Genomic DNA, 144,179 nt, shown 5'->3' with positions numbered 1-144,179 from the left:
AAGTCGTCATCTTAGTTACTCAATCTGCTGTAAAAAAAATACAGAAATAATTTCCAACTGTCTCCCAGCCACAAGATCCATTTTCCAACCCCTAACTTCATCCCTCTTCAGGTAAAAAGCTGTGACTAAATCTGACACCTGGTAAATTTGGCAGTTTTAGATCCCATGACGAAATGCTATTCATGCTACCTTCAAGACCACCTAATTTCACTTTGATAACATTCTTGCCTCTGCAAATGTGCTGTTAAAGCCCTCATCTAAGATTTTGTTACATCTTACTCCAATATTCGTCCAGACATTGCCTCTGTTCTCACCCTTGACCTTCTCTGCAACCTAAAACATGTATTACATTCTCTAAAACAGGTTGTATTCTCACTTTTCCAGTCTGATGAAAGGTCTTTGACTTGAAACACTGACCCTGACCTGCTGAGTTCTTCCAGTGTTTTCTGTTTTGGCTTGGATCTCCAGCATCTGCAGTTACCTCGATCATTTGCTGGTATTGCCTTCAGCTGTTTTACTCCCAGGTTCTGCAAATCCTTCTCTAAACTCTCTCTCTTTGCTCCTTTAAACCTACCTTTGAACAAGCGCTTGACCACCTGCCTTCACATCTTCTCAAGTGACTTGTGTCAAATTATGTCTGGTTACATTCCTATTTCGGGGTAGTTTAATATGCTAAAGGTACTAACTTTAAAAAAATTGCTTGCTTTATTACTGTTTAGTAAAGTTAAAGCACAAAGTAAGAATCTAGTGTTGTGTTATTCTGCTGGTTAGTGAAGAGTAATTTGATAATATGTTTGGTTTGAGGCCTGAACATGCACATTATGAACATGAACGTGCACATTAAAAAACACTGTTTGGTGTGCTGGGCTGTTATGAGACCGAAACCAAAAAGAGAATAAAATTAATTAAAAAAAATGTAATTTGCAATAATTGAATGGTGGAATAAAAGATTACTTGAATTTTAAATCTGCAACTTTCTATCATCTATGCTCCAACAGATATAGCAGATTAAACAGTTATGATATCAAATACCAACTACAACAAACATAATAAAAATGTCTTGATATATTTTATTTTGGTTTAATTTTATTTCAAGATATCAATGATGAATCTTACCAAGTTGTTGCTAGGAACTGTAATATGCAGAAGATTAGGGCAAGTCCTTTCTTGTGCCACTAAAAGAAAAAAAAGTCAGTTTGACCATCCAGCTTTTAAAAGTTTAAAAATATTCAGCATTTAGTTCATTAGTAGCTAACAGTCATAATAGAAATTCATATGCTATGGTGCAATTTCCATTTCTACACATGGGTATTAAACAATCTGCTTCCAACATTAAGATCAATTTTAAAAATAAATAAATTTAAGCAACAGTGCACTCCTAATTTTATTTACATTCATGTAAGAGTCATTTTATCTAGATACATTTTACTAAAATACTCAGGATACCTTGCTAGGAGCAAAAGCACTGCAGAAGTTAGCAGCATAAGGGATCATCATATCACTATACATAGAAAGATGTGTTATGGACAGCATTGCTATGCCAGGGACCTGGTGCTAACCCCTGCCATCCCCACTGCCTTATGCTATGAACTTGAGTGGAAGTTCAGCTGTCTGCTTCTGCAGCATTGAAATGGTTAAAATGATCTCATCACCACTTGGCTTATTGTGGAATGAGACATCAAAGCAACATACAATGGCTGCCTGCGAGGACTGGGGCAAGGAATGTGGCTGCTCAGTGCTGTAGTGGTAGGGTGGCCGGCAGAATGAATACAGGCCATTGCTGGGGACTAGCAGTAATTGCTCAATGTGTCAGCAGACTCTCCTATAATCTAGTCTCAACCATCACAGTCTGTTGGATTCAATGGAAGCTGCTATCTTTTTATCTGGCAACAGAGCTCTTCCCAGCCTGGAGATCTCTCTATGGAAAGAAGTTCAGTAGTGTCTGTTAGCAATTGAGTTTGTTACTGTAGAGAAATCTCTGGGCTGGGGAGAAATGTGAAGCCAAACAGAGGGAAGCAAAAGCTTCTGTATATCTAATGGGTGATGAGAGGAGAGATTGTAGGATCTGGGCAGTCTGTTAACAAGTGAAGCAACTGATGCCTGTCCCCATGCTCACTGTCCTGCTCAGGATGTACCTGAACCCCACATCTTAGTGCTATGCAGCCACATCACTCACCGTAGCGTGCCTAACATCAGTTCTCATAGGCAGACTTTGCACACTGTTGGATTCATAGGCAGACACTCACACCTGTTGGATTCGACTGTTTTAATTAGTTTTTTAAACATGTATAATGTTTAATATACCTCAAGTGGCAGCACAAGGAATGGCCACTTACTAGCTTATTGGTTTATCCATCAGGTGAATATGTGGTTTTTTCATTGGTTGGTTTGGCCACAAGTATCTAATAGGTTTCCTGATTGGACTATCGTTAGCTAAAGAGCATCTCTTATCTCAGGTATAAAAGGTGTCGCTTTTTGTTAATCTCTCTCTTGCTCGTCTACCCCCTGGCCTGAGCTCATCTTTTCTTCCCTTTGTCTCGGCCCATGTGCTCTGTGACTGTTTCTTTGTTTTAAATTTTCCCAATAAAACTTTGTGAAGCACCAAGCAAGTTGTTTTCAACTTATTCCTGGACTCCTGAAAGAGCCTGTGGATTGGAAAATAACTGGATCCGACACACCACACCAAGCCATGCAGTGCTGAGATCACCATTTCAATACTGTGAGAGTGCCTGTGGAAGTCAGAGGTTTACACCAGTTCCCCAGCACAGCAGCACGAAGCCCAAGTGTGTCATTTGCTCTGCAGGGTATCAGTTGGAAGCAGTCCAGAAGAAAGCAAAAGCTTAACAATTTGGGCTGAGCCATTCAGAGTGACATCAGGAAGAGCTTCTTCACACAAAACCTATTGGAAAAGTGGGAATCTCTCAACCAAAAAGCTTAGATTAAGTGAAAATTTTGATTGATAGAATTTTGTTAAGTAGGGGTTACAAAACCAGGCAGAGTAGATGGAGGCAGCATATAGATTGACCACAACTGAACTGACTGGCAGAATGGGCTCAAGGGGCTGAACTGCCCCCTCCAGTTGCCAAGTCCTTAATGTTTTATGCAAGATTCTATCTACAGAACAGTCAGTAGCACACGTGAGGCAACAGCTTATAATATTCCACGGAAATTTAAGCTGCCAGTTTACTGTGACAACAAATTTGGAAACACCAGCTGAGTTACAAACATGGATTCCAACAATTCCTTAGGTGTGGTCCCATATATATATTAATTCCTGCTACCGTGGGTGTTCTTCATTTAACAGTGAACACTGTTCAAATCTAATACTACCTATTCACATTTTCTGATAAATATCACCAGAATATTTAACCTGAACCAGTACTATTTTTCTTTTACCCATCTCCAAACTACAGGGGCACAAAAGTTAACTTAATGTCTTAACTGAAATCAGCTTACTTACCAAAAAACAAAAATTGAACTAGAGGGACATTCCATTCCACATAGCTTAGTATGATGGAGGTTTATGGATTTAAACATCATCAATTGGGGAGCACCATATTGCTTAATTCTTAATATACTGACAATTTATTCCAGAGCAAAAATGACATAGAAAACGGTACCTACCCAAAACACTGCACATAACGTTAAGATGAAGCACAGCTGTAGAATAAAACAGAGAACAATGTTTTTCTTTATAAAATAATACAACATATGTTTAAGTTAGTTCAATTATAAACAAACCACTGCTTTGGCAACTGTGCAACTGTTGCCAAATTCTTATGAACAAATGTTTTTGCTCCTTTAATACTCAGTTTACTTTGTTTTACATGCTAATTGTCTGTGGCCACCGATGGAAGAAAAATAGATACTCTGCCCAATCCATTATTAATTCCAGTTTACGTGAGTTGCCCAAGAAAAGTAACTGGCCTGGAGAAGGAAATACTACCAGGGAAAATACAAGCTAATTTTAAGCTTTGAAATGACATTGGCCAAGATTTTGTTGTATTTTGCCATATGGAGCTGTTGGCATTTACCCAAGAGCCTGCAAATATTGTAACTCATGTGTGAATGCCAATATCCTGATCTTATTGGCTAAATTCTATTGCAATTTCTCAGATGTGCTTCGTCACTGGACTCTGAAAGGAGTCTAATGGTGAAGAGCAGCTTATTGAGACTTTCTAGACTTTGCAGTAGGGAATCTGCTTAGGTTAGATCGAGGGCAGGATGCCCAAACTCATTCATTTGAATAATAATTGTACAAAAGTGAAAAACGAAAGAATAAGGCAAGTTAGTGATTTTATTTCAAGTGATTAAAAAAAAACTTTTAAAAGTTTCGTTGTTTATTTAATTTTCAATGTTAGGTAGACCTAGCAGCATTGAAAAAAACTTGACAGCTTTGACCAGAAATGTATCCTGAAATAGTGATCATGTATTAAAAATGTCATAGTTTTGAGGGTGGTGCTGTTTCTGGCCTACTCATTACTTTGAACAATAGCCAAACAAAGCTTAAACCTTTCTGAAGCACCAATAGTATAATCAACAGTAGCCTCATGAAGGAAATGTAAAATATTTCATAATTACAGTATGCACTTATTAGAACAACCTCCAGTGTAATGACAATCAAAATCTACAGATGTTGGAAATCTGAAATCAAAGCAGAAAGTGCTGGAAACATTCTGCGGATCAAGCAGCAACTATGGAAAGAGAAACAGAGTTAACTTTTCAGGTTGAAGACCATTAACCAGAACTTCCAGGCAAGTTTTGCAAAGTATCCAGAATCTTTCCTCAGTAGGCAATCAGAATGCATTTTTATTAGACTTGATAAACCACCTTTGGATAGCAGCCTAGTCTACAGCTTGATGAATAGGTTCATCAAGTGGGCAAAAAAAATCCAGCTCTTGAATAATGAATCAATTCAAAGCAAATATCCACTGATGTATGGTTATAACAATGCTCAACCTGAGGTACATTCTTGAATTGCGATCAGGTACAAAATAATTTTAGTCTGCTGCTGAGTTTTATTCAACAGATGCACCAATATCTACAAGACCAGAGGGAGACGGTGTAACACTGTTCAACAATCAAAACAATGGCATTTTGGAGTCATAAATTCCACTAACACTGATTAGATCAAAACAATAGTACTGGAAATACTCAGTATCAGTTAGGATGAAAAGTCACTGATCTGAAACATTATTTCTCTCTCCACAGAAGGCTGCCTGATTTGCTAAGTACTTACAGTAATTTGTTTTTATTCAGATTTCAACATCTGTAGTTTTTAAAAATTTTTTTTAGACAGGAATAGATCTCTGAAATCAGAATAAAGAAATAATAGCAGCTCTGTGATCTAGAAATAGCATAGTAAGCATGCAAGCTTGTTCAAAACTTTTAAAAAATATTTTGTAATTTTTTTAGGGTTAGAAGATCGAAGATTCCATGAGAACAGAGAGAGATGGAGAACTCTATAGAAATTTCATGATTTTTTTTTAATATTCAGGGAGTGAATAATTCAAGGAAGAGATCGTATGATGTTAGAAACTACAACACAATGAGAATATATGGTGGAAGAACATGGATGAGCTATTGATGGATGTCACCTGCAAAGACATTTCGCTGGTATATTTACAACTAAAATACTAAATAAGCAGCAGAAGACAATGTTAATGTAACTGAATGGGGGGAGTTGGTATAAATGCATGCACTATAAATTAAATATTGAAAAAAAACAATCTGATAACTGATAAAAACATGATAATTCCTGCTTAAGAATACTGTTCTAACTTTTAATCTGAAAAATTATAAATTCCCTAAACCCTCCTCTTTCAAGAGGCATATATTCTAAGTCATACCAGATGTTTCAGCACCTCATCAAAATTGCCACATTATTATTCTTTCCCATTGTGTAAGACACTGATTAAGAGCAAAACAATAGTAAATTGAATCCTAGATCAGCCTAAATTAGCAATTTCTTCTTAAATAGAAGTACAGATGATGTGCTAACAGGGCTCAACTGGAAATAAGATATCTTTATTAGTCACATGTACATCGAAACACACAGTGAAATGCATCTTTTGCGTAGAGTGTTCTGGGGGGCAGCCCACAAGTGTCGCCACTCTTCCGGCACCAACATAGCATCCCACAACTTCCTAACCCGTACATCTTTGGAATGTGGGAGGAAACTGAAGCATCCGGAGGAAACCCACGCAGACACGGGGAGAACGTACAAACTCCTTGCAGACAGTGGCTGGAATTGAACCCGGGTCACTGGCGCTGTAAAGCGTTACGCTAACCCCTACACTACCGTATCTGTCGTAACTGTCAATTGAGCAAGCAATGTCCAAGTAACATAAATGTAAGTCAGTAAACTCATGACTGGATTCAGCAGCCATGGCCCCAGCCAAATAGCCCTGATGATACTGTACATATATTAAAATTCATATTAAACTAATATGTTTGTGAAACTGTAGACTGCTCAGTGGCTTTGCAGCTGAACATTAATATGGAGAGGGAAGAAAACTAAAACTTCCCCAAGGTGTAACAGGTTCAAAAATCAAATGTATCAATAAAGTTTTCATTTAAAAAAAAGGGTGATGCACCAGACATTTGCACCAAAAAGAACAGAGCTGCATTATTTTCAGTGCCGATTCCATAATAATGCAGAAGTGGTCAACCAGCTTAACTAGTACTGTACTGTACTTTCTTGTATAACAAGGCACTTCCTTTGTTAGTAACTTCCTTCCTTTAGCTGATCAGGAAATGCCATACATCAGAAGTGTGGAGGATGGGTCAAATTGCCTAGGCCTCTTCCAGTGAACTATCAACCACAACAAAACATGCAGCTTCCAAACATTGTAATTTCAAAATAGAACTTAGTGGTTTTGAAGCTTTTCTTTCCCCTAATCAAGGAATGTCAATGTCACATCTAGCTGAGAAATTTTTGGAAAGCTCACATTTTATTCAAATTTTATGAAAGCTTCTAATACATTTAAAACATAATTTTTTTGTTCTTCTGGAATAAAGTACATCTGTTTGGATTTTTACACTCAGCTTAAGGTAATAAATCAAATGTTTTCTACACCGTATGGATTTTCTTCTATCTTATGTTTATTTAAGAAAAAGCTTGAAAACCTGGAAAACTCAATTCCTTGATAGGGCTTTAGAAATGGATTATTTTATACTCAGGAATTTGCATTCTGAAAAGAATGTCCATAGCAAATAACCAAATCTAATATCAACTTAATGCATCATATATTTAACAACTTGCACTTAAGTAATGTCTTTAATATAATAACATTTCTCAAGATGCATCAAGCAAAGTCAGATAAAAATTGATGCTAAGAAGACACTAGGAGAGGTGGCTGGAAGGTTAACAAAGTAATTTAATTTGAGGAGTTCTTAAAGAAGGAAAGAGTTATAAATTCATAGGGAGAAAATTCCAGGGGTTAAAGCCTTGGCAGAACAGTGGTTAAAATTCACTATGTGCAAAAGTCCAGAGTTGCAGGAAGGCAGATTATCCTGTAGAATATCAGGAAGTTACAGATGTTAGAAGGGGGAGGAAATAGAGTGATTCTGAAACAATGATGAGAATTTTAAAATTGAAGCTTTCCATAACTGGGAGGCAAAGTAAGTCAGGAAGCAGGTAATCATGGATGAATGGGACTCAGAGCAACACATGCAGCAAAGTTTTATATCTCCTCAAATCTCGAGAGTATAGAACTGCAGCATACCACATGGGATATGGGTACATGTCTACTTGCCTCACTTAATAAGATTTTCATACTTGCCATTCATTAACCAGGAGCTGACTATCCCCAAAGTCAGTCAGCTCCTGGTTAATGAAGCCCCATGAATTACAAGGTCCTCCTGCAACAAATAGCAAGTTCTGCCCTAAAAATACTTTGACAGCAGATTAAGCCACATCTCCAAGCTTACTGGCAAAACTCTTTGAATGTTTATGAATGCAAAGATAATTCTCAGCTTCTTTTCTCTACTGCAAGCCACTTTCAAAAACTGGAGCTGAGCAGGATTGTTCACAATCTTATTATAATATCTGAACCCAAAATAAGCTTCTGCTCATAAATCTGCGTTTCACTGGCCCTTCCCCAACATCACCTAATGCTTAGTTCATCGGTTTTTGAAACCCTAATTGATTCCTTTGTTACCTATAGAGTTGTGTTTCTATGTTTTCCTGAAATTGAGTAATTTTGGCTGCAAATATGAAGACCCAACAGTGTTGTCTAGCAGATCCAGCATTAGATAGCTAAACCAAATGTCAGCCAGTTATGTTATAGTCTGTATTCTTTGGACTTAAATGTCGAGCTGAATGTATAAGTAAATCATGTAACAATAACTGCTGTCATAATGAGAAGATTCCTGAGCTGTTGTAAAGTTAACACTGGCCAGAAATGATCAATGGTATACGATAAACAAAGAAACTGAACAGGTACTAAATTGCTAGGATAAGGCAATTATGAGTCACATACAAATAACTCAAGAATTTCTCTGACAACATTTCAAGGTCAGAATTAATAACTGTGAAAATTCCAACAGTTAATAATTAACCAATAAGAATGCTTGGAGTCTGAATTAAACAGGAGAAAGGAAAATCATTTTGAATTAATAGAAGTTGCCATTACATCACAAATTGGTTTCCAACCAAATAAGGAGGCATCCAGTCAAAGCCTTGCTGAAGGAAGATTGCCAGAGTCCCTATTTATGTGATAAAGTTGTTGTAAATGGTGTTCTTGTTTGGGGTAACCCTGTAGCCTGAAAATAGGACAGATAAATAACTGATGGCTAAATAAGCTGCATTCACTCCACTACATCTAGTCCAGCAACACCAACCAGAGTAGGCAAAAATTTAACCACTGGAAACCGAACCTCTCATGCTCATTTCTGAACTGGAACTGGGGTGCAAAAGCAGCCATAAATAAAAACATAGATCTCCGTTGCAAGAAAATAGTCATGATGGTCTGCACCCATCCGTTGAGCAAATAACAGACATATTTCAATAACAACAAATTTCATGACATATGTCAGTGATAATAAACCTGATTCTGATACCAGAAGGGGTAATTTATAATGGAGAGACAGAAGTGGGGAGTATGCAAATGCTCATCCCCAGAATTAATACAAATAAGGGATTACAGTCTCAATCAAAAGCAAACTGTGGATGAAACAAATTTGCTCAAAATTTCCAAAAATCAACAAATGTTTACCTTGCATATAAGTAGTTAAAATCAATAACATTATGAATGATTCTGCTCTCCGAGTTCACTCCGTGCATCCATTCCACCACCACCCAACCTACCTCCATATCTTTTGACTCCAAAAATCTCTCATCCTTGGTTTTGAATATACTCCCAAGATAGATTCTAAAAATTTTATATCCCTCTGTATAAATAAATTTCTCATCTCAGTACTAAATGACCAACCCTTTATCCTGAGACGATTATCTTTAGCTTTGCACACTCTAGAGGAAATAGCCTTTTTGCATCTACTTTGTAAATTCCCTTGTATATCTAAATGAAATTTCCTACTCTTTCTAAATACCAGTGAGAACAAACCAATGTCAATCTATCCTCATAGCACAATACCCTCTTCCCATAAATCAATCTAGGCTGAACTGACTCAAAGGCAAGTATATTCTTCTTCAGGTACGAAAACCAAAAATGCATGCAGTACTTTAAATGAGGTGCAATCCAAAAGCCCTATACAATCTCAGTAAGCCTTCCTTACTTTTTCTTCTCCAAATCCCTTGCAATAACGGTCAAAATACCATTTGCTGTCTTCATCTTTTTTTTCTACAAGTCTACTTTCTGCAACTCATGAACTAGGAGACAAAGATCCCACGCTGAACAGCTTTTCAAAGTGAAAAAGCGTTTTTTTTAATTCTTGATACTAAAGCATAGCCTCACAATTTTTCCAAATTAGACTCCATCTGCCATTTCCTTGCCCATTCAATTAACCTTACCATATCTCTTTAGTGAATCTTTGCACCTACTTTACAATTCATTTTTCCAAAAATCTCTTGTAGCAAACTTGGATAAGTTGCATAATTTTCTATCAAGTCATTAGCATAAATAGTGAGCAGCTGAGGGCCCAGTACTATTCTCTGTAGCATTCCTACGAGCAAGTTTGTCAACCTGATTTTAACTTGTTTATTTCTAATTTTTTTTCTGTTATTTAACAAATCCTCTATCCTTGCTAGTAAGCCACCTGGATCTTGTGAGCTCTAGTTTTAAGCAAAATATTTATGTAGTGCCTTTGAATATTCATACATAATACAGTCACTGATTCCTTCTCATCTACCTTGCTAGTAAATTCTCAAGTAAAGCTTTTCAATTGGCCAGAGTTTTCCCTTTAAATCTGTTTTGGTTCCACTTAATCAAATTCTGATCTTTTAAGCATCCTATAATCACATCCCTAAACAATAGTTTTCACTTCTTTGCCAACAACAGATGAATGCTTAAGTTATGATTTTCTTGAGGAGCCAATTCACAGACTAATTTTCCTCTTTAAGGGAGACAGCATGTAGATTTTGAAAAAAAAAGTGGCATCATAATCCTGTACAGAAATTCAAGTTATAATAGGTACATTTGCTCAGATGAGGGAAAGAGTTCATTAACTCTTTACATTCATATTGTTCACGTGACACTTTTATAACAAGTATTCTGTTTTTTAAAGCTAAACAATGAGCGAACATACACTGAACATGGCATAGAACTGCAAATCAAATTAAATTTTATTTAAGAAAGAGTTTTTTGTGATTTGAAATTAAATCTCACAAATGTAAAATCACCCAGCTAAAAATATAAAATACCAATAGGAAAGAACTGTATTTATTATTGTTACCAAATGTAGATGCATCTGAGGATTGTATACTGAATGCAATGGGTGTACACAATGTGGGAATTTGAAAAAAATATCCAACTACAGCAATAAAATTACTTTCAAACCTCAAGTGGTAGGAACTGAGTTAATGCAGGGATCTTTTCCTCATACTTATGGCCACCTGCAGTTTAAAATAGTAGAATACTAATGCAGCATCACTTAAGCCAGAAGTTGAATAACATATTTTCCAAAGACTGTAGTGATATATTTTCGGTTGGGGGTGGGGGGGGGGGGGGGGTGCGTGGGTGAAAAGAAGTTGCTGAGACAGGAGAAGAAAGATAAATAGGGAAAATACTAATAGCATTTTATCTTGTGCACCTACAATGGGTTTGTGAGAACTTCAGAAATATTTGCATTTCCATTTTTAAAAATTGTACATATAGGTGCCTTCATATGCCCATGAGACATGCAATTTTGAGAAATATATTTACTGAGCATATAAACATACACACGTCAATACAAGTGCTTGACCTGATAACAATGAAAATTTTAAGTTATAACATGGCAATTACCAACATAACAACGGTGGCAACCAAGCGGTTTGGGTCAACCATTTTTTTCAGCTGCTTCAGTGGTCCCATAAGAAAACAGGTGCTAGAAATGAAAAGACAGACAACAGTTTAAAACTTGGAAATCAGGTTTTGAAAATTGGCAAGATCAAGCCAGACTGTTCCACCAGGAGAAAGGGGACAAAGCCAACCTCAATTGTCAGCTCATTATTGTAAAATCATGTACAAGAAATCTTGGAACAGAATTACTTCTTTAGTTTATTTGTAAAAACAAGTCTAGATGTGCTAATTATCATCACACAACAGTATTTACAAAGCAGAAAACTGGTGTTAATGTAAAGTCTCATTGTCATCATTTCTCGACGTTATATTCAACGGTGGTTCAAGTCAGTATACAATGATGACTTCTACCATTTGGGCTTTCTTAAATAGCTTTTGTTGCAATTAAAAGAAAAACTTCAACAATCCAAATGCTTCTCTTAACACTAAAATCTCCATGTTTTATTCCCTGCTAGAGATTACAATAAAGATTTACTGTAATCCCTAGCAGAGAATAAAACATGGAGATGGCCAAAACCTCAAATGGCAAAAATCGGATTTAATTTAGAGTCATAGAAAGATACAGCATGGAAACAGGACCTTCAGTCCACACTGACCATCAACTGCCCGCGTAACTATTCTCACATTAATGCCATTTTTTATTCTCCCCACCTTCCCATCAACTCCCCCAAGATTCTATCACTCGCCCACACACTAGGGGTAATTTACAATGTCTATCAACCTGGGACATGGGAGGAAGCTGCAGCACCTGCAGGAACCCACAGAGTCATGGGGAGAATGTGCAATCTCCACATAGACAGCACAGAGGTCAGGATTGAATCTGGGTTTCTGACACTGTGAATGGCAACTCTATTATCTGTGGCACAGTGCTGACATGTAGTTAATGATCCTGTGCAAAATTAAAATGAAACATTGGCAACAAAACAAGGAAAATAATGAACTGTAAATATTGTATAAAGTTTAAAAAGAGTAATTCAAAGTTAAACCTCTGTTTTGTTTCTTGAACTTACTCAGTTTTTGAATGAATCAATTAAATTATCTTCCTTCCTAACAAATGTGAAGTCTTAAAAGTATATTTATTAGTAATGCTACAAGAGGTTGCTTTATCTTCTACCATTAACATATAAAAATCTCCTAAAACACTTCATACAATTGTATTGGACAATAATCATTAATGCTAACAAAAAAGGACTGCTGACTTAAACCTTGGTCAAGAAAGTGAGCTTTAAGTAGGTTTCTACAGAAGGAACACTGGGCAAGGCAATTCCAACCTTAAATGGCCAAGGGCATGTTTGCTATTGACAGGATACAAAGAATGGGATTGAACACACAAGAATACAAAAAAAAACAAGGATAGGCCACCTGACCCCCTTGGCCTGCCCAACCAATCAATATGATCATAGCTGATCTCACCTAGACCTCATCTCCTCTTCTGTGACAGCTCCCCAAAGCCCTCAATTCTGCTCTTTCTAAAATTTTGAATCTAGCTTCCACAACTCTCTGGGATAGAAAATTCCAGAGATTCACCATTCTCTGCGAGAAGAGATTAGTACACTTCTCAGTTTTAAATATCCACCACCTTATCTTGTAACAATGCCCCCCGCATTCTAAACTCTTCCACTAGTGGAAGTATCTCAACATTTATTCTGTCACATCTGAAGATTACTTTCATTCTTTTGAAATCCAAAGAATACAGGGCCAATTTCCTTAGCTGCTCCTGACAAGATGACCCTCTCATCTCAGGAATTGGCCGCGTGAACCTCCAATAATAAGGGGACCAAAACTGTGCACAATACTTCAGGTGTGACCTCTGCAACGTCCTGTACAAATGTAACAATACTTTTCACTTTTTAAGTTCCAATCCCTTTGTAATAAAGGCCAAAATGCATTTTGTCTTTCTCACTACTTGCCGCACCCGCCTGCTAACCTTTTATGATTCATGCACAACAATACTCAGATCCTTCTGTGCTTCACTCATTTGCAATCTCTCTCCACTTAGATAATAGTCTGCCTTTTAATTCCTTACACTTTTTCATATTAAACTCCATTTGTAAAGTTTTTGCTTACTCACTCAACCCATCTACAGAATCTAAATATCCTCATTGCAATCTGCCCTCCCATCTATTTTCATGACATCGACAAACTTGGATACCAGATCATTGATATAATTAGTAATAACTGAGAGCTAAGAACTGATCCTTGGGACACTATTGGTTACATCCTTCCATCCTGAAAAAGATCCATTTATTCCAACCCTGTCTTCTATATGATGACAATGCTAACAAAGATTCCCCAATATCATGAGCTCTTAACTCTGGACATGAATAGAGAGTTGCAAAACAGAGTTCATGCAGATTTATACATATAAAGAGGGACAAGGCCAGAAAGCGATTTGAACAGGAAAATGAAAATTTTGAAGTCAAGCTGTAGGGTGAACTAGGTGGCATTGTAGGTGAGAAACATAGGGATGAATGAGCAAATGGAATAAAACAAGGACTAGGGTATGAAGGGTGGTAGTTTGGATTGTGGCAGAGAGAGCAATTTCAAGCCTTGAGGGAAAGAAATGACACTGTAAATTTGGAGAGCAGCTCTTTAGTCACTGGGATGATTGAGAAGTTGAGAAGGACCCTAGCAATGACTTTTCCTGTAGCAGACAATAGGGAGACCCCTCTACTGTTGGTACAATTGAACTTGTCTCCCTTTTTGAAAGTGGTCACGTTTGTGGCCTCTCTGAGGTGTCCTAGCATAGAATATAGAACAGAACAGTACAGGAACATGCTCTTCAGCCTACCATGTCTACACTGACCATAATACCAATCTAACGAATCCCATATGCCTGCACTTGGTCCGTATACCTCTATTCCCTGCCTGTTCATTTGTCTGTTTAAGTAAACACTGTTATCAAATCCATATTTGTTCCTCTTATCTCCCCCTGGCTACTGGGAGGCCATTGGTGTGATTACACCTCTCTTATTCCTGAACTCTGCCCGTATGGTCTCACTGGATGAGGCCTCATCTCTAAGCGCAGCTGTAATATTCTCCCTAATGAGTAATGCAACTGCCCTACCTCTTACATCTCTACCATGTCTGAAACATCTAAAACCCAGAATGTTGAGCTGCCAGTCTTGCTCCTCTCTCAACCAAGTTTCTGTAAAGACTATAGCAGTAGAGGATGCTCCAGTTATAGATTCTGGAATTCTTCCTGTAGCTTGAAGGGTAGCAAATGTGATCCCATCATTTCAGAAAGGAGGAAGGGAGAAAACAGAGAACCACGGATCCATTAGCTTATGGTCTGTGGTGGCATCTGTTAGTCTCACGAGACCATGAATCTGCGCATGGAGAGTCTTGCTTCAGTTGGTAGTGTAACTGTAGAGGCCTACACGGGAGTGACAGTCTCGGCTGCAGCGACTGCACTTGAAGGCGCTGTCCTCCTGTGTTGTTTTGGTGCTGTTTTTCCAGCGAGTGCGCTTTTCTTCAGCAGCTAGCCTCAGCTTCTCTTCTCCTCGTTTCAGACCTCTGTGTAGTTCCAGCCTCCAGCGAGAGCGATCGCTTGCAATTTCTTCCCACCTCTCGACATTCATGTTTAGTGACTTCATATGTCTCTTGCAGACATCTTTGAAGCAAAGATGGGGCCGTACTTGTGCTCTCTTGCTGGAGGCCAACTCCCCGTACAGCACGTCTTTCAGGATCCTTCTGTCTGGCATGTGATGTACGTGGCCCAGCCAGCGGAGACGGCGTTGTTGAAGCAGGGTGAAGAGGCTGGATATCTGAGTGCGGGTCAGGACCTCGTTGTTGGTGACTCTGTCAGTCCACTTGATGTCCAGGATGCGTCTCAGGCTTTGAAGGTGGAAGGCATTAAGACGCTACTCCTGTCTGCAGTAGAGGCTCCAGGTCTCGCTGCCGTAAAGCAGTGTGCTGAGGATGCAGGCCCTGTAGACTGCAACCTTGGTACGTGTTGTCAGCTTTCTGTTCTCCCAGACTCGCTCTGCCAACCTGGCGAATGTTGAGGCTGCATGTCCGAACCGTCTGTTGATCTTGGAGTCTAGGGAGAGACTATCTGTGATGGTGGAGCCAAGGTATGTGAACTCGTGGACTACCTCCAGCTTGTAGTTGTTGACGGTAATGGCAGGGGGGTGCTCAACACCTTGTCCCAAAACGTTCATCTTCTTCAGGCTGATGGTCAACCTAAAATTCTGGCAGGCTCTTGAGAAGCTGTCTATGAGGCTTTGCAGTTGCTCTTCAGTTGCCAGTGCTGCGTCATCTGCAAACAACATGTCCCTGATGAGTACTTTGCGAACCTTGGTTTTCACCCTTAGCTGGGACAGACTGAACAGACTCCCGTCCAATCTGGTGTGGAGGTAGACACCATCTGTTGATGTTCCAAAGGCGTGCTTCAGCGTGACTGCGAAGAAGATGCTGAACAGGGTGAGGGCAGGCACACAGCCCTGCTTCACACTGCTGCACATGTCGAAGGCCTCCGAAGAAGAGCCGTCAAACTGAACGATGCCTTTCATATCTGTGTGGAATGACTGAACTATCCTGAGTAGCCTCGAGGGGCAACCAATCCTGGTGAGGATTCTGAACAGGCCGTCTCTGCTCACCAGGTCGAAGGCCTTCATGAGGTCAATGAAAGCAATGTAGAGCGGTTGTCTTTGCTCTCTGCATTTCTCCTGTAGCTGTCGAAGGGAGAGGATCATGTCGATTGTAGAGCGTTCTGACCTGAAGCCACACTGAGATTCGGGATATACCCTTTTGGCGATTTTCTGCAGTCTGTTCAGGACCACACGGGCGAAAACTTTCCCAACGATGCTCAGCAAAGAGAACACCCTGTAGTTGCTAAAGTTGCCTCTGTCCCCTTTGTTCTTATATAGGGTGACAATGTTGCAGTCTCTCATGTCCTGCAGCACTACTCCCTCTTTCCAGCACTGGCAGAGTAGTTCGTGCAGGTAGTTTAGTAGGACACCCTTTGTGCACTTGATGGCCTCTGGTGGAATGCCATCCAATCCAGGTGCTTTCCCAGTGGGCAGGCTGTCGATCTATTAGCCTAGGGTCAGTAGTAGGGAAAATGCTGCAACCTTTAATGAAGAATGTAATAACTGAACCTCTTCAAATAGGACTGAGTATAGTCATTATGGACTTCTGAAAAAAAAATCATGTTTGGCTAAAGCTAATCTACAGGAGTTAATTGACTACACGAGTTGTGAGGAGAATGCAAAAAGTCTTCAAGGCAGCTTGGAACAGTTGAGTGAGCAGGTGCAGTATAATGAGGATATGTGAGATCTGATAAAGGGTCTTTGATTTGAAACTCTATGTTTTTCTTTCCATAGATGCTTCCTGACCTGCTGAGTGTCCTTTCTAGCATTTTAGTTTTTATTTCAGCATTTAACGTCTCATTTGAAGGCAAACATGTGCAATGACAAAGCACTCTTGAAATGCTACCAAGATTATGTTCTCAAGTCTCTTTTTTTAAAATCAGGAAAAAACCCTGCCCAATGACATAAACAAGGCAATTTACTGAATCTGCATGTTATGTAAAGTGACCAATCTAGATTAAGATTAACACATTGGAACTGCTCCATGAGAAACAGGGTAAAGCAAACATGATTAGCAGTTGAACTCCTCACTTGGTAACCAAAGTGGTGGATGTATCAAACTGCCAGTGACACATTGGTGTTAATAATCAAGCTTCATTGGCATCTAACATCAGATAACTAGAATCACTACATAAAACATTATTTGTACAAATCTCCCCAAACTATTTTGATCACTCAATTAGTTTTTGATCAACTGAAGGAGATAATTTTGATCTAATCTTAATGTTGTAAAAGTAATTACAGAACAAAAATGTAAAAATACCTTTACAAAATAGAATTACGCTCACCTTGTTGAAATTTTGGTACAAATCTTTGAACTATTTTGAACTTTAGCTGATAACACCATACTATGCGGTCACATGGGACCAATAAGAAAACCAATTAATTAGAAAAGGTTAGAGAGTGATAGATTTTACTTATAAACCTAAAGTAATGCATACGTAGCACAAAACACATATGCCACAAAAGCAGAAAACAGAAGGAAATGATCTACATCTGCAGCGAGTGATCAGATTTTTCCCATCACTGTAAAGTACTTACTGACTCCACAGAACTGGGGGTTATTGGACTCAATGAAAATGATATTCCATTCTGAGAATGTATTGTCAATACTGGGTAAACCAATGAATTAGAGATAAGGTGAGGCAGGACATATGGCACACAACAAACAGTTTGGTGTACAACAAAGAAAGTCAATTTATTCAAAACATCGTAAACACTTACCTGGCAAGTGCAGCAATATTTCCTAGTGTGTAAAAAACCGCGAATAATTTTATTCCATTAGGAAGCCAGAGCAAAACTGTTCCCTGAAACAATAGTACACAATGAAAAAGGTAACTATTAATCAGTGATCATGTGAGCTGTTAAGATGCTGACTCTTTATATTAAAGGTGAACTTCATCTGTATTAAAGTCCTGCAATAATGTATTGAGGGAAAGGAAAAGAAAGTGTCAACTTGAGTCTTTTTAAAAATTTGTATATTACTTTTCACGTAGATGTGGATTAGCTCATTATCAACAAAATTTGACCGAAATAATAGTAATATGAACAAGACAATTATTGTTAAATTGGACAGCCATTTGTACTGCCATTGGATGTGGCTAAGTCATTTTGCTCCATTGTTGGCTTTGTGAAAATATCATCCTGTTCTTACTCTTTCTGTGATATACACTCTAAATGTGTATATCAGCTTCTTACAAGTTCAACACAGAAAGGTGTCTAGTAATTAACAGGATAATTGTTACTCAACAATTCTTGCCCAAAAAGTAAACAATTGAAAGTGTGAAATCACATCCTTCAAATTGCAAACTGCTTATTTACCTCTCTGTAGCCCTCAACCTCTATTTCTCATGTATCTAATTTGAGATTGCATTCATCTGCAAAAAGAGAATTTTCTGTTTCATCATGCAATGTGCATATAGCTAAGATTTAGGTGTGCAATAGACCTATTATAAAATTAAATATATCCAGTAATAGGATTATCTTCAGTCTATATGATTAATTGCTGCTTTGTTTAATTAATTTCTTACTAAATACCCCACTATCGTTTGTTCAACATTTTCCACAACTTCTAAGCATTAGAAGATGGCTTTCAATTAGGTAGAGTACGTCTTTCTGCCACATTAAAGTTATGACATCAAATATTGGATGATTGAAAGAAGCTGGATTGATGGATGAATAAGTAAAATGTTATAGTTTTATTATAAATGCTACCATACTGGCATTAACCAGCTTTAATCTCTTAGCTTTTGATGGAATGGCCGTCTCTAAGACTGTTTTTCATTTAAGATGTCCTGCATATGCATTTTATGCCATTAATCTATTTAAAGTCTTGGAGCAATACAGCACAGAACAGACCCCTGCACCCATCGAATTTGCCCCAACCTTTAACTACTCATTTAGAACAAAGAACAGTACAGTATGGGCCCTTTGGTCCATGATATTGCACCGACCTATATAAACGTACTCCATGATCAATCTAACCCTTCCCTCCTACACAGCCCATAAACACTAATCTTATTATTAATTCTCCACACATTCTCATCAACTACCCCCAGATTCTACCACTCACGTATATGCTATGGGCTATTGACAGCGGCTAATTAATCACACGTTAATGTGGGAGGAAACCGGAGCACCTGGAGGGAACCCATGTGGTCACAGAGTGAATGTGCAAACTCCAGACAGACAGCACCCGAGATCAGAATTGAGCCCATGTCTCTGTGCTGTGAGGCAGCAGCTCATAGATGCACCACTGTGCAAACTTCTTGTTATGCACACTTACGTATCCTTTAAGATTAACTATAAATTTTATTTATATATATGAACTTTGCAGGCCTTTCATTCATTGCCTGGATAGTGGATGGATCTCTGTTTATCTGTGTGTCTATGCAATGCAATGCAATACAATACACACTAGCGGTCAGATGCTGATACCTTGCCACCAATTTCCGCTTTGTTCTCAAGTCCCCAGTTCTTTTCAACAAAAATTAGACCCAGACTGTTCATCATTGTTTGATAATGTGCAACCTCACATTTTTGGTATTATTTTTGCAAACTTTTACAGCTTTTTATAGTACTGTTTACATATCCTTTGATAACATGGCAACCAGAACTATGTGGGATACTTGAAGTGCAAACTAATCAAGGTTATATTCTTAGCTTAAATTCTATATCATGCAATAGTACCTATGCAGAAGCAAATGTAGTGCTTGGTATGTTTATTTTGTGACTTTATTTTTAATGATTGGTGTATTTATTCTCCCAGATCCTCTTGCTCATCTAACCACTTACATTACTTTCCAAGGAAAGTATCATCTCTCTTTGTTACTAAAATCTAATACCTCACACAAAATGTTATTGAAATTAATTCATCAACTATGTTCGCTCTGCAAATTTCTCTGTAATTTGCCGTAGGGGATTGACCATTACCCTCCTTTTGGTGTCATCTGTAAATTTCAAAACAGTGGTCTTGATTTCAAAGTTGATGTAAATTACGAAGAACTGCTAAGCTTGGCAGGGACAATTTAAAATAAACTAGCAGAGACATCTTTAAAATTAAAATAACAAAAGACAGCTCAGACTGAAATTTTTGTTGCAATATAGCTTCTAAGAATGCAGAAACTAGCTTGTCAGATACAGTATGATTAGCGCAAAACAATTCTATACGATTAAAATTTCATATGATGAATGTACATTTTTAATGCTTCGTGAACAAGATAAAAAGAACTTTCTAGCTGTGGAACTTAAGAGTAGGTATACAAGAGCCCCTTATTGCTGAATGCAAGGTATCGCTATTAGTAATGTAACAGTTTTAAATATAAACTGTATAAACTACTGAAAATAACTAAGAATACTGTTCTATTTCAAAATGGATCATAATGTGAGCAATATAAGCATTGCTAACATGCTCTGTGGTGCATTTTGTGTCTGATGCAGCTCCTTTAAAGTGTACCAGGACTTCTTATGATGCCAAAGGTATTAAATGTATTTTTCAGGTCAAACCCGGTAATAGATTTAAAGACCCAAAAGGCTTAAATTAAATTAAAGCAAATTGATTTATTATTGTCACGTCACACTTAAGTTTTGCATGCCATCCAAACAGATCATCTCAGTTAATTTCCCTTAGAAAGGGATACTCAGGAAGGCCAAACATTTGAGGAGATCGACTAGGATTATACCTGAAGAGCAAAGTGCTGTTTTAGTCACAAGTGCTACCAATCAACCTTATAGCCAAATATTAAATGCATTTATATTGTCATGTATATTTGGTAGTCGCAAAGCTATGCGCTGTGGAAAAATCCAGAAATGATATATATTCAAAATGTTTTGGGCAACTTGATAATATGCTCAGTAGTGTATTAGCCCAAACATTTTTAGTTGGTGGGTAAATTATACGCAAGGCAAGTTATTTCCACATCTTGGGCAAACCAATTTAACCATGGTATGGTATGTGCAATTCAGCACACTATTTCCTGCATGTGTAGCTGTTGGTGGCTACTGAAGTTTGCCCAAATTATTCTTCATGTGACCCTAAACATTTTGTTGTCAGACTATTCAATCAAGTGCAGCACTAGCTGACCAATTGGACTGAAATTTTCACAGAGGTGATTAAGTGCATTGATGAGGTTAGTGTGATTGATGTAGCATAAATGGACTTCAGTATGGCCTTTAGCAACGTCCCACATGGGTCAATGGTCCAAAAGGTAAAAGCTCCTGAAATCTAGGGCAATCTGGCAAAGTGGATCTGAAATTAGCTTGGTAATACGAATCAGAAATTGGTGGTCAAGGATTTTTGCAATCAGAAGCCTGTGAACAGTACAGTAGTACAAGGATCTATGCTAGGAAACTTACTGGTTGTTATATATGATCTGGATATGAATACAGGAGATTTGATTAGCAAGTCTTCAGATGACATAAAAATTGGTGGTGGTGTTGATAGCGAGGAGGGTAACGCTCAGCTAAAGAATGATATTCATGAGTTGGTAAGATGGACAGAGCAATAGCAGATGGAATTTAATCCTAAAGTGATGCACCTTGGGAGCACAAATAAGATCTGGTGCAGGGATCATTCTAGTTAGGCACAATAGTTCTTTCAGTAATTTGGAGGCCAATAGACTTGTTCCTCAAATCAAAAAATGTTTTTATACCTTTTATGCATTAACTGCAATCTGGAATGATCAGTTTTAAAATTATGAACATGACAAATGAATACTACTTCAACTCAGAAAAAGCAGTGGAGTACAGCTACTTACAAGAATTGAGCAACAAACGCCAAAGACAAAGCATATCGCAAACCATTTCACCCTTGTCCCAAAGCTGAGTGAAGTTGAATCAAGGACCTTAAAATAAAAATCACAAATTTAAGAAATATGTTCCCAATGTTCATATAAAAATTATGTAAATACATCTTAAATGAAACAAAAATGGTGAATGTTTGTTAAGCAGAGATATACAAAAAGTTTGAGCTTTATGCATTTAAAGTATTTGGAATCATAACTCTAAAAAAAAGATCGAGAGCACAGGAAAAATTATTCATCAGAAACCAAAAAGCTAACTCAAAATTAAATGGAGTGTAACCCATAATTAAACTATGGAGCATATTCTGACTGGAAGTCAGTGACCAGTGGTGTTCCACAGGGATCTGTTCTGGGTCCCCTGCTCTTTGTGATTTTTATAAATGATGTGGATGAAAATGTGGGAGGGTAGGTTAGTAAGTTTGCAGATGACAAGAAGGTTGGTGGTGTTGTAGATAGTGTAGAAGGTTGCTGCAGGTTACAACAGGACATTGATAGGATGCAGACCTGGGCTGAATAGTGGCAGATGGAATTCAACCAGGAAACACTTTGGAAGATCGAATTTAAAGGCAGAATACAAGATTAATGGCAGGACTCTTAGCAGTGTGGAGGAACAGAGGGATCTCGGGGTCCACGTCCATAGATCCCTCAAGGTTACCAGGCAGGTCGATAGGGTTGTTAAGGCAGCGTATGGTGTGTTGGCCTTCACTAGTCAGGATATTGAGTTCAAGAGCCATGAGGTAATGTTGCAGCTCTATAAAACTCTGGTTAGACCACACTAGGAATATTGTGTTCAGTTCTGGTCACCTCATTATTGAAAGGATGTGGAAGCTTTAGAGAGGATGCAGAGAAGATTTACCAAGATGCTGCCTGGATTGGAGAGAATGTCTTATGAGGCTAGGTTCAGTGAGCTGGGGCTTTTCTCTTTAGAGCAAAGGAGGATGAGAGGTGACTTGATAGAGGTGTACAAGTTGATAAGAGGCATAGATCGAGTGGACAGTCAGAGACTTTTCCCCAGGGTGAAAATAGCTAACATGAGGGTGCATAATTTTAAAGGTGGTTGGAGGAAGGTATAAGGGGGATGTCAGAGTTAAGTTCTTTTACACAGAGATTGTTGGGTGCGTGGAACGCACTGCCAGCAGAGGTGGTAGAGGCAGATACATTAGGGACATTTATGAGACTCTTAGATAGGCACATGAACGACAGAAAAATGGAGGGCTACATGGGAGGGAAGGGTTAGATTGATCTTAGAGCAGGATAAAATGCCGGCACAACATAGTGGGCCGAAGGGCCTGTACTGTGCTGTAATGTTCTATGTAAACTGTCAGATAGCTTTATAACAGTTTTTGAAGATTTGAAATCAGGTCTAAGATATTAGAACTAGGATTCAGGAATGTTAAAAATGCAAATCCCACTTGAATTACTTCTGTTAAATATTGCATAAAATCAGAGATAACTTCTGATCAACTTATCTTGAAATGGTGCATAATGCTTTTAACAAGTCACTTGGTAAAAATGCTAAACCATTAACTTAGGAATCAAAATTAAAACTAAATCCATTGAAATGCTTGTGAAGAATGCTCTCATTAATGTGAACTTCTGATTTTTGATCAGCATACCAAAAAAATACAATACGAATTGAAAGGATCAATTCTGAGCTATAACTAAGGGAGATGAACAGATGACAAAATATCCCCAAGTACTTTTAAGATCTTAAACCAGCATTTATAGCCACTGCTTCAAGTTATAAAGAGGGCACCCAGAATAAAATTAAAATAAGTTAAAATAAAAGTGATATATTATAACTAATTATTTTTTTGAAAGTATATCTATGCAAAACTGAGAACCAGTTAAGCACATTTTCCCTGGGAAACTTTTGGTATGGAGGCCAGGTAGAAATTGTGGAATTAAACAATTGAAGATAAATGTATCCATTCTTTGATTATTTATTGACAATTTGTGTTACATATGGCACTGACTTCCACAAAAGACAAATAACAGCATGTTACTGAAGACAACTTGTGAACTTCTTATAATAAGTTCCAGTTGAGATAATTTCCCATACACATTAACCACGTACAGCAGAGTTTTCCAAACTTTCTCTTACCGACCACTGGTTTAGTTATGCCAATAATATAAACCTCCCTTTCTTTGAGGCAAGAAAAAATATTTGAGAGGAATTCAATATCCTCTCAGTCAGGTTGGGTTTCTCAGAAAACTAATTTCTTTCAGGATTTCTCCTGTCGAACAATGATAAGATGTCATGTAAACGTTTTTCACTATAACTGTGCTCAGGACCTTTCAAAACCTGCTCATTTGGACTGTGATAGTTGCTTCTGGTAGAATAGTAATCAATTTGAACACAATAGAGAGATCCGATCAGTATAAGGTCTATCCTACTTGAACAAATGGTGATTCAAATATTAAAATATTCAAATGAAGAATCCATTGGGATAGTCTCCTAATACACCTCTTCTGTTAATATGCTGCAGCATGGCAGTGTTTGCTCTTATCCAGTCCAATCTCCTTCTGCCTCCTGGCAGGAAACTCTGCTGTGCCTTCCTTATCTCATTTTAGAAACCCCTGATAGAGAGCCTGACTACACATAATGTGATATTTAAGTGTTACACATACACAATATAGAATTTCAAACAGTATTTGCTATACTCAATGCATTGGGAGGTCCATAACAGGTAAACTTACCGCATCAGTTCCTCATATTTATCCTTAGGCAGCGTGAAAAAAACAAAGGCAATGATTTATCATTCATCCCTTATTATTTACCAATACTAATTTAACTTGGAAGCAGAAAAATATTGAGATTTTAGCTTTCAGTTATCTTAAAATTAGCCATTCAGGCAGAAATTTTGCTCATAATCAACAGATTAAAAATGGCTGCACAAAGAAAATTCAGTGAGAATTTCATTCTCATAATATACAACATTCATTAGAAATTGGGCAAAATCATTTTCTCCTTTCAATCCTGAATGTATTGGTTCATTGTTAGGAATCTGCTAGGCTTAGCAGCTCTTTAGAATCTTAACCATGTCATCACCATTCTTTATAAAAGGCTAGACAACAAATGCCTACAAACTGTTACACTGGTGAGTACTAGCTCACGAGCTTTACCTCACGCCATACTCATAACCAAGTTTCACCGAGAACAGAAGTAATTGAAAAGCAACCTTCCACTATATTGAGATTATTGGATGCTTGGGCCCAGAACCATGCGATTTCCTCTAGTGTAAAATAGAGTTTTCCGCTGGAAGACTAGCTTTCAAAGCCATTGAATGTCCAGCCACGAGCTCATCAATGTAAAAGCAATCACTTTTATGAATATTTGTGGATGTCTTTGTCAGAGAAAAACATAGAAAATCATCCAGGAAATATTAAAAAAAATTTGAAGATGTTAAAAAACTAAAAAGACAATAGACATACATAAATAAAACAATTGAAAACATTTAAACTACTTTAGTTAAATTATTAAAAATTCTTCTTTCTCCAGATAGCTGCTTTCTTTATTTCATTTCAAAGAACTTGCTGCACTTACACCAGGTTAAAATGGTGTAAGCTCAGCAGCATATTATCCACCTAAAAAACTTGGAAATCTGCAGAAATTCAGGCCAGAGGGTTGGACTTCAGCAACATAACAGAGATGTGACATGACTGTACTATGCTACAGACTATTCTCATGAACAGCCTGGTTACAGGCTTACATGCCAGCAGATACATGCAGATTTCAGCAGAAGATCACTACACATAATTTGCTTCTCTCTTAGCTAAAGTATTCAAAACAGAATGTGGTGCTCCAGTTAACCAGGCTGTTCATGAGCATAATCTGTAGTGGAGCAACAAGCATAGTACATCTGTGCCACGTTACTGGAGTCCAAGACTGCTGCCTGAACTTCTGCACCATTTAATGGAGTACAGATCCATACTTATCATTTTTATTCAAACTTGAATTTACTAAGAAATTTTCAGCAATAAAATTTCATATTTCCAAGTATATAATCTAATCAAAATCCCATCTGTGAAAAGAAAAACAGTTAACACTTCAGGCTGTGTTCTGATGGAGGGTCTTCAACCTGAAGCACTAACTGTTACTCTATCCACGGGTGCTGCCTGACCTGCTGAGTCTTTTCAGCAATTTCAGTTTTTATTTCTGCATAATCTTCTGGAGTTCTCTATTAACAATACAATTTTGTACATCAGGGACAAATCTGACAGTATGAAGCCGGCATCTATTGTCCTATCACTAAAATACTTTCAAGCTAAAATCTTTCTTCAGTTTTTTTTGCGCTTATGAAGTCAAAAACTATTATCATTGCAAATTTTTAAAAAAATGCCTCTACTGGACTTCATTCTCAGCATCAAGTACTAACTCACTCAATAAACTCCTGACAGAAACATGTTTGGACCAATGCTCATCGTGCACTCCTAACTTAGAACAATGAATGGCTGTCAGACAAGTTTTTACATCATTCAAAGTTTCTGCAAACCTTGGGTCATCTTACATAAACAACAACTACTACATAGAAGCATAGAAAACCGATAGCACAATTCAGGCCCTTTGGCTCACAAAGCTGTGCCGAACATATCCCTACCTTAGAAATTACTAGGCTTACCCATAGCCTTCTATTTTTCTAGGCTCCATGTACCTATCCAAAAGTCTCTAAAAAGACCCTATCGTATCTGCCTCCACCACTGTTGCTGGCAGCCCATTCCATGCACTCACCACTCTCTGAGTAAAAAACTTACCCGACACCTCCTCTGTACCTACTCCCCAGCACCTTAAACCTCTGTCCTCTTGTGGCAACCATTTCAGCCCTGGGAAAAAGCCTCTGACTATCCACACGATCAATGCCTCTCATCATCTCATACACCTCTATCAGGTCCCCCCCTCATCCTCTGTCGCTCCAAGGAGAAAAGGCCGAGTTCCCTCAACCTGTTTTCATAAGCCTTGCGCCCCAATCCAGGCAGCATCCTTGTAAATCTCTTCTGCACCCTTTCTATGGCTTCCACATCCTTCCTGTAGTGAGGCGACCAGAACTGAGCACAGTACTCCAAGTGGGGTCTGACCAGGGTCCTATATAGCTGCAACTGCAACATTACCTCTCAAACTACTCTTTAAGCTTTCTAATTTGCATGTGCTTGAATATTCACTGCCTTAAAATGATGGCTTTATTTTCATTGTTTCTACCAAAGGGAATGCCTTTACAGCTACCAACGAAATTGCAAATACTACTAACTACAACTAATACTAATTACCAAAGATTTATCTCATGAAATATTATTCTTTTAATATAGCAGTCACTGAATATCTCTGGTTAAATTCAATTTCTATTACATGGCATTCTGGATTTTAGAGACACTTTGGGGATTCAGTTCAGCAATTCTACAAGTTTACAATTAAGAAAATTGATTTATTCACAACTGACTATTTGTTTACTTGATGTGGGAAGCCAGTTAATGCTTTTAACTAATGTTTTGAAGATTGTGTAAAATGATTTGTTCTATTTAAGGAGAAAAGAAGGGCTTGATTTGGAAGGAACAGCAAATTAATGGACGAATTCACAATTTAACATTCTTGAATAATTTGAGAAATGGTAACACTGAATAAAAGTACATCAAAATGTTACAATTTATCAGTTGAAACATAGACATTTTCATGTGGCATTTACACTGAATTAAGAAGAGAAATCACAGCTTACACATATTTAAAGAAAACTGCTACAATACACTGTACTGATGCACATTTCTTTCATGCCACAGAATACACACATTGTATGATGAACCTTTTGGAATGGTTTAGAGGCAATAATTATTGCAAAGAATTAATAGTTGCAGTTTTCAGCTGTAATTATATACTTTGCCTATGTCTATAGGGCGGCACGGTAGTATAGGGGTTGGTGTAACGCTATTACAGCGCCAGCGATCGGGGCTCAATTCCTGCCGCTGTCTGCAAGGAGTTTGTATGTTCTCCCTGTGACTGCGTGGGTTTCCTCTGGGTGCTCCAGTTTCCTTCCACATTCCAAAGACGAACGGGTTAGTAGGTTAACATGGGTGTAATTGGGTGGTGCGGGCTTGTCACAAACCAGCAACAAAAGAAACACACTGAGCATGATTCAGTGTTAAAAACTATTTTATTAATCACTACTTATGATAATACGTAAAATAAAAGTAAAAATGTTAGTATGTTAGAATTCAAGAATGTTAAACCTCGAACGTTAACCCCAAAACTAAACTCTTCGTGTGTGTGTGTGACAAAGTCCAAAACTCCCAGTTCCGGAATGGTTCTTAAAGTTCAGTTCCGCAAGCCATAAGGTGAAACATGAGCAAGGGCTTCTTCAACAACCACCGTTGTCTGAAGATAAGATGTAGATGTAGAAAAACATAGAGAGAGTACATACGAAATCCAAATGTTCCACGATGGACCCCAAACGACACTCCAGTGTTTACTCGGTAGTGACTTCCTCACCCCGAAAAGCATCCGAACCGTGGTCGTCCACACACAAATACCTGTTTCCTTCTACAGGTCAGCAACAAAGTGAACTCCACCGGATTACTTCCAACTTCCATACATGGATTTCAGTGGCAAACACAGTTATTGTTTCTCATCCATCGATAGAGAAAACAAGCAGGCTGGTGTCTCTCTCCCTTCTCTCTCTCTCTCCTTCTTCTTCTTCTGACTTCTTCAACAACGTCATTACGTCCTTTATCTTCTATTGACGTAAGCACGCCCCACACACACATACACACACACTCTCTATCTTAAAGGGACTTTCACTGAGTCCGTAACACCTCCCACCTAAAAAAAAATTTTCCCAAGAAAATTTTAACCGCGCATACAGTTAGTAATGTTAATGATTATCATGCTACACAACTACAGACTATCAGATTAGTACAGATACATGTTTCCCATTTAACATCGGGAAAGACAATCAGCAATCAACTTATCTTTGCCTTTAATGTGAGTTATCATGAGATCAAACTCTTGCAAAATTAAACTCCAGTTTAACAGCCTTCTGTTCTTGTTTTTGACTCGGCTCAGAAACACCAATGGGTTATGATCTGTATACACAGTCAATGGTTTCTGATCAGTGCAAACATATACACTGAAATGTTGCAAGGCTAAAACAAGCGACAGTAATTCTTTCTCTATGGTGGAATAATTCTTTTGATGCTCATTAAATTTCTTTGAAAAGTAAGCTACAGGATGGTTAATATCATCAAGGTCACCCTTCTGCAACAACACAGCTCCTGCAGCTTCATCACTGGCATCTACTGCTAATGAAAATGGCTTTTCAAAGTCAGGTGTTTTGAGCACAGGATGGTAGCATAAAATGGCTTTCAGCTTCTCAAATGCTTCTTGACAAGAATCTGTCCAAACAAACTTTACTCCCTTCTTCAGAAGATTAGTTAGGGGAAGAGCAATATCAGCAAAATTTTTACAAAATTTTCGATAATATCCAACCATTCCCAAAAATCTTCTAACAGTCCTCGTACCTGTGGGAATAGGGAACTCAGATATTGCTTGAACTTTTGCCTGAACAGGAGCTTGCTTGCCTTGACCTACAACATAACCAAGATACGTCACAGTGGCATGGCCAAATTCACTTTTAGCCAAGTTAACTAAGGTTAGCCTTGGAAAGTCTTTCAAACAACCTTTCTAACGCAGAGATGTGATCTTCCCAAGTATCATTCTCAGTCACTAAGTCGTCAATGTGAGGCATCTGTATGTTTTAACCCATGAATCACTGAATTAATCATTCTTTGAAATGTTGCCGGAGCATTTTTCATTCCAAATGGTAAAACATTGTATTCATACAATCCAGAAGGGGTTACAAAGGCTGAAATTTCCCTTCCTCTATCTGTTAATGGAACACACCAGTACCCTTTTAATAGGTCAATCTTTGTAAGAAATTTTGCCTTTCCCACTCTGTCTATGCAATCATCCACCCTAGGAATAGGGTAAGCATCTGACTTTGTTACAGCATTCACTTTCCTGTAATCTGTGCAAAATCTAACAGTTCCATCAGGTTTAGGTACAATAACACAGGGCGAACTCCAATTTGAAGTTGAATGTCTAATAATATCATTTTCCAACATGTATTTTATTTCCTGATCAACAAGTTTACTTTTTTCCACATTCATTCGATATGGGTGTTGTTTGATTGGTTTTGCATCCCCAACATCAACATCATGGGTAATTATCGATGTTCTGTTCGGAACATCTGGAAACAGATTTTTAAATTTTAAAATTAATTCTCTCATCTGTTGTTTTTGTGAAACTTGTAAATGGTCCAACTTCGTTTCAAGGTTCTCCAGGATATTTTGGTTTTTTAGTTTCGATGGAACAATATTTGGTCTAAATTGGCCTTCCTCAACATCAACATCAGGCATTCTAGAAACAACCTTTACATCATCCACCAAGGCCACAACTGAATCCCTCTCATAATAAGGTTTTAGCATGTTTACATGACAGAGTTGTGTTTTCTTGCGTCTATCTGGTGTTTTGATTATATATGTTAGATCAGTCACTGGAGATTCAATAACATAGGGTCCAGAAAAACGAGATTGCAAGGGATTACTTTGGCTAGGGAAAAATACCAACACCTTTTGCCCCACTGCGAATGTCCTAGGCCGAGCACGTCTATCAAAATATGTCTTCATTCTTATCTGGCTTGTTTTCAAATTCTCTCTCGCTAGCTGGCAGACTCTCTCCAACCGAGTTTTAAATTTTTGGACATAGTCCAACAGACTCAAGTGCACTTCCTCATTAACCCATTGCTCTCTTAACAACTCCAAAGGTCCTCTCACCCTATGTCCAAATACAAGCTCAAACGGACTAAATCCTATTGACTCCTGGATTGATTCTCTAACGGCAAACAAAAGTAAATGGATACCTTCGTCCCAATGCTTGGTGTTTTCAAAGCAATAAGTCTTCAGCATATTTTTGAGAGTAGAATGAAATCTCTCCAGAGCTCCTTGAGATTCTGGGTGATATGCAGATGATACAATCTGCTTTGCTCCCAGCTCATAGACTATTTGTTGAAAAATTTTTGACATAAAATTACTACCTTGATCAGATTGGATTTCTTTTGGCAAACCAAACAAGGTAAAAAATTTTACAAGAGCCTTTGACACCGTCTTGGCCTTAATATTTCTAAGGGGTATTGCCTCTGGAAATCTAGAAGTGGCACACATGATGGTTAACAAATACTGATTTCCAGTCTTAGACTTTGGTAAGGGGCCAACACAGTCCACAATCACCTTCGAAAAGGGTTCACCAAAAGCAGGAATTGGCTTCAAAGGAGCCACAGGGGGTTTTTGATTTGGTTTACCTACCATCTGACATGTGTGGCAGGTTCGACAAAACATCACCACATCTTTTCTCAAACCAGGCCAATAGAATTGTTTCAAGATCTTCCCTACAGTTTTATTCACACCAAAATGACCACCCAAAGGCATACTGTGGGCCAGGTTTAAAATCTCATCCCTATAAACTTTTGGAACAACAACCTGATGAATAACTTCCCATTCCTCAGTAACAGGAACATGAGGAGGTCTCCATTTCCTCATTAACACTCCATTTTTGACATAGTATCCAGTTGGCACTTTTTCAATCTCCTCACATGAGAGAGCTTTTTCTTTCAATTCTGTCAACTCAGGGTCCTTTGTCTGTTCCACCATAAAATCCTTCCTCGACAAAGACAAATCTTTAAATTCAGGCTCCCTACAAGGATGTTGATCCTCCAGTGAAGATAGAAAAGTCTCAGATAAGGCATCATAATTTTCTTCCTGTTTAGGACTGTCACAAGGAACCACATCAGACTGCATCGGACTGTCTGTCTTGGCTAATTCTCTAGCTCTAGCTCGAGTCACCGCACATGATGGGTAAACATCTGGATCATTCTCAGACTCATCAATCCTTGGTTTGGTTGTTAACCATACCACAGGAACAATTTCTCCATCTGCAAGGTCATTTCCCAATAACAAAGAAACTCCTTCCACTGGCAAACTAGGTCTTATCCCTATCTCGAGTGGTCCTTCTACGAACTTTGACTTTAAAATCACCCTGTGAAAAGGGACAGACATGGTCTCACCTGTAACGCCTCGTACTAGATTTACTTCACCAGTGTCACTTTCTTCACCAAAATTTAAAACACTGTCCAGCAAGAGAGATTGACTAGCCCCAGTATCTCTAAGAATTTTCACTGGCACCTGGGGTGACTCATCATTCAGTGAAACAAAACCCTCTGATACATACGAACGGAATTCTTTTCTCACCTCCTCCAACTTTTCCGCTTTTCCCTCTTGCAAGGACTGGTCTTTAACAGCATCTCCTAAACCTTTTTGATTTTTAATTGCCTGAAAGCAAGCATTGGGCATAGCTTCCTTCTTTTTCTTCAAAAGGGCACAATTAGATATCACATGGCCAGGTTTCCTACAGTAATAACAAGTATGCTCAACAGGTTTCTCCAGCCCTGGCTTCTTTTCATCTTTTCCTTTTTGATTACCTCCCAATTTAATCTCCGGTTTACCTGGATTGTCTTTGTAACTCTTTTGAAAGGTTTTAGGTTGTCCCCATTTGGATTTATGGGTTAAAGCATAATCATCTGCCAACCTAGCAGTTTCTTGTAAAGTTTCCACTGCCTTTTCATTTAAATATGTTGTTAATTCAGCTGGAACACATCTTTTAAAGTCTTCCACTAGTATCAATTCTGTCAATTTATCATAATCCCCATCTACATTTTTAGCCAGGCACCATCGTTCAAAACATATTCTCTTTCCATTGGCAAATTCCATATAAGTCTGATCTGCAGATTTCCTCAAGTCTCTGAATTTTTGTCTATAAGCCTCAGGGACCAATTCATAGGCCTTCAAAATAGCTTGTTTTACCTTGGTATAATCAGCTGCATCCTCAGCAGACAAAGCAGAATAAGCTTTTTGAGCTTTACCTTTAATCACACTCTGTACCATAAGAGCCCATCCTTTCCTTGGCCAGTTTGAACTCACAGCAACCTTTTCAAAATGTTGGAAATACTGATCAACCTGATCTTCTTCAAAAGGAGGGACTAATCGAACCTCCCTGCTGGCTGAAAAACCATCTTCAGAATCAGATTCCAAACTCCTACGCTTCATTTGTAACTCATGCTGCCTCTGTTTCTCCTTTTCCTCACTATCCAGCTCCATCCTCTTCAATTCCATCTGCTTCATTGCTAGATCAGCCTCCATCTTCATCTGAGTTATCTTTTGTTCAGTCTCTAATTTCTTTTGTTCGGCTCCTAATTTCTCTCGCTCGGCCTCTAATCTCTTTTGTTCTCGTTCAGCTTCTAATTTATTTTGCTCTCGTTCAGCCTCTATCTTTGCCAACTGCACCTGTGCCTCAGAAATTGCTATTTCACTGCCAGGAAACTGTTTTAACACTTCCTTCTCAAACACCTTCTTTTCCACATAATGGCCAGCTATCAGTCTCTGAATATCTGCCTTTCTCATAGACTTCTTTACTTCTGTAAGGTTTAGCCTTGTAGCAATCTTTATCAAATCATCCTTTTTCGCCACCTCCAATCCCTTTTGGGTTGGTGACTCCAAAAATGCCTTAATATCCATTGCTGCTGGTTTCCACACACACAAGCCAATTAAAAAGAATTTATCAGACCTCCCTCAAAAATCTTTGGATTGGATCCCGAACCAATCTCGTTAACCTTGGGAACTATCCCGGACGAGCCCCCAATTTTGTCACAAACCAGCAACAAAAGAAACACACTGAGCATGATTCAGTGTTAAAAACTATTTTATTAATCACTACTTATGATAATACGTAAAATAATAGTAAAAATGTTAGTATGTTAGAATTCAAGAATGTTAAACCTCTAACGTTAACCCCAAAACTAAACTCTTCGTGTGTGTGTGTGACAAAGTCCAAAACTCCCAGTTCCGGAATGGTTCTTAAAGTTCAGTTCCGCAAGCCATAAGGTGAAACATGAGCAAGGGCTTCTTCAACAACCACCGTTGTCTGAAGATAAGATGTAGATGTAGAAAAACATAGAGAGAGTACATACGAAATCCAAATGTTCCACGATGGACCCCAAACGACACTCCAGTGTTTACTCGGTAGTGACTTCCTCACCCCGAAAAGCATCCGAACCGTGGTCGTCCACACACAAATACCTGTTTCCTTCTACAGGTCAGCAACAAAGTGAACTCCACCGGATTACTTCCAACTTCCATACATGGATTTCAGTGGCAAACACAGTTATTGTTTCTCATCCATCGATAGAGAAAACAAGCAGGCTGGTGTCTCTCTCCCTTCTCTCTCTCTCTCCTTCTTCTTCTTCTGACTTCTTCAACAACGTCATTACGTCCTTTATCTTCTACTGACGTAAGCACGCCCCACACACACATACACACACACTCTCTATCTTAAAGGGACTTTCACTGAGTCCGTAACAGGCTCATTGGGCCGGAAGGACCTTTTACCGTGCTGTATAAATAAAGTTTAAAGTATTTGTGTTTCGGGCATACTGTTTGAGTGAGCTTTGCTAATTCAAATTCAAGTACCCTTTTCTCATGTGAAGAGAGGGGGATGTGATGCCTCTTTGTGGAGGGGTGTCGGTGATTGAGAATAAAAACATACATTCAATTAATTCCTCTGTCCACACTCCCTTGGGTAGCAGGTGCCTACCTTTTTAATAACCACAGGAAATACACAAGTGCTACTTTTGTACATATGGATGTTGTGCTGCTGTTCAATTAATGGCATGAAAAGTTACCATGTCACTGGCATAGCTATTACACATTTCTATAAGCTCTGTTACCAGTATTTGTTTCCTCCTTGCACAATTTTATGTTGTTTTTGGTGAGGAAGTAAGGAACGAAAATTAGAAAACCCAGAATATACTTGAAAACAAAAACTGCAGATGGTGGGAAACTAAAATAAAAACAAAGTGCTGAAAACACTCAGCAGATCCAACAGCATTGATTGAAAGAGAAAGAGTTGATGTTTTGGGTCAGGGACTCTTCGTAGTTTCCCTTATTTCAATTTACTCTCAGAATGAAGGTAACTACCCCTCCTTCAGTGTACAGCTTAAAATAATGACAAAATTTAATCAAGCTCAGTTCTGGGCTGTATTGAGAAGCCTGACAAAATGTAGCAACTTCTGACATAACTGGTTCTTGAAGTACAGAAATTTTTTAACATTTGCACACAGATTTGTGAAAAGCCAAATTTTCATCCTTAGTAGAAGCCTGCAAATATCAATCTAATTAATGTTGGTGAAATAATGTTCTTTAAGCACATTTAATATCAGTTTGTAGTGGGTAGTAAATGGAAATGGGTGATCATAAGAAAGCTCCATATGTGGACAGCTTAACTATGATATCACCCAAGTAATAAAAATGGAAATATAGTCAATATATTAACAGCAACTAAAATACAGCACACCAAAAGAGTATACTCCTTCCCTCCAGCTCAACAGTAGCTGATGGTGTTTTTTGAAATAGGAACATCAGAACTGTGCAATGGTATTCTGGATATGGTTTCACTAAGTTCAAATAACATCCTGGAACATGTTCAAATATTAGTACTTCAAATGTTTATATAAATTCTGCTAAGTATCCTTTATTATACCAAATTAATCAAACTTGCATTGCTACATTTAGTGTAAATCTAACGTCAACTTTTGTCATGCATAAATGTGATTAAACATGCAAATCTGTAAGGAAATAAGTACGTGCTTAATTACTCCATACGTAGTCGTCAAAGAAATCTAACGTTGCAAATTTTTTGAATGATTTAAATTCTTCTTCCTACTATTCTGTTTCTTATTGATCAACTTTAACTCCATTTGTATTTCAGCTTTTAATTCATCATCTGTATACAATTTAAATTTAATTTATCCTTGCTATTTTTTAAAAAAGAAAAACTTTCTGGCTTATAGTTGACATGTATCAGCAAAGTAAATTGGTTGAAAAACCTCCTTACTGCTTCTGCTGTTCACAAATACAACAAATCCCTTGTTGAGGATGCTAACTGAAAGAGCCGGCAAACAATGAACAAAACTAGAAATATTGTGCGAATGGGTTTAGTGAATCAGTCCTCAAGGCACTCCCTTCTGCTGTGATGCCACAAGCAGATTTTCAGTTAGCAAGTAGCTCACACCAATTGCCAAATCTTATTTATTCTTTATCTGTGCAGGTTAACCACGTTTCAATAAAACATCCCTGAGCTAGAAAAAAAATAGAAAAATCATTCCTTAAAATGCTCAATCCAGATTGCAATTCGGTAAACTGTGTGGGAAAGCCTTCCAATAAAAATCCAAGTGCATTGGCATTATGGTTCCAAAATTGGTCAATTCTGACATTATGTGTATATATGAGGTATGGTAATTTTATAATTACTGGTTGTTTCACAATCACTGGCAGTCCTAGACTTCTCAGGATTGTCTGTGATAGTGAAACTGTACACTCCCAACAAATTTCAATATATTATGGTGTCAATTAACATCCTTGATAGTTACTCCAAAACCTGTGACCCATATGAACAAGAAAGCCAAGGGCATCAGGTGCACAGGAAAGCTATCACTTACATGTACCCAAGTCAAACACTTGGATATTTTTTGCCACTTAGTCATTGTCCATGGATGCACATACAGGAACTCCCTACACCTCAGAATTGTGTGGGTACTTACCTAGCACATGGACTGGAGTAATTCAAGCAGGTGACTCACCACCAACAAATGGGGGAAAGAGCAGGAAATGGAGATTAATAAGATAGTCTGGACCAGAGAACTGGCACAGACATGTAGGATGAAGAGTCTCCCATGATATTTGATTAAGGACCTCCGATCTGAAATGTTGACTTTGTTTCTCTTCCCACAGATATGGCCTGACCTGCTGAGTATTTCTAGCATTTTCTGGATTAGTAAATTTGAGATTGACACAAAAATTGGTGGTGTTGTGGATAGTGAGGAAAGTTGTCCAAGGCAACAGTAGAATACAGATCAGTTGGAAAGCTGGGTAGAACATTAGCAGATGGAATTTAATCCTGACAAATGCAGGGTGATGCATTTTGGGAAGTCAAATAGGGCAGACAAACTCAGAGTGTGGATTGGCTCTGAGGAATGGGATGTTATAGCCATAACAGAAACATGGCTGAGAGAAGGGTGGGGCTGGCAGCTCAATATTCCAGGATACAGATGCTTCAAGTGTGACAGAGGTACAGGTAAGCGAGGGGGGGGGGGTGGTGTTGCCTTTTTGATAAGGGAGGAAGTCACAGCAGTACTTAGAGATCACATTCCTAGGGGATTGTCCAGTGAGGCCATATGGTTAGAACTTAGAAACAAGAAGGGGAGGGTCATTCTAGTGGGGCTGTATTATAGAGTCCCCCAATAGTCAGTGGGAACTAGAGAAACAGGTGTGTAGAGGAGTTGCTTTTAGTTGCAAGAATAATAGGGTTGTATTAGTGAGAGATTTTAATTTCTCCAGTATTGACTGGACTACCCAGAGTGTTAAAGGCCTGGATGGGTAGGAATTTGTGATGTGTCCAGGAAAGTTCCCTGAGTCTATATATAGAGGACTCTGCTCAGGAGAGTGCAATATTGGACCTTCTCCTAGGGAACAAGGTAGGACAGGTAACTGAAGTGGCAGTCAGGGAGCACTTTGGCTCTAGTGACCATAATTCTATTAGTTTTAAGATGGTGATGGAAAAGGAAAGGACAGGTCCACAGGTTAGGGTCCTAAACTGGAACAGGCCAAATTTTGGCAGAATTAGACAAGATCTAGCAGAGATCAATTGGGGGAGCCTGTTTGAAGGGAAAGGAGTGAATGGCAAGTGGAAGACTTTTAAGGAGTGTGATATTAAGAGGCCAGGAGCAGCATGTTCCCGTTAGGGTGAAGGGTAAACCTGGCAAGTTTAAGGGACCTTGCCTTATGAGAGATATTGAGGCTTTGGTGAAGAAAAATAAGGAAGCATACATTGGGTTTAGGTGGTCAGGGACACGTGAATCCCTTGATGACTATAAAAAGATTAAGAATACTTTTAAGAGGGAAATCAGGAGGGCAGAGAGAGGGTACGAGATTGATCTGGCAGGTAAGGTTAAGGAAAATCCCAAGAGGTTCTATAGTTATATTAAGAGTAAAAGGGTGGCCAAGGAAAGAGTAGGTCCCCTTAGAGATCAGCAGGGCTGCCTATGTCTTGAGCTGCAGGAGAAGGGTGCGATTTTTAACAAATATTACTCCTCGGTGTTTACTCAGGAGAAAATCATAGTTGCTCAAGAGATAAGGGAAACTATTGGAGATATTTTGGAGGACATTCATATTACCAGGGAGGAGGTTTTTGTAGCCTTACAGCATATTAAGGTGGATAAATCCCCAGGGCCTGACTGAGTGCATCCTAGGACTTTGTGGGAGGCTAGAGGAGAAATTGCAGAGGACCTTGTGGAGATTTTTGCTTCATCGTTAGGCACTGATGAAGTTCCTGAAGACTGGAAGGAGGCTAATGTTGTTCTGTCGTTTAACAAAGGTAGCATGTATAAGCCAGGGAACTACAGGCTGGTTAGTCTGACATCAGTAGTGGGAAGTTACATGAGGGAATTCTGAGGGACAGGATCTACCAGCATTTGGATAGACAGTCTGATTAGGAGGAGTCAACATGGCTTTGTGCATGGAAAGTTGTGCTTGTTGAACATTTCAGAGTTTTTTTTTGAAGAGGTAACCAAAAAAGGTAGATGAGGGTTGGGCAGTGGATGTTGTCTATTTGGACTTTAGCAAGGCCTTTGACAAGGTCCCACATGGTAGGCTGGTCTAGAAGGTTAGGTTCCATGGAATACAGGGAGAGCTAGTTAAGTGAATTTAAAATTGGCTCAGAGGTAGGGAGCAGAGGGTGGTGGTTAAAGGTTGTTTCTTGGAATGGAGGCAGGTGACTAGTAGTGTGATGCAGTAGTTGGTGTTGGGACCCTTGTTATTTATATGAATGATTTGGAATGGAATGCACAAGGCTTGATCAGTAAGTTTGTGGATGACATGAAATTAGGCGTTGTTTACAGTGAAGAAGGTTATCGTAGATTACAGGGGAATTTTGACCAGTTAGGGAAGTGGGCCGAGGAGTGGTAAATGGATTTCAATACAGATAAGTATGAAGTGATGCATTTTGGAAAATAAAACCAGCGTAGGACTTGTACAATGAATGATAGGGCACTAGGGAGTGTAATGGAACAGAGGGACCTAGGAATACAAGTGCATTGTTCGTTGAAAGCAGCGTCACAGGTAGACAGGGTTGTGGAAAAGGTGTTTAGCACGCTGGCCTTCATCAGTCAGGGCATTATGTTGGGACATTACGTTGCAGTTGTAAAGTCGTTGGTGAGGCTGCACTTGGAGTACTGTGTTACAGTTTTGGTCACCCCGTTGTAGGAAAGTAGTAGTTAAACTGGAAATAGTGCAGAAAAGACTTATGAGGATGTTGCCAGGACCAGAGGGCCTGAGTTATAGGAAGAGGTTGGCCAGGCTAGGTCTTTATTCCTCGGAGTGTAGAAGAATGAGGGGTGATCTTATGAAGGTTTATAAAATCATGAGGGGCATAGATAAGGTGGATGGTAACAGTCTTTTCCCCCAGAGTTGGGGAGTCCAGAAGTATGGGGGGAAAGCTTAGATTTAAGGCGAGGGGGAAAGATTTCAAAGGGACTTGAGGGGCAACTTTTTCACGCAGAGGGTGAGTATTTGGAACGAGCTGCCAGAGGAAGTGGTTGAGGCAGGTGCAATAGTATCATTTAAGAAGCACTTGGATAAGTACATAGAGGGGCGGGGCTTAGAAGGATATGGGCCAAATGCAGGAAATTGGGAGTAGATGGGTGGGCACTGTGGTCAGCATGGACTCGTTGGGCCAAAGGGCTTGTATCTGTCCTCTATGACTCTATATACAGTCAATGGTAGAGCACTAAAAGACCAAGGGGTCCAAATGTGCAGTTCTGGTTGCCACACTACAGGAAGAATGTGATTAAGCTACAGAGGGTAGGGAAAAGATTCACAAAGATATTGCCTGGACCGGAGGGCTTGAGTTAAAGGAAGAGATTGGATAGGCTGGGACTGTTTTCCCCAGAGCAAAGGATGCTGAGGGGAGACCTTTTCAAGGTATATAAAATTATCAGTGGCGTAGACCGGGTGATAGTCAGTCTTGTACCCAGAGTAGGGGCGTCTAAGATTGGAGGGCATAGGTTTAATGTGAGAGGGGAAAGTTTTAGAGGGGACATGAAGGGTAGGTTTTCTACACAGAAGGTGATGGGTATATGGAATGAGTTGCCATAGAAGTGATAGAGAAAGGTACAATTACAATATTAAAGGACACTTGGACAGGTATATGGATAGGGAAAGTTTTAGAGGGGAAAGTTTTAGAGGGGACATGAAGGGTAGGTTTTCTACACAGAAGGTGATGGGTATATGGAATGAGTTGCCATAGAAGTGATAGAGACAGGTACAATTACAATATTAAAGGACACTTGGACAGGTATATGGATAGGAAAAGTTTAGAGGATATGGGCCAAACACGGGCAAATGGATTATCTTAGATTGGCATATTAGTTGGCATGGACGAGTTGGTCTGAAGGGCCTGTTTTTATTATGTGGAACTCTAGGAATCTATGAAAAATGATATGATCACTTCTGTATGAATCCATAAAGAATCAAAGTGAATCAAAACTATAAATATTTTATCCTTTCATCCCAATTTTACATATTCTATTTATTAGGCAAGAGTGAAATTACTGGAAACAGTAAACATCCTAAAGTATATGCTTCCTAAATCAAGAAATAATCTTGAAGCATGTTGTCAAAGGCAGAGACACGCAGATCAGTTACAGAGTACAGATCATGCTTTTTCTAAGTGAATGGAGGAATGAGTTTGTGATCCTAAAACTCAGTTGCAACAGCTGATGCTAAAATAATTGCACAACATTGTTTTCATTATCAATCTAATTAAAATAAAGGAGACATTGATATATGGATGATGTTTTAAATAAGACATTTTTCAACAACGATAATCATAATTTAATAACTAAATTGTAATATTTGACAAGACGTACAAGAACCATAGCTTTTATCTCTGTCAAACCAATAAATACCAAGGATCTTTAATGCCAACTTCTACCCTATTAAGACCACAAGTAGAATGAACAGGGGTCAGTCATTCAGCCCCACAAATTTGCTCCACCATTCAATAAGATCATGGCTAATCTAACATTACTTAAGTCCACTTTCCCTTATAACCATTGATTCCCTTACTGATTAGAAATCCATCTCAGCCTTAAATACACAAGGACATTGTGACAAGGAGTTCCAAAGACTCACAACCCTCACAGAAGAAATTATATTTCACCTCAACCTTCCATGGATACCCCTTATTCAAAGATCATGCTCTCTAGTTTTGGACTCTTTCCCCAAGAGGAGATATCTCAGCATTTACCCTAGCTTCCTTAGAATCTTATATGATACTTTAAAATTGCCTCTCATTCTTCCAGATTACAATGAGTAGAGTCCAAAATATCTGATTAACTCCTTTGCCATTTCCTCAACCTCATTCTCTAAAGGACCAATGTTTAGATGGACTTCTCCCTTCCTTTTTAATTACATAAACTCTTAATGTCCATTTTCTAGATACCTTGCTAGTTTGCCTTTGTCGTTTGTTTTCTCTCTTATCTTCTTTCTCCTTTTCTGGATTCTGAATTTATCTCAGTCTTTGGGTTCAAAACCAACTTTTATCTCGCACGTTTTCCTTCCAACGTAATACCCGCTAACTTCCTTGGTTAGCCTATCATAAGACAATTTAAAAAACTACAAATACACTATCCATTACACAAATATTTTCCATCAGTTTGTGCATTGGTCACTATTCCAAGACCCCTAACTAAAAGGTGCTAAAATAAACTAATTTGCAATATGTAGGCCACTGCATCAATTACGCAGTACGTCAAAAATGATCAACTTACTAGGCACTGTAACAGTAACGCTTGGCCTTGCACAAAGGATTGTTATTTATTGGGAATAATTGTAATTCATAGTAGAAATATGAAAAAATACGCACTTTATAGAAACGGATTGGGAAGGTTATAAAATAGAAGCAGGAAATGCTGAGAATAACTTGAAAAAGGGAACTTTTAAGAAACTCGCTGTTTACTTCCAGTAACCTCCGCCTTCATTTCAAATTCGCACTTTCAGCTCTGTCAATAATATATATATATTTTAATTTCTGCAATGACAGGGAAAGGGAAGGAAGATCAGCGAGGCTCATGCAACACTGTCGGCAAGCACCACAACCACCACCTGGGCCGCCCAGGCATCTCCTGACCGTAAAAGCAGCTGGGAGATTTTTTTTACCTGCGTCGTTAGGCCTTGCTCCTCGTCCTCCTGGCCACTCAAAACTCTCCTCAATTTCTCCATTGAATTTCTACAAAAGTAGAAAAAGCGAAAATGACACCCGCGAAATTCGCCAGAACGCGATGGCCCAGGAAGCAGCTGGAAGCCAGTGGCGTCACCGCAATATCGTCCCCATGCCGCAGCGCTCCTCGCCGAGCCCCGGACGGAGAAGGAGGTGGCGCACGGGAGGCGGAGGGAGCTGGTTGCTGGGCAGCGTCGCCACACGAACCAGCCGGCTGACAGAAACCAAGTGTGAGTGAAAGACAGAACTTCATACTGAAACATTACAGTAAAATCATCAGTGATTGCAGGGATGAAATTACCCCATGTCGAAAATCTGAACTTTCTTTAGGGAGGAAATCTATCATTAAACTGAGTCCCCCACCAATATGCTTGACTAAATGATTTAGCAAGTCACTCAAGGTGTCTCACCAACACTTTCTCAGGGACATTTAGGGATGGGTATTTACTTTTATAAAATAATGTCAAAATTAGGTCGCCATATCATAGAAAATATATGCACATCATGGGGATGCTGCAGAAGAGATGTACTTGGATGGTTTTGGGGGAAGAAGGGATTCCACTTACAAGGCTGGACTGGAGAAGTTGTTTTCGGAGCAAATTAGGTTGAGAAGAGCTTTAACAGAGGTGCAGAAGATCATGTCAGATTTAGGCAGGGCTACAGAGAGAAGCTGCTTCCATGGGCAGATGGTTTAAGGAATGGGGACATAAGTTCAAAGTTAAGCTCAAAAGGTTGCAGTGGATAAGATAAGATTTCTTTATTAGTCACATGCACATCGAAACACACAGTGAAATGCACCTTTTGCGTAGAGTGTTCTGGGGGCAGCCCACAAGTGTCGCCACTCTTCCGGAGCCAACATAGCATGCCCACAGCTCCTAACCCCATACACCTTTGGAATGTGGGAGGAAACTGGAGCACCCGGAGGAAACCCACGCAGACACGGGGAGTGCTTACAGACAGTGGCGGGAATTGAACCTGGCGTGCCTGCCCTACATAAGCTTTTTTACATGATGTTTGTGATATGGAACTCTTTGCCTGTAATCTGATAGAAACAGTTAAAAGAACATTTGAAAATCAATTGGATAGGTACTTGAGGGAATATAATTTGTAGATTTATAAGAAAAGAGTGAAGGAATGAGATGAATGATTCCTTCTGTGTCTTTATGATTCTATGCTTTGTTGTCCTCGCTATTGATGCCTACATTCTTTTCAATACCTACTTTTAGAGAAAATTTGACACAGGGAGCCATTTGCTCAAATGAAAAAGATGATGATGCTGGAGGAACTCAGCAGGCCAGGCAGCATCTGTGGAGTTTTGGGTCAGGACCCTTCTTCAGGACTGAAGATAGGAAAAGGGGAAGCCCAATATATAGGAGGGAAAAGCAGAGCAGTGATAGGTGGACAAGAGAGGGGAGGTGGGATGGGCACAAGGTGGTGATAGGTAGGTGCAGGTAGGAGATAGTGATAGGCAGGTGTGGGGGAGGAGGGGAGAGCAGATCCATGGGGGGATAGTTCAAAGGTAAGGAGAGAAAGGAAAAAAAAGGTAGAAAAAAAGAAAAAAAAAGGAAGAGGAGAAGAAGCATGGGGGGTGGTGGTGGTTGTGGGGAAGGAGGGTGTGATTAGCTAAAGTGGGCAAATTCAATGTTCATGCTGTTAGGCTGCAAAGTTCCAGACAGAAAATGAGGCACTGTTCCTCCACTTTGTGCTTGGAATTCTCCTGGCAGTGGAGGAGGCTGAGGACTGTCATATCTGTGATAGTGTGGGAGGGGGAGTTGGAGTGACTGGCAATGGGGAGATGCAGATCGCAGTTACAGACAGAGCGCAGGTGTTTTGTGAAACTGTCACCTAGTCTGCATTTGGTCTCGCCAATGTAGAGGAGGCCACACTTGGAGCACTGAATGCAGTAGATTATATTAAGGGAGGTGCAGGTGAATCTCTGTCTCACCTGTAAGGACTGTTTGGGTCTCTGGATGTAGGTAAAGGCATTTGCCCATCTTATCCATGTAAGGCAAAATGAGTTACCCAGCCTAATCCAGCATTCAGTCCACTGCCCACAGGTTACAGTTTATCATTTACACATCCAAGTACTATGTAATTTACAGTCCATTTCTGTCTCATCTTTAGTTAATTTTGTATCATCTGCAAATTTCTTTGGCATATTGCTATATTTATGTACAAATCGTTAATGTAAAGCCATGGGGAGTGTTGTGGAACAGGGGTATAAGTGCGTAGTTCCCTGAAAGTGGCAACACAGGTAGTCAAAGTGGTGAAGAAGGCATATGACATGTTTGCCTTCATCAGACAGGGCACTGAGTATAAGAGTTGGGCCATCATGTTACAGCTGTATTGGATGTTCGTGAGACCGCACCTGGAATTTTGTGTGCAGTTCTAATTACCATACTATAATAAAGATGTGATTAAGCTAGAGAGGGTACAGAAAAGATTCATAACAATGTTGTCAGGATTGGAGGGATTGAGTTATGAGGAGAGTCTGGATAAGTTGGGACTGTTTTCCCTGCAGCAAAGGAGGCTTCATGAGGGTTAACCTTATAGAGATTTACAATATCATGAGGGGCATCGCTAAGGTGAATGGTCACAGTCTTTTTCCCAGAGTAGGGTAGTCCAAAACTAGAGAGCATAGATTTAAGGTGTGAGAGGTTGATTTAGAGTCATAGAGTGATACAGCATGGAAACAGGCCCTTCAGCCCCACTTGTCCATGCTGACCATGGTGCCCACCAAGCTAGACCCATTAGAGAAACAAAGGACTGCAGATGCTGGAATCTGCTCTCGCCTCCTCCCCTGCACCTGCTATCACTATCTCTTAACTGCATCTACTTATCACCACTCTGTGCCCACCCCGCCTCCCCTCTTTTGTCCACCCATTACTGCTCTGCTTTTCCCTCCTATATATTGGGCGTCCCCTTTTCCTATCTTCAATCCTGAAGAAAGGTCCTGACCCGAAATGTTGACCACCTGCTTTTCTCCATGGATGCTGTCTGGCCTGCTGAGTTCCTCCAGCATCAAGGTGTTTTTAAGCTAGTCCCATTTTCCTGCATTTGGCCTATATCCATCTAAACCCCTTTCATCCATGTGTTTATCCAAATGTCTTTTAAATGTTGTACCTGGTATCTGCCTCAACCACTTTCTCTGGCAGCTCATTCCATATATGCACCACCCTCTGTGTGAAGGAGTTGCCCCCAGGTCCCTTTTAAATCCTTCACCTCCCACCTTAAACCTATGCCCTCTAGTTTTTAGTTCTACTATGCTGGGAAAAAGACTATGTGTGTTCACCCTATTTATCCCTCTTATGAATTTATACATTTATCTCTATAAGGTCACCCCCTAATCTCCTATGCTCCAAGGAATAAAGTCCTATGTACTGTATCTGTATTCCTAGGTCCCTCTGTTCCACAACATTCCACAAGGCCTGACCATTCACTGTACAAGTCCTACCCTGGATTGACTTCCCAAAATGCAATACTTCACACTTATCTGAATTGAAAGCCATTTGCCAATCTTCTGCCCACTTACCTAGCTGATCAAGATCCTTCTTTAATTTTTGATAAGCTTCTCCACGGTCTCTGATACTACCTATGTTGGTATCATTTGCAAACTTATGAACCATGTTTTGTACATTCACATCCAAATCATATACAGTATCTATAAATCAATATCTAAATAACAGACAATAAATGTCCTAGCACCAAGTCCTGTGGCACACCAATAGTCGCAGGTCACCAGTCTGAGAAACAACCTTTGACCATCACTCTCTGCTTCCTACCATCGAGCCAATTATGAATCTACTCTCTCGCTGGATCCCATGCGATCTAACCTTTGGATTGGCTCGTCATGCAGGACATTATGTGGGCTTTAGCAAGGCCTTTGACAGACAACGTCCACTGCCCTACCCTCATCTACCTTCTTAGTTACCTCTTCAAAAAACTCCAAGAGATTTTTCAGACATAATTTCCCATGCATAAAGCTGTGCTGACAATCCCAAATTCGATCTTCCCTATCCAAATGTTGATAGGTTCTGTCCCTCAGAATCCCCTTCAGTAACTTACCCACCACTGATGTCAGACTCACTTGCCTGTAGTTCCCTGGCTGGATCAGTACATGGAGTTATGATGTAGTGGATCAATACAAGGAAATACAATGTTGTTGCCACTACAGAGACCTGGTTGCGTTAGGGACAGGACTGGCAGCTCAACTTTCCTGGGTTTCATTGTATCAGATGTGATAGAGAGGGGGTAAAAGAGGTGGAGGTGTTGCACTACTGATAAGAGAGAAGGTCACAGCAGTACTCACAGAGGATGTACTGGAGGGATCATCCACAGAGGCAATTTGGGTGGAGCTCAAAAATAAGAAAGGTGCAATTACACATACTATACTGGGATTATTCTATAGGCCCCCCAGTAGCCACCAAGAGGTGGAGGAAGAGATATGTAGACAGATTATGGAAAGGTGCAGAAATAGGGTTGTTATAGTGGGAGACTTTAACATCCCCAGGATTGATTAGAACTTCCTTAATACAAGAAGCTTAGACGGGGTGGGATTTCTTCAGTGCATCCAAGAGGGGTTCTTGAAAGAGTATGTGGACAGTCCAATTAGAGGAGAGAACATACTGGACCTAGTTTTGGTAAATGAACCAGGCCAGGTGACAGACCTGATAGTGGGTGAACATATTGGGAATAGTGACCACAACTCATTATGTTTTAAGATAGTTATGAGTAAGGATACAATTGAATCTTGCAGGATGGTACTAAATTGGGGAAGGGCAAATTACGACAAGATAAGATAGGAGCTAAGAGGTGTTGATTGGGAGCAGCTGCTGTCAGACAAGTCCATGTCCGACATGCGGGAGTTGTTTAAAGACCAGCTGATCAGAGTTCAGGACTGGCATGTTCTGGAAGGACAAGGATGGTAAGTAAGGGAACCTTGGATGACCGGAGAGGTCCTAAATTTAGTTTGGAAGGGAAAGGAAGCATATAAGGTTTAGGAAGCTAAAATCAGACTGGGCCTTATGGAATATAAAGATAGCAGGAAAGTGCTCAAACAGACGATTAGGGAGGTCAAAAGAGGCCATGAAATGTCCTTGGCGAGCAGGGTCAAGGAGAATCCCAAGGCATTTTATACTTACATTAGGAGAAAGAGAATAACTGAAGAGAGGGTAGGTCCACTCAAGGATAAAGGAGGGAATTTGTGCTTGGAGTCAGAGCAAGTGGCTGAGGTCCTGAATGAGTACTTCGCATCAGTATTTACTGAGGAGAAGGATTTGGAGGATAGTGAAAGCAGAGTGGGGCATGCTAATGTGCTGGGACATTTTGAGACTAAGGAGGAGATAGAGCTGGGTTTTCTGAAAGCATTAAGGCAGATAAATCTGCAGGGGCTGATGGCATATATCCCAGAATATTGAAAGAAGCAAGTGAGGAGATTGCTGGGGCTTTGACGAAGATCTTTGTGTCCTTATTGGGATTGGAATTGGTTTATTGTCACATGTACTGAGGTACAGTGAAAACCTTGTCTTGCATACCGTTCATACAGATCAATTCATTACACAGTGCATTGAGGTAGTATAAGATAAAACAATACAGAATGCAAAATAAAGTGTCACAGCTACAGGAAAGCACAGTGCAGATAGACAATAAGATGTAAGGTCATAACAAGGTAGATTGTGAGGTCAAGAGTCCATCTTATCATTACTAGGGAACCATTCAATAGTCTTACAACAGCTGGGTAGAGGCTGACCTTGAGCCTGGTGGCACATATTTTCAGGCTTTTGTATCTTCTGCCTGATAGGAGAGGGGAGACGAGAAAATGTCCAGGGTGGGTGGGGTCTTTGATTATGCTGGCTGCTTTACTGAGGCAGCAAGAAGTGTAGACAGAGTCCATGGAGGGGAGGCTGGTTTTCTTGATGTGCTGAGCTGTGTCAACAACTCTCTGCACTTTCTTGCAGTCCTGGGCAGAGCAGTTGCCATACCAAGCCGTGATGCATGCAGATAGGATGTTTTCTTTGGTGCATTGATAAAAAACTGGTGAATGTCAAAGGGGATATGCCAAATTTCTTTAGCCTCCTGAGGAAGTAGAGGCGCTCGTGAGCTTTCTTAGCCGTGGCATCTATGTGGTTGGACCAGGACAGGCTATTGGTGATGTTCACTCCTAACAACTTGAAGCTCTCAACCCTCTCGACCTCAGCACCTTTGATGTAAACAGGATCATGTGCACTGCCCCCCTTCTTGAAGTCAATGATCAGCTCTTTTGTTTTGCTGACATTGAGGGAAAGGTTGTTGTCATGACGCCATGTCACGAAGCTCCCTATCTCCTTCCTATACTCCGACTCATCATTATTTGAGATACGGCCCACTACAGTGGTATTATCTGCAAACTTGTAGATGGAGTTAGAGAGCAGAATCTGGCCATGCAGTCATGAGTGTATAAGGAGTAGAGTAGGGGGCTGAGGACACAGCCTTCTGGGTCACCAGTTTTGAGAATAATTGTGGCAGAGATGTTGCTGCCTATCTTTACTGATTGTGGTCTGTTGGTCAGGAAGTCGAGGATCCAGTTGCAAAAGGAGGTGTTGAGTCCGAGGTCTTGGAGTTTGGTGATGAGTTAGCTTGGAATTATAGTATTGAAGGCAGAGCTGTAGTCGATAAACAATAGTCTAATGTAGGTGTCTTTACTGTCCAGATGCTTCAGAGATGAGTGTAGGGCCAGGGAGATGGCATCTGCTGTAGACCTGTTTTGGTGGTAGGTGAATTGCAGTGGGTCAAAGTTTTCCTGGAGGCTGGAGTTAATGCACACCATTACCAGCCTCTTGAAGCAGCTCATGATGGTGGATGTCAGAGCCACTGGGTGGTAGTCATTAAGGCATGTTACCTTGTTTTTACTAGCAACAGGTGAGGTACTGGAGGATGAGAGAGTGGCACATGTTGTGCCTTTGTTCAAGAAGGCAAATAGGGATAATCCAGATAATTATAGGCCAGTGAACCTCACATCAGTGGTAAGGAAGCTATTGGAGAGGGTACTTAGGGATAGGATTTATGCACATTTGGAAAGGCATGGCTTGGTTAGGATCAGTCAGCATGGTTTTGTGTGGGGCAGGACAAACTTGACTGAGTTTTTTGAGGAGTGACAAAGGTGCTTGTGGATGTTATCCACATGGACTTTAATAAGGTATTTGATAAGGTCCCTCATGGTAGGTTGATTCAGAAGATAAAGATGCATGGCATCCAAGGTAAATTGCAACTGTGGTTTTGGAAATGGCTTGCCTATAGAAGACAGAGAGTAGGGGTGGAAGGCTGTTATTCTGGCTGGAAGTCCGTGACCAGTGGTGTTCCACAAGGATCAGTGCTGGGACCTCTGTTGTTTGTGATGTATATCAATGATTTGGATGAAAATGTAGAAGGGTGGGTTAGCAAGTATGTGGATGACCTCTTAAGTGTACTCCTGCACATCTCATGGCCAACGATGGATTTGCTCATTCCCGATCGTCTAAACCTCCTACCTGGATTGTTACGAACTAGGTTACTATTGGGGAATGTCCCTTTAAGATAGAGCATAGTGGTGTGTGTGTGTGTGTGTGTGTGTGTGTGTGTGTGTGTGTGTGTGTGTGTGTGTGTGTGTGTGTGTGATGATGACGACAACAGAAGATAAGGATGTAATGACGTTTTTGGAGCAGACAGTCGGGGTCAGTCAGAGGGGCAGAGAGAGAGAGAGAGCAGCCTGCTAGTCTCTATCGATGGATGAAAAACAGTAACTGTGACTGTCACTGCAATCCACGTATGGATTTTTGGAATAATCCAGTGGAGTCCACTTTGTCATTAACCTGTAGTGGGAAACAGGTATTTGTGTGGACGGCCATTATTCAAATGCCTTTCGGGGTGGCAGATAATTTGGAACAAAGTAGTGGAGTAGTCACTGCTGAGTCGACATGGAGCTGTCGTATGGGTTCCCTCGTGGAACATTTGGATTTCGTAATTACTCTCTATTTTCTCTCTACGTTTTGTCTTCAGTCAATGGTGGTTGTTGAAGAAGCCTTTGCTCACGTTTCACCTTATGGCTTGCTGAACTGAACTTTGAGAACTATTCCTGGACTTGGAGTTTGAGAATTTGCCACATACACACTTCGAGTTTAGTTTTGGGGGTTAATGTTTAAGATCTAACATTTTTACTTCTAACATTCTAACATTTTTACTTTTAGTTTTCTTATTATCATAAGTAGTTATTAATAAAATAGTTTTTAACGCTTATACATGACTCGGCATGTTTCTTTTGTTGCTGGTTTGTAACAGGATGCATCACGGCTTGGTATGGCAAGTGTTCTGCCCATGACCACAAGAAAGTGCAGAGAGTTGTGGACACAGCTCAGCACGTCACAGAAACCAGCCTCCTCTCCATGGACTCTGTCTATATTTCTCGCTAGCAGCCAGCATAATCAAAGACCCCACCCACCCACCCTGGACATTCTTTCTTCTCTCCTCTCCCATTGGGCAGAAGATACAAAAGCCTGAAAGTACATTCCACCAGTCTCAAGAACAGCTTCTATCCCACTGTTATAAGACTATTGAATGGTTCCCTTGTACAATAAGATGGACTCTTGACCTCACCATCTACCTTCTTAGGACCTTGCACCTTATTGTCTATCTGCACTGCACTTTCTCTGTAACTGTAACGTTTTATTCTGCACTCTGTTATTGTTTTACCTTGTAATACCTCAATGCACTGTTGTAATGAATTGATCTGTATAAATGGTATGCAAGACAAGTTTTTCACTGTACCTTGGTACATGTGAAAATAATAAACCAATTTACCAATTTTTTCCTGAGTTACAAGAGTGCTTTGCTCTACGGAAGTGTTCTTTTGGAATCTGGACTAATGTTCAATCGAAAGAAAGGCAAAGGAAAAGATGACATTAATAGAATGAGGACTTTATTATAGCAACGAATAAGACAGACAAAAAGAAAGTATACAGCCAATTGCCTTGCAACCAATCCCACACCTACTCCGCTCATCAGGGACTCCTGCAGGATAACGACAGGCTTGGATTGTCAATCTTGAAGGCACCAGTCACGACCGCGGTCCTCGGTGAAGTCCAAAGAAAAGCCCTGGACCCCTTCCTTTTATACATGTGCAGAAAAGCACATTCTTATTTCTAATTGCATATGACAATTTTGATAACTGGACATTGCAAAGTTGGCATATGCTGCTTACAATATATTTGCACGGCTTAGTCATAGTTACAAGAGATCACACCATTATTCTGTAAGTCGCATTAGTGTGCACACCATTGTTCGAGTAAATCTCCTTAGTGTGCACAAGACTAATAGTTAACCCTTTATACAACACTGACCGGGGCCTCAATATCTCTCGTCTGCCAGGGTTCCTTAAACTTGCAAGCCTTACCCTTTACCCTAGCAGGAACATGCTGCCCCTGGACTCTTGATATCACACTTTTAAAAGCCTCCCACTTGCCAGTTGTCCCTTTACCAGCAAACAGCGTTACCCAATCGACCTCTGCAAGATCCTACCTAATATCTCCAAAACTGGCCCTGCTCCAGTCTAGGTCCTGTGCTTAATCTGTGGACCCCATCCTCTCTTTTTCCATAACTACTTTAAAACTAACAGAATTATGATCACTGGACCCAAAGTGCTCCCCGACTGACACTTCAGTCACTTGCCCTACCTCTTTCCCTCAGAGGAAGTCCAGTGTTGCGCCTTTTCTAATAGGGCCCTCTATACATTGATTAAGGAATCTTTCTTGGACACAAATAACAAATTCCACCTCATCCAAACCCTTTGCGCTATGGGTGGCTCAGTCAAAGTTAGGGAAGTTAAAATCTCCCACTAATACTACCCTATTATTCTTACAACCATCTGCAATCTCTCTACACATCTGCAACTCTAATTTCCACCGACTATTGGGGGGGGGGGGAGTTATAATACAGTCCATTAAAGTGACCATCTGACCATCTCCTTTTTGTTTCTAATTTCTACCCATATGGCCTCACTGGCTGATCCCCCTGGAATAACCTCTCTGAGGATTGTGGTTATATCCTCCCTCATCAAAAAGCAACTCCCCCTCCTCTCTTACCTGTACCTCTGTCATGCCTGTAGCATCTGTATCCTGGAACATTGAGCTGCCAGTCCTGCCATTCTCTCAGCCATGTTTCTGTTATGGCATTAACATCCCAGTGCCCAGAGCCAATCCATGACCTGAGTTCATCCACCTTACCTATTAAGCCTTTTGTGTTGAAGTAAATGCAGTTTAAACCAGCAGTCTTTCCTCTCTTAATGTGTTACTGGCTATTCTGACTACTAAACTTTATCTTGTTGGTTACAGTATTTTCCCCTGACTTCTCATCTACTGCATAGGATCCCACCCCCCCCCGCCAATCTAGTTTAAACCTTCCTGAGTAGCATTAGCAAACCTCCCTGCCAGGATATTGGTTCCCCTCCAGTTCAGGTGCACTTGTCCCTCTTGTACAGGTCACCTCTACCCCAGAAGATTTCCCAATGATCCAAGAACCTGAATCCTTGCCTTCTTCTGGCCTATCTTTCTATTTCTACCCTCACTAGCACGTGGCACTGGGAGTAATCCAGAAATCACCTCCCTTGAGGGTCTGCTTATTAAATTCTTTTCTAATTCCCTATACTCATTCTGCAGGACCTCCTCCCTTTTTCTACCTATGTTATTTGTACCAATGTGTACAATGATCTCTGGCTGTTCGCCCTTCCCCTCGAGAATGTTCTGCAACTACTCAGAGACATCCTTGACCCTGGCACCTGGGAGGCAACATACTATACTGACATCATTTCTGTGGCCACAGAATCTCCTGTCTGTCGCCCTAGCTAGTGAATCTCCTATCACTATTGCTCTGTCTGACTCCACCCTTTCCCGCTGAGCCTCAGAGCCGGTCACAGTGCCATGGATCTGACTGCTGCTGCGACCCCGGAAAAGTCATCCCAACCAATGGCATCCAAGGAGGTATAGCTGTTAGTGAGGTGCATGTTCACCTACTCCCCTTTCCTTTCCTGTTGGTCACGCATCTATCTGATGGTGGGTAAATGGAACGAGCTGCTGGAAGAAGTGGGAGAGGTGGGTACAATTACAATGTTTAAAAGACATTCAGACAGGTTCATAGATAGGAAAGTTTAAAGGATTTGGGCCAAATGCAGGCAAATGGGACAAGCTCAATAAGGCACCTTGGTCAGCATGGATGAGTTGGGCCAAAGGGCCTGTCTCCATGCTATAACTCTTTGACTCTAAGACTAAAAGAAGTAGAAGTGTTGTTCCCAACTCCATGTGTGAATTCAGAAACCATTGTTGGATACTGGTTGCCTCCGCTAACTCTGACCCAGCTAGTCTTAGAGTTAGTAGAGGCAACCAGTATGAGTCAACAAGGGTTATCAATTGCAACCCCTGTTGACTCATTCGCAAATCTTGGTCTGTGTTTAAGGATTTTTCTGCTTTCCGCAAATCCTGAATAAGTGATCAGCTGCTCTGATCTTGTGAATTTCCAGATCATTAATTCTTATGAGCATTATTCAAGAAATCTCAAGGTCTATATTTCATCAGAACATGAAGGGTGATAACAACTGAAATTTAATTTTGTTTCCTCCTTCTGCAGATGGTGTATGTTTCCAGTATTTCCTATTTTGATTTCAATGGATTTTCAGACTCTGCATCTCTGCTGTCCTGATATATTCTCATCAAAGATTACTTTGAGCTAAGCCATGATAGTAGGGCAAAAGGGCAAAACTTTAAAGAGGCAAAGTGAAACTTAAGTCTGCTTTAAGTAGTTCTTCAAAGGATGATCAACTTATCTGGTAATAGGGGCACTAACTTTTACATTACGAAACCGCCTATGATGGGAAGCTAGCTTTTTGGATGTATGAATAAAGCTGGGATAAAAGAAAGTTTTAAATGGTATCACTCCATCTATATTTGATAGAAATGAAAGGTCTAATAGTCAATTGGCACTACAATGCAGAAACAGTCATAAAATGTTTGTTTAGCATCATCAAGGGACTGAAAATAGTTGCAACATTATGTTAGATGGTGCCACTCAGTGACCAGAATTGGTTACTGCAATAAGGCTGCATTTACATTCTGGATCTGGACAGACTTCAGAGAAAATAAGGGCCCAAATAGTTTACTGCTACACATCTTGCTCCAGTCTGAAGGGCACTGATATAACAATTGTAATATTGTTGAGACAATCAGTGTTTGGTATCATTGCACTGTGGGAGTGATTACTAAGATTTTTCTGCATATGAAATTTGCCGCTGCAGTTATGATATCATGATCCATTTTGATAGTTAACAATTCTGAATAACTTAAAATGCCTTCTGCAGGTGCTGTTTCTACATAAATGTATATTGAAACTATTTAAATATTTGGTGATTTATTGGTTTGAATTTTTTAGCCTCTTTGTCATCTATATTATTGAAATTTTTGTTTACTTTTATTATTATTTAGAGTCACACTTTTTGATCCTGAGATTGCTTGTTTTATGTGTGTCTTTAATTTTGCATGCTGAGGAAATTGCACATCACTTTAGCATCTTATAGTCCTGATGAAAGGTCAGGGACTCATAATTCTGTTTTCGGCTCAATAAATTTTGTCTTGGTATTTACAGCATTTTTTGTTTATATTTCCTCTTTCCAGCATCTAGAGTACATATTTTTTAATTGACACATTACTTATCTCAATGTCCCCTCTGAATAGAATTCTCTGAGTGTCTTTTAGTATATATCTCAACTTTGCCTTTTATCCTGAGGTGTCCCTTTTAAACTTAATTCATTTATATTCCTTTTTATGCTTCTTTTATTGTTTGCTATACTCAGAAACTCCCACATACAACACACCCACCTCCTTCAAATTAGCTTTTGCTAATGCTCAGTTTCAGAAAATGCTGTAAACATTCAGCAGCTCAGTCAGCATCTGTAGAAAAAGAAACAGAGTTAATGTTTCAGGTTGCAGAGAGGAATGGATAGGAGAAAGGGAAAACCTCTGTGTGGTGAGGTGGGTTGCCATTTTTATAAGCTGTTGATGAAGTCATTTGGTTGATAGGTTAATGAGGGAATTTGGAGAGAGAATATGAACAAAGTAATATGAAAGCTGCAAAAATGCAGAGATTTAGGAACTGTCCAGCAGGTCAGGTTCCTCTAATGGAGAGAGAAAAAAATGAGTCAATATTATAGATGGATGACTTGCAGCAGAACTGGTCAATTCTGATACCAAAAGAGAAAGTGAATTGCTTAAAATTGTAGAATTTCATATTTAGTCTATAAGGCTGCAAAGCACCCAGATATTCTTCAAGCTTACATTGGGCCTCTTTATTGAAAGAAGCGTGGGAGAATCATTGCTTCATTTTGAAAGACTGTTTGAGTGACTTGATGGTGGAAAGGGAAGAACTAAAAGGACAAGTGGACCTTCTGCAGTTATGCCATGATAAGAGGAGTGGTTGGTGGAGATGGAAGAGTGTATCATGGAGTCACAAAGGGAATGGTCCCTCTGGAAGTTGAAAGGGGAAGAGAGGATATGTATAGTGGTAGAATCTCATTGAAGGGGCAAAAGTAATGAAGAATGATCCATTGAATGCAGCAGCCATTGAATGATGCATTGAATGTAGTAGGGTGGAAAGTGAGGAGCAGAGGAACTCTTATTCTTGCTCTGTCCAGGAGCAGAGCGGCAAGAGCATAGATGCAGGAAAAAGATGAAATGCAGTGAAAGGCTCTGTCAACTATAGTAGAAGGGAAGCCAGGAAGAAGGAAGACATCTCAGAGTGGAATGCCTAATCACTGAATGAGTTATGACAGAAACAGAGCAATTGGGAGAGTGGAATAGTGTCCTTACAGGAGGCAGAGTTTGCGGAAGTATTGTGGCAATAGCTTTGGGGGTCTGTGGGCTTGTAGTGCATGTTTGTTGCCGATCTATCCTGAGGCTGAGACAGAGAGATCCAGAGTTAGAGATGGACCAGGTTCAATTTTTGTGTTCTATATGAGTGCAGGAAGCAGCACCAATTTAGTCATTAATACCAGAAAAAGAGTTGAGGAAAAGGACCACAGTAGGACTGCAACAAAGACTGTTCCATGTATCCCACTAAAAGAACATTGTAGCTTGGGCCCATGGTAGTTCTCATAGTCTCACCCTTCATCCAGAGAAAGTGAGTATAGTTAATGGTGTTGAAGGAGGTGTTCAGTGTGAGAAAAGGTTTAGTCAGGCAAATGAGTGTGTTGGTGGAGGGAAACTGGTTGGGCTTCTGTTCAAGCAAGAAGCAGAGGGGATTGAGGTACATCCATGATAAAGATTAGATGATTAAAACTAGGGAATTAAAGACTTTCAAATTTACAGAGAGACTCAAAGATGCTATGGATATAAGTGGGAAGGGGATCAGAGGAAAAAGGATAAAGTCAAAGTCGGAAGAAATAAGTCTGAGGGGCCAAGAGCAGACTAAAACAATGGGTCTTCCTGGACAGTGCTAATTGTAGATCTTTGGCATGATCTACAAGAAATGGGCTGTGTAGGGCCAGGAGGCTACAAGTCTGCGGAGGGAAGATCTGCCCTGGAAATGAGTTCAGTGGTGGGTCATTGTCTAGAGGGAGGTACGAGGTGGTGTCTGGGAACGGTCTTACTAGACCCAAATTGCCATCATTTTTCTTTTATTCTCAATTGTTGTACATTTCATGTTTGAGTTCTCATGTCCTTTATTTTGCTTGCTCTTACTGAGGCCGGACGTTTTATCTCGTTCCTCTTTAAGATCTGCGGGGGAGATTAATCTGATGCAAAATTACAATTCATAATATATAGAACATACAAACCATTTCGTTTGATCGATTTATAAACTATTAGAACATTGTTGATGCTATGAATAAAAGAAACTGAAGCGCATTATTATTGCTCAGACAAGATGTTGAAGATCTATAATGGAAACGAGTCCCCCAGTTTACTATCATAATGTATTGTTTGCATGGACAGTCTTCATTTTCCCTCGCATGTTGCCGGCGACTTCATGAGTCTGGGACCAGTTACCTTATTCCCGTTTCCAGGGGGACGAAGATCGGAGAGAGCCATGTGGCACACACCCACGCGGCTCCTGACGGAAGCACGTGGTAACGAGAAAGATGGCGGCGGTTACAAACGAAGCAGCTGCCTCCCGCATCTGGATTGCTTTGAAAAGACTGGACCTAAACGGTAGGGACATCACCAAATCTGCGAAATCCTATTCATTTTGCTATTGCACGCGTTAGGGAACAGATGAAACAGTGCCCTCAAATGGTTGTACTTAATATGTCTGTGCGTGTATGTTTATTGACTCCAGCCCTCGCCCTAGCAACAAGTAACCTGAAAGAGAACCAGACTGCTTACAACGTTGGTGTCATGCCCTGAGTTGAATTTTGCACCTCAAATCATCACAAAGCACCTATTTCCAACTCCTTAACATAAGATATCTTTATTTAGTCACATGTACATTGAAACACACAGTGAAATGCATCTTTTGCGTAGAGTGTTCTGGGGGCAGCCCGCAAGTGTCGCCACGCTTCCAGCGCCAGCATAGCATGCCCACAACTTCCTAACCCGTGCGTCTTTGGAATGTGGGAGGAAACCGGAGCACCCGGAGGAAACCCGCGCAGACGGCGGGGGGGGACGTACAAACTCCTTACAGACAGTGGCCGGAATTGAACCTGGGTCGCTGGTGCTGTAATAGTGTTACGCTAACCACTACACCACTATGCAGATTCTCAACTTTCCCTGGCTAAACTGCTGTTGAAATCTTCAACCAAACCTTTGTTATCTCTACTCTTATCTAATTGAACGCTTACCAGGCTAGACTCTGTTTCACTCTTCATGAACTTAAGTCACCCAAGGTTTTGCTGCTTGTATCAAGTCTGATATCAACACCCTTTGTTTGCTGACTTCATTGTTATCTGTTAAGCAAATACTCAGTTTTAAAATTCCCATCCTTGTTTACAGATCCCTCCATTGTTTCAGCTATCTTTCTCTGTAATTTAGATCCCGGCCTAAAATCCTCAAGATATTTGAATTCTGGGCTTTTGCTCATTCCAGACCTTACTTGCCCATCATAGGTGAATATGCCTTCAGCTGTCACAACTCTATTTCTGGAATTCCCTCCCAAAATCTCTCCTACTTGACCTCTCTTTTTGTCCTTTAAGATGCTCTTTAAAATGTTGATCATTTGATCAAGGTTTTGATCATTTGTCGTATAATCTCAGGAGATTTGTTTCATAATGCTCTGTGAGGTGCTCAGTAATTTTTAAAATCGATATCAATGATGGTATTTCAATCAAAGTTGTTTTCAATCCAAAAGTTGTTGGTAAAATAGCAGCAAGGCTAAATTGGTTCCCTGTCATTAATATACAAGTGCCATTGCAAATTTAGGCAATTGCAGTGGCATGATTAAAGGTGGGAATTTAAAAGTTTCCATCTGAAATATACTGAATTGCTAATACCTTTATAAAATTGGGACTTAGCTGTTTGACTGCCTGATCAATACATTGTGTGGTTTATGATGGTTACATAACAAATACAAAGTGAATTTGCTGCAGAAAGTCATAAAGAGCATTTTGTAAATACAACGAGTATTAACTCTTGGCAGCCATTCCTTCTGGCACTGTAACTAGTCTGGTGTCTCATTCTTAAAGGTTTTAACTTTTGGTACAGATTTTTAAAAAAAGGAATACTTAAAACTTGCTTTCCTTCCTCCTTTGTCCAACTTAATCCAATCTTGCCTTCTCTTTTTTTATTATCTCTTATATACCCAATACGATAATGAATTTACCATTCTGGATAAGTCTCTTTCTTTAAGATATTTGGTTCACAATCATTTAATATGGTCAGATACACAGTTCTGATGAAAGGTTATTGATTTGTAATATTAATTGTTTCTCTCTTCACAGATGCTCCCTGCTGAGTATTTCCTACATTTTCTGTTATTTCAGATTCCGACCATCCACAGTGTTTTGTTTTCATTTACAATTTTGGCAATTACTCATACGAGGAATATTATTACTCCTGGAAACATTGAGGTGAGGCAAGGGGAAAAAAACACCGTAGTGTGAGCATTCTTGCTCTGTAAACCCAAATCCCAGATCCCTAAGGAAGGATGGCACTGTTTTCATCCTGCACTTCCAGCAATTTGCAGAGTAAAATATTATTGACATTCAATGGACATTAAGTAGAAAGACCTTTCCACTAATAATAACCTTTATTCAGCAATTTTATCAATTACTTACATTAGTTTAAATTTCAATATTATTGTGCAAATGCATTATTGCACTTCAAGTTACATTGCACAATGGTTGACCATTCCTTTTATGATGAACATTGATCTAGAATCAAGCTGATAACAAAGGTCTAAGGATATCTATGATGACTTATCTTTTTCTGATCGTATTTGTGGTCAAACATCTATTAAGAGGGATTCCTGACTTCCAGCAGTGCTGTCATTAAACTGGCTGAGGAGCCAATTTTATTAATTATAATAATTCCTGAAGTATTATTCTTCACCAGTCTTAGCCATAACTTAAGCTGTCGCCAATTTATTGTTGTGAATCAGCATAAAGAATCATAGAAACATTAAAAAAAAGGAGCAGGAGTAGGCAATTTGACCTTCAAGCCTGCACTGCCATTGAATATGATCATGGCTGATCCTCCCTTTTGTTACCGTATTCCTACACCTTCTCCATTCCTTTTGATGCAATTTGCATATAGGAATGTATCTCTTTCCTTTTTAAGTATATTCAGCAACTTGGCCTCGACAGACCCGCATATTAAATTCCACAGGTTCACCTCCCTCTGCATGAAGAAAATTGTCCTCATCTTTTCTCTTAAACCCTTGCCCTGTAGTAACTAATGTAACAGATCTGCTAGTGTTTTGAATAAAATATACAAAGATGTACTTGGTGGGCTAGCACCTTCAGGAATATGAAGGCTTCTAAACTTAATCCTTTTGTTCAGTTTCATTTCTTCTCCTGGGGAACTTGTTCCCCATCCTCCTAGAGACCAAATGCACCTAGTGGTAGCACTTAACTTATTGCTCTCAACTGAGAGAGGACTGTCTTGCTGATGATCTTGGTCAAATAGTTGCAAAGAAAATTACATGTGAACTTTCTGCATTCTGGGGAATATTGTGAAATAGACTGGAATGTTCTACAAACATTATTCTATTTTGTTCATTTATATTAACCTACTCCAAAATAGTGGGTTGGAGCAGCCTGAATTAAAAATATTAAAATTCTGCCACATAAGCCAATCCCAGTCCATCATATATTTACCTTTCAAGGCAGTTGATTGAACTTGTCCCATCTTGGAGAGTTAGATCTCTTAATTATCATATTTAAATTAGTCTTCAACAGTATAGTTGGCAGTCTTCTTTAAATTCAACCACTGATGGCTTAGCTTCCCAGGGTTTGGAAAACTGGAAACAAAGTGGAGGATACAAGTGTCAGATTCAGCAAGTACTGACCCTTAGTGCAGTATGGGGACCAGAAGAAGGAGAAGCACTCTGCTTGATATCTAAAGACACTTTCAGCTCCTGTGTCTCGATTGCAGTCTTTCCTCTTTGCTGTGATGAAAAATGAATCCCTAGCCCTTCAATCCGCAGTGCCAATATTTTCTGTTGCCAAGCAGTGATCATTATCCCAGTCCACCTGCATACTATGAGCCTGAGTCCAAAATGTCTCTCTTGTTCCTGTTTGACAAGCTGTGATTTCCACCCTCCCCCCCCACAACACCCATCCCACCACTAATCTTTGATACCAAGTTCTGAACTTCATCCTCTCAGCTTCATGATTGTTCAGCTCCAACCTACCTTATCAACTGAACTGGTACCCTGATTGTTGATCTCTCCCTCCCTCTTGTCCAATCACCTTCATTTCTAATGGCAGCATGGACATGTAAGTAAATGATAATGAGGTTCTGCTGTTAATGTTAGCAGGCCTGCTACATCCCTGGGCTTTCTGGTTGCCCTGTACCCTCCCTGCCTTCCTGTAATTAATGTGCCCTTTTGCATAGAAGAATCTAGTTGTTTGGGTTATGACAGGCCTTATCAAGAATGTTTATCATTCAGCCTTTGAAAAAGTAGGAAATGCACATGAGATTTCTGTAGAATTATAGAACATAGAACAGTATAGCACAATGCAGGTCCTTCAGCCCACAGTTTTGTGCCGACCTTTAAACCTCACTTGAGACTATCTAACCCCTTCCTCCCACATATCCCTCTATTTTAAATTCCTCCATATGCTTATCTAGTAATCTCTTGAATTTAACCAATGTACCTGCCTCCACCACCGCCCCGGGCAGCGCATTCCATGCCCCAACCACTCTCTGGGTAAAAAACCTTCCTCTGATATCTCCATGGAACTTCCCACCCATTACTTTAAAGCCATGCCCTCTTGTATTGAGCATTGGTGCCCTGGGAAAGAGGCACTGGCTGTCCATTCTATTCCTCTTAATATTTTGTATAACTCTTATCGTGCCTCCCCTCATCCTCCTCCTCTCCAAAGAGTAAAGCCCTAGCTCCCTTAGTCTCTCCTCATAATGCTTACTCTCTAAACCAGGCAGCATCCTGGTAAATCTCCTCTGCACCCTTTCCAACACTTACACATCCGTCCCATAATGAGGCGACCAGAACTGGACACAGTACTCTAAGTGTGGTCTAACCAGAGTTTTATAGATCTGCATCATGGTATTCAATTCACAGCAAGAAGTTCATTGTTCTAATTCCTGTGGTTGTGTTGAGTGACTAGATATTAAGTCAGTCCTAGAGGTAAATTTCTCTTTGTACAGGATGGTGACATTCAACTCAAACATAATTTGCAGCTGCTATATGTCTTAGATAAAATATTAACATTTTACCTGTTCCATCATAGTGTTGAGACATTGGCAGTAATGAGTTCATCAGAACTATTGTGATTTTAATAAAAAAGCAAGCAACCACATGGTTTATATTGAAAATAATGTTTTACCGTGGTAAAATAGAAAAGACAGGCAGCAACACATGTTAACTCCTTCGGAAATACACATGGCTTTCAGTACTGTTTGTAGTATGTCATTACTTTGTTCACTGGCTCCAGAAATGTCAAGTGATTATTGTTTTTGGATAAAGTGATTTTATTGTTAGAATATCTGATAGTGTGAACATAAAAAAAGGGGATAGAGTAGGTGTTATTATCCTTATAGCTTGCTGCACCATTCAATAAAATCATGGCTGATCTGATCTTTGGCCTCAGCTCCATTTTATGTCCATAACCTTTGATAAACTGTAAAAACCTATCTCAGCCTCGATTGTATTTAATGACTCAGTAATTTCTCCTTGTCTTAATCTTGAGATGAGACCCTGTCCCCTAGATTCCCTCATCACGGGATATTTCCTCATAGCATCTTTCCTCATAGCATTTCCTCATAGTCTCCCCCCTCCCTTTTGTAATTTCCATTGAGATCCCTTCTCATTCTTTCACAATCTATGTCAGTGACTTAGATGAAGGAAACAGTTGTATCCAGTTTTGCTGATAATCTAGATCCAAACTTTATAAATTATTGTGACAAATATACAACTATTTTCACATCTTTTTTCAGATGATGAAGTTACTGTTGTCAAAGATGTCTGGATTTTACAAGGGCTAGACACAGTTGCTGCTAAGCAGGTACAATAAGAATGTTTGCTTAAGTATAGTTTTAATCTCATGTAAGTTAGCAATTTGTAAGGAACTTCTCAATTGTGTTAACTGAACACTTTAGTATTTGCATTTGGGTATGGGCTGATAAATGGCAAATAATATTTGTTGCACAAATTATCAAACAATGACTATCTCCAAAAAGACAGACTCTAACCACCTCTCTTTGACGTTCAATGGCATTACTTTTGCTGAGTCCTCCAGTGTCAATGTCCTCTGGTTCGTCTTTAACCAGGACCTCATGTGGATTAGCCACATAAATACTGTGGTAACGAGAGCATATCATAATCTGGGTATTCTGTGGTAAATGACTCCCAACCTCTTTCTACCATCTGCAAGGAATAAGTCAGGGGTATGATGGAATACCTGTTACTTACCTGAATGAATGTAGCTCCAACAGAACTTTAGGAAGATCAGTACTATCCAGGTCAAAGCATAAAACATAGAACAGTACAGCGCAGGAACAGGCCCTTCGGCCCACAATATCTGTGTCGAGCGTGATGCCAAATTAAACGAATCCGTTTGCCTGCACATGATCCATATCCCTCTATTTTCTGCATATTCATGTGCCTATCTAAAAGCCTCTTGAATGCCACTATCGTATCTGCTTCCACTACCATCCCAGGCAGTGCATTTGAGGCACCTACCACTCTCTGTGTACCCTTTAAACTTTCCCCCACTCCTCTTAAAGCTATGCCCTCTGGTATTTAACATTTCTACCCTAGGAGAAAGATTCTGGCTTTCCACCCTATCTATGTCTCTCATAATTTTATAAACTTCTATCAGGTCTCTCCTCAGCCTCCGATGCTCCAGAGAAAACAATTCAAGCTTGTCCAATCTCTCCTTAAAGCTAATGTTCTCTAATTCAGGAGGCATCCTGGTAGACCTCTTCTGAACTCCTTCCAAAGCCTCCACATTCTTCCTGTAATGGGGCGACCAGAACTGCAAGCAATACTCCAAGTGCGGCCAAACCAAGGTTTTATATAGCTGCAATGTGACTTCTTGTCTCTAGCGATGAAGGCAAACATGTTGTATGCCTTCTTTACCACTCTATATACTTGCATTGCTACTTTCAGGGAGACATAGACTTCAACCCTAAGATCCCCCTGTATATCAGTGCTGTTAAGGGTCATTTGACCTCCCAAAGTGCAACACCCCACGTTTGCCTGGATTAAACTCCATCTGCCACTCTCTGCCCATAACTGTAACTGACCTATATCCTGCTGTATCCTTTGATGACTGTCTTCACTGTCCACAACCACTGATTTTTGTGTTGTCTGCAACATTACTAACCATTCCATCTATATTTTTGTCCAAGTCATTTCTATGTATCATATATATATCACAAACATCAGACGTCCCAATGCTCATCCCTGCGGAACACCACTGGTCACAGACCTCCAACCAGAATAACACCTTTCCACCACTATACTCTGTCTTCTATGGGCCAATTCTGAATCCAAAGCAGCTCACTTGATTAGCACCCATTTATGACCCTAAACATTTATCCTCTCCACCACTGATGCACTGTGGCTGGAATGCTGCATGCATTTGCTTAGATTACTCTGACAGTGGCTCCCAAACCCGTGACCTTTTCCACCAAAAAGACTTGGGACTTGCCATGAAATAACATCACTATCTGTCCAAGTTGAAGTCTGACTTAGAAATTTAGTGTTGTTCCTTCATTGTCGCTGGGCATTAAATCCTGGAATTCTGTATCCATCAGCTTTGTGAGAATACCAGAAGGCCTTCAGAGGTTCAGGAAGGTGGCTTACCTCCATCAGAATTGGATATTTATAATTAAAACAAACTTTAACAGGACTCAGGAGCAACATGTTCCAGTAAGGAGGAAATGAGGATGGCAGGGTTCAAGGACCTCGGAATGACAAAGGATGTTGTAAATTTAATCAAAAATACAAAGGAAGCATGTGTAAGGTTTAGCAAGCTGACATCAGACAGGGCTCTTAAGGAACATAAAGAAAGCGGAAAATAACTCAAGCAAGGTATTAGGAGGGCCGAAAAGGGTCATGAAATGTCCTTGGCATGTAAGGACATCCAAAGGCATTTCATACATACATTAAAAACAAGAGGGTAGCTAGGGAGAGAGTAGGACCGCTCAAAGATAAAGGAGGGAATTTATGCCTGGAGCCAGAGGACGAGGTACTAACTAAGTACTTTGCATCGGTATTCGCCAAGGAGAAGGACATAGAGGATAGTGAGATCAGTGTGAGGTATGCTAATAAACTGGGGCATGTTGAGATCAAGAAGGAGGCAGTGTTGGGTCTCTTGAAGGTGGATGTCCCCAGGACCTGATGGGATCTACACCAGGTTATTAAGAAAGGCAAGAGAGGAGATTGCTGGGGCCTTGACAAATGTATCCTCTCTAGCTACAGGTGTGGTCCCAGAGTACTGGAGAGTAGCCAGTGTTGTTCCTTTATTTAAGAAAGGCAATAGGAATAATTCAGTAAATTATAGGCTGGTGAGCTTCACTATTTGAGAGAATTCTTAAGTATAGGATTTACTCACATTTGGAAAAACGTGGCCTTATTAGGGATTGCCAGCACAGCTTTCTGTTGGGCAGGTCATGTCTTACAAACTTGATTGAGTTTTTTGAGGAGGTGATGAAGATGATAGATGAGGGTAGGGCAAGTGGAGGTTGTTTACATGGATTTTGGTAAGGTATTTGACAAGGTCCCTCATGGTAGGATGATCCATAAAATTAAGATGCATGGGATCCACAGTGACTTGGTAGGTTAGATTCAAAATTATTGAAGTGGGAGTTTCTCATTCTGCTAAACACATGGCAAAATGTATTTGGAATATTGTAGTAGGATATGGCAGCACTGGTGTCAAATTAATATTGCACAAGGTTTAACCTTTCAATCTCGCTGCATGGTGTAAATCATGCTAAAATCACAGTCATGATTCACACATAAATTTGGAAGCAAACTGGAGCTAGAATCACCTAAAAATGGGACTCTGCAACCCAGTTTCATGACTATGGAATCACAGAATGAGACATCTGGGTCGCCTTTGGGTCACATGCCGCCTTTGGCTCACATGTCACCTTTGGGTCAATTGCCATCTACCTTGAAACTGTGTCCTCCTGTTACCAACATCACAAGAATATGAGCAATATAACACTTCTAAGTGCTCCACTAGTTAGCAGGATCATCCTTAACCTCCTTCACATTTCCCATCTGATTTCCATATTCCTCAATTCCCTTAGGATATCAGAAAGATGTTTATTTTAACTTTGAATGACTGAGTGGTTACAATCCTTGGATAGAAAATTCCAAAGATTTGCAGGCCTGTGAGTAAAAGAAACGCAACATCATCGCTGACTCTTGGGAAAATCTGGCTATGACTGCACAAAGTGGAGAAGGAATACTTAGGATGATATTGAGATCCTCGAGGCTATATATCAGGACCACACGGCAAAAGGAGTGGACCACCTTTCAAACTACCTGCCCACTCAGTCTGTCCGTCATAATCTGCTTTATTTGTGGATAAATCTGTAGCTCCCACATTGTCTTCATTGGCAACCTCAGAATGAACAAATGAGTGGAAGTAAGCTATATTTGATCCTGTGGAAGTAAGAACCAATTAGATCTAGGAGGGCATACTGTAGGTTAATGAATTCATCAAATCCATTCATATTATTGTTAAAGATTTTCCTTGGATGCAGTTAAAATTAAAGGACTTTTAAGGGCTGTTTCATGCACATGGGAAGTTATGTCGAATTCCTTGCATTTTAGAAATTCTATAATGTATTACCTTATTTATTGGTACTGACATCCCCAATTGTATTTATATGTTTTAAAATCACAGGTTCTCTTTCATTCCTTTGGGCTAGAGGATGGCATCTTTGTTTTGAAGGTAATACTGATCTTCAAAGCTTACTAAAATAAATGTGCATGATTAGTGATCATAAATCTAAGTTAAAATTTTCTTCACATTTTCAAATCTATCAACAACTACTCCTCAACAACATGCACTTTTTAAACTATGTGTCCCTATCTCCAATTTTATATTCCTTCCATCATGACACCACCATCTGATGAAGGATGCTGGACCTGGGATGTTAACTGTTTCTCTTTCTACAGATGTGTGCCTGATGTTCTGAGTGTTTTCAGAATCTTCTGTTTTTATTTCTTGACACTACATAAACCTGCTCCAATCTTTCCTGCAACTCCTGTAATCCCCATGTGTGGTATACTGTACTTGTTCAACTTTCTCAATTGTTTATTAGCCTTTAACACAATTGATCAGTCTTCCATGTCTCTTCATTGGTCATCGAGTGACACGGACTGCACTTGGTTGCAATCATTTTCAGTTAGCACCAATACTTTCACCTTTTACCCTGCAGTGTTATTTCTGGACTCACATGAGGATCTATCCTTGGCCTCCTCCTACTTCTTAGCTAAATGGTGCATTATGGTGACACCCAACCGTATCTCACCAACACCCATGTGGTCACTTTGTATGTTATATGGTCGAAGTATCCTGCAGTCAAACATTAGGAAGACTGATTTCTGCATTCCCTCCCCTCTTGCCTACATTTTCGCATCACTAATTCCATTCCCCTCTCATTCTTCTAAACTCTTGTGGACAGAAGTTAGCCTGTTCAAGCTTTTTTCATAAGATAATCCATCCATTCCAGGTGTCAGTCTGGCAAACTTTCTCTGAACTGCTTCCAATGCATTTACGTCCTTTCTTAAATTTGGAGGCATTTGCAATAAACAGTACTCCAGACGTGGACTGGTTACTCTAAATCTGAAGATATATAATAAAATAGAATGTCCATGCGTCCACACACGGCTCAGTAACAAAATGGCCTGGAAATGTGAAATTTTGAATGTAAGTTTGGTTTAGCCTAAGGATATGCATTATACTATTAGTTTTTCTAAAAACCTCCACAGCCTAAAGGGGGCCTAATTTTAAATTGCCCCATTGAAAATTGCTGAGATTTTTTTCAGATCTGTTTTTAATGTACTAAATATTTAGGTAGACCTGACCTAATTACATCTGGTCTACCTGAACCACAGAGAAACTGAAAATTTGTGCACTGAGTTTCTGTGGGAGACCAGCTATGATTTTAACCTGTAAGACAAATATCTTTAGAACTAAGTTTAGTGAGATACCAAAGAAATGCATTGGGTACTATTACAGAGGCTGTTTACAATGTCCAATGTAAACATGATGCTTCCAATGCAAGGGGAAAATCTTTCCTTATTTACTTTTGGCTAAAGTTCAAGACAAAACATGATTACCCTGGCCTTGGCAACATCAAGCATTGCTTCAGAACTTTTGAATGGGGGGAAAACTACACATTCAGCTTTTAAATTCCCTTTAAATTTGACAAATATAGTTACATTAATGGCCAAATGATCCATTTTGCTTAAATGGAAGGATCCAATACCCCCTACTACTTTTCAATGGTTCTCTCAAACTATATCATGTTTAAACTTGGAAAAAATTAGGAGTGGTACTGTTGATCCTTCACTTAAATTTGAGGAAGTTTGGAGTCCATTTATTCAATATTTTCACATGATATAGATCCCCTTGTAATAACTTTTCAATTTAAAGGAATGTAGTTGATGACATAATATTGCTGTTTCTACTGAGAAATTTTAGGCCAGTTTTTTTTTGTTTGTTTTTTTTTTGAATTTTTTTTTCCTTAGCTTAGTTTGGTTTGATATACTGTTTATAAATTTTCTTATTGTTTTGGGGATTCTTTTTTTCTTTCTTTTATATTTTATAATAAATCTTTTTCTTTCCTTTATATTATATTCATTCACTAAGAGATCGTTGGATCTACAGGTTTTTTTATATACTTTATTGTCTTTTATGATTATCCATGCCATGATTGTTCTCCCGATCTCTTTGTATTGCATGTACAAACATTGATGTTATATATTAATCTGTATTAATTTGAAAACTAATAAAAAGATTGAAAAAGAAAGAAATTTGACAAATATGGAGACTCCAACATGTAACATTAGTCAGGGAACTGCAAGGGAAAATATTGTAGAAGATAGTAAACTTATTGTCTGGGATGAATGTACAGTGGCTCGCAAAGCAGCCACTGAAGCATTAGATCGAACTTTGCAAGATCTTAGACATAATAATCAATAGGAGATGTTACCAGTCCTAGCTGGAGATTTTTGTAAAACCCTATCTGTAATGTCATGAGGTATTAAAGCAGATGAATTGAAAGCCTGTATTAAAGCATCGTATATTTGGGAAAATGTTAAATGATTACACTTGAAAACCAATATGCAAGTGCTTTTAACAGGTGATCCATCTGTGAGAGAGTTTGCTTCAAATTTACTCAAATTAGGAAATAGGCAAATTCAACACGAAGACCCAACAGGAATGATTTCGATGAAAAACTTGGGCTGAATTGTTATGTCACTTCATGATCTGATGCAAGCTGTTTTCCCAAGTTCACTGAACACTATTTGAATTACCAGTGCTTGCGTGAAAGAGCAAATTTTAGCACCAAAAATATTGCAGTGCAGGTGGTGAGTAAAGACCTTCCTGGACAACCTGTCTGGTATAAATCTATTGATAGTATGATAGACATTATTGAGGCTGTACATTTTCCTGTTAAATTTTTAAACTCTCTGTTACCACCTGGTGTGCCATCACATAATCTTGAGCTAAAAGAAGGAGCTCCTATCATGCTACTCAGGAATTCGGATCTGCCATTTTTGTGCAATGGCATGAAATTATCAGTTCAACAATTCCTACCATATGTAATTGAAGCTGCAGTAAAGACTGGTAATGCTTTTGGGGAAACGTCGTCATCCCTCAGATAACAATTATCCCATCTGATCTACCTTTACAATTAAAACAACTTCAGTATCCTCTTCATCTGAGATTTATTATGAGCATTAAAAACAAGGACAAGCGCTAAAAGTTGTGGCTTTAATCTCAAAACTCAATGCCTTTCTCATGGCCAGCTGTTTATTGGTTGGAGATAAAAATAATCTATACATTGTTACACCAGATCCAAAAGAGAAATATGGTGTATTTTGAAGCACTTCAACCTGGAAACCAACTAAACTTATATATTTTGCATAAGTACATATCTACTTAAAAAGATGTTTTGTATCTTTCTAGTAGTAACTTTAGTTAAAGTACATAATTTTAACCCCTTAATTATATTATTCCTGGAACAATTATATATTTGTTTTGTTTTGTTTACAAGGAGTGGTATTGCATGGAAATAAATGCAAACATCATGATTGCCAGCATAATAGCCTGAGCAATGCCAGGTATAGCAGCAAGTGTCCTATATAATTGAGGCATAACCTCTGCAATTTTGTATTCAATTCCACTTGCAATTAATGACAATATTCTGTTAGCTTTCCTAATCACTTGTACTTGCATATCAGCAGCAAATCATGGACCAGGACATTCAGACACTCACTGCCTGTCAGAGGTCCACAACCTTTCACAATTCAGATTGCATACTTCCTTTTTATTTTCCTGCCAAAATGGGCATTTTATGTTTTTCTACATTCTGCTTCATTTGCTAATTTTTTTGCCCACTCATTCGACCTATCTATTTCCTTTGGTTCCTCATATCCTATTAACAACTTACTTTCCTACCTATCTTTGCATTACCAACACCAACCCTTGGTGCCCTCATCCAAGTCAATTATATAATTTGTATAAGATTGAGGCCCAGCACTGATCCCTGTGCCACACATCTTGCCAACTAAGAAAAGACCCATTTGTGGCTACTTCCTATATGTTATTGGCCAGCCAATCTTCCATCCACACCAATATGTTACTTCCTATGCCATGAACATTTATTCTCTGCAGACATCTTTGATATGACATCTTCTCAAATGCCTTCTACAAAGTTAAGTTTGGTACATCTAGCAGTTTCCCTTTATTTCCAGTAGATTTTACTTTTTGAAGAACTACAATAAATTAGTCAAACTTGACTTACCTTTCACAAAAGCATCTTTAGTTCAAAAGGCTCACTTTCTTTAGGACAAAAGTTTTATTTTGTTAACTCTATTTTCTATTTCAAATATCAACAGAAAGTTTCTCCATCTGATATTACGCTCCTAGCTAGCTTTATCTTGCATTTCCTTATTAAATCCTTTAGACAGTTTTTTGTTTTTTTTACATTTTCTAAATTCATTTTCAGAATCTAGGTGTTGGTGACAAGCCCAACATTTGCCCATTCCTAATTGCCCTTCAAATGGTGTTAATGATCCACCTTGAATTGCTGCAGTCCTTTTAGTGCGGATACTGTCACAGGATTGGATAAGGGGTTTCAGGATTCAGACCCACTGACGATAAAGAACTGGTGATATATTGCCAAGTGTGGATATTGTGCAACTTGGAAAGGAATCTACATGCAATGGTGTTTCTATAAACCTGTCGCCCTTATTGTTCTTGATAATAGAGATTGTGGGTTTGCAGGATGGTACAAAGTAGCATGGGTGAGTAATTGAGTGCATTTATTTAGTTGGTAGATACTCCAGCCAGTGTGTGGTGGTGGTGAAGGGAATGACTGCTTGCGGTGGTTGATAACGTTGAGCTTCTAGAGTTCTTGATATTGCACTCTTCAAGCTGAGAGTATTCTATCACACTCCTGATCTAACTTTAAGCCGGTGGAAAAGCCTTGAGGTATCAGGGGCTTAGTCACTCACCACAAGGTACTCAGTCTCTGATCTTCTCTTGTAGTCATGGTATTTATGTGGCTGTTTCAGTTGACTTTCTAGTTAGTGGTGACAAAGACACTGCTGATGGGGAACTCGGCAATGGACAAGCCCATTTAATGTCAGGATTGGTGGCTAGGCTGTCTGTTGTTGAAGATGGTCATTGGCTGACATTTCTGTGGCATGATTACTATTTGTCACATATCAGCATCATGCCTGACTCATGTCTGAGTCTTGCTGTGTGCAGATATGGGCAGTTTCATTTGCTGAGGAGTTGCAAATGCAGTTGAATATTATGTAATCATCAGTGAACATCCCCATTCTGACCTTATGTTGGAAGAAAGATCATTGGGGAAGCAGCTAAAGATGATTGGACCTAGGAAACTACCCCGAGGAACACCTACAGTTATGTCCTGAGGCTGGGATAATTGATCTCTGACCATCGCAACCATGAGAAGTATGACATCAGCCACTAGAATGTTTTCACTTTGATTCCCATTGATTTCGGTTTTACCAGAGCATCTTAATGCCACTTTTGATATAAAGGGCACTTAATTTCACCTCCCCTCTGGAATTCAATTCCATGATTGGAACAAGGTGGTGAAAGCTTCTGGCACCGCATGGTCCTGGCAAAATACAAGCTGTCCAACCTTGCGATCTGCCACCCATTTTTGCACAATTCTATGTGTTTTCTTTAAGTCTGGGATTATTTTTAACCATTTTAGTTAACTATATTTGGTAGGTCCTCCCTTTAGATTTCTTCTTTCATTTTGGTATGTATCTATTGTGTGTATTAAATGTCTTCCACTGCATATGCATTGAGTATTCCCTTAAGGCCTGGATAGAGTAGATGTGAAGAGAATGTTTCCAGTAGTGGGAGAGTCTAGGACCAGAGGGCACACCCTCAGAATAGAAGGATGTCCCTTGAAAACAGGGATGAGGAGGAATTTCTTTAGCCAGAGGATGGTGAATCTGTGGAATTCATTGCCACAGATGGCTGTGGAGGCCAAGTCATTGGGTATATTTAAAGAGGAGGTTGATAGGTTCTTGATTAGTAAGGGTGTGAAAGGTTACAGGGAGAAAGCAGGAGAATGGGGTTGAGAGGGAGGAATGAATCAGGCATGATCAAATGGCAGAGCAGACTCAATGGGCTGAATAGCCTAATTCTTCTCATACATCTTCTGGTTTTATGGCCTTAACCTAATCTGTCAGTACTACTTAGCTAGCTCTGCCCTCGTAATTGCCTGTATTTAATTTAAAATACTAGACTTTAGCTCATTCTTCTCTCCTTCAAGCTAAATGTAAAATTTTTCATATTATAATCACTGCCACCTTGTGGTGCCTTCAGGATGAGGTTATGAATTAGTCCCATAATACCAGGTCATATAAAGCCCAGTTTCTGTTTGTCTTCAGCATGTGTTGTTTTTAGAAACAATCCCAAAAACACACAATGAACTCTGCATCTGGATGACCTTTGCCCATCTGACTTTTCCAGCTATATGTGAATTAAAATCCCCCATAATTATCATTATACCTTTCTGACAAGCTCCTATTATTTCTTTCTTTGTATTCCATCCTGCTGTGTGATTACTTTTAAGGGATCTGCACACCACTCTCAGGCCATTTGTAATCTCATTTATTTTTGGTCCTCAGCCCATCTTCCACTTAAGCTCTCATTTTTTTTGTTAACTCCTAACTTCATTATTCCAATTTCATCTTGTACCTTCCCAAATTTCTATCGCTCAATGTTCTTTGCTCTTTTCCTAACTCATATCATCCCATTTACTCACTAATGTGTTCATTGGTGTATTTTGACTCTCAGTTCATACCATCCATTTAAAATTCACATTATTTTTATGTTCTTTGTTGCAAGGACAAGTGTGAAGTGATGCATTCTGGGAATTTAAAAGAGGGCAGGACTTATACAGTGAATGGTAGGGTCCTGAAGAGTGTTGCGGAACAGAGAAACCTAGGGGTACAAGTATGTAGTTCCCTGAAACTGGTGACACAGGTAGACAAAATGGTGAAGAAGGCATATATCTTACTTAATGTTGGTGAGATGATACCTGGAATATGTGTGCAGTTCTGATTGTCTAATTATAGGAAGGATGTCATTAAGCTGGAAAGGGTGCAGAAAAGATTCATGAGCATGTTACCAGGACTGGAGGGTTTGAGTTATAACGAAAAGCTGGATAAGCTGGGGCGTTTTCCCCTGAAGCATAGAAGGCTAAGGGATGACCTTGAAGAAGTATATAAAATCATGAGGAGCATAGATAAGGTGAATGGTCACAGTCTTTTTCCCAGGGTAGATGAGTCTAAAACTAGAGGGCATAGTTTAAAGTGAGATGGGAAAGATTTAAAGGAGACCCAAGGGGCAAGTTTTTCACGCAGAGTGTGGTGGGTTTGTGGAACAAACTACCAGAGGAAGTGATAGACATGGGTACAATTATTCAATGCTTAAGAGACATTTAGACAGGTGCATGGATAGGAAAGGTTTAGAGGGATATGGACTAAACACAGGCAAATGGGACTAACTCAGGTAGGCACTTTGGTTGGCATGGACAAGTTGGGCTGAAGGGCCTGTTTCTCTGCTGTATAACTTTGACTCCATTTTGAATATAGCCTTTACGAGTTGCTGAAAGTACCTTCTTAGGAAAACTACAAAAATAAATTGATGAATTTAATAATCATGTCTCTACAATGTTCTCATTAACTGAAAAAAATGCCAACTTGAATCCAAAAAGTTAGCACAACAAAGCTATTTCATACTTATTTCTGCTTATGGCTCTCAAAGGGCCTAGTACATTTTGGTTGGTTCCTTCTTCGTATGGAAGCTTGCTGTTTCTAAAGATGTAAGCGTTTCAGATTATTAATTGTACTACATGCTAAAATCTTGTTTTCCAGCTTCGAAACAGCCAAGGTTCTTTGATTCCAATTAACAGTGAACTGAACATAAACAGCAAACAATCGTAAGTAAATCATAATCACTAATATGACTTGCTGCATTCTTCAGTCAGCTGCAGCAGATGTGATAACAGATGTATGTAGTGAATCTAATCAAATGATTTTTCTAATACTGCTAGAGTACAGTGCTACTGTCTTTGCCATCCACCACACCAGACGTTCCATTGCATTTCATCCACTGCTCTAAATATTTATTGCCTCCACCATTGATGCAAAATAGCTTCTGTGTTTGCTATCTACAAAAAAATACCACATTTATTTGGCAAGACAACACCTCCCAAACATGTGATCTCTACTCCTGAGAAGAACAAGAGCAGCCAATTCCCATTCAAATCAAAAATTATCCAGACCTTAGAAATTCCTATTTCTTTATCATTGCTGGGTCTAAATTCTTAAGCTTCCACCAAACACAGCTGTGGGTGTAGCTTCATCAGAAGGACAGCTGTGGTTCGTGAAGGCAATTCACCACCACCATAAAGGCTATTAGAGATGGTCACTAAATGTTGGTCTTGTCATTGAACCCCTTTTTCTATGATATGAATAAATAAAGATGATTTTATGAAGAACATTTTTATGGATCCACAATATTGCCCATTTTTGTTTCACTACCTCCAAGGCAGTAGTCTATAACTCAATTACTCTGAAACCAAGGTTCTCTAACAATTTTTCTGGCTGATCTCGTTAAAAATAGCCATTTTGCTCACCTGTACAAGGTCTTCAATGTCATCAGAACTATCCTCCTCTGAGTACCTGAGTTCAGGATTCTTATTCTTGCCCACAAATTCTTCCTTATTCTTGCCCCATCCTGCCTCAGTTATCTCCCCCAGTCCCACATGCATTCTCTGCTCCTCCATTACTGGAATCCCAACCTCTCTGCAGTCTGCTATTGACGTTTGCTTTTTCATTCCCTTGGAATTCTCTGGCTAATTATCCCTGGCTGTGAGGGGTATCTTAAGATTGCAAGTTATTGCTATTTCCCTGTACTTTCGCACAAAATTTCTGGAATTATGTAAGATTGTTCGAGGTTTCTGTCTTCCTCAGTGCAGAACATTGTCTAATATGGTAAAGATAGTATGGAACACATACAGAGTTAAATGCTATGCCATTCAATTACATTAACTACATGATGACATATTGGCACGGGTTCAGTAGAATTATCAAACCCAAAGATTATGAAGGTAGAAACTTTGAAAATAACTTGTTTTCAGAAAATCTATTTTTCCAGAATTGTGACTCTGAAGCGAATTGTGCTGCTAGGAAAACTCAGCCAGGCACATCTGGTCATGGTTTGCATGCTAGTCATGTAAGGAATGACATTGTCTTCCATAATATACTCCATTGCCGGAGATATTAGTGCAGGTTGTTCCAAGGGGTGACTATAGTTGGTTACTCCCAGAACAACTATGCAATTAAATACTTCCTCTCTCTCTGCAACTGTCATCTGCCCTCACCTCCTTCTACATGCTTCATACCACCCCCTCTGATCTCATGCCCCACCCCTAACTTGGACAGGTTGCAACCCCTGCATCCCTCTGAACTTCCCCATCACCTGATCTTTCTCAGAGTTAGGCTGCAAACCCTCCACTCACAAAAGGGGCAATCTACAGGAATACAACCTCCCCGCACCCACTTCTTCTTTCAGGTCGTCAAAGTCGAGCCAGCCCCACTCACTCCTGGCTCTAACTATTTTCACCCATCCATCAGTCACTCCAGCTCCAAACGACAATATCCTACTAGCAATTAATATCTAGCTAGCCACAATCAATCTCCCTCCTGGCAGGCAGTTCCAATCAGGCTTCTTATCAACAGCCTTCTCTCATCAGAATCAGAATCAGGTTTATTATCGCTGACATATGTCGTGAAGTTTGTTGTTTTGCGGCAGCGTTACAGTGCAGGACATAAAGACATAAAAATTACTATAAGTTACAAAAATAAATAAATAGTGCCAAAGACGAATAACGAGGTAGTGTTCATGGATTCATGGACCATTCAGAAATCTGATGGCGGAGGGGAAGAAGCTGTTCCTGAAACATTGAGTGTGGGTCTTCAGGCTCCTGTACCTCCTCCCTGATGGTCGTAACGTGAAGAGGGCATGTCCCAGGTGGTGAGGGTCCTTAATGATTTCTCACTCCTCAGCTTTGGGTGTCCTTGAGTACTACTTAGACTTACAATGGTTGTTGGCATGCCACATAAAAGCCAGGTAGCACAAACATGGGCATATGAATTTGAGGAACGTGTTCCATATTCCAATCCAATTGATAGTCAAAGCTTTTGGAAGTTTGAAAAAAGCTATGTATTCTGTTTGATGCTGCACACTACATTTTTCTTGAAGTTATCACATGATGATCTTTGTGTGTTTGCTTTGTTCTCATGAATTAACATGAAGTGGTCCTCAAATTAATCTTTATTATTGAACTTTATATCTTGTATATCTCAATATCTGATTTTAATCATCAGGGTACCAGACGGACTTGTAATTTTGGCATTTCATGGTGCAACCCGCAGTCAAATGTTAAAATTCTCCATTTAATTTGAGTTATGTTTCAATTTTGCAGACCATATGTTCTGGAAGTAGTCAAGTTGTTTCAACATGGTATGTAGTTCATTAAATAAAATGATCTTTATATAATAGTGTTGAATAATAAATAAATGCTGCATTGCTACTCTTAAGCAGAATGGTAATTATAATTTATTTATCTTAATGTTCTAGTGACTAGAGTCAAGCATATCAGTGTCTTCTGACTTTTGACTTCTCTGTAGAAAGAATACATTTGAGAGACTTGTTGCATTCTTACAAGGTGCACTGGTAACGCAGAACTTGAAAGGTGTTGCTATACACCAACATCGCATATTTTTCGGTAAATTCTGTGCACAGGCAGCAATATTTCATCTAGCATTGTTTGGTGCTTGGTGTTGCTACTGTCTGGAAAAATGACGAAGAACAGCCAGAGCCCAGTGTGAAAGTTTATGAGACACAGTCACTTAGAAGTATGACATCCTAATTACCACCGAAACATTACTTAAAGGGCAAACTGATGATTCACTATTTCTTGGTAGAGGATTTTCAGCAAAGATAGAAATGGGATAAGAAGGAAGTACCAGTATTGGTTACAGAAACCATTACAGTTGTGATGAGTGCCAGAAAGATTAACATACAGTGGCATGCAAAAGTTTGGGCACCCCGGTCAAAATTTCTGTTACTGTGAATAGTTAAGTGAGTAGCAGATGAACTGATCTCCAAAAGTCATAAAGTTAAAGATGAAACATACTTTACAACATTTTAAGCAAGATTAGTGTATTATTTTTGTTTTGTACAGTTTTAGAGTGAAAAAAGGAAAGGAGCACCACGCAAAAGTTTGGGCACCCCAAGAAATTTGAGCACTCAGATAACTTTTACCAAGGTCTCAGACCTTCATTAGCTTGTTAGGGCTATGGCTTGTTCACAGTCATCGTTCGGAAAGGCCAGGTGATGCAAATTTCAAAGCTTTATAAATACCTTGACTGCTCAAACCTTGTCCCAACAATCAGCAGCCATGGGCTCCTCTAAGCAGCTGCCTCACACTCTGAAAATTAAAATAAATGATGCCCACAAAGCAGGAGAAGGCTATAAGAAGATAGCAAAGCATTTTCAGGTAGCTGTTTCCTCAGTTTGTAATGTAATTAAGAAATGGCATTTAACAGGAACGGTGGAGGTCAAGTTGAAGTCTGGAAGACCAGGAAAACTTTCCGAGAGAACTGCTCGTAGGATTGCTAGAAAGGCAAATCAAAACCCCTCTTTGACTGCAAAAGACCTTCAGGAAGATTTAGCAGACTCTGGAGTGGTGGTGCACTGTTCTACTGTGCAGCGACACCTGCACAAATATGACCTTCATGGAAGAGTCATCAGAAGAAAACCTTTCCTGCGTCTTCACCACAAAATTCAGCGTCAGAAGTTTGCAAAGGAACATCTAAACAAGCCCGATGCATTTTGGAAACAAGTCCTATGGACTGATGAAGTTAAAATGGAACTTCTTGGCTGCAATGAGCAAAGGTATGTTTGGAGAAAAAAGGGTGCAGAATTTCATGAAAAGAACACCTCTCCAGCTGTTAAGCACGGGGGTGGATCGATCATGCTTTGGGCTTGTGTTGTAGCCAGTGGCACAGGGAACATTTCACTGGCAGAGGGAACAATGAATTCAATTAAATACCAGCAAATTCTGGAAGCAAACATCACACTGTCTGTAAAAAAGCTGAAGATGAAAAGAGGATGGCTTCTAAAACAGGATAATTATCCTAAACACACCCCAAAATCCACAATGGACTACCTCGAGAGGCACAAGCTGAAGGTTTTGCCATGGCCCTCATAGTCCCCTGACATAAACATCATCAAAAATCTGTGGATAGACCTCAAAAGAGCAGTGCATGCAAGATGGCCCAAGAATCTCACAGAACTAGAAGCCTTTTGCAAGGAAGAATGAGCAAAAATCCCCCAAACAAGAATTGAAAGACTCTTAGCTGGCTACACAAAGCGTTTACAAGCTGTAATACTTGCCAAAGGGGATGTTACTATGTACTGACCATGCAGGGTGCCCAAACTTTTGCTTTGGGCCCTTTTCCTTATTTTGAAACTGTAAAAGATGGAAATAAAGAACCATAGAACAATACAGCACAGAAAACAGGCCATTCGACCCTTCTAGTCTGTGCCAAAACGTTATTCCGCTAGTCCCACTTACCTGCACCCAGTCCATAACCCTCCAGACCTCTTCCGTCCATATATCTATCCAATTTATTAAAGCTTAAGAGAGAGCCCGCATTTACTACATCAGATGGCAGCCCGTTCCACACTCCCACCACTCTCTGAGTGAAGAAGTTCCCCCTAAAGTTCCCCCTAAACCTTTCCCCTTTCACCCTAAAGTCATGTCCTCTCGTACTTATCTCTCCTAATCTAGGTGGAAAGAGCCTACTCGCATTAACTCTGTCTATGTCCCTCATAATCTTGTAAACCTCTATCAAATCTCCCCTCATTCTTCTACCCTCCAAGGAATAAAGTCCTAACCTGTTCAATCTTTCCCTGTAACTCAACTCCTGAAGGCCTGGCAACATTCTAGTAAATCTCCTCTGCACTCTTTCAATCTTACTGATATCCTTCCTATAGTTAGGTGACCAGAACTGCACACAATACTCCAAATTTGGCCTCACCAGTGACTTATACAACCTCACCATAACATCCCAACTCCTATACTCAATACTTTGATTTATGAATGCCAGGATGCCAAAAGCCTTTTTTACAACCCTACCTGTGACGCCACATTCAGGGAATTATGTATCTGAACTCCCAGATCCCTTTGTTCCTCTGCACTCCTCAGTGCCCTACCATTTACTATGTATGTCCTACCTTGATTTGTCCTTCAAATTTGTCCTTGTAAGGTCCAACAAAAGAGGGGCAGCTTTGTCCTTGGTTTTAGGGAAGATGGCTGTGCAGCTGAAGAGGATGTCAGTGGGAGAGTATTTTGATGATAGTGTTCATTGTTGATTTAGATTTAGCATAGATATGCAAGTGTAGGCCAAAAGGAAAAGTTTGGGGTTGTGATAAGGCTAACTTTACTAGGCTAAGAGATAATTTAGCAAAAGTGAATGGGGGAGGCAGTTGGGGGGAACAAATTGGGGAATGGGATTGATGTGATAGCTCTGAGAGCTGGCATAGACTCAATGGGCTGAATGGCCTACTTTTTGGTAAGGAGTTATGAAGTGCTACAGGGAACACTGGTTACAAGCATCTATGCGATCAAAATTAATATATAAAATTTCCAGTGCATATTGAGTACGTATCTGTATTTCAAGGTATTCCAATGCCATAATACTCTTGAATTCTCACAGATCATTTTTAAACTTAATCCCAATTCCCTGTGGATTGCTGATTCCTGTTCTGTCACTGCTGAAGAATCCTGACAAATTCCCACAAAGAAGATAGGAAAATGAAGGAATCTAAAGGCTTAAACTACTGCTGGCTAACCCTCCTTCAAACCACTACTCTATAGAATGCACATGAAATCAACACACGTTAGTCCACGAATAAAAGTATCCAGATAAGAAATTCAGGTATCGATCATGCCTGGTCAAACAGTTTCCGTCAGCTTCCAAAAGGCTTTTGAGAAGATTGCACGTAATAAGTTAAGTCTTTGTAGTATTGGAGGAAGTATATTAGCATGGATCGAATATTGGTTATCAGGTTGGAAGAATGTAACTGGTGATGTACCCTGAAGATCAGTTCTTGCCCCTCAGTGTTCAGTTGTTTACTATTTATGTCATTGACCTAGAGTAGGGGCAGAATGTGGGTTTTCAAGATGCTGATGACAAGAATTTAGGTGTAAGGGCAAGTTGTGGCGAGGATGTTATGACTCTGCCATGGGATGTAGATAAATTGAGCAAGAGGACAAAAATTTGGCAAATGGAGTTTAATATGAAAAAATGTGAAGACATGCACTTTGTTAAGAGGAATCAAAAGGCATTATTATCTAAATGTAACATGAATGCAAATGAAGGAAGTACAGAGAGATCTAGATGTTCTTGTGCATGAATCACAAAAAATTAGCAGGTAAGTGCAGCAAGTAGTTAAGAGGACAAATGGCCTTAATTGCAAATGGGTTGGAGTTTAGAAACAGGGAAGTTTTGATGCACTGTTTCCTTTATGAATTTCCTGAACCAGGTTCTCAATCTAAAAAGTTTGAGTCCCAGGCCAGAAAAATTACAATGGCCAGGAACTTGCAGTTAGCAGAGACTTTGTCAAGATTCAAGCCCTACCCATGGCAACAGGCCCCACACATGGCAAAAAATAAACTGCCTGCAGTAGCTTTGCCACAAAACCAGCTAGCGATTCGCCTTCCATTTCTGACAGTCAGATGGGTTAGGGGTGTAGCTTAGTTTGCAGTCAGGTACTGACATTGAACCGCTGGAGGCCACTGCAGGAGGGAGCATGAAAGGGAGAAGGGTCAGAGGGAAGAGTTAATGGGAAAGAAGGAGCAGGATGAGGGAGGGAGAGGGATTAAGGGAGAGAGGTGGGAGAGAAAGGGGAATAAGGCACAAGAGAGGGATCATGGGAGATGGAAGAGGCAAGCAAAGTGGAAAGTATTATATGGTGGCCAATAGTCATATAAAATTGAAATGTGGCTGTCCTACATGGTATCAGAATAGGATTCCTATTTTCTAATATGATCTTTCCAACCCAGATACCCAGCCCTTTTGTGCAGATTCCAAGCAGAATAACTCTGGGACCCTATTTGTCCTAGAATCACCTTACATGTACGTACGTGACTTTGTGAATAAGGATGAGCACTGTTTGCTTGCCACTGACCTCTGAATTGATTAGAACTTACCTTGGATAAGCTTCGTCCACAACCTGTCCCTTTTGTTTGAAGCACCTTACTGACAACCCAGTGCATAACAGGGTCAAGCCTGTGGAGTCATGGGAATTCCACACTGTCATGTCCAAAAAGTGGAGTAGAAAATGTGAATAGAAAAGAGACTATAAATTATGCAAGGTGTAATGTATTCTACTAGCCTGTTTTTTTATTTTCAGTTGTCCCCAAACCTCGTACTGCTGCCTTGACAGTTATCAATAAGGGTTTGAAGAACAGACTGCAAAGCATCATGAAGAGGGTATGAAAATTGTTATGTGCATAGACTGCAAAACAAATCATTTACCAAACTTTGCCAAGTTAGAAGATCAATAGTGAAAAATTGCAGCTGCATAAGGTTTTAATAATGTTAATAATCTGTATTTATATGAAGATTTACAGAAGATTAGGTAACTACTGGGATTGGTGATTCAGGTTAATTATTTATAAAATTTAAAAATGAAAATACATCTCTTTTAATTCTGCATGTTTGGATGTATTTTAGTAGAGAGAAATTCCTGTTTTCACTGTGGTTTGTATAGGTGCAGAATGTTTTATGGGTGGAATCATATTTGAGACAATGCATGCGAGAAGTATTATTGCTTTGATTTTAAAGAAATGTCAATATGATTGTTCCACACTGATCATTCCTTGCATGATAAAGAGTACTACACGTGAGCACTTGCCTGTAGTCTTTAACACTGCTTCAACACACAAGAACTGTGCACGTGCACCCTGTGTTGTGGCCACACCTGTGCCTACCTTGTCACTTCAATCTCCACCTCATTCTCAATCTGACCCCTTTGTCTTTGGCCCTTTACATTGCTCTAACAGCGTTCAACAACATCTCATCTTCCATCTGGTCATGTTGTAGCCCTTGGGTCTCGATATTGAATTAACAGTTTCAGGTAGCCACCTTATTTTTCCTCTCTGCCCAAAGATGTCACTGTACTTTCCTGTTTAAATTTGTTTCTTTGTTTTAATCATCTGTCCCTCACTGAGATTTTTAAAGTATTTGTTACAGTGAGTGCATTGCTGATTTTGGTCTGTGCTCTATTACAGACATTCCCTTTGTTGTCTCCACCCTTCTCTCTGCAACTTACAACATTTTTCTTTTCTCTCTTTTCCAGTACTGATGAAGAGTCCTTGACCTGAAGTGTTGACTTTGTTTCTCTCCCCATGCATACTGTTTGATCTACTGAGTGTTTACAGCATTTCTTGTTTTCCCCACCCTAAGCATGAGTTTGGGACCCATACCTGAGGTTGGAATTATCTTCCTTCCTTGTTGCCAGTTGTTTTCTATCAGCTTACTGCTTTTCTGGAGAAGGGAAAAGTGAGAAGAAGCCAGGAGATCTTAGGAGGGACAATGGAAAATGGCTAAGGAGGGGGTTCTTGAATGTGATCCAAATCAAGAGGAGGATTGATCCACTCTCCTTTTAAGCCTGGAATACCTGCACGTATTTTCCCCTCTCTTGCTTCAGACCTGGATAAAATTCTGTAATATGAAGAGAAGGCAATTGATTTCAGGCAAAGCTTGGAGTGACATATGATGTGATTATGATTAAGTTGGACAAAATTTTCACAATTCATTTTTTAAAGTAAAGTATGTTATATCCCCAGCCTTTCTACCAAATAACCTGAAGATAATCTATGATCAATACTAATTAAATACCACAGTTCATATACAGAGAATTTAATTTCATGGACTCAAATCCAACAGCATGAATATTCTAATGGACGTGAAATATTATCTCTGTGCATGATCTGGGCCATCCAATTATGCCATTTTCAGAACATGCTAAGAAGCTGAACCACTAAGTGTTCACGTTGAATGAATCTCCTTCAACCAACCCGAAAGCTAAAATTATATGAAACATTTACTGCTGTAGATTTGTCATATTTAGCCTTGGAGAACAGCTATAGCAGAATGATGTTCATTCCTGGCCTTGTGTTGTTAAAGTGGCCTAAATGGCAAACCAAGCTTAAGGCGAGTGAACCACACAGCAGTGTGTATATGTTGTAAATAATGTTATTTCTTACTCTTGCTTTACTGATTCAAAGCTAAATTACTGAAAATTGTATGCAAAATGCTTGAGATTCTCAGCAAAGAGGCACCAGTATGTAGTAGTAGAAAAGAACAATGGTGGTGCCCAAAGATATGTGTGTGTGTAGGCAGCATTTTAGTAGCCAGTGGTACAATATTAAGTGGGAGCAAACTAAGACAGACAACAGGGAAGATGAGGAAAAGCTTGGAATGTTTGAGTAAATGCATAAAATATAAATAAGGTCGGTGAGTTGCAAACACTGTTGTTCTGAATTCGAGAGAATCATTGTGCTTATTATAGAGACACACACCACTAACAACTGAAGAAAGGTTGCTTAACTTTATTTAAACTCATAGTCCAAGTACTTGCAGCTAGTACAGCATACCACCCATCAAACCATGAGGTGAACGGTCTGGGTAAGACTGTGGGAATCAGTTTTCTTTAAGTCCTAGACCTGGGTACCCCCCTTGCAAGTGTTGCTCCTTGATCATTGTATGGTCCCAGGTTTTTATGCTGTTCCAGGATTTAGCAAAGAGTATCTGCTGTTTCCAGGATCCATCTCCCTCCTATTCCTTCTGTTCTTCTCCAATGGGACTATTCCACATCTTCATCCCTTTGCTGCCACAGCCTAACCTTTCATTTGCCACTTCAGGAATGAAAGCATCTGAGTTATCAGTACAGAGCCAATCAAGTACAGAGAACTGCATGATTAATTGCTGAAGACAATGAATACAAGGACCTCATTCTCCACATGGATCAGGTGGTTTTATGCCCGCTCAGGCTACTTCTCAAGATGCCAATTCAATATTCTCAATTTTTAATATGTAGGAGTCTTGTACCTGGAACTAGAGATTCCCATGTACTTCACAATATTAACCCAACTCATACGGCCATCATTGAATTCCAGTGTGATTCCATCCAATAATAATTCAGATTTAATATTTATAATAATTGAACAAAATAAACAATAATAAAGCCAATAAAAGAGAAATAAAAAAACAAAAAAAGTGCTTAAAACAGACAAACAGAATCCAGTCTTGTGTTTTCTTTCTTTAGAACCTTTGCAAATAACTGTAAAACTCTCAAAATGGAAAGCTTAATTTCCACGGTGAAATAAAACTTAAACTCTCACATGAAAGGATAAAAGTTCACATAGTTCTTATATTTACTCAACTTCTTAAAGAGGCAACTGCCTCTTCTTAACACCCACCTGGCAGCCTCCGCTCAGGTGCTGTGTCCCTCTTTCTCTCAAGCTACTGTTACCATTTCACAGTAATTTGTTCAGTAACTGCGTATGTGCAGCTTATTCCTCAGTAAAAACCCCTCCTTGCAACCAATCACACCTGCACACACCCACCGTAACAGCCCAGCAGCATGTCAAATATGCCTTCTAATAAAAGCCATTCTTTTTACTTTGTAGCCTCTCCAAGATGGAGAATAATTAATCACCTAATTTTTCCTGATTAAAAGTGTGAGAGGCTAATATCCAATATTCAGTCCCAGATATGTCTCAATATATCTGAATATTTTGTGACTTTGTTCTTTTTCCACTTCTAGGCTAGAAACAAACATTATTATTAGACTGGCAGGTTTTGTCAAAGTTCCAAACATCATAAAAAACCTGCAGGAGCTGGAAATCTGAAATGCAAACAGAAAATGGTAGAAACATTCAGCAAGTCTGGCAGCATGTGTGGAAAGAGAAACAGTTAAGGTTTCAGGTCCAGGAACGTTTTCCCCAATTAAAACTTCTTACTCTGGCATGCAGAATGAAAGAGCTGATAGTGGATAGGATTAATTTCTCTGCACTTATCCACAGTGGCAGGATTTGAAGCAATGAAATGTGAGTCTGATACTGTAATAAATTAATTCTTTTACACTGCCTGTTGACTTTTAAAAAACTCACAGAAAAAGTATATCTTGAAGATCCAAAATTGAATTGAACAGTTAAAACCATAACATATTATGGTTCCTTCTTAGTGGACACAACCTTTTTAGGAGGAACCAATCCAAAAACTCTCTCTCAGACTTGCAGTTAACTGAATTAAACTGCATTTTACTATATGTTTGAATTAAAACCAAACAATTCCACTCATTTCAATTTATATTGGATGAAATAAAAGCAATTTTTTACTATAACCAAATTAAATCTTTTTCGAAAGATCCATTGACTTAGAGACAGATGCAAAATAAATTTTAACTCCAAAATTATATCTTGTTTCTATTTTCCTGCATCACCATTCCATAGGTGATCAATTGTTACCTCTCTCCAGTTCTTAACTGTTTCCATCCAAAATCTCTGTTATCCCTCTCCTGTAATGCAAAAATTGCCAAACATCATTTAACATTTTAAAGCTCACAGAGCATTCACACACTTCAAACAAAACATGACTCACTCTCAAGGACACAGGACAATGTACAACACAATCACAGATACCACAAGGAAAACTTTTAAGGCTTAAGCACAAAGGAATGCAGGAAGGCACTGATCATGCAAAAACATACATTCAAACATCTCCTCATTAACCTAACCCTCCCTGTCAATTCTACCAGCTGCAATGAGATCCTATCACCAGCCACATCTTCTTCTCCCCACCCCTTTCTGCCTTCCACAGGGACCACTCCCTCTATGACTTCCTGGTCCACTCATCCCACCACACCCACCCCTCCCTCACACCTGGCACTTTCCCCTGCCCTCACAGTAGATGTAACACTTGTCCTTACACCTCCTCCCTCACCACCATCCAGGGACCCAAACAGTCCTTCCAGGTGAGGCAAAGGTTCACATGCATCTCTTCTAACCTCGTCTACTATTTCAGTGCTACCGATGTGGCCTCTTCTACTTTGACGAACCTTAGCGTAAACTAGGCGACCGTTTCACTGAACACCTACGCTCAGTCCACAATGGCCATCCTGAGCTCCCAGTTGTAGACCATTTCAACTTTCCTTCCCATTCCCACACTGACGTCCATCCTTGGCCTTCTCAACTGCCACAATGAAGCCCAATGCAAACTGGACGAACAACACCTTATATTCTGCCTGGGTAGTCTTCAACCCAATGGCATGAACACTGAGTTTTCCAATGTTAGGTAACCCCTTCCCCACCTCTTCCCCCCCCCACCCCACTACTTCCCACCCCTCTCCTCTTCTGATCTTCCTCCAGTCCTCCCACTTATGCCCCCTTCCCCCCCTCCCCCAGTCCCCCTTCACCCATCTTCATACTCTTCCCCCTCCTGGTTCCCATCCACCCACTTCACACACAGGTCATTCCACTCCTCTCCTCCAAATCTGATTCCAACTGCCGTTCACCTCTCCCCTAATGGTTCCCATTCTCACCTCCTTTACTTATCAGAATCTAGCACTGATGGCACTTTGTGTTCCTGTTTATCACCCCCCAGTAACCGTCTCCTATCTTCACATTCCCCCTCCTCCATCTCGTTCCATCTGTTTTTTTCCCTCTCTCCTTGTCTGCCTCCATGTATCGTTCACCTCCCACTGTCTACCAACTCCACCCCAGCTCACCTCCCCTACCTGGTACTACCTACCTGTCATCTTGCAATCCTCCTCAGTCCACTAATCACTTTGGAGATGTAATAAGCAGGCCACACTATACCAATAGAAGGAGAAAAGTTGAGCTAAGATTCACAGATGGTTGACAGGCAGAAATGGCCAGTTTTGAAACAGACAGAAAGAACAAGTTAAAATCGGAGCATTTGATATTTAGTCCAGAAGGCTGCAATGCACCCAGATAGAAGATAAGGTGTTCTTCCTCAGCTTCTGTTGGCCCTCATTGTAACAGTTAAAGAGGCCACAGTAGATGAATCAAAGTAGAAATAGTATATGGAATTAAAGTGACTGAACTGTACTTATAGATGTCTGTTCAATATGGACAGTTTACAGGACTGGGGCCTGTGCCCTAACAGGGAGGTTTACTAATGTGGCTGGGATATGTTTAAACTGAAATTATAGAAGATGGGCTTCAAAAGTAGGATGAGGTGGATTGTTTACCATTTTTAATATAGAACATAGAACACAGAACACAAACAATATACCACATTTTCTGTGCTGGCTATGATCTGAATCTAAACTAATCCCATCCACCTGCAAAGGTCCATATACCTCTATGCCCTACCTGATCATTGTCTGTCTAAATACTTATGGAACATTGCCGTTATCTGCTTCTACCGCTTCTGTTGGGACCGTTCCAGGAACCTACCACCCTCTGTGTTAAAAAAATCTCTTCTTGTATATCTCCTTTAAACTTTTTCCTTTTCACCTTAAACCCATGTCCTCTGGTACTTGACATTTCCATTCTGGGAAAAAGACTGTAACGATCTACCCTATCTATCCTCTCATAATTTTATATACTTCTACCAGGTCACCACTCAGCATCTGATGCTTCAGAGAAAGCAATCCAAGTTTGTCCAACCTCTCCTTACAGCTAATGCTCTCTAATCCAGGCAACATCCTGGTGAACCTCTTTTGATCCTTTCCAAAGCCTCAACGTCCTTCCTGTAATACAGTGACCAGAATGGCAGATAATACTCCAAATATAGCCTAACCAAAGTTTTATATAGCTGCAACATGACCTCCCGACTTTGAAACTCAACAGAGTCAGAGTCATAGAGCATGGAAATGGGCCCTTCAGCCCAACTGGTCCATGCTGATCAAGATTCCCATCTAAGCTAGTCCCATTTGCCCACATTTGGCCCATATTCGTCTAAACTTTTCCTATCCATGTACCTGTCCAAGTACCTTTTAAATGTTATTAATGTACCTGCCTCAACCACTTCATTTGGCAGCTCATTCCATATACTGACCACCCTCTGGGTGAAAAAGTTGCCCCTCAAGTTCCTATTAAATCACTCCCCTCTCACCTTAAACCTATGCCCTCTAGTTCTTGATTCCCCAACCCTGGGGAAAAGACAGTGCGCACTGACCCTATTTATGCCCCTCATGATTTTATACACCTCTGTATGATCACCCGTCATTCTCCTACGTTCCAATGAAAAAAGTCCGAGCCTGCTCATCCCTTCTATACAACTTAGTTCCTCGAGTCCTGGCAATATCCCCATAAATCTTTTCTGCACTCTTTACAGCATAATGGCATCTTTACTATTAGCAAGGTGACCAAAACTGAACACAATACTCCAAATGCAGCCTCACCAACATCATGTACAACTGCAACATAACATCCCATCTTCTATACTCAATAACTTGACTGATGAAGGCCAAGATACTAAAAGCCTTCTTCACCACCACCCTGTCTACCTGTGACACCACTTTCAGGGAGCCATGTACTCCTAGATCCCTCTGTTCTACAATATTCCCCAGGGCCCTACTGTTGACTGTGTAAGTCCTACCATGATTTGTCTTCCCAAAGTGCAACACCTCGCACTTATCCAAATTAAAATCCATTTGCCATTCCTCGGCCCACTTACCCAGCTGATCAAGATCCCTCTGTAAATCCTGATAACCATCTTCACTGTCAATACCACTCCATTTTAGTGTCATCTGCAAACTTACTAACCATGCCTTGTACATTCTCATCCAATTCAACACTCTCAACACTCTGACCTACAAAGGCAAATGTGCCATACACATTCTTTACTATCCTATCTACTTGTGTTGCTATTTTCAGGGAGCTATGGACTTGCACCCCAAGATCCTTCTGTACATTTTTTCTCCTAAGGGTCCTGCCATTTACTGTATGCTTTCCTCTTGCATTTGACTTCCCAAAATGCAGCACCTCACACTCGTTCAGATTAAACTCCATTGGGCATTTCTCCACCTAAATTTCCAGTTGATCTGTATCCTGCTGTATCCTTTGACAACCTAGCTCATTATCTGAAATTCCACCAATTCTTGTGTCATCTGCAAACATCCAAAATCAGACCATCTACATTTTTGTCCAAATCATTTAATATATTACAATCAACAGAGGTCCCAGCACCGATCCTTGTGGAATACCACTAGTAACAGACCTCCAGTCAGAATAACTGTCCTCCACCACTACCCTCTGTCTTCTATGACCAAGCTAGTTTTGAATCCACCCTACCAACTTAACATGACAATCTTCTGGATCAGCCTTCAATCCTTTGGGACTTTGTGGCTAAAGAGGATACAAAGATCTCTGTCAAAGCCCCAGCAATCTCTTGCCTTGCCTCCCTTTGTATCCTGGGATAGATCTCATCATGCCTGAGGGTCTTATCCACCTTAATATTCTTCAAGAGCCCCAAGACCTCCTCCTTCTTGATATCAACATGCCCTGGAAAATCAACATTCCATTCCCTCACTATCATCATGTCCTTCACCTTGGTAAATATCAATGCAATATACTCATTAGTACCTCGCCCACTTCCTCCTAAACTTTACATATGCTTCCTTTTTCTTTTTTTTAACTAAACTTGCAACATATCTGGTCATCCAAGGTTCCCAAGCCTCGTCATTCCCTATCTTTCATCTTCGGGGGAACATATCGGTCCCAAACTCTAACCAGCTGGTCTTTAAAAGATTCTCACATGTATTCATACTCTACTCTCTCCAGTTCCTGTCTAATCTGTTGTAATTAGCCCTATCCCAATTTAGCACTTTCACCTGAGGTCAAGTCTTATAGTTATCCACAACCATTTTAAAACTTACAGGGTTATGATCACGGTCCCAAAGTGCACTCCCATTAAAACTCTGATCACCTGGTCAGGCTCATTTCCCAATACGAGGTCTAGTATGGGCCCTTCCCTGAATGGACTATCTACATAGTGTTTCAAGAAGTTCTCCTGGATACACCTAACAAACTCTACCCCATCTAAGCCTCTGGAAATAAGGGAGTCCAGTCAATATTGAGGAAATTAATATGTCCCACTACCTTAACCTTGTTGTTTTTACACATTTCCATGATCTGTCTACATATTTGTTTCTCTATCTTCCACTGACTATTGGGTGGCCTATAGAATAATCCCATCATAGTGATTGTACCTTTCTTATTCCTGATGTCTGCCCATATGGCCTTGTTGGATGAGCTCTAGAGGATGCCTCTCTAAGGGCAGCTGTGATATTCTCCCTGATCAGTAGTATAACTCCCCATCTCTTACGTTCTTCTCTATCACATCTAAAACATCTAAACCCTTCATTGAGATAACTGAGGTTGAAAATTGTTACAGAGAATGGAGGCATATGGACCATTTACAGGCAAAGGGATTAGTTTAATTAGGCATTATTAGCTTAATTAGTTCAGCACAACATTGTGGACTGAGGGGTTTGTTCCTGTGCTGTACTGTTCAATGTTCTACGTTTATTCATTATCCTGCTCATAACATTTGCCATAAACTTCCTTTTGTTTTGTGTTGGCTTTTATGTCCTTTGCCATCTGGGGAACTTTAGCATTGGATGGTTTATAATTTTCTTTTAAAGAGAATGCTGAGCTTGTGCCTGATGTAACTTTCCTGAATTCTTCAATGGATGCATTACTGATTTATACTGAAACAAATTTTCCAATCTTTGTTGGGTCCCTCCTTAAGTAATTGATATTAGCTCTTTCCCAGTTGAGCATTTTTACCTTCCAAAATTACTCACAACTGAATTATGTTGTGGTTATCATAAGCTAGGTCTCTTCCTGTAAGGAACTACATTTGTTCCACTACGTTTCTTTAAATATGATTCAACACTACTTCCTCCTTGTTGGACTGAAGGCTTTCTTTCATCAGAAATTTCTTGCCTTCCCTTTCTTTGGAATGCTGTTTACCCCTATCTATATTAATAAATAATCTCAAGGCTGCTATTCTATTGTTGGTATATATGTTAACATTTGAAAAAGAAATTGCTTGTTTACCTCCTCAATGTTTGGAATTCCATGAAAACAACTCCCAGTAATAAATACCAAACATTAGTTATTTTTGTAAACCATAAAGGGATATATCTTCCAATGGGGATTTAAACACATGCAGATTGAAGATATTCCTGGTTGAGACACGAATATTGCCTAACCAGGAAATTCTAGGCTGGTGAGCCTTACATCAATGGTAGGGAAATTATTGGGATAGGATCTACTTGCATCTGGAAAAGCATAGATTTATTATGAAGGGGGAGGGCGTGACAAAGATGATTGATTGATTATAGGGTAGTGGATGCTACATACATGGACTTTAGTAAAGATTTTGAGAAGGTCCCTCATGGTAGGCTGATCCAAAAAATTAAGGTACATGGGATCTATGGAGATTTGGTAGATTGGATTCAAAATTGGCTTGGCCATAGAAGACAGAGGGTAGTGGTGGAGGGGTGTTACTCTGACTGGAGAGGTGTTCCACAAGGATCAGTGCTGGGACCTCTGTGATATATATAGATGATTTTGATGAAAATATAGGTGGGCTGACTAGTAAATTTGCAGATGACACAAAAATTGGTGGATTTGTGAATAGTGAGGTAGGTTGTCAAAGGATTCTACAGGATATAGTTAAGTTGGAAATGTGGGCAGGGAAATAGCAGATGGAGTTTAATCTGGGCAAGTGTGAATTTGTGTCCTTTGGAAGGTCAAATGTAAAGTGAAAATACACTGTAAATGGCAGGACTCTTAGGAGCATTAGGGTGCAAGTCCATAGCTCCCTGAAAGTTGCAACACAAGTAGATAGGGTGGCAGGGTGTTGAATATAAAAGCCAGGAAGTCATGTTGCAGCTGTATAAAACTTTGGTGAAGCAACACTTGGAGTATTTTTATCCAATTCTGGTCACTGCATTACAGGAAGGATGTGGAGCCTTTGGAGAGGGTACAGATGAGGTTCAACAGGATGATACCTGGATTAGAAAGTATTAGCTATAAGGAGAGGTTGGAGAAACTTCGATTATTTTCTCTTGAGGATTGGAGACTGAGGGGTGACCTGATAGAAGTTTATAATATTATGATAGGTATAGATAGAGTAGATAGAGCCTTTTTCAGGGTGGAAATGTCAAATACTAGAGGGTATAGCTTTAGGTGAGGGGGGAAAGTTTAAAGGAAATATATAAGGTAAGAATTTTTACACAGGGAGTGGTAGGTGCCTGAAATGTACTGCCAGGGGAAGTGGTGGAAGCAGATACTATAGCAGTGTTCAAGAGGCATTTAGGCAGGCACATGAACAGGCAGGGAATGGAGGGATATAGACAAGGTGCAGGCAGATGGGATTAGTTTCCATTGGCACAGACACTGTGGGCTGAAGGGCCTGTTCCTGTGCTGTATTGTTCTTTCAATCTTCTAATACACAATGGAGAACTCTTCTTTAAATAGTGGCATGGGATCATTTATATCTACCAAAGAAAGCAGATGGGATCTTGGTTTAAGATCTCAATACTTCTGGAGCACTTCCTTAGATCTGAATTGGAATGTCAGCCTAGATGTTTTATGTGCTTCAGTCTCAACCGTAGGGCTTGAACCCATAACCTTGTGACTTTGATGGGAATACCACCACCTGATCTACAACTGAAATGTAAGGTATTAACAAATCCTTTTACTAATTACATGCTTTTCTATTACCAAATAACATTGAGACATTTGAAACCTTTGTTTTCGGTGTTTCATTATTTTAATTAGATCACTTTACAAGCTTCAGCCAAGCAAATACACTGTTGTCCTTGCAATATAACATTTAAAATCCTGGCATATTTATGTTGCACTCACTCCAAAGCCAACATTCCTCAGTTTTGGTGCCCAAAAATGAATGGAATACTCCAGACGTAATTGACTATCTTTGTTCAGTTGGGTATTTATATCTCACTTGTGTCAAGAAAGGTCTTAATATTTTCATAGTTATTCTGCTCATATCATCACTAAGGTTGACATCATGTTAATGCAAGGAATGCTGAGGGAGTATTTTTTTTGCTACATTTCCATCTGTATTTAAATTCCATTAATGTCATTGAATTTCCTTTGTGTGAAATTTCTTTTAGATTGAGAGGTTAGAGGAACTGGGACCAGAAATAAAAATGAGGTGGCAAGACAAGTTATATGAGGTAGCTATTTTTTTTGCTGTCAATGAGTAAGTAATAAATGTGATTCATATAATTCCTGTGTATTGAACAAAAATGCAAATACTTGCAGTTATTTTACTTCCTGGTACCTTTGAAATGTATGAACGTGTAATTCATTCTTACTCCTGGGGCTTTTTCTGCCTTTCATTCAGATCTTAACTTTTGTTTTGCCCTTCTTTGTTCCATATCTGGTAATGTTTTTATCTCAAAAAACCCCTTTGATATGAGCCTTGAAAGTATCAACTGACTTAGCAATCACATCCTCTTGGAATGGAGAGTGTTCAAGACTGATGGATGCAAACGGTGGTGGTTCCAGCTGAGAGAGGGTGGTGAAGGTTTGTTAACCACATCTGATCTATCTGGAGGCAGTGTTAGTAAAGGGAGAGGAATGAGAACAGGAGTGAGATAGAAGAGAATGTGGGCTAGTTCTGACTCAAACTGCAAAGCCTGGTTGCCTGAAGTTGTTGAATTTAGTATTGAGGCCCGAGTTTTGTAATTCTGCATAAATAGAAGGTAGGGTGTTTTTTCTTCAGCTTACCTTGGGTTTATTGAAGGAAGGTTAGAGGTTAAAGACCGAGTGACACAATGATGGAGCCACAACTGGCTCATAGCTCTAGATATTTGGGTTCAATTCTGACTTCTGGTGCTGTCTTTGTGGAGTTTGCATGTTCTCTCCATTAATGCGTGGATTTCTCATGGGTGCTCTGGGTTCTCCCACATCCTGGAAATGTGTGGGTTGCCATGTTAATTGGCCACTGTAAAATGTCCTTAGTTGTGTAGGTGATTGTTGGAATCTTGGGGAAGTTGATGTGAATGTGAGGAAAATAGGTCACAGGTAAAATTAGTGGGGGAGTGAGATAGCTCTGTGATCTGCAATAGACCTGTTGGGCCAAATGCCCTGCTTTTATGTTTTAAGGAAATATGCAATATAGCATGGTTGGAGTACAAATGGAATTTAGGATTAAAGTGACAGGCAACTGGAAACTCAAAGGCAACCTTGTGGACAGAATGGAAGTTTTCTGCAAATGGTCACCCAATATGTTTTCTCTATTGTAGTGGATGAACACTGAATACAATGCAGTTATAAACTGGAAAACGTGTATGTGATTGGCTGTGCCTTTCATTCTCCATCCTACTTTAGCTTGCACCAACACCAATCTGTTTTAATCTCCACATTATCTCAGAATTGCCCTTTGTTCTCTCCACCCCTCCCTACTTCTTGTAACTCAAAACATGCTTTTCTTTTAGCTTTTCTGGTTCTCTTTGAATGGTCAATAACCTAAAACATTAATTATGTTTCTCTTTGCATAGATGCTATCTGACCTTTTGAATATTTCCAGCATTTTTTTGTTCTAATAGTAATACTCAACATGGAATTTAATCACATCTTTCGAACCTGCTCTGCCATTCTGTAAGATTATGGCTGAGCTGATCTTCAGAATTCTTGATTCCACAAAAGTCAAAAAATCTACTGGGCTCAGTCTCGAATACATTTCATGATAGCCCCCACAGGAATCATGGGTGGAGACTTCCAAAGATTCACAAGAGAATAAATTCTTCCTCATCTCATTCTTAAATATTAATCCCATTTTCCTGAGGCTGTGTTCCCTGGCTGTGGTTATCCCACCAGGGGACACATTCTTTTAGCCTCTGTCCCTGTCAAGCCTTCTCAGGATCTTTTATGTTTCAATAAGATCACCTCTCATCCTTCTAAACTCCAGAAGCTATAGGCTCTAATTGTTATACCTTCTTATGGTAACCTCTTCACACCTGGAATTACTCTAATGATTCCTCTCTGCACTGCCTCAAAGCCAAGTATATTTTCTCTTTAATAAGGAAATCAAAACTGCATGCAGTGATCCACGTATGGCCTCACCAAATTCCTGTATTATCATAGTAAAAAGTCACATGTTTTGTACTCAGTTCTACTTGCAATAAAGGTTACCTTCCTGTGTGCTTTTCTAATTACTTATTATACTTGCATGCATATTTTCTGAATCTCTTGTATGGGAACACCAAAATTTCTCTGCACACCAGCATTCAATAGTTTCAGGCCATTTAAATTATTTTCTGCTTTTCTATTTTTCTTACCAAAATCTATAACCTCACATTTCTCTGCATTATACTGAATCAGTCAAAAATTGGCCCACTCACTTAGTCTGTTGGCAGATTTTTGTGTCCTCTTCACAACTTAGTTTTCCATATATGTTTGAATGATCAGCAAACATTAATGTAATACATGTGGTTCCTTCATCGAATTTAAATAGCTGAGGCCCCAGAACTGATTACTTTGCCACTGCATTGATTACATTTTGCCATCCTGAAATGGCCCATTTATCTTTCTGTTCTCTGTTAGTTAACCAAAGTTCTAAATATGCTGATATATGTTCCTCATTACCATGAGCTTTTGTGCACTAACTTTCTATGCATCACCATATCAAATGCCTTTTCAAAATCCAAATACACCACACCGTGGGTCCCTTTTTGCACATGCTGCTAAATGCACCTGTAAAGAACTATATTAATTTTGTCAAATATAATTTCCCTTACAAAAAATCATATTGACTCTCTTTCGTTATGAGTTTCTTATTTCTTATCCACAAAGGTGATGGCTTTATCCATCCATCTAACCATCCATCCATTTATCCACCTATCCATCTATTTATTCATCTATCTCTATACTTCACCTGGCTTGATTGTTGCTTGTAATGGGAAGCATTCTAGTTTCCAGCACTAATATGTTTCAGCCTGAAGAGAAAGAAATAAAGATCTGATGTTCAACACAAATGTTAATTTGTAGGAAACTGAATATGCACTCTCCAGCTTATGCGAATGGATAGCAAAGGATGTGATAAACCATGGTTCATGCAATTATTATATGATTCCATACATTTGTTGCATTTTATTATTTATTGGAAGCAATTCAGAGAATGTTACCAGACTAATACTGGAAATGGCAGGTCTTAGAACATAGAACATCGAACAACACAGCACAGGAATAGGCCCTTTGGCCCACAGACTAATTAAACTAATAATTAAATGCCTAACTAAATGAATCCCTTCTGCCTACACGATGTCTATATCTCTGCATTCTCTGCACATTCATGGGCCTATCTAAAGGCCTTTTAAATGCCTCTATCGTATTTGCCTCCATTACCACCCCTGGCAGTGCATTCCAGGCACCCACCACTCTTTGTGTTAAAAAAAACTTTCCCTGTACATCTCCTTTGAATTTACACCTTCTCACCTTAAATGTATATCCAGTAGTATTAGCCATTTCAACCCTAGGAAGAAGATACCGGTGTCTATCTATGCCTCTCATAATCTTATAAACTTCTATCAAGTCTCCACTTAGCCTCCGCTGCTCCAGTTTGTCCAATCCAAGTTTGTCCAACCTCTCCTTATTACACATGCCCCCTAATTCAGGCAATATCCTGGTAAACCTATTTTGCACCCTGTCCAAAGCTTCAGGTTGGACAGGCTGAGGTTTTCAATAGAAAGGACACTGCATAATAGAAAAGATGTGATTATGCGGCGACCAGAATTGAATGCAATACTCCAGATACGGCCTAACCAGAGTTTTATAAAGGTGTAACATGACTTATTATAAGGAGAGATTGGACAGACGAGGCTTCGTCTGCTGGAGTTTAGAAGAGTGAGAAAGGTCTTGATTCGGGCTTTGGGCAAGGTGGACACAGAGTGGATATTTCCTCTTGTGGGAGAATCTAGAACTAGAGGTCACCATTTAACAATAAGGAATCACCAGATTTAAGACAGAGAGATGAATTGATTTTTTTTCTCTCAGAATTGAATTTTTGGAAACCTCTTCCTTAAATGTCAGTGGAAGCAGAATCTTTGAATGTTTTTAAGTCAGGTTCAGATAGATCCTTGATAAGCAAGGGGGTGAAAGGTTAATTTTGGTAGACTGGAATGTCAAGTTGGGGTCACTATCAGATCTGCCATGATTTTATTGAATGATGGAACAGACTTGAGGGGTCGAGTGGCCAACTCCTGTGCCTAATTCATATGTTTGTAATACTTCTCTCAATTATAGATTTCATTAATAAAGTAAGATTCTTGTACAGTTATGTTTTCACTGAGGTATGAAATTGGTTAAAAAATGTAAGATTAAAAGTGCAAATATGGTGACCTCTCCGTATTCTTTCAGGAAATGGGGCTGTTGAACCAGAAGCTACATTTCTTAGATCAGAGAATGCAGGTAAGTGAGTAGGGCTACACATTAAAGACATTTGAGAATGTCTGGAACTTACTAAGTGAAATATTGACCAGCCCTGATAATAGGTCCGAGGAATCCAGGTCCATGAATAACCCCCACTCAATTGTTATACCGGCAGGAAACACACTAAGTTATTGCTCCCTTTTAATTGATTATTGAATGCAGCCATTGCTCACCAGAAGCAGCTTCCATTAAAGCACTGACTTCAGCAGTGCAAACCTAAACAGCTGCCTTTGTAGCCCTGGATGACTTGGTTAAATGGCCTTCCAGTCTGTTCCCTATTTAATCAGTTGGATTGCTGAAGCTTTGCCTGTGAGATTGGCAGTAATTTAAGTAGCCTAAGAAACCCACTATCTTTCCTTGGATAACACCATTCCTGGTTTGTCCCTGCCTCTCAACCAGTGAATTGCTGTTGACTATTAGTCAGTTCACCCATTGTCTGATCTAAAGCCAAGTCTGGGTCTGAGGTTACTCAGAATTGCTCTCAATCTGGAATTCCTCATTTGAACTTCATTAGGTTTTCACCAGCCCCATCACAGGTGTTGGGGAACATAAAGCATATGTACAAGATTAGTGAGTTTATCTTTGTATTCATTCTGCAGTAGCTGAGTTCAGAAAATTGCATTAAAATATGCATTTTCTGATGCCTTTTATTGGTATTGTTGGAATAATGATGTGCCAGTCAGTGATGGAGGAAATGTATTGAATAGTGAAATGAGAGATGTGGTTGAGATTACTTGTATGATCATGAATTCTTTAATAACCTACAGCCAGAACAGAAACAGTTAGTCATGGAGTAATACAGCACGGATACAGGCCCTTTGGCCCAACCAGTCCATGCTGACTACGGTGCCCACCCAGCTAGTCCCAATTTCCTGCGTTCAGCCCATATCCCTCTAAGCCCTACCCTTGCATGTACCCATCCAAGTGCTTCTTAAATGATACTATTGTACCTGCCTCAACCACTTCCTCTGGCAGCTCATTCCATATACTCACCACCCTCTGCGTGAAAAAGTTGCCCCTCAGGTCCCTTTTAAATCTTTCTCCTCTCACCCTAAATCTATGCCCCCTAGTTTTAGACTGCCCTACCCTGGGTAAAATACTGCTACTATCCATCTTATCTGTGCTCCTCATGATTTTATAAACCTCTATAAGGTCACCCTTCGTTCTCCTACGTTCCAAGGAATAAAGACCTAGCCTGTCCAACATCACCCTATAACTCAGGCTCTCTATCCTGGCAACATACTCGTAAATCTTTTCTGCACTCTTCCCAGTTTAACCACATTTTTCCTATAACAGGGTGACCAAAACTGTACACAGTACTCCAAGAACGCCTTCACAAACGACTTGTACAGCTGCAACATAATGTCCCAACTTCTATACTCAGTGCTCTGATTGTTGAAGATCAGTGTGCTAAACGCCTTTTTCATCACCCTGTCTACCTGTGACGCTACTTTCAATGACCTATGCACTTGTACTTCTAGGTCCCTCTGTTCCATTACACTCCCTAATGCCCTACCATTCATAGTATCAGTCCTACGCTGGTTTTATTTTCCAAGATGCATCACTTTGCACTTATCTGTATTGAAATCCATTTGCCACTCCTCAGCCCACTTCCCTAACTGACCAAGGTCCCCCTGTAATCTATGATAACCTTCTTCACTAACAACACCTCCTAATTCACATCATCCACAAACTTACTGATCAAGCCTTGTACATTTGCATCCAAATCATTTATATAAAAAACAAATAACAAGGGTCCCAGCAAGGACCCTTGTGGCACACAACTCGTCACCGGCCTCCAATCTGAGAAACAACCTCCAACCACCACCTTCTGTGTCCTACCTCTGAGCCAATTTTGAACTTAACTAGTTCTCCCTGGATTCCATGGGACATAACCTTCCAGACCAGCCTACCATGCAGGACCTTGTCGAAGGCTTTGCTAAAGTTCAAATAGACAACATCCACTGCCCTACCTTCATCTAGCTTTTTGGTTACCTCTTCAAAAAACTTAAAAAGATTCATCAAGCACGGCTTTCCATGCACAAAGCCAAGCTGACTCCTCCTAATCAGATTTTTTCTATCCAAATGCTAGTAGATCTGTCCCTCAGAATTCCCTCCAGTAACTTCTCCACTACTGATGTCAGGCTGACCAGCCTGTAGTTCCCTGGCTTGTCCTTGATTCCTGTTGAGACAACAGGTTGATTCCTGCAGTTTCTTGCTTTCTGTGTGCCCACCCACTGTTGCACTTCCTCCTCCTCCATTTCAACATTCTTTGAAGGGCACATTGGAACAAAGGAACCTGGATATTTTTGAGCATAAATCCTTGAAAGTTGAAGGGCATGCTGAATGCTTACTTAAGCTTATGGTATTTTGAGATTTCTAAATAGAGACATACAGTGCAAAAGCAGGAAGGTTATGCCATACTCATATAAAACTGGCTAGATTATAACTGGAGCATTGTGTTTGATCAAGGTCATCTAATTTCAGGAAGGAAGTGAAGGTATTGTAGAGAGTATAGAAAATATTTACTGAAATAATTTCAGGGATAAGGGATTTCAGCTAAATGTCCAAACCAGAAAAAACTTGGTTTGTTCTTCTTGGAGTGATGAGGGTGGAGAGGAGATCTAATAGAGTTGTATTAGATCATGATTGATTTAGGTAGAATAAATTCAGGAAAGTTGTCATTAACAGATGATTCAAATACTGGAGCATGGATTTAAGATTTTGGGTAAAAGATACAAGGAGGATGCAAGGAAACCCTTTATTTATGGATAATGTTGTTGAGATTTAGAATTTGCTGCTAGTAAGGGTAGTGGAAGTAGAATAAATCAACACCTTCAAAAGGAAATTGGACAGGAACTTGTCGGGCTATAGAGAAAGAGTAGGGAATGGGAGTGATCAGATTGCTCTGCCAGGCAGCATCAGAGGGTTGATTGGCTGACTGGCCTCTTTCTGTCCCATAAATGTACTAGGATTGGTGTCTTCCCCTGCTTTGAATGATTACAATGGGCTTATAATTGAATTACCCCTGGCTAGGGAATTATTCCTGACTAGGGAATTTTAGTAAATGACAAAAGACCAGAATTCCTTATACTGAGGTGAAGCAGCTTAATCATAACAGGTGACATTAAGAAACCCTTCCCTTTCTCTCTACCCCTTTTTTCCACAAACTGAACCCACCTTACTAATGCCCAAAGATTTGATGGGGCATGACTTCCAGTTGCTGATAAATCACTTTTCCCAGACTGAAACTTCTTTGTGACTGGGAGATCTTAAAAGTAGGTTATTCTGATATTACAAAATTGCTTTCAAAGAAACAAAATGCTTAAAAAAGAATAAAACATTAGAATAATTGCACATTTGTTTTGATAGAGTATGACTGCAGGAAATGTCCAGAGCTGGCTCTCTACCTTGGGAAATCGCAAAGCGGGATTAGAACAAATGTAAAGGATAAAAAATTTTGGCCAAATATAATTGCTAATGTCTAAATTTCATCTTACTTCTAGCAAACTGAGGAAGAATCAGGGCAGGTCCTAGAAATCAGAAGACCCAGAAAATGTAATGAATTTAAGGACACAAAGCTGCTGGCAAATGACAAGTTCTCCTTAAAATTGATATCTAGGTAAAAAGGCTAACATGTTGGCTATTTTATGGTTGGGACAATTAGAGTCAGAAGGCTGAACCTGGGGATTGTACCCCGCATTCAGAAGTGGCCAAAACTGGAGTTCAAGACTCAAGGCGAAGGGAAGCATTGGGTTGTGGAGATGTGTGTGATGCAGTTTGTGGGGGAGAGGAAGGTCAAATTTAGAGCTTGGAGTTGACCTTGGTATTTGAAGTGAGGTCTGCAATTACAGAAGCTGGGGAGATCAACTGCAATTGTCAGAAAGGAGACAGAAGAGACATTCATTCTTAAGTTACAGAATGTAGTTTTAGAAAGACTGAGAGATAAATGCTCCAGTTTGGATATTTTAAAGTAATTAATGCTTGGCCTATTGTTACTGTAATTTCTCATAATTTAATTATGTGAGTTTACCAAAAGATACATATTTGTATATTTTCTCATTAAGGGGTTTCAGTGACATCTCTTTTCTTCTCTCCTAGGTTGCTGATTCCCACAGTTGGAAAGGCATGTTTAAATATCCACCACTCTGGTGAATCCTCCAGATCCAGCAACCAGTTATCTTTATATTTACTTAACAAATACAAAAAAAAATTGGAGAAGAAATTTGTCTTCTGTACTTGTGTTAAGTAGCATGTAATAACAAATCCACTCTGCATTTCAGGTTCTGAAATTTGGTTTCATTAACTTCAAAATTATAATGTAATATTATCATGTAATAGAGAATATGTAGTCTTTTGGAATATTTGTAAATGTGATATTACAGGAGTTTCTTGACTGTCAAACTGTTTTAATGTCTTTCATAAAATATTGTTCTTGCAGGCTCAAAGCAGCATTTAGAAAAACTAAAAAAAGACATGCTATAAATTTGTTCATAAAACTCCAGAAAAAGTGCAGTGTATTGCAGTGCAGTGCAGTTCAAAAAAAGTATCAGGTTAGCCCAGAGAGAGCAATTTTGTGCACATTTCTGGATGCCTTAGGTTGAATTGATAAGTTCAGCTCCTCATTTCTCAGTGGATTTGGTACTGAGCACTTTTTTCTGATGTAAATCTCCCACAGATAACGTCAACAGTAGATCAATGCACAAAGTGCGTCTGCAGTAGCTAGGCTGAGAAAAGAGAATTCTTACATACTCACAGAACAACCACAGTTTCTCTCTGTTACTTATGAAGCCATGGGCCAATACATTATTTGTCCTCATTGAGATCCCTGACCTCCAACAATCTAAATAAACAACCCCACATGTATCCCTAGACTGCTCTGTTTATGGAGATCATTATCATGTCAGTCATATCTATCAAATTTCAGAATCACTTCAGGTTGTTGTTGCTGTTCTCAGCTACATTTCAGAGTTTCTGGTTTATTGCTATATTAAGGAAGTCAATTAAGCTCCATGCTCAAGGAAAGGGGGCTTCATTGGGCTGAACTCTACTTTCCTCTTGCAGGTATCTTGTAAGGGTCAGTGCATCTCTGACTTCCGTGCCTGTGCACTGTATCTTGGAAGTCAGGAATATGTGGGAGATCGGATGACCCTGAGTACAAGTGTGGAGCACAAAAAGCCTGCCTCCAACCTTTTACCTTGTTGCCCACCATGATTGTTGTATATAGCCCATGAATAGTGTCACTGACCTGGATGTAAAAGGTAACTGAGGACAATTTTATTTTATTTCTATTTTAGTTAACAATGATATTTTAATTAATATTTATTATTTAAAATGTTTTGATATTAGATTTATAGCCTTTTAACTTGGCGTATTTGTAGGCATCAGATACATTTGGAAATAGATGAAAAGACTTTTGACTCTACATGCCATGAAAAACCTGTCAGAGCAGGCTGGGGAGATGGGGGTGGACAAGGTAGGGCCTCAGGATTTGCTGCTTGAGGACAGTCACAGCTGGTGGACCAGTTGGCTTCACAGGATGGCTGCAGCAGCGAAATTTGGACCTCAATTAGATTTGCGGAATTGCAGACGCTTAGTGCAGCCACAGGGGCTGAGCACAGGTGAGCAGGCAAAGTCAAGCATGATCCAGTCCACGTAATTTTCCTCAGCCCACAGGAATAAGCAGAGGTGACATCGGCATTTACCTGAATTGTAGGCTTGAACTCATGTCCATACAGAGATCTGCCTGGCAGCCTCGTGGGTGGGAAGCTTGGTTGTGGCCTTGAATTGTCTGTCTAATACTACCTCTTTGAACATGCCTTCAGTGGGCAGTGTTGTTCGCCACCCTGTCCAGATCCTTTCGATAGTCTGGCAGCACTCTCTGACTCCACTCTCATTGCAGCATCCATTCATTCAGCGGCAACACTCTATAGTAGATGGAAAAGGGTGGCTTATATTGTGATACTTAAAGAGAGTTGGCTGCAAAGAGAGCATTGGCTGTGGATCATAGTGAGAGATGCAAGAACTTTCAAGGTATCTAGGGAATGCCATGCTGAAATCAATACTCACAGTTTCTATCTGACATTACAGAAAGATCCAACAAAAGTTCTGTGAACCTCATAAATGAAGTTCTTAACTTCATTTGGGGGGGAGAAGGGGGGGAAGAAGAGGAGAAGGGGTGGCGTTACTGGTCAGGGATACTATTAAAGCTGCAGAAAGGGTGGATAATGTAGAAGGATCCTCTATAGAGTCAGTTTGGGTGGAAGTTAGGAACAAGCAAGGAGCAGTTACTCTACTGGGAGTATTCTATAGGCCTCCTGGTAGCAGCAAGGATACTGAGGAGCAGATTGGGAGGCAGATTTTGGAAAGGTGCAAGAATAACAGGGTTTTTATTATGGGAGACTTCACCTTCCCATATATTGATTGGCACCTGCTTAGTACCAAAGGTTTAGACAGGGCAGAGTTTGTTAAGTGTGTCCAGGACGGATTCCTGTCACAGTATGTTGACAGGCTGACTAGAGGGAATGCCATATTAGATCTAGTTTTAGGTAATGAACCAGGTCAGGTGACAGATCTCTCAGTGGGTGAGCATTTGGGGGACAGTGACCACTGCTCCCTAACCTTTAGCATTGTCATGGATGAGGATAGGAGCAAAGAGGACAGGAAGATATTTAATTGGGGAAGGGCAAATGATGAGGCCATAAGGCTAGAACTTGGGAGTGTAAATTGGGATGACATTTTTGAAGGGAAATGTACTATGGAGATGTGGTCGTTGTTCAGGGATCTCTTGCAGGATGTTAGGGCTAAATTTGTCCTGGTGAGGCAGAGAAAGAATGGCAGTGTGAAGGAACTATGGGTGACAAGAGAGGTGGAACAACTAGTTAGGAGGAAGAAGGCAGCATACATAAGGTTTAGGAAGCAAGAATCAGATAGGTCTCTTGAGGAATATAAGGTAGCAACGAAGGAACTTAAGAAGGGGCTGAAGAGAGCAAGAAGGGGACATGAAAAGGCCTTGGCAAGTAGGATTAAGGAAAATCCCAAGGCTTTTTTCACTTATGTGAAGAGCAGAAGGATGACGAGAGTAAAGGTAGGACCAATTAGAGACAAAGGTGGGAAGATGTGCCTGGAAGCTGTGGAAGTGGGTGAGGTCCTCAATGAATACTTCTCTTCAGTATTCACCAAGGAGAGGGGCCTTGATGATGCTGAGGACAGTATTGGTAAGGGTAATGTTCTGGAGCATGTCGATATCAAGAGGGAGGATGTGCTGGAGCTGTTAGAAAATATTAGGAGGGATAAGTTCCCGGGACCTGACGGAATATTCCCCAGGCTGTTCCGCGGGGTGAGGGAGGAGATTGCTGAACCATTGGCTAGGATCTTTGAGTCCTCGTTGTCCACGGAACCAGAGGATTGGAGGGTGGCAAATGTTGTCCCCTTATTCAAAAAAGGTAGTAGGATAGTCCAGGGAATTATAGACCAGTGAGCCTTACATCTGTGGTGGGCAAGCTGTTGGAAAGAATTCTTAGAGATAGGACCCATGGGCATTTAGAGAATCATGGTCTGATCAGGGACAGCCAGCATGACTTTGTGAAGGGCATATCATGTCTCACAAGCCTGATAGGGTTCTTTGAGGAGGTTATCAGGAAGATTGATGAGGGTAGTGCAGTAGATATGGTCTACATGGATTTTAGTAAGGTATTTGACAAGGTTCCACATGGTAGGCTTCTTCAGAAGGTAAGAGGCCATGGGATCCAGGGATGCTTGGCCGTGTGGATTCAGAATTGGCTTGCCTGTAGAAAGCAGAGGGTTGTGGTGGAGGGAGTGCATTCAGATTGGAGGGCTGTGACTAGCGGTGTCCCACAAGGATCGGTTCCGGGATCTCTGCTTTTCGTGATTTTTTATTAATGACTTGGATGAGGGGGTAGAAGGGTGGGTTGGCAAGTTTACAGACGACACAAAGGTTGGTGGTGTTGTGCATAGTGTGGAGGACTGTCAAAGATTGCAGAAGGACATTGATAGGATGCAGAGCTGGACTGAGAAGTGGCAGATGGAGTTCAATCCGGAGAAGTGTGAGGTGGTACACTTTGGAAGGACAAGTGTACTTCAAGGTGGAGTACAAAGTTCATGGCAGGATTCTGGGTAGTGTGGAAGAGTAGAGGGATCTGGGGGTTCATATCCACAGATCCCTGAAAGTTGCCTCACAGGTGGATAGGGTAGTTAAGAAAGCTTATGGGATGTTAGCATTCATAAGTTTAGGAGCTGCGAGGTAATGATGCAGCTTTACAAAACTCTGGTTAGACCACTCTTAGAGTACTGTGTCTAGTTCTGGTTGCCTCATTGTAGGAAGGATGTGGAAGCGTTGGAAAGGGTGCAGAGCAGATTTACCAGGATGCTGCCTGGTATAGAGAGTATGCATTATGAGGAGAGACAAAGGGAGCTAGGACTTTACTCTTTGGAGAGAAGGAGGATGAGGGGAGACATGATAGAGTTATACAAAACATTAAGAGGAATAGATAGAGTAGACAGCCAGTGCGTCTTTCCCAGGGCACCAGTGTTCAATACAAGAGGGCATGACTTTAAAGTAATGGGTGGGAAGTTCAAGGGAGATATCGGAGGGAGGTTTTTTATGCAGAGAGTGGTTAGGGCATGGAATGCGCTGCCTGGGGCGGTGGTGGAGGCAGGTACTTTGGTCAAATTCAAGAGATTGCTAGTTAAGCATATGGAGGAATTTAAAATAGAGGGATATGTGGTAGGAAGGGCTTAGATAGTCTTAGGTGAGGTTTAAAGGTCAGCACAACATTGTGGGCCGAAGAGCCTGTATTGTGCTGTACTGTTCTATGCTTCTATGATACAATCTCTGTGTGACCCTCAAGAACAGTATTAGGGTGACACACAATACTGTTTTAATGCCAGAATTTAGGGTGGAGTAAAATTGAGCATATAATGGGAGAATCTGGGGGGAGTTGAATGTGGGTAGGATAGTTTATAGGTGAAATTAGTGGGGAGGGGGATTACTCTGTGAGCTGGCATAAAATCAATGTAAGTCACACTCTGATCTTCAGGGAAAACAATGGAAAATCTACCATGACAGCTAGCAAATAATTTGGAATATTGCAGATATGAGGCAGACAAGAAAATAAGGAACAGAAACATAAGTGCGACCCTTCAGGGTGTAACATGTCAATATCCATTCATTCAGAACAGATTGCCTGACGTTAAATGACAGGACAAGCCATACCTTTGTTTAACTGGGTTCTGGGCTGTTTCCTGAGAATTTAGTACATTCTTGTTAAAGCTGCAATGGATTTGTACTGAAAACTTCAAATGATATTTGTGCCCAGGAATTCATTTTCTTGTGATGAGTGATTTTCCATTCAATCTCACAAAATCTGTTCTGAGTGATGTTGACCTGTCATGCCCTGAGGGGTTTTGGGTGGAAATTCCATAATATTTGTGGCCAATGTCTCATGCATTTTGCCAAGAGCATTTCTCATCAAAATTTGTTGACACCCTTGTTATCTTTTTAGGATTGTAGAATTTAACCTATATCAGAAACATTTGTGAACAGTAAAAGCCAAGAAATTCATGGAAATTACACCATATTCTTAAGAGCATAACAGAATAAGAGCTGGAGCAGGCCATATATCCTGTTGAAACTGCACTGTTCAATATGCTAATGCTGCAATTGGGGCACTATGCTCACAGAGGTCAGCTCTGCTAAATGGAGATCAAGGTTACTGTAAACCTGGACATACTAACCTCAGGATCATTCCAGGCAGCAGGTGCTGTGCAATAGCACATTTCCCAGTCTTTTGCACATGGCAGTATTTGGGAGTTCACTGCCTTTGGTATTGAATTACCAGGATTTCCATGCTGAGAGATTACTATCTGACTCACATTCTACACTTAACCTGCATTAGTCCTCTTCTACAATTGTCTCTTTAAACCTTAACTCTTGTCTAAGTGAAACCAGCAAAAAGCTTTTACCAACCCTTTCATAGCAACTAACTTCATCAAACTAACCAGCTTTGCCGAAGGCACAAAGCATAGCTGAAATGTATGTACACCAATAATAAAGATACCAGGAATTGATGACAAATTTCAAGCCTTACAAAGGATTCTGTGCCCAAAATGTCCAGTCACTCTTAATGGCTTTGAGCCAATGAAAAGCATCATTGCGATAGCTTCAGCAGCAGTGCAGTGTTCAAGGGTTTTTCTCAATATATAGCCCAATCAAGTGTTCTCATTTAGGAGTCTGGGCTGATTAAAGTCTCCATATTTGATATGGGAATACCATAAAAAAAAACAATAGCTAGCTTCAGCACCAGTCAAACTTGAAAGGCTTTAGGTAAGTGGCTCTCAGCTAAATCACAAGAGAGTCAGCAGGTACTTAATGCTTTTCAGTGCACTGCTGAATTGAGAGGAATGTTTTGTCTGAGGGCCTAATTCTTGACCTTGCTGCCAGAATTTGCATACTTTCAACAGTGAACTCTCAATGTGTCTTCTTTGAAACACATTTGGTAAATAAATGAATATTAAATGTTATATAACCAAAGATGAGTAAAGCATGGTTGTGGATTTCATCATAGTGTTTGCTATGACCAAGATCACATGCTAATTCAAAATCTCCAAATCTGTGCCAACACAGATAATTATCTCCCATCTTGCAGCAATCTGTCCCCTGATGGCAACTGTGATTCCGTCTGTCTCTGGTTGTCAGCTCTCTGCTCTTAGAAAACTATAACGTGCTCTTGGGTGATGGTTCTGATTGGAGTATTGTGATGTTCCACTGATACACAAAGACCTTAGATGGTCTTGCCTGTTCCTCAATGCAAGTGGAATTTGCTCCATCAGCTGCTGTTCCATTGGTGTGTCAGTATCATCTGCCACAGGTGCCTGCACCATTCCTGACTGGAAACGATACATTCCTGGCTCAATATAAAATTCTGCAAGAGATTGGGGATGAACTCCCACACTCTACCTGATATCTTTTACATCTTGCAAAAGCAATAAAAAAACTAAGTGCTGTCAATCCAAAATAAAAGACTGGGGAGAACAAGCAAGATGGTTGTGATACAGTGGAGATAAAAGAAAATAGATGACAGAGATTGATGTCAACTGAGAGAGGAGGAGAAGGGCTTGTTAGTGACAGCTAATCCGACTGGAGGAAGTGCAAATTGAGGGAGATCAAAGATGTGAGAAAGAGAAAGTACACAGGTGAAAGTGCTGAAACTGTGAGATTAAAAAAAAGCACAGCAGTGTCTGGAAATCTAAAATAAAGGAGAATGGTGGGAAAGCCTACCAGGTTAGGCAGTGTCTCTGGAAAGAAAAACAAGTCACATCAAGACGGCCAGGGACTGAATAGCAAAAATCTGCCAACATGGCAAATCTGAAACAAAAACAGAAAATGTTGGAAGTGCCCAGCAGGCCAGGCAGAATCTGTGGAAGGAGAAGAATCAGTACCTGGGTCAATGACCTCTGACAATACATGGTTATCAACTTGAATTGTGAACTCTAGTTACCTCACTGGAGATGCTGCCCAATGTTACTGCAGGCACCACTTACTGGAAAGGCTGTTTATCTGAAACCTTTGAATTCACTGCTGAACCCAGAGGGTTGTAGTGTGCTTGGTGAGAAGATGAGATACCGTTCTTTCAGCTAATGTTGGAATTCATTGGGATGCTCTAAGAGGCCAAAGAGAGAGAAATCAGAGTGGGAGTAGGATGATGAATTAAAGTGATAGCCAAATGAAAGCTAAGGGTCACCTTTTGGATTGAATGGATATGGTCTATAAGGTGGTCACGAATCTGAAGGGTAGATGAAAACCAGGACATCACATCAGGCAGTCCCGGCAATGTGCCAGGTTTCTGAAGCACCCTTCCCATATGTGCTTAGCTCTCGATATCTCTCCATATCGTATGCAAAATTGTTTTTCTATGCCTCTTTTCTTTCTTTTTCAATCTTTTTATTAGTTTTCAAATTAATACAGATTAGTATATCAATATTTATACATGTAATACAAAGAGATCAGGAGAACAATCATGACATGGATAATCATAAAGAACAATAGAGTATTAAAAAAATCTGTAGATCCAATGATTTGTTAGTGAATGAATATAATATAAAAGAAAAAGATTTATTATAAAATATAAAAGAAAGAAAAAAATCCCAAAAACAATAAGAAAAATTATAAACAATATATCAAACCAAACTAAGCTAAAGAAAAAAATAAAAAAAAACAAACAAAAAAAAACTGGACTAAAGTTTCTCAATAGAAACAGAGCAATATTATGTCGTCAACTCTGTTCCTCTAAATTGAAAGGTTATTATAAGGAGATCTATATCATGTGAAAATATTGAATAAATGGAATCCAAACTTCCTCAAATTTAAGTGAAGGATCAACAGTACCACTCCTAATTTTTTCCAAGTTTAAACATGATATAGTTTGAGAGAACCATTGAAAAGTAGTAGGGGGTATTGGATCCTTCCATTTAAGCAAAATGGATCATTTGGCCATTAATGTAACAAAGGCAATCATATGGTTAGCGGCGGTGGATAGATGGCCAGATTCTATCCTTGGTAAACCAAAAATTGCAGTGATAGGATGAGGTTGTAAATCAATCTTCAATACATTTGAAATAATGTTAAAAATATCTTTCTATGCTTCTAAAGTGACTGCAGCTACTATTGCCAGGTGACTTCCCATGTGAAATGTAACCCATTCATTAGTAGTGTAAAGGCAACATTGGACTCATAGAGTCATACAGCACAGAAACAGGCCTTTTGGCCCAATTGGTCCATGCCAACCAAGATGCCCATCTAAGCTAGACCCATTTGTTCGCATTTGGCCCATAACTTCTAAACTTTTCCTATCCATGTACCTGTCCAAGTGCCTTTTAAATGTTGTTAATGTACCTGCCTGAACCACCTCCTCTGGCAGCTTGTTCCATATACTGACCACCCCTTGTATGAAAATGTTGCCTTTCAGATTCCTATTAAATCTCTCACCTCTCACCTTAAACCTATGTCCTCTAGTTCTTGATTCCCCAATCCTAGGGAAAAGACTGTGCACTTATCCTATTGATGCCTCTCATGATTTTATACACCTCCAGAAAAATCATACCTCTTTCTTCTGCGTTCCAATGCAATTGCAGCCTGTTTTTTAATTAATGGAATAGAATATATGTGTGTTCGGCACTTGTCATTCATGGAAAGTGCTTGGCTATTTCTTGTGTTTTGTGTAGTTCAGGTCAATGAAAGCATTTTCAAATGCAATATTGTACCAATGCTGATGTCATTGATTGCTTCGTACACCACAACCCCCTTACTCAACCACCAACAATTTCTATCAGTGAAGACATATACCAGGCACTCATATGTTGCACTTGCACTGGCACAAGCACACACAGTCAACCATCTTCTGCAGTTTCATCAATGGCCTTCCTTCCATCATAAGATCGGAAGTAGGTATGCTCGCTGATGATTAAGTGACATTCAATTTTATTTGCATCTCCTCTGAAAAAGAAAGCAGATTATGCCTTTATGTTTTCAGACCATGAGCTGATAATTGTAAAGTAATTGACAAGTAATATTCACACCACATGAGTGAGAGAGTTTCAAAAGTTATGAAAATTAATAAAAAAACTGCAGATACTAGAAATCTGGAATAAAAACAGAAAATGCTGGAAAATCTCAGCAGGTTCACCAGCATCTGAGGAAAGAGTCTTTGAGGAAAAGCAAGAAACCAAATATGTTTTAGGTTGCAGAGAAAGAAGAAAGGTGGAGAGAACAATAATAGCGTGGACAGCAAGAGAGGCTGAATGATGCAGGTGGTGCAGGAACAAAAACAGAAAATGTAGGAAACACTCACCAGGTCATGCAGCATCTGTGGAAGGAGAAACAGTTAATGTCTAGGGTTGGGGACGCTTCGCTTGAACCCAGACGCTAAATTTAAACTGTTTCTCCTTTCATAGATGCTGCCTGACTACCTGGTTGTTTCCTGCATTTTCTGTTTTTGTTTCAGATTTTTGCTATCTGGAAGTTCTGATTTTCTTCTACAGTGGTGTTGTCCCTAGCTGAGAGAGGGTGGTGAAGGATTTTTAAATTGTAGTAGCTCTTTCTGGAGGAGATATAAATAAAAGGAAATGAATGGAAAGGTGAGAGAGAAAAGGCATTCCCTGAGCTGTGATGTGCAAAACATCTCTGATATAAAAGGGAATGCTAGAAATGCTTGGGTATAATTTGGTCTCCCTACCTCAGAAAGGATGTACTTGCTATAGAGGGAGGGCAGCAAAGATTCACCAGTCTGCTTCCAGGGATGGCGGGTCTATCATGAGAAGTGATTGAGTAGGCTAGGTCTCTAGATTCTTTAGAGGTTAGATGAATGAGACATGTCCTCACTGAATTGTACAAAATTCCTAGTGGGCGTGACAGGGCAAATATGGGAAGGATGATTTCCCTAGCTGCGGAGTCTAGAATTAGGGGTCATAATTTTAATGTAAAGGCTGCATCATTTAGGACTGAAATGAGAAATTTCTTCACTCAGAGGATGATGAACCATTGAGATTCTCCATTTTGAAGTGCTGAGGAGGCTCAGCCATTGATTGCATTCAGATTGAGAGATTTCTGGATTGTAGAGCAATCAAGTAATAGAAGGAAGGGCACAAAAATGGTGCTGGGATAGATGATCAGCCATTGAATGGCAGAGCAGGCTCAAGGTGCTGAAATGACCATTCCTCATTGTATTTCTTCTGTTAAGTAGCCAGCAGATCAGGCAGCGTCTATGAGGAGAAAGAAACAAAGCTAACTTTACAGCTTGGTGAACTTGCCTCAGAACTGGCAGATGGAAAGTAATGTAACAGGTTAAGCATGTCTGTCTCCACATTTAGGCCAAATACCTTCATGACCCAAATATAACGCTTTTATGTCTTGAAAGGTTACTGGGAAATAGGGAGGAGAATGGAAGGAATGACAAACTTAGACTCCATGATGGGACTTTTACATGCCACTACATGGTACACCTACTAAATATACTGGAATACAGGTCAAGTGTGATAAATAGCATTGCTCTTTCACCCTGCCCTTTGGAGATCTTTCAACAGGTATAAATCATTGCAGCTACCTGTTTTCTCTTCAGATCGGAATCCATTTAGCGAGTTTCCCCAGACAGTTCCTATACACTTTGTCAAAATCATCAGTATCCCACTACAGTCTGATTTACATCATTAGATCCCAATATTTAAGTATTAATGAAGCCAATGATGAGAACCTTGTCCAACTATAAAGTTGCTGATGACGTTATAGAGCAAGATTAGGCTGGTTTGTCAGCCAGGTGAATTTTAACTTTTTCCATGCTCCTTAGCCACTAAGTGAGTGAAGGAAGAATTAAAATTGACAGTGATTCACATCCTCCTGACCTTCACTCGTGCCACGATTCTAGATGTGAAGTCTGATCAAGAGACTTACACTTTCACAACAGGAAATATTTCAGCTGGGCAAATTTGAACCTTAAAAACCCTTCCACCGCACATTTTCTGACGTTGAACCAAGCTCACTTCATTCCATGTTTATATTTACAATTCCTCCATATCGATATTTTTCAGAAGCTTCATAGGATGAAATTCAGGTATTGAATCTATATTTTGTGACAGCATTATGAATATTATAAATATATGGACAATGAAAAGCCACTGGAGATCAGGTGCATATCACTTTCTATCTGTCACTGTTCTCACAGCTGATAAATTTTGCAGAGTCCTGTCAAAGCACTCTGAGGTACCATAGCTTTGGTCAGCTTTTCAAATTATGGTGCAGAGATGCCTTTTACTGTACAGCTGCCATTATAGATTCCCAGCCCTGTTAATGGAGGTACGGTTAGCTACTCTTCTAGCAGGCACTTCTACAAGCCTGCCAATATTCTTACTCCAAAAAATGAGTTATGTTGTGTGGGATTCAGTTCATATTGAAAATGTATTGAGAATGTGATGAAGCAGAAACTCCTGGCTATTTCCCCAGGCCTCAAAAATACTGTGCTGTGCAGCTGTTCTCTCTAGAACAGTATTTTGGTTCCTTTAGTAATTAATAGTTAGAAATACTCAACAGGTGCATCAATATTTTAAAGGAAAAAATGCAGACAACGTTTTAGAGAATAAATTTTTTAATCAAATTTTTTGTAATTTTGTTTTTGAGTAAAAGTTACAAGGTGAAGTGTTAAGCTGAACTATCTCTTTCTAAATGCCGATGAAGTTGCTGTGTGTTTATTGTTGTGAATCCAGTATTTTAAGATTTTCTCCATCCTTTATATTTCTTGCTTGTACTTTACTTTTCTATAACTTCTTTATATTAAGATTCCCTGAGATTGTTGCTAATTTTTTTCTAAACTTTTTATTTGCAGGAAGTAGCATAAACTGTATTGTTGCACATTCCTATTTACCATTAAGAGCTGGAAATCCTATTCCTAAAAATTCATACAACTCATTGTTTTTGGCCAGAGCTGTGGTGACCCAAGAGCCTGAGCAAGAACTTATCAGAAACATGAACTGCTTGAATACAAATTAGTTGATGAACTTTAGAAGCTGTCTAAGGTATGAATAATACTTTGTATGTCAGATACAGTCTGGAAGTTTACATTCTTGTTCATTATCAGCTTCCTACTCCCAGTTATTCTTAATAGATGCAATGTTTGCATCATTCTCTTTGTCACCAGCATGTGCTACTCGTAGTAAATGGATAGTAGGTTTGATTTATGGAGATAGAGATTGATGTGAGCTGTGGAACAGTGGGAGGTAACTTACTGCATTGTGAACTACAAGCTCTTACCAGAAAATTGTATTCCTGTAACCCAGTTTCATGTTTTGTGTAACTTATATTTGTTTAAGAATGATTAATTTTCCTGTGGGAGTTTCATGTTGTTACGCTTATTTATGCTTCCCGACTACTATTGTGTTTAATGTGGGACTTTCAGTAATGGTCACTAGTACCCGGCTGAGAATCACAGTCTCACGCATGAATGGAGTGTGCCAATAACTCCTCCAGTTCTATTGCTTTTCACTTCTGCTGGCTAATTCATTAGTGCTTCATGTCCTTTGTATTTTAAGGTCATTGAGAGGTAAAGTAATGGAATTTGAATGGGCAGACAGTAAGAGTGAAACATAAGTTCAAGTTTTAGTCAGTATATTGGTTCTCTATTGCTATAAACATTCTATTTTCGGATTTTTCGTTGTGGTAGTCTCTTCCATTTTGAATGTAGCTCTCTTTGTAAAAAATATTAAAGTTCATCATATTTGTATGGCTGTATTTAATTGACTGGAAGGCGCAAACAGATTTAACCATTAGTGATTCACCATCATTGCACAATGGCTGACACATCCAGTTGGAATTTTGGACAAAAGCTCCGGCAATGCTGTGTCAACGCAGTACATAAACCATTCTTCCTCATTCTTCCTCAACTTCCTTGCCTTAAAGTAGGGCAAAGTGATGCAATTCCCTCCAAAAGGGTACCCCATTTGTTACAGAGTGATGGCTTAAGAAGAAGTATAGCCTTCCAGAGCTTATTTCCCTCCAAAAGATTAGGAGAAGCCCAGTAGCAAAGCCAAAAATTGGGAAATCCTTTCAACCTTGACAGAAATGCCTGAGGATATATTTTACTTTTAAAGGTGGTCTTTGTTAAAAATGAAAATTAGGTATCACTCACAAACTGATATAAGTTAAAATTATCATCCCTAGTTCTGGAAAAGTATATTCACTGCCTGTCCACTTTATACTTATGTTGTCAGGTGTGATCCAGCAATTGGTTGTTTGTGGGCAAATGGACCTCCGGCAAGTGGCAGGTTTTTAAAAGTGAGAAATCAAGAGTTCAAGGACTACAAAGCTGCTGAGAGTTCGGAATCGTGGATGTCTAGGGTTATTATTGGTATTGGTATTGGTTTATTATTGTCACTTGTACCAAGGTACAGTGAAAAACTTGTCTTGCATACTGATCATACAGATCAATTCATTACACAGTGCAGTTACATTGGGTTAGAACAGAGTGCATTGAGGTAGTACAGAGTGCACTGAGGTAGTACAGAGTGCACTGAGGTAGTACAGGTAAAAACAATAACAGTATAAAGTGTCACAGCTACAGAGAAGGTGCAGTGCAATAAGGTGCAAGGTCACAACAAGGTAGATCGTGAGGTCAGAGTCCATCTCATCGTATAAGGGAACCGTTCAATAGTCTTATCACAGTGGGGTAGAAGCTGTCCTTAAGTCTGGTGGTACATGCCCTTAGGCTCCTGTATCTTCTACTAGGAGAGAAGAGAGAATGACCCGGGTGGATGGAGTATCAAGAAAAAGGAGGCCTATGTCACATACAGGCAGCTGGGATCAAGTGAATCATTAGAAGTATATAGAGAATGCAGGAGTATATGCAAGAAGGAAAGTAGGAGGGCCAAGAGGGGGCACGGGATGGCTTTGGCAGAGAAAATTAAGGAGAATTCTAAGATTTTTTTAAGTATATTAAGGGAAAAAGAGTGACTAAGGAGAAAATAGGGTCTCTCAAAGACCAAGATGGAAATCTATGTGTGGAGCTGCTGCAGATTGGCGGAGTTCTCAGAGATTATTTCTCCTCTGTTTTTACCACGGAGAAAGATGTGAAGACTTGGGAATCTGGCAAAGTTAATGGAGATGTTTTCGGAGCAGTCCATATTACAGTAGAAGATATGTTGCATGTGTTAAGATGTATGAAGGAAGACAAATCTTCAAGTCTGGAGTAGATATATCCAAGAACACTATGGGAAGCTTGAGAAGAAATTGCGGGAGTTCTCGCTGAGATATTAGCAACATCGCTATCCTCTGTTGAAGCGCTGGAAGACTGGAGGACAGCAAATGTTGTGCCTTTATTTAAGAAGGGCTGTAAGGATACACCTGGTAATTATAGACCCATTAGCCTAATATCCGTGGTAGGGAAGTTGCTGGAAAGCATGCTGAGGGATAAGATATACTTACATTTGGAAAGGCAGGGGTTGATTAGGGGTAGCCAACGTGGCTTCATGCGTGGGAGATCTTGTCTTATGAATTTGATTGAGTTTTTTTGATGAAGTGACAAGGAAGGTTGATGAGGGGAGGGTAGTAGGCATGGTGTATATGGATTTCAGTAAAGCTTTTTATAAAGTTCCACATGATAGGCTGCTATAGAAGGTTAGATCACATGGCATCCAAGGAGAGCTAGCAAACTGGATACAAAATTGGCTGGATGGTAGGAAACAGGGTGATAGTGGAAGAACGTTTCTCAGACTGGAGGTCTGTGAGTAGCGGTGTGCCCCAGGGGACCGTGCTGGGCCCATTGTTATTTGTCATCTATATTAACGATTTGGATGAGAATATACAAGGAATAGTTAGTAAGTCTGCAGATGATACTAAATAGGTGGTGTTGTAGATAATGAAAGGAGTATCAAGAATTACAGCGGGATCTTGATCGGCTGGGTAGGTGGGCTGAGGAATGACAAATGGAATTTACGTCAGATAAATGTGAAGTGTTACATTTTGGAGGGAGAAATCAAGGTCAGATTTTTATATTGAATGGAAGGGCCCTGGGTACTGTTGTAGAACAAAGGGACCTAGGATAGTTCCCTTAAAGTGGAGTCACAGATAGACAGGGCAGTGAAGAAGGCTTTTGGCATGCTGGCCTTCATCAGATAGGGCACTGAATATAGGAGTTGGGAGGTTATGTTGGAATTGTACGAGACGTATTGCATTCAGTTTTGGTCACCCTGTTATTGGAAGGATGCGATTAAACTCAAAAATGTGTAAAAGAGATTTACAAGGATGTTGCCAGGACTCGAGGGACTGAGTTATAGAGAGAGGTTAGACAGGCTGGGCCTTTACTCCTTGGAACATAGGAGATTGAGGCATGATCTCATAGAGGTACTGTATATAAAATCATAAGGGGCATAGATAGGGTGAGTGGTCTTTTTACCAGGGTTGGGATATCGAAAACTAGAGGACATAGTTTTAAGGTTAGAGGTTAATAAGGTTAATAAGAACCTGAGGGACAACTTTTTTTTAAACAAAAAAAGTTTGTTTCCTCGGGTGGTAGATATATAGAACCAGCTGCCAGAGGAAGTGGTTGAGGCAGGTACATTAGATACATTTAAGAAGTATGTGGACATATCTGGATGACAAGAGTTTAGAGGGATATGGGCCAAGTGCTGGGAAATGGGATTAGCTGGAATTTACATCTTGCTTGGCAGGGACAAGTATGGGCCACAGGGCCTTTTTCTGTGCTGTACAGCTCTATGACTCTAATTGCTTCTGCCCTGTTTAATGAGGCATTCTGGAGGCACTGGAGGTGGAATGGGGCTCCATAAGTAGGACTTTATGGAGGACTTTACAAGGTTTCTTAAATTGCTAAAATGGCATCTGTGGTACATGCCAATCTCCCAGGATTCCACAGCGAGAATTTCCATTACTGTTTTTTAATGACATTTAAGCAACATGGAGGATCATCCTAAAACTGTATGTGGAAGTCGCATAAAGAGCAAGTATTTCAGTTATGAAGTTTCCCTGTACAATGCTGTGCTGAAATTCACATTGTTGGTTTCAGTCTAGCCTTCCCCTCTGAGCAGTTGCAGGTTCTCACAGCTGTCATCATTTAGCCCTGTAGGTGGTATGTTCACAGCTTAGCTCATGAAGGGACATATCACAAACAAGATGTTCTCCCAGACGCAAGAGTTAGGCAATCCTGATGAGGTGCTGCCCAGGAGGTCTCTGTAAGGATGGACGCTGCCCGGGAATATCTGCACTTAGAGGAAGGCTGAAAAACATGAAAATGCCTGCCCCTGCTCTACCTGCCCCCATGGGCTGAAGGAAAAGTAAATGAAGACTCCCCTCCTTGAGGATGGATTTGAGTGGGCCTTTGCAATGCAGTTGTGATCAACAAACTGTGAGATGTGGAAGAGGTGAGTAGCTGGAATGACCCTGTGGGCGAGGAGGCCGAGAGTGAATGTGACCTTGACCTGCAGGGGCAAAATAGTCCAGGCATACATGTGAGACTGTATTTGAGGTCACAGGAGGTTATAGATCTCATTAAGGGGAAAGAATGAAGTTTGATTGTTGTTTATTTGAAATCTTATAGTTCAGGAGAAAATGAAGCTACGTTGTTCTACACGTAAATAAGAACTGCTGCTTTCAAACCAGAAGTCAAAATTTGCACATTGACATCATTTGAAGAATTTTATGCAGGAAAAAAAGTGCAAGTGAAAATCCCACTGAACAGTGGGGAGATAAACTCCCAAGAGGTGCTAAGGCACTGAAAAATGTGCAAAATTGTTCTGGTCAATCAATCAATCAATCACAATCAATCTTTGCAGCACAGCATGGTTTTCCTGGAACTGTGGAAGTGAATTTCTGCTATCTGTAAAAAGATTTTTTTGTTCACACCTAATGGCAGCCAGCAGCATGCAAAACATGCATAAGCACTAATCTGATCCAGTGCTGCTGTTTTGGAGCTCACGTACTTCACTGGAACACAAGTTCAACATGAGGAAGAACATGCTACTTCTGCTATTAAATAAACTACTTACAAGTGAATTGCTAAATTCTGTCTTTTAGCTGCTTCTGCACTTCAACAGATTTGGCTGCTTTTCCATACTTGTTACAAGTTTCTTGATTGACAGGGAGTGGTATACTTTTTGCTAATGTACTTTTATGACTTGAAGATTTGTATAGACCAATTGTTCGAGGCACTGATGACTCCGTAGGAGACAAACTGACCTCTCTCTTGCAGAGGTCAAACGTCAGCTCTCAGATATCCTCACACCTCCCTCTGGACTGTAACTCCACTACTGAACAAGAGGCCATTGTTTTTCCACACAGTCACAGATGTCATTTCCTTAGGAGAGCTTTCCTCCAACTTTGTAGTGCCTCAGGCTCACCCAGCCTGCTTCCACCTTCTATCCAAGATCCACAAGCAAGACTATCTGGCCAGACTCATTATTTCAGCCTGCTCTTGTCCTACCAAATTTCTTTCTACATCCTTCAGATGTTCTCTGCCACTTCTGATCCCCGATTCCAACCAGTTCATCTATATCTCCACCCCACTTTAGGAGGGTTTGAGGGCCCTCCAAGCAGAGGAAACGCTCATTTGCCAGGCTCAACTCATCCTCACAATGACAACTTCTCCTTCCACTCTACTCACTTTCTCCATAGTAAAGGTGTAGTGGTAGGAATTCACCTGTCTCTTTGTGGTATATGTGGATTTATCTTTGTTCTAATTGGGCATCCCCCTCCCTCAACTAATTGAGGTAGTTGATCCCCCTCCCTCCAGTATATTGACAACTGCATTGGTCCTGCTTCCCAGATATAAGAAACTACTAAAGAATTATATGATATAGGATCATGGAATTAGAATGTTACAAGCTATAATGAACCACCAAACACTGCTGTAAATTTTTGTACTCCAGCAATCTTACATAGCTTTTAGCACTTCAACTCCTCTGTAATTAGCTCCAATTCAGATTCTGGATTGAACTCACCCTAGTGTTGGCTCCTGCCTGTTATGGCTTCATCAGCCCCATCTGCAATTTCTTTGTGAGTTGCCACAGTTTACCCTGTATCCTCTTTTACAAAAGAATCACAGTGGTGACAAATAATTGATGCAAACCCCTCCCTTTATGATTGCCCCTTCTGTAATAAGACCATACACCCTAACCTAATTAATTTAATTAGTCCGGTGTCATCAATTGAATGCAGATATATCCAGGGACCTGATGATTTGCAGCCCAGAGTTTTGAAACTGTTTATTTTGGTGGTAGAGGATGCTCTGGTTCTCACCTTCCAAAGTTCTATAAACCCTGGAATTGATCTTGTGGATTGGAATGTGGCAAGTGTGTCCACATTGTTTAAGAAAGTAGGGAAGATGAAACAGAGAATCATTGATCTGTTATTCCAAAGTCAGTGGTAGGGAAAATGTTGAAATCTATAATGATGGAATAACCCACCTTGAAAAGAATTGAGCTGAATCAGCATGGATTTATAAAAGGGAAAGTCATCTGCTAGAGTTCTCTGAGCCTGTAACTAGTAAGGGAGATAAGGAGGAACAGTGAATAGGGTATATTTGGATTTTCAGAAGGCTTTTGATAAGGTCCTACACATGAGGTTGGTGAACAAGGTTAGAGCACATGGAATTGGTGCTAATATACCAACATGGACTGAGAAATGGGTATTAGACAGGAAACGAAGAGTAGGAATAAACAGATTGTTCTCAGGTTGAGGGTTACGACTAGTGGGGTCCAACAGGGCCCAACTATTCACAATATATGTCAGTTATTTGCCTGGGGAGACCAAATGCAATATTTTCAAGTCTGCTGCATGTGTAATGATGAGGATGCAGAGGCTTCAATGGGAGAAAGGCAATCGAAGTAAATGGGCAACAACATGGCAAATGGAGTTCAATTTGTAAAAATGTCAGGTTATCAACTTCAGTGGAACATAGAACATAGATCACTACAGCACAGTACAGGCCCTTCGGCCCATGATGTTGTGCTGACATTTTATCCTGCTCTAAGATATATCTGACCCTTTCCCTCGCACATAGCCCTCCATTTTTCTATCATTCTTGTGCCTATCTAAGAGTCTCTTAAATATCCCTAATGTATCTGCCCCCACAACCTCTGCCAGCAGTGCATTCCAGGCATCCACCACTCTCTGTGTAAAAAACTTACCTCTGACATCCCCCATACCTTCCTCCAATCACCTTAAAATTATGCCCCCTTGGGTAAGCCATTTTCACCCTGGGAAAAAACCCCTGACTGTTCACTTGATCTATTGCCTCTTATCATCTTGTACACCTCTATCAAGTCACCTCTCATCCTCCTTCGCTCCAAAAAGAAAAGCCGTACGTTGCTCAACCTATCCTCATAAGACATGCTCTCCAATCCAGGCAGCATCCTGGTAAATCTCCTCTGCACCCTCTCTAAAGCTTCCACACCCTTCCTATAATGAGGTGACCAGAACTAAACACAATAAAAAAGTGTGGTCTAACCAGAATTTTACACAGCTGCCTCATTACCTCGCGGCTCTTGAACTCCATACCCTGACTAACAAAGGCCAACACGCCATATACCTTCTTAACAACCCTATTGACCTGCATGGCAACCTTAAGGGATCTATGGATGTGGACCCCAAGATCCCTCTGTTCCTCCACACTGCTAAGAGTCATGTCATTAACCTTGTATTCTGCCTTCAAATTCGATCTTCCAAAGTGTATCACTTCCCACTTATCCGGGTTGAACTCCATCTGCCACTTCTCAGCCCAGCTCTGCATCTCATTAATGTCCTGTCATAACCTGCAGCAGTCTTCTACACTATCCACAACACCACCAACCTTCGTGTCATCAGCAAACTTACTAACCCACCCTTCCACATCCTCATCCAAGTCATTTATAAAAATCACAAAGAGCAGGGGTCCAAGGACAAATCCCTGCAGAACACCACTGGTCACCAACCTCCAGGCAGAACACACTCCATCTACCACCACCCTCTTGTCTTCTATGGGCAAGCCAATTCTGAATCCACACAGCCAAGTTTTCATGGACCCCATGCCTCCTAACTTTCTGAATGTGCCTTTGATGAGGAACCTTATCAAATGCCTTATTAAAATCCATGTACACCACATCCACCTCTCTCAGGCTTGTGAGGCATGACCTTTCACAAAGCCAAGCTGACTGTCCCTAATCAGCCTATGCTTCTCTAAATGCCCATAAATTCTGTCACTAAGAATCTTATCCAGTAATTTGCCCGGCACTGAAGTAAGACTCACTGGCCTGTAATTCCCAGGTTATCCCTACTCCCTTTCTTGAACAAAGGATCAACACTTGCTACCCTCCAATCATCTGACACTACTCCTGTGGCCAGTGAGGACACAAAGATCATTGCCAAAGGCACAGCAATCTCTTCCCTCGCTTCCCGTTATAACCTTGGATATATCCCATCTGGCCCTGGTGACTTATCTATCCTAATGTTTTTCAAAAGTTCCATGCCCTAGTGTATCAACCTGTTGTACGCCATCCTCACAAATGCCAAGGTCTCTCTCACTGGTGAATACTGAAGCAAAGAAAAAGAAGGAAATGCTGACTACTTTCTAATTTGTGTGTGATTGGGAAATATTGATGTTCAATGATTTTGTCTTGTGTTCTTTCGTCTGTTAACCCACATACTAATCTGTCCCTCAACAATTTGTCTGAGGATATTGTGAAAATACATTGTCTTGCTGAATCCCTCAGACTGATATTGTAATTGTCAATTGCCTCCTCTGGTAACTCTGAAGTATTTCAGATGATGCCAAAAGCATTGCAACAATTTTGCCAAATGGGACCTCGATCACACTAGCCTCATGTGATGTCACAGCCCACCTCTACTAAGGATATGTTTTTTTGTTCACAGATTTGTCCTTCATGATTGTTATTCATCAAGTCAATACACTCAAAGGACTTTTGCATATTTCCCAGGCTTTCCAATATATCCTATTCGCAGCTTTTCTGTCATCTCATTTTGATCTCCTTTCCTGCATGTGCTGAATCTTATTTGACTTTTGAGGAATACTCTGTTTCAATCCTAACAAATCTTGCCTTCTATTATCTAGGACTCCATATATTATTTCTTTGTTGCCAGCATATCTATTGTAGGTTCTTCTGAAATGATCTCCAGAGCCAAGTATCACTGTAACCAATGCACTCTCTTAGACATAGAATATCAAGTAATCACAACGTTTATTTGTGGCAATCAGACCGCAGCTGAACTGCACATATGGTACAACAATGTTACAATCTCTTAACATAGTAGCAACTCACCAGCCTGAAGGCAGCAGTTTACCGCAGCTAATTAACATTCACCATATCAATGGTGCCACTGGACTCATACAATTATTTCGCTCCTACCATTGAACACTGGAAGCACTAATAGCACAATGTTTCCATTGTAATGAGTCTCCTCTCCCTATTCCTCTACCAAATGTAACAGGGACAGACATATATACAAGGCATTATGCTGAAACATAAACAAGAAATATCTATGAAATACAACACCATCAACCAGTTTTCAATTAGTCTAAGATAATGCTTGGGACAATATTGAAACATAGGACAATGATACACAGAGAAAAATCTGGTGTTATATTACTGAAATTTAAGTCAAAAATGCTGTAAGGTAAAAAAGAAGCCATAAATCATTATCAAGTATTTGGCAAATTAGCAACTTCTAATCAATTTCTGTGTTGTACTTTTTTCTGTGGATAACAGTGCATCAACCTGTAATATCCAGAGGGCACTTTCAACAGGACTGGACCTGTATTCGAAGGGTCACTCCAAGCAGTCATTTTCTATATAAACAAAGCATAAAATAATCACTTAAATAAATGATCATTACCATGAGTGGAAGAGTAGAGAGAAAGAATGGGAAGAGGGGGTGAAAGTATTTCATGAAAAGCAAGTATTTAGGCTTTAATTAATATTCTTGGGCCTGAAAGAACAATTTTTTTAGTGGAATGGTAGTGAGGAGAACAGGAGCAGAAATGAAATCAGAAATTTGTTATTGGCAGTTATTAGGTCCATAAGAGATGGTGTGCACAGAATGTCTGTATTGGAAGGCCCCAGCTGGTCCAGGAAATAGGCATCTTGACTTGCATCAAGCAGCTTTCTTGCCACTTTGTTCATTGAACATAGAACGTTACAGCGCAGTACAGGCCCTTCGGCCCACAATGTTGTGCTGACATTTTATCCTGCTCTAAGATCTATCTAACCTTTCCTTCCCACATAGCCTTCCATTTCTCGATCATCCATATGTCTAGCTAAGAGTCTCTTTAATGTCCTTAATGTATCTGCCCCCACAACCTCTGCTGGCAGTGAGTTCCACGCACCCACCACTCTCTGTGTAAAGAACTTACCCCGACATCCCCCCCCCTTATATCTTCCTCCAATCACCTTAAGACTATGCCCCCTCGTGTTGTCGCCCTGGGAAGAAGACTCGACTGTTGGCAGCAGGAATCTTCATGAGGAAAGGGCAGGACAACAATGGAGATGGATGTGGAATAGAATTGGAGTCAGGAAAGCTTTGGATTGGCAGTAGCACTGCTGTTCCTCCTGTTTCCATATTAATTTTGATAAACAATTGAAGTGTCTTTATGTAGGTGTCCAGATACTGGTTTGCATTCAGTGCTCAGACCTTAGCTGTTTGTGATATATATTAACAATTTGGATGTGAATGTTGGAGGAATGATTAGTAAGGTTGCAGATGGCATGAAAATAGGTGGTGTTGTGGCTATTGACACAACAGTCCAACTGCAGCAGGATATAGATCAATTGGAAAGTTGGGCAGATGGAGTTTAATCTGACATTGTGTGAGGTAGTGCATTTTGGGAAGTCAAATAAGGGTCAGACATATACTGTAAATGGTAGGGCACTAAGGAATGTTGATGAACAGAGAAACACAAGGGTCCAAGTTCATAGTTCCCTGAAAGTGCCAACACAGCCAGATAGGGTGGTGAAGAAGGCATTTGGCATGCTTCCACAAGTCGAAACATAGAATGTAAGTGTAGTGACAGTATTTGCAACTTTACACAATGTTGGTTAGGCTACACTTGGAGTATTGTGTGCAGTTCTTGTTGCCACAGTATAGGAAGGATGTAGTTGCATTGGTGAGGATGCAGAGGAGATTCACCAGAATGTTGCCTGGATTGGAGGACGTTAGTTATGTGGAGAGATTGGATAGGCTGAGTTTGTTTTCCCTTGAGCGAAGGAGGCTGAAGAGTGACCTGATAGAAGTATGTAAGATTATGAGAGCCAAAGATAGGGTAGATAGTCAAAATCTTTTTCCTATGATAGGAGTATCAAAAACAAGAGGGGATAGGTGAGAGGAAGGAAATTTAATGGGACTCTGAGGGCTAAGTTTTTTATACAGAGCGTGGTTGATATCTGGAACAAACTGCCCGGAGGAGGTGGTGGAATCAGGTATAATTACTAGTTTTAGAGACATTAAGACAGAGTCTTAAATAGGCATGACATAGAAAGATATAGTCCTAAATAGGGCAAATGGTATTAGTGCAGATGGGCAAAAAGGTCAGCATAGACATGGTGGGCCAAAGGGCCTGTTTCTGTGCTGGAAGCTCTATGACACCATCAGGTTCAGCAACAGCTACTTTCTGACAAATATCAGGTTCTTGAACTGACCTGCACAATCCTAATCCTACCTCAGCAACAGAACAAACTCCAGACCACCTCTTGCACTACCATGGACTTGGATCTGATTGTATTTCTTTTTGCACTGATGTCTTGTTTTGCAGTTTTTCTCTTCACTGTCCTGTATAATTTATTTATAATTTATATTCTGTCTTGTCTGTGATGCTGCTGCAAGCAAGTTTTTCATTGTACCTGTACCTTACTGTACTTATGCACACGACAATAAACTCGACTTGACTTGATGATTGCTGAAACCGGAATGGGAAGATCACATGGAATGACTATTAACTTTTCTTGCCAAAGCCCTGAGGGCTTGCTGAAGGTGCAGTGGAAGACTGCCTTTCCAGTGCCAACTGCCCTGGAACTGTACAGGCACCTCTAGTCACACATAAATGATTCTAAACCCAGGATTTTAAAGGAAGTCAGGATTTCAAACAAATACATGCAAAATTCTGAGATTCGGTATCCCAAAACTTAAAGCAACATTTTATGGGCTTCCTACAAACATGAGTGCATTCACATGATCATGAAATTGCTTCAAGACATTTGGAATCTAGCAACATGACATCTTGGTATTAGTATTGGTTTATTATTGTCACTTGTACCGAGGTACAGTGAAAAACTTGTCTTGCATACCGATCATACAGGTCAATTAAGTCCCTCTGGCCTTATATTGTAACTTAAGGTCACATATGACATGCCTTCCCTTGGACTGGAGGAATGAAACCATTAACACATGAGAGAACAAGGGAGTCACACTAGCTGTTTTCCAATCATCTGGTACCCTCCCTGAATTTAGTGGGTTCTGAAAATTTTCAGCCACTGAGTCTACCACCTCTGCAGCCATTTCCTTTAAAATTCTTGGGTGAAGGCCATTGTGTCCCAGCGATTTGTCCACTTTTAGCCACCTGAGTTTCTCTAACACTTTATCCCTTGTGATTGGGATTTTTGAAAGTTGCTCCCTGTTATTTGAAATTAGCCCATCTGTTATCGTCGGGATACTTGCAGTGTCCTCTACAGTGAAGCCTGTTGCAAAAAATTGATTCAGCACATCTGACATTTCTTTGTTTCCAGTTATTAATTCACCAGTCTCATTCTTTACAGGTCCCACACCATCTTTCGCCACCTTCTTCCGATTTATTTATCCATAGAAACTCTTACTGTTTGTTTTAATATTACGTGCAAGTTTTCTCTTAAAATCAAATTTCTCCCTTTTGAGTGGGCTTTTTAGTCTTTTGTTGCTGGATCCCAAAAACCATTGGGGCCCATAGACTACTCCCACCTGTGTCTTCTTTCCCCTGCTATTCATAATTTCAATCCAAACAGATTCTACATTACTATCCATTGCCTCAATATCACAACTCAGCACCCTCTCATACCCCAGCTCCTTTCCCTTTTGGCCTGTTCTTTTGGAGCATCCAGTCCTGACCACTCTCCAACCATGTATCTGTATAATAGCTATTAGATTGTACTCATATGTTGCTGTCTGTGCTGTCAACTCATCTATCTTATTGAAAATGCTATGTGAATTCAAATAAAGATAGTTAAGCTTTCATTTTATTATTTTTCACTAGCTCTGAATTTGTTCTGTGCACCATATATTTGTTTACATTTTCTGCCCCAGCTGTTGCACTTTGTCAATTTCCCTCTCACTATTTTGTGCCACTCAGTCTTGGAGCCCTCCCCCTCTGATCTTAATATGAAAAATATTACATTCAGCTTGAAAATAACGAAACCTGAGCCTAAAAGTTAAATAAGTGCAACCATCTGGGTGCCTGGGTTGAGTTAGTTAATGTGGATTGAGAAGTTAGATTGGAAGTTTAGAACATAGAATACAGAACACTACAGCACAGTACAGGCCCTTCGGCCCACAATGTTGTGCTGACATTTCATCCTACTTTAAGATCTATCTAACCCTTCCCTCCCACATAGCCCCCTATTTTTCTATCATTCATGTGTCTATCTAAGAGTCTCTTAAATGTCCCTAATGTATCTGCCCCCACAACCTCTGAGGCAGTGCGTTCCACTGTTTAGTTGATAGATGAACAGATTTAAAAACATATACTTCCTTACTCTCATGTGAAGGTAGGTTCCTTTGAGAAATAAAGACTCCATGGTGAAGGTTGGCCATCCATGGCCAGATAAAGAAGGATAGGATTAGACTGAAAGGGTATAATGAAGAGAAATGGTGCAGAGATTGAACAATTTAGCTTAACATCTATTGTTGGCATGATGCTGGAGTCTATAATCAAGGAAGAAAAAACTAGTCATTTAGAGAACTTAGTGTAATCAAGTCAGTATTGTTTTATGAATGCTAAATCATGTTTAACAAATTTGCAAGAGTCTTCAAGGACATAATGAGCACAGTCTATTGATAGATAAGTTAAGATAAGATATGATAAGATAGAGGGAAACCTGTGGATGTAGCTTATCTGGATTTTGAGAAGGCATTTGACGAGGTGCCCCATAAAAAGCTGATGCATAAGAGCTCATGGTATTAAGGGAAGTAGGTAAGTGTGGATTGAAGATCGCATAAAAGACAGACAGAATAAAGGGTTTTTTTCAGTCTGGGAGGACATAATTAATGTGGTGTCCCAAGGTTCAGTTCTTGGCCCTCCATTATTTATGATTTACAAAAATGACCTAGAGGAGATGACAGAGTGTCATGTATCCAAGTTTTGCTGATTACAGAAAAGTATGTGGAAGGGCTGGTTGCAATGAGAATATTTGTATTCTTCAACAGGATATAGATAGGCTGAGTGAGCAAGCAAAAACTTGGTAAATGTCAGAAAGTGTGAGATCATGCACTTTGGCAAGAGGAAACTAAAGACAGATTATGATGGAGAAAGATTGCAGATGAGTGAAGTCCAGAGGGCTTGTTTTAATATTACATGCAAGTAATCTTAAAACACTTCACAAATCATAAAAAGATATCAAGCAGGTGCAGCAAATGATTAGGAAGTTAAATCAGATAATGCCCTTTATTGCAAGAGAGCTGGAATTTAGAAATAGAGAAGCTTTGTAACAACTGTAAAGGGTATTGGTGAGGCCACACCTGGAGTACTGCACACAGTTGTGGTCCCCTTAGCTAGGAAAGAATATAGTAGCATTTGAGGCAGTCCAGAAGTGACTCACTACGCTAATTCCTGGGATGAGAGGATTGTCCTATCAAGAGAGTTTAGAAGAAAGAAGGATGATTGAAGCATATGAAATCCTAAGGGGGTATGACTGAATTAATGTTGACATGTTCGCACTAGTTAGAGAATCTCAAAAGAGGGCACAAAATTTTAAGATAAGGGGCCAGTCATTTAATATCAATGTAGAAATTTCTTCTTGCAGGGGGTGGTGATTTTCTGGACCCTTCTACCCCAGAGAGTTGTGGAGGCTACCTCATTAAAAGTATTTAAAGTGGAGCTAGATCTTTTCTGAAAGATTGTGGAATTGAGGGCTATGGGGATCAGGCACAGAGGAGGAATTGAGGCCTGGGGTAGATCATATTGAATGGTGGACTGACTTAAGGGGCCAGGTGGCTTCCTTCTGCTTCTGTTTTCCTGTGTTCTTGTGTGTCCTATCATCAGTGGCTAAAAAAGAAATCATGCTCCCCAACTCTTTCTCTGCTACATTGACGACTGCATTGGTGTTGCTTCCTGCACCCATGCTGAGCTCATCAATTTCATCAACTTTGCCTCCAACTTCCATCCTGCCCTCAGATTCACTTGGTCCATCTCTGATACTTCTCTCCCCTTTGTGGATCTCTCTGTCTTCATCACCGGAGACAGATTATCTACTGACATCTTTTATAAACCCACTGACTCTCACAGTTACTTTGACTTTACCTCTTCCCACCCTGTCACTTGCAAGGATGCTATTCCCTACTCTCTGTTCCTTCTCCTCTGCCGCATCTGTTGTCACGATGAGGCTTTCCATTCCAGGACGGGGTTTCCTCTCCACTGCTATCAATGCAGCCCTCACCCACTTCTCCTCCATTTCCCGAACATCTGCTCTCACCCCATCCCCCACAACACAACAGGGACAGGGTTCCCCTTATCCTCACCTACCACCCCAAGAGTCTCCGCATCCAACATGTCATCCTCCACAACTTACGCCATCTCCAACGGGTTCCCACCACCAGGCACATCTTCCCCTCCCCTCCCCTCTCTGCTTTCTGCAGGGATTGCCCTCTCCACGACTCACTTGTTCACTTGTCCCTCCCCACCGATCCCCCTCCAGGCACTTATCCCTGCAACTGTCCTAAGTGTCACACCTGCCCCTACACCTCCTCCCTTACCACCATTCAGGGCCCCAAAGGGTCCTTCCAGGTGAGACAGTGCTTCACGTGAATCTATCGGGGTCATTTATTGCATCCAGTGCTCCCGGTGCGGCCTCCTCGATATCAGTGAGACCCGGTGCAGATTGGGTGTCGCTTCATTGAGCACCTTCGCTCCGTCTGCCATAACAGCCAGGATCTCCTGGTGGCCAGCCATTTTAATTCTACTTCTCATTCCAACACTGACATTTATGTCCATGGCCTCCTCTACTGTCACATTGAGGCCAGATGCAGGTTGGAGGAGCAACACCTCATATGTCTTGGGAGTCTCCAACCTGACGACCTCAATATTGATTTCTCTAACTTCCGGTAACCACTCCTCTCTGTTTTCCTTCCCCCCCACTTTGTTTTCCCTCGTTCCTGTGGCCCCTTCACCCCCTTCTCTTTCCCCTCCCCTGCCCTCATGACCTGCTCACCTCCTTCCCTTTATTGCATGGCTTACTGTCCTCTCCTATCAGATTCCTTTTTCAGCCCTTTGCCTCTTCCACCTATCACCTCCCAGCTTCTTACATCATTCCCTTTCAACCCCCCTCCCCCACCCACCTCCTTTCCCCCTCTCACCTGGACTCACCTATCACCTGCCAGTTCGTGCCTCTCTCCCTCCCCCTACCCTTTTATTCTGGCTTCTGCCCTCTTCCTTTTCAGTCCTGATGAAGGGTCTTGGCCCAAAACGTCGACTGTTCATTTCCCTCCATAGATGCTGCCTGACCTGCTGAGTTCCTCCAGCATTTTGTGTTCATTGCTCCAGATTTCCAGGATCTGCAGTCTTTCTGTGTCTCTAAAAAATAAATCACATCTGTATTCTTTCATGTTTAGAAGAATGAGGGATAATCGTATTGAAACATGAGATCCCGAAGGGGCATGACAAGATAGGTTTCAAGGTGTTTTCACTCCTTTGAGAATTTTGAGCAGGGGAACATAGTTACAAGATTAGAGAGTGGTCATCTATAACTTGTTTTTGCAGAGTGTGGTGAATCTCTGGAATTCTCTACCCTGGAGGGTTGTGGAGACCAGATCATTTGGGATATTTAAAGAGCAAGTAGATGAATTTTTGAAAGATCATGGAATTGAGGACCATGGTGAACTGGCATAGAAGAGGAAATGAGTCCTGGTACAGAGACCCCATCATTGAATCCTGGGCAGGCTTGAGGAGCCTGGTGGCCTACTCTTCCTATTTTCTTATGTTCTTTGGCGGGAAAAGAAGTAGATTATTTAAATAGTCTAATGCTAATAAATATCGGTGGCCAGAAAGATCATGGTGCTCATATACAAAACACATGGCAAGTTAGAATGCAGAGACAGTAAGCAATTAAAAAGGCAAATGTGATGATTCTTGTTTATTGGAAGGAGAACGAAGTACAAGGATAAGGAAATCTTGCTACAGTTGTACATTACATTGGTGAAACTATGTGTGGAATATAGCTCATGGTTTTGGTTTCCTTAATAAGGATAGACCTGTCTTAGAGATTGTGCAGTGAAGTTTTATTGGATTGACTCCTGGGACCAGAGGTCAACTTTAAAGGAAAGATTGAGCAGATTGGGTTAACTTTAAAGGAAAGATTGAGCAGATTGGACCAACTTTAGAAGAATGAGAGATGGTCTCATTAAAACATATAAGATTCTGAAGGGCTTGACACTGTGGAGCTTTGAAGATGTTTACTGTAATGGGGCAGTTTAGAACTATGGGCATAGTCTAAGGATAATTAGTTAAGTCCTGAGCTAAGGAGGTATTTCTTCTGCAGCAAAAAACAAACTGTTGAAGGAACTCAGCAGGTCAGGCAGCATCTGTGGAGACAGAGGGATGATCAATGTTTCGGGCTGAGATCCTGCATCGGGACCTGTATCAGGACAGCATTTCTTCTCTTGTCTATCTTGTTGTGTATACATTCAAACAGCTGGGCTGGGGATTTGCTGGTTCAAAAGCACATTTCTTCAGTACATCTTTCAGCATGCATGTTGTTAGGGCCCAGAGCCTTTGCTATGCAGTCAGCCATTTTCTGGTATCACCATGAAGAGAATCAAATTAGCTGAAAATTGGAATATGCAACAGTGGGAATTTTAAGAGAATACCAAGATGGATCACCATCTGAAAAAAATTACAATATATTCAGTCTTTTCTTTTGTTGGGACCTGCCACCATTGAGAGTGAAATATTTGTGAAGCCTCTGCCTCCTGTTAACTGGTTTGATTGTCCATTACCATTCAGGATGTGACAGGATTTGGAAGCTTTTGCTTGATTCTTTGATTCTGGGGTGTCCACAGCACACTTTGTTCATCGTCAGTGTGCAGACCATTCTTTTTTGCTGCTTCATCAGGTTAGCACTTCATTCTTAGGTCTGCCTGGCCCTGCCCCATAGTCTTTTACACTCCAGGTTTAGTTCTTTGGCTTGTTGTTCATGGCAAAGTGGGGGTTATTTCTCTCAGTTTTTCCTGTGATGGTTATGAGGAGGACTATACATGGTCAACTGGGCTGAGTGGTACATTGTTGTGTTTGCTTCCAGTGCTCAGGAATGATAAATTCAATTTTCCACAATTTCAGTACATGATTTATGCTGACATATATATCAAGTCTTCAGTTCTATTGAAAGGTCAAAAACCTGATGCATTAACTCTGTTTCTGTCTTTAAAAGACCTTCCCTCCATCCAAAAGATCAGAGTCAGGATGTTTATTGATGTCTGTCTGCTGTTCTGCTCCGTTTGCAACTCTTTAGATAAAGAAGGATTCTGTGCCTGCCTGCAGTAAGATTGAGATAGCTTTTATATATTGGGTGATAAATTACATCATATTCCTGCTTCACAATGCCCAGTTAAAGACTGCATCTAAGAGAGGGTCCAACAAGAACTCTGGATATCTTTGCTTTAATTTTACAATTTTATCTGGTGTCTGCTACCTGCTTATCAAGTTTCAAGCAGGCCAAAAAGTTACCTTTAATTCCAAGAACTGTAAATTTTACCAAATGCCTCCACATGTTCATGTATTCTCCCTTCTCTACCATATGAATGACCTCTTCAAAAAATTCATCTAGATTAATTAAGTATGACTTATCTTACGGAGGGATATGTTGGCTCGCTGATCACATGATATTTGTTCCAGTCCTCTATCTGCAATGACAGATTGCAGTAGCTTCTTAAAAGCAACTGTATGTGTCCAAGCGTAGGATTTAGAAGGAAACTTGGAGCACCTGTATCCTTCTGACCAGTTTGTAATTAGATACTCTGGTAGTTGTATAATCTATTGAAATGAACAAGGTGAACTGTGTCACGAACCAGCAACAAAAGAAACACACTGAGCATGATTCAGTGTTAAAAACTATTTTATTAATCACTACTTATGATAATACGTAAAATAAAAGTAAAAATGTTAGTATGTTAGAATTCAAAAATGTTAAACCTTGAACGTTAACCCCAAAACTAAACTCTTCGTGTGTGTGTGACAAAGTCCCAAACTCCAAGTTCCGGAATGGTTCTTAAAGTTCAGTTCCGCAAGCCATAAGGTGAAACATGAGCAAGGGCTTCTTCAACAACCACCGTTGTCTGAAGATAAGACGTAGACGTAGAGAAACATAGAGAGAGTAAATACAAAATCCAAATGTTCCACGATGGACCCCAAACGACACTCTAGTGTTTACTCGGTAGTGACTTCCTCACCCCGAAAAGCATCCGAATCGTGGTCGTCCACACACAAATACCTGTTTCCTTCTACAGGTCAGCAACAAAGTGAACTCCACCGGATTACTTCCAACTTCCATACATGGATTTCAGTGGCAGACACAGTTATAGTTTCTCATCCATCGATAGAGAAAACTAGCAGGCTGGTGTCTCTCTCCCTTCTCTCTCTCTCTCTCTCTCTCCTTCTTCTAACTTCTTCAACAACGTCATTACATCCTTTATCTCCTATTGACGTAAGCATGCCCCACACACACATACACACACACTCTCTATCTTAAAGGGACTTTCACTGAGTCCATAACAACTGAAAACTGCTGAGTTCCACTTTCTGAGGAACCATATACTCCAAACATAGTACAGGCTGCTGCCCTAACTTCGGCTGTCAATCCAAAGCTAGGCTCTGAATTAGTTTCAGACCCAGAGGATGACCTATTCAGGAAAAAGCCTCAATCTACTCCATGCAAAGGCATAACAAAAGCACTTCATACTTCGGAACTTCCCACAATCTGAGGTCTCAGAGGGACTCCACAGATTGCCTGCATATAGAGGCCTGAGATTAGGTATACCAGGTGAGCCAATATTGCAAATAAAGAGCATTGGATATCTATACAGTATTCCTGACCTTGGGGTGTGGGGTTTTGGGATTAAAGTATGGGGAGATGACCAGTGGAGGTGTCTGATTCCCAACCTTCTGGTATCATGGCAGTGGTGTTTGCCCTAAGTGTGTTGCTTTTGCAAACAAAACAAGGGTCCCCTTGAGCCATGAATCATTGGCATTATTTAAAGTAATCAGCATTACTTTGCACACATATACCTGGAAATTTGGACCTACATGACTATATTTGTCTACACTGCACATCTGAAAATTAGTTACTGCTGGCATGGAGCCATATTGTACCAGTTTCCAAGTATTGTTATTTTAGAATTTGACTGATGTGAATTGAAATTATGTAGATTTGTAGTTTCCGTCAGTCCTGCATACACTGGTGTCATTCCCAATGAAGCGTCCAGTAAAACCTGTCCCTTAGCATTCCCAGAACAACCTGAATTGAATAGCCTGAGTCACTAAGCCAGTCACAGCTTTGGATGGTGAATTCCCCTAATATAGGATCCCTTACTACCTCTGCCACTTTGGGCACACTTAGGTGTACAAACCACCCCACCCAATGATACCATACCCAACTCCCTCATCCCTCTACATCTCTGTCCCCCACACCTTGATTACTTCCTGATTCTGGCTCCTTCCCTATCTGATGCTGCTCATTCCTGGCTCCCTAATGACCTCGCATTTCTGCCCTCTGAACTCCCCCTGATCATCTCCAACTACATGATCAGTCCACAACCCCAATTCCCTGACTGCTGCTGCCAACTCTGGCTCTGATTCCCAGCTTAGACCACAACTAAGCACCAATCTGATCCCTACTCAACTCTGACTGTAGGACTTCTCTTCAATGTGACACTGGACCAGGCCCATTTTTCAGAATGAACTGATATCTTTCTTCAGGTGATATACAAAAATGTGGCATGTGGAGGAACGTGTGCAAGGATCATTCAGTCACACCTGATTCCTTGTGTCCTAACTTACTGCTGAATTTTGTTGCAGTGGGCACAGGGGTCCACTTCAACCCTTTAGCAACCTGTCACTATGTCAATGAATTTCAAGGTTACTAACCTTGTAATAGATAGAAATGTGAAGATCTATTTATGTCACTGTGAACATAAATCCAATTTAAATAGCTGCTAGTGTAAATAACAATTATTGGGGCTATACTTCAAAGTCATTATTCAGTCCAGTTAATACAAGGTTTTTCCTGATAATTGATGTCTTAGCTAGGGTGAATACTTGAACAAAGTTTCGAATGCAGTACAATGCCATAAATTTTGAACTGTCAACTGTGGAAATATTGTATGAGCAGTGAGGAATGCGAATGAGCGCATTCCCACATTGGTTTGAAAGTGAAGGATGATGGGCTATAATTTAAAGCCATGATGAGATAGTGAAGAGAATGGTTGGAGGATTTTATTTATGCAGAGAGTTACTGGTCATGGAATGGTTTGCCAGAAAGTACCTGAGACAAAGTCCATTGCAAACTTTAAGAAGGGAGTTGATAAGCATTTAAAGCACAGACAAGCATAAGGAGAAAATAGGAAATTGGGATGAATGACACAATTCATTGAATACTTTTCTTCAGTGGAGTGAATGTGTGTTTATGGAGCTCTTCAAGAGTTATATCTTCAAACTTATGTTGTACAAAAATTTAAATGAGCTTTGTCAATGTCATGAAGGAAAAATTATTTTAAATACTCAAGAATATTAGGAGCATCTGTGGAAATGGAAACAAAGTCAATGACAAGTCATCAAAACTTAATAAATATTTTGCATTTGGATTCATATGTTAATCATAAGGTTGAACAATTTCATGACATTTATAGTTCAAGATCTTTCTTGTAGTTTGAACCCTGGTCCCATTTGTCAGAAAAGAGAATTCAATTCATAATGTGTTCAACCTTGTCTTTTTGGAGTAATTTACTGTATATTCTGCAAATATAAACCCACGACATTTAAAATGCAAGGTCAGCATGAAAAGTTCATTCCTAATGAATCACCAGCAATCTTTCGAAGATATGCTATTACCCAATGATTGGGAATGCTTTAAGCATTTTTTTATGCGTATATGACAAATTCTTGCTTCAAATAAAATGGACATAACTTCCTCCTTTGACTAAACATAACCTGCCTCCTTAGCCTTCTGGATCTGCAACTATCCACAGGAATGGTGACTTACACACGAATGTGACTGTGTGTTTGCTGCTCACATTATTCTATAATCCCATCTTTCAAATGAAGGAAAATAACTTGAAATTAGACAAATGATTGACAGAACTATATAAAAATCAACTGAAATAGCACAATACTTGAAGAAAATGCTTTGAAATTCTGCATTCCCATTAATTATACTGAGATCATCTCCATTGGGAAATTGCATTCTGGTTCCACAGGGCTATTCAGGATCACTGAGAATGTTCTTGTAAATTTAGAAGAATTTGGAGGAATTCACCTGTCCCATTTTGATGGGCAACCCATAATTGCCGTGTGTTTGTAGGGTGGAAGATATGTAGGTGTGCAGCTATCAGTTTTCTTTGTATAATAAATGCATATCGGTGACATGCGCAAAATAAATTCAAGCCCAGAATCCCAGCCATGATATCCACTCTCTGATCATCTCCGCACATCAAGCATTTTTTCACCATATCCTCTCCTTTCCCCTTTCTGTTGATTGTGATTTTCAATCTGTTGAGTTCAATAATGTCAAATGTTTTATACTTTAACCAAAAAGCACCAATGATCCCGGCAACGTTCTGCGATCCTGGCCAATCTGTCTGGGTCAACCTGCTCGGTTCAACTGGTTCGGAGGACTTCGGAGCAGCTAAGTGTTTTCTCTGTTTATCACTTTTATTAGGGTTTTTGGGTGTAAGGGTTAGTTTTTGTTAGGGTTTTTAGTGTAAGGTTTAGATTTTTTAATAAGTTTTTTAAGTAGTTGAGTGGGGGCTGGACTGCGCAGGCGTGGCGCGGGCAGCTTAAAAAGCAAACAGCCTAGAGAGCGGGCAGCGTCGGAGCGGGCAGCGGAGTGAGTAGCAGCAGAGCGTTCTGGGCTTTGGCTCAAGGTGCTTCGGCGTGAAGGGGCAAGGAGGGTAAGTAGCTGGTAAGTAGGTAAAGGCAAGGTTTAGCTTTTGGTCATTATAGATTTGTAGGTGGGACTAACTAGGAAAAAAAAAGGTAGTCAGATGGAGGACATGGTGGTGTGCTGCAGTTGTTTGATGTGGGAACTCGTGGACCTTGCTGCGGTCCAAGATGGCCACATCTGCAGTAAGTGCTTGAGGCTGGACGAACTTCGGCTCAGAGTTGATGAGCTGGAGTCGCAGCTACAAACACTGCGCAGCATAAGGGAGGGAGAGAGTTATGTAGACACGGTGCATCAGGTGACAGTCACCCCCCTTAGGGTAGGTATATCTGAGGTTCAGGAGGCAGATAGAATGGTGACGGTCCGGGGAGGGAAGAGGAAGAAGAAGTCAGGCAGGCAGACAGGACAGAGAGCCCCGGAGGCTGTTCCCCTCAGTAACAAGTTTTCTGCCTTGGAAGCTGTTGAGGGGGATGACCTGCAGGGGCCTAGCTGCAGTTACCAGGTCTCTGGCACTGGGACTGGTACTGCTGCTCAGAAGGGAAGGGTGGGAAAGAGACATGCGGTAGTGATAGGGGACTCGATAGTCAGGGAAACAGACAGGATGTTCTGTGGCAGTGAGCATGAATCCCGGATGGTATGTTGCCTCCCAGGTGCCAGGGTCCAGGATGTCACTGATCGGGTCCACAGAATTCTTGAGTGGGAGGGAGAGCAGCCAGAAGTTGTGGTCCATATTGGCACCAATGACATAGGTAGGAAGGGGGATGAGGTCCTGAAGAGTGAGTTCAGGGAGCTAGGCAGAAAATTGAGGAGCAGGACCTCAAGGGTAGCAATCTCGGGATTGCTGCCAGTGCCACGTGATAGTGAAGGTAGGAATAGGAGGAGGTGGCAGATAAATGTGTGGCTGAGAAGTTGGTGCAGGAGGGAGGGTTTTAGATTTCTGGATCATTGGGATCTCTTCTCGGGAAGGTGGGACCTGTACAGAGAGGACGGGTTACACCCGAACCAGAAGGGGGCCAATATCCTTGCGGCGAGATTTGCTAGGGTGGTACAGGAGGGTTTAAACTAGTTTGTGAGGGGGAAGGGAACCGGAGGAGTAGGTCAGAGGAAGAAGGGAATGGGGAAAAGTTAGATCAAACAGGTAGAGAGGCTTTGGGGAAGGAGAAGCAGAATACAGGCTGTAAAAGTAGTAAGGTAGATGGACTGAAGTGTGTTTACTTAAATGCAAGAAGTGTCAGGAATAAGGGGGATGAACTGAGGGCTTGGATGAGTATGGGGGACTATGATATCGTGGCTATTACTGAGACGTGGCTGACGTCAGGAGAGGAGTGGATATTGAATATTCCTGGTTTTCGGTGTTTTAAGAGGGATAGGGAAGGGGGGAGAAGAGGAGGAGGGGTGGCGATACTGGTCAGGGACACTGTTACGGCTGTGGAAAAGATGGATGTTGTAGAAGGATCATCTCTAGAGTCCGTATGGGTGGAGTTAAGGAACAAGAAAGGAGCAGTTACTCTACTAGGAGTATTCTATAGGCCCCCCGGTAGCAGTAGAGATATAGAGGAGCAGATTGGCAGGCAGTGTTTGGAGAGAAGCAGAAATAACAGGGTTATTATAATGGGAGACTTCAACTTCCCAAATATAGACTGGAACCTGCTTTGTGCCAAAGGTTTAGATGGGACAGAATTTATTAAGTGTGTCCAGGAGGGATTCCTGATGCAGTATGTTGACAGGCCGACTAGAGGGAATGCCATGTTAGATCTAGTTTTAGGAAATGAACCGGGACAGGTGAAGGATCTATTGGTGGGTGAGCATTTGGGGGACAGTGACCATTGCTCCATAACCTTTAAAATTGTCATGGACAGGGACAGGTGCAGAGAGGACAAGAGGTTTTTCAATTGGGGAAGGGCTAACTATGAGGCTATAAGGAGAGAACTTGGGAGTGTAAATTGGGATGTCCTTTTTGAAGGAAAATGTACCATGGGGATGTGGTCGATATTCAGGGATCTTATGCAGGATGTTAGGGATAAATATGTCCCGGTGAGGCAGAGAAGGAATGGCAGGGTAAAGGAACCGTGGGTGACGAGAGAGGTGGAACGACTTGTTAGGGAGAAGAAGGTAGCATACGTGAGGTATAAGCAGCAAGGTTCAGACAGGGCCCATGAGGAATATAGGGTAGCAAGGAAGGAACTTAAGAAAGGGCTGAGGAGAGCTAGAAGGGGACATGAAAAGGCTTTGGCTAGTAAGGTTAAGGAAAATCCCAAGGCCTTTTTCAAGTACATGAAGGGTAGGAGGATGGCTAGGGTGAAGGTAGGTCCGATTAAGGACAAAGGTGGGAGAATTTGCCTGGAGGCGGCAGAAGTGGGAGAAGTTCTGAATGAGTACTTCTCTTCGGTATTCACCAGGGAGAGGGGTCTTGATGATGCGGAAGGGAGTCCTGGTAGGGGTAATGTTCTCGAGGTTGTTGATATCAAGAGAGAGGATGTGTTGAAGTTGTTAAATAATATTAAGACAGATAAGTCTCCGGGGCCTGACGGGATTTTCCCCAGGCTGCTTCAAGAGGCTAGGGAGGAGATTGCTGAACCGCTGGTAAGGATCTTTGAGTCCTCGTTGTCTACGGGGGTGGTGCCGGAGGATTGGAGGGTTGCGAATGTGGTCCCCATGTTCAAAAAAGGTAATAGGGATAGGCCAGGGAATTATAGACTGGTGAGTCTCACGTCTGTGGTGGGTAAGCTGTTAGAAAGGATTCTAAGGGATAGGATTTATGAACACCTTGAGAATCATGGACTGATTAGGGACAGCCAGCATGGCTTTGTGAAGGGAAGATCTTGCCTCACAAGCCTGATAGAGTTCTTTGAGGAGGTGACCAGGAAGATTGATGAGGGCAGTGTGGTGGATGTGGTTTACATGGATTTTAGTAAGGCATTTGATAAGGTTCCTCATGGTAGGCTTCTTCAGAAGGTCAGAGGCCAAGGGATCCAAGGAAGCTTGGCTGTGTGGATTAGGAATTGGCTTGCATGTAGAAAGCAGAGGGTTGTGGTGAAAGGAGTGCCCTCGGATTGGAAGGCAGTGACTAGTGGTGTCCCGCAGGGATCGGTTCTGGGACCTCTACTTTTTGTGATATTTATAGATGACTTAGATGAGGGGATGGAGGGCTGGGTTAGTAAGTTTGCGGACGACACTAAGATAGGCGGTGTTGTGGATAGTGTGGAGGGCTGTCGGAGCTTACAGAGGGATATTGATAGGATGCAGAGCTGGGCTGACAAGTGGCAGATGGAGTTCAATCCGGAGAAGTGTGAGGTGGTACACTTTGGAAGGACAAACTCCAGGGCAGAGTACAGGGTAAACGGCAAGGTACTTGGCAGTGTAGAGGAGCAGAGGGATCTGGGGGTTCATATTCACAGTTCATTGAAAGTTGCCTCACAGGTGGAAAGAGCAGTTAAGAAGGCCAATGGGATGTTGGCTTTCATAAGTCGCGGGATTGAGTTTAAGAGCCGCGAGGTTATGATGCAGCTTTACAAAACTCTAGTTAGGCCACACTTAGAGTACTGTGTTCAGTTCTGGTCACCTCATTATAGGAAGGGTGTGGAGCCATTGGAGAGGGTGCAGAGGAGATTTACCAGGATGCTGCCTGGATTGGAGAGTATTGAATATGAGGAGAGGCTTAAGGTGCTAGGGCTTTATTCACTGGAAAGGAGGAGGATAAGAGGAGACATGATAGAGGTATATAAAATATTGAGAGGAATAGATAGAATAGACAGTCAGCGCCTCCTTCCCAGGGCACCAATGCTCAAGATGAGAGGTCATGGCTTTAAGGTTATGGGTGGGAGGTTCAGGGGAGATGTCAGAGGGAGGTTTTTCACCCAAAGAGTGGTTGGTGCATGGAATGCACTGCCTGGGGTGGTGGTGGAGGCAGATACATTGAACAGGTTCAAGAGCTTGTTGGATAGGCATATGGAGGAACGTGAGATAGAGGGATATGCGGGAGGAAGGGGTTAGGTAGTGTGAGGGTGGTCTGATGGACGGCACGACACGGTGGGCCGAAGGGCCTGTTTTGTGCTGTATGGTTCTATGGTTACCCCACCAACACTATCTGCCCATACTGAGACCACAAATTTACTCTACTTACAATGTTGACTCTATCTCAGCAGCCAATTGCTCTTATTCTTTCCAATACCATGACCTGACCCTTAAGGTCACTATTTGCCCTTTGACCAATATCCCTGAAAAACCAATGGTGCAGTGAGTGGAGAGAGGCTTTTCTATTGGGCCTGATGTGCAATAGAATTTTACACTGGCAATCCCTTGGGCAATACATTTGTATGCTTCAAAACTATGTAATAACAGCTAACACACAATCCATCTTCCTAATTACTTATTGCACCTGTTGGCTTCCAATGAGTTGTGTACAAGTACACTTAGGTCCTAGGTGCTTTGAATATTCAATGTTTCACCACTGAAAAAATTGTTTCCTTTTTGTGCACCAAAGACGATAACTTCACATTTTCCACATTATATTGCATCTGCCATTTTCTTGTCCACTCATTCAGCTCGTCAATAATTCCTCGAAGCCTCTTTACAGCCTCTTCCTTACTCACGATCCCCCCGGCTTAGTATCATTTGGTCCCCTCAGCCAAATCATTGATATACGTAAAGCGTGAATAGCTGGGGGCCAATGACTGATTCCTGTGGTACCCTGAGTCACAGTCTGCCAACCTAAGAATGATCTGTTTATTCCCACTCCTTGCTTTCTGTGCAATAACTAGTTCTCTATCCATGTCAGTATATTGGCCCTGATTCCACATGCTCTAGATCTATTTGCCTTCCTAATTTCTTGCTCTACCTTGGTGTTAACCTTCCATGATTTGTGTACAAGGATGTTAAATCTAGCAGAATGTTAAAGTTTGTAAATCTCACACATTTTAAAAATATTCTGCTCTTCTGTTTTCCCCAAGTTGTTCTTTTCCTTTTGGGAGCATTGACTCATGCTGCTTTAGAGTTGAACCTATGCCACATATTTTCTAACACTTTGTTCTAACCCTCTTTTGATTCTTCAGCCAAGACAATGAGAAGGACTTAATTGAATAGCCCCCTAAAATAGACTTAGAGATTGCAGTACATGGTGAATCTGCATCCAGTGCTTGCAATGCACAAAGCATGTCAACATCATGATTCCTGCATGCTGTCAGGCTGAAATGTTCTGCTTGTTGGCTTTCTGAATGAATTGATGTCGATATTGAATTTGACTCACATCAAGTAAAGCTAGCTCCTGCTTCATGAAGTCAATTTGAATCCTTCAAAAGGGAGTTGTTTTCTAACTGCAGATGCTAGTAGCTGTCTGGGAGATATTCTACCTGGCAGAGATTACAAAGCAACATAACAACCTAAGCAAACATAACAAAGCAACACAAGCAACCTTTCCCTCAATGTCAGCAAAACAAAAGAGCTGGTCATTGACTTCAGGAAGGAGGATGGTGCACATGGTCCTGTTTACATCAACAGTACTGAGATCGGGAATGTTGAGAGCTTCAAGTTCCTAGGAGTGGACATCACCAATAGCCTGTCCCGGTCCAACCACATTGATGCTTCGGCCAAAAAACCTCACCAGTGCCTCTACTTCCTCAGGAGGCTAAAGAAATTTGGCATGTCCCTTTTGACCCTCACCAATTTTTATCAATGCACCATAGAAAGCATCCTATCTGGATGCATCATGGCTTGGTATGGTAACTGCTCTGCCCGAGACCACAAGAATCTGCAGAGAGTTGTGGATACAGCTCAGCACATCAGGGAAACCAGCCTCCCCTCCATGTACTCTATCTACACTTCTCGCTGCCTTGGTAAAGCAGCCACATAATCAAAGACCCCACCCACCCGGGACATTCTCTCTTCTCCCCCCTCCCATTGGGCAGCAGATGCAAACGCCTGAAAGCACATACCACCAGTCTCAAGGACAGCTTCTATCCTGCTGTTATAAGACTATTGAACAGTTCCCTAATGCATTAAGATGGACTCTTGACCTC

General features: G+C 40.4%; 2 protein-coding genes across 6 annotated transcripts in view; one reads left to right on the top strand and one right to left on the bottom strand.

Moving 5' to 3' along the window:
* The window catches only part of sft2d1 (SFT2 domain containing 1), a 56,411-nt gene extending 13,992 nt beyond the window's left edge, over nucleotides 1–42,419 (bottom strand). The window contains exons 1-6 of the mRNA XM_052012940.1: nucleotides 42,220–42,419; nucleotides 21,811–21,897; nucleotides 17,780–17,862; nucleotides 11,406–11,487; nucleotides 3,625–3,660; nucleotides 1,117–1,175 (exon numbers count right to left, since the gene is read on the bottom strand). Of these exons, the coding sequence (XP_051868900.1) occupies nucleotides 1,117–1,175; nucleotides 3,625–3,660; nucleotides 11,406–11,487; nucleotides 17,780–17,862; nucleotides 21,811–21,897; nucleotides 42,220–42,282 (410 nt within the window). The 5' untranslated portion in view covers nucleotides 42,283–42,419. The remainder of the gene's footprint in view (nucleotides 1–1,116; nucleotides 1,176–3,624; nucleotides 3,661–11,405; nucleotides 11,488–17,779; nucleotides 17,863–21,810; nucleotides 21,898–42,219) is intronic.
* Nucleotides 42,420–57,373: 14,954 nt separating this feature from the next.
* On the top strand, nucleotides 57,374–115,521 carry si:zfos-1056e6.1 (uncharacterized protein LOC107988029 homolog). 5 transcript variants are annotated; one of them, XM_052013022.1, is made up of 12 exons: nucleotides 57,374–57,477; nucleotides 62,881–62,948; nucleotides 66,810–66,857; nucleotides 74,570–74,634; nucleotides 77,185–77,222; nucleotides 82,185–82,264; nucleotides 93,960–94,022; nucleotides 98,209–98,259; nucleotides 101,787–101,902; nucleotides 102,382–102,406; nucleotides 103,345–103,541; nucleotides 114,672–115,521. In XM_052013022.1, exons 1-11 carry the CDS (start codon nucleotides 57,408–57,410, stop codon nucleotides 103,492–103,494), a joined length of 774 nt encoding a protein of 257 aa, XP_051868982.1. In that variant the 5' UTR covers nucleotides 57,374–57,407; the 3' UTR covers nucleotides 103,495–103,541; nucleotides 114,672–115,521. The 5 variants fall into 5 exon arrangements, with proteins under 5 accessions (XP_051868982.1, XP_051868981.1, XP_051868980.1 ...); XM_052013021.1 differs by having other exon boundaries at nucleotides 62,881–62,950; nucleotides 66,797–66,857; nucleotides 114,769–115,521; XM_052013020.1 differs by having other exon boundaries at nucleotides 62,881–62,950; nucleotides 66,797–66,857.
* Nucleotides 115,522–144,179: the final 28,658 nt, after the last annotated feature.

Source organism: Pristis pectinata, chromosome 3 (genome assembly GCF_009764475.1).
Source record: "Pristis pectinata isolate sPriPec2 chromosome 3, sPriPec2.1.pri, whole genome shotgun sequence".
Classification (NCBI taxonomy): Eukaryota; Metazoa; Chordata; class Chondrichthyes; order Rhinopristiformes; family Pristidae; genus Pristis; species Pristis pectinata.
Note: the sequence above shows the minus strand (reverse complement) of the source record. Positions and strands in the feature narration are given on the sequence as shown.

Bases quoted from the DNA above. Each gene is read 5' to 3' on its own strand.
- si:zfos-1056e6.1 (XM_052013021.1), top strand. From the start codon at position 57,408: ATGGCGGCGGTTACAAACGAAGCAGCTGCCTCCCGCATCTGGATTGCT. The intron at 57,478-62,880 runs GTAGGGACATCA...ATCTTTTTTCAG, and splicing joins GAAAAGACTGGACCTAAACG to ATGATGAAGTTACTGTTGTC. The intron at 101,903-102,381 runs GTAAAAAGGCTA...CTTCTCTCCTAG, and splicing joins TCCTTAAAATTGATATCTAG to GTTGCTGATTCCCACAGTTG.